The 144179-nt window shown below is 34.6% G+C and overlaps 1 long non-coding RNA gene across 1 annotated transcript; it reads right to left on the bottom strand.

Annotated features, from left to right (window-relative positions):
• Positions 1 to 58688: 58688 nt before the first annotated feature.
• On the bottom strand, positions 58689 to 138555 carry LOC131518240 (uncharacterized). Its single transcript, XR_009264969.1, has 3 exons — positions 138463 to 138555; positions 62073 to 62161; positions 58689 to 58761 (listed from the first exon to the last, which is right to left on the bottom strand). It is a non-coding gene; the product is annotated as an uncharacterized LOC131518240 (long non-coding RNA).
• Between the last annotated feature and the right edge of the window lie 5624 nt (positions 138556 to 144179).

Below are 144179 nucleotides of genomic sequence, written 5' to 3'. Positions count from 1 at the left end.
CTGCTGAATCATTATATTGTATACCTAAAACTAATATAACACCGAGTGTTAATTGTACTTGAATAAAATAAGAAATGACATAAAAAACACTTTATCTGTTATAGTTGCTTGCAACTTAATTTTTTTTCTAAACATACTGCTATGCACTGAATACTTATGTCCCCTGAAAATTTATGTTGTGCCCTCATCTCCAAAGTGATGGTGTTTGGAGGTGAGGCCTTTTGGAGGTAATTGGGTTTAGATTAGGTTATGAGGATGGCACCCCCATGATGGGATTTAGTATCCTTTTTAAAGGAAGAGACCAGAGCCCTTTTTCTCCCCTATTCAAATCAGGAAGAGGTCTCTCACAGAACCAAACCATGAGGACACTCTGATCTCGGACTTCCCACACTCCTGACTCTGAGATACAACTTTGTGTTATTTAAGCCACCAGTCTATGTATTTTGTTAAAGCACCCTGAACTGACTAAACCATATATGAGTCAAATGAAAATAATAAAGGGGTTATGTGAGCCAAAAGCCCATGTTCTAAATTTTCAAATTTTGCTTTCTGAACTTTCACCCCAAAGCGTTATTTTTCCTGCTGGAAAACACAGTTAAGTTTATTTGCATCAGCTAGCTGAGAACAGTAAAACATCTATGGTCTGAAGCAGAAACTTTTAAAAATTGTTTCATCCTGGAGCGCCTGGGTGGCTTAGTCGGTTCAGCGGCCGACTTTGGCTGAGGTCATGATCTCACAGTTCGTGGGTTCGAGCCCCACGTAGGGCTCTGTGCTTACAGCTCAGAGCCTGGAGCCTGCTTCAGATTCTGTCTCCCTCTCTCTCTGCCCCTCCCGCACTCATGCTCTGTCTCTCTCTCTCTCTCTCACTCTCTCAAAAATAAACACTAAAATAAATTCTATTAAAATTGTTTCATCCTATCAAAAACAATATTTTTTAAGCTTCTATTTTTATTTCTTTTTTTTTTTTACATTTATTTATTTTTGAGACAGAGAGTGACAGAGCATGAACGGGGGAGGGTCAGAGAGAGGGAGACACAGAATCTGAAACAGGCTCCAGGCTCTGAGTTGTCAGCACAGAGCCCAACGCGGGGCTCGAACTCACGGACCGCGAGATCATGACCTGAGCCGAAGATGGCCGCTTAACTGACTGAGCCACCCAGGCGCCCCTCTATTTTTATTTCATCAAGAGTGTCTACTTTTGTTTTCTAAACTCCTTTTACTCATTATATCAATTCCAAGTTGTCTTTATTAAAATGACAAGCATTCCTCAATGCTTTGTAGCATTAAATGTTTTTTTTATTTGTTGATGGAAATTTTAATATCCTGAAAAATATTTATTTATTTAAAATTTTTTTTTAATGTTTGTTTATTTTTGAGAGACAGAGAAGCCATCTGCAGGCGGGGGAGGGGCAGAGAGAGAGGGAGACACAGAATGGGAAACAGGCTCTAGGCTCAGAGAGCTGTCAGCACAGAGTCCATTGCAAGGCTCCCACCTGCAAACTGTGAGGTCCTGACCTGAGCTGAAGTCAGAAGCTTAATCAACTGAGTCACCCAGGTGCCCCCTTAAAAAATACTTAAGTTAAAAAAAAAAGTTCACCCATTTCCTTCACACTCCACCCCATGACTCTGGCAACCACCAATCTGTTCTCTGTATTTGTAAATTTCTGTGTGTGTGTGCCTAAATATATGAATGTATTTTATTCACTTATTCATTTAATCTAACTTTCTTTTATTTCAATTATATGCTCCCTAAAACTGATATGCATTTTCTCAGTTACATTCCACATTCAAAAACAAAAACAAAAGACTTGAAATTACTAACCAAGAAGCAATTAACTGAAAAAGAATAATAAAATACACCTGTCTCTATTAATCAATGTGAGTGTGGAGGATAGGGAAGAACTGATGAAAATATATGTAGCATTCTGTATTTTCATCTCCGTGTTCCTCCATGCCTCATGTGCCGAGATGTAGCTATGATTTTATCATCAGAAGTAGATGACAGCATTAGATTTTTTCCTAATCTGATAAACTCTGTTAGCTGGTGATTATAACACTTTCGTATTTGTTGTAGTTTTTAAATATTTGACTTTGTTTCTATCATGTTCATTTTCCATTTCTAATCATCCTTAAATTTTACAATGCTTCTTTGGCTCCTTTGTGGCTTATGCATCTGACTTTGTGAAGACACTGCTTGTGTTTTAACTTCTTGTAATTGTTGCTGTTGTTTGTTTGCTTGCTTCTCTGTTGATTATTCCACACAGTTTTTCTCCTGGTACAAAAATTTAACACTTTGATTCTATTCTTTCAGCAATTAACCTTAACATCCTATCATATCTCAACAGTAAAATGTGGTTTTCTTAAAATTTTTTAATGTTTATTTGGAGGTGGGGGGGAGAGAGTGTGTGTGCACATGCACCCAAGTTGGGGAGGGGCAGAGAGGGAGAGAGAGTATCCCAAGCAGTCTCCATCACTACTGTCAGCACAAAGCCCAATTCAAGGCAGAAACTCACTGAGAGCATGACCATGATCAGAGTTGGATGCTCAACCGACTGAGCCACCCAGGCACCCCATAAAATGTGTTTTTCTGACAAATATGATTTCCAAAATCAAAGTTCCACTTGATCTTTTTTCATTCACCTAAACCATGATAATCTTTTAAGTTTATAAAATCTTTTTTTAAAAAAAAAATTATCTTAATGATAACACTTTATTTGAAATTATATTTATACTGTGGTTCTTAATTTTTCCTCTATGAATCTTTTTTTGGGGGTGGGAGGGGGCTATATTTAAGTTTAATGCTTTATATTTAAGTTTAATACTTTTTCTTGTATATTCATATTATCCTCAAATATTTGGTGATTATTAGATGACTGTTCAATTTGAAGACACATAATTATATTTATGTGTAATTTAATATGGGTCTCAAATTATGCTGGCTTGCTTTATTGATATTTTGGTAAGACAAAATGAGACCTGCTTCCTGTAACAAATGAAGGTAGCCCACTTATCTCTCTAATCTTTAAATGGTCATAATGCATTAAGACATTGACTTGCTTCTCCAAGCCTGACACCCATGGTGCAAGTCACCAGTTTCTACATTCTCATTCAGGACAATTCTAGGAGTAACATAGGTATATGTAAGAGATAACTATTCCCATCCTCCTCCTCCTTTTTGGTTTTTTTTTTTTTTTTTAACGTTTATTTATTTTTGAGACAGAGAGAGACAGCATGAACGGGGGAGGGTCACAGAGAGAGGGAGACACAGGATCTGAAGCAGGCTCCAGGCTCTGAGCTGTCAGCACAGAGCCCTACGCGGGGCTCGAACCCACGGACCGTGAGATCATGACCTGAGCTGAAGTCAGACGCCTAACCGACCGAGCCACCCAGGCGCCCCTCTTTTTACTTTTAATGAAGGCATTTTCATTTTCTTTGCATTTACTGACTCTGTGCTTAAAGTTTATTACAACTGTGGCCCTTTGTTTTGACCATGTGTTCCTTTTTCCATTATTTGGATTCATTATTTTTCCATCTTCCAAGAATTCTTCAAGACATTTGATAAACTGGTGGAAATTTTTCTTTTTCATCAGTACTTTTGAGGAGGGATTACCTAATTTTGTAGCATTTCAAGATATTTTAGTTGTTTAGTTTTCCATTTTCATTCAAACTTAAGCCTTTTTATTTCAAATATTGTATGATTTTATGGCACCAGTACTGTTGAATACACTTTTATAATTAGATTTTGAAATTTAGATGTCTAATTTATTATGCTTATAAAATAGCTCATAGCTAACCCACTTTTCCAGAAAACATATAAAAAATTTGTTGAACAGTAAGAAATTATTTAATTTCTCTAGGTATTAACATTTTGTATTCTAACTTCAAAAAACTTGTTCACTTAATAAAATGTGATCGAGTTAAATTACTACTTTCTCTCTCAACTCCACGATTTCATATAATTTTAATGTGATGGTATAATGTATTTCTATCAGCAGTTTTCTGTGGACATGTTGCAACTTCTCAAATAATACTACTGCCAATTTTACTGAGTGTTAGTAGTTGAATGCTATTTTTTTATCAACACAATCATATTAATTTAATTTGACAAATATTCACACACACCTATAAGATGCCAATTTCAAATGAATTTCATTTTTTTACCATAGCCATTGTGGTCTACTCTATAAAGAACTGTAGCACAGCTTAGGTGCTATGTGAACAGTTCTTTATAATGGAGTTAACAACAATATTATTATGAAAGCTCTATGAAAATACAGCCTTAGCTTCTTGATGAATGTTTTAAATATTAAATTACTTGGATTTTGATTAATTCAAAAGTGTTAAGATAAATCTAAACTCCTTATTAAATCCAATCAAGATGGAATTGGAGAAATTGAGACAGTAAACATAATTAAAATCAGGGTTCCACCTAGAATATCAATTCCAAAAGGTCTGTACTGTTAAGTTGTATTTAATATAATTAATCAACTCCTCTATTTTTTTTATTATGCAATTGAAAAACATAGCTGCGATGGTCTTTTTTAAGTTTATTTTTTAATCTAAAGGAATTATACACACTTTAATTTTAAAGTCACCTTCTGACCTCTTGGTTCATAGAAAGAACCTTAAAAATAACAGATTAAACTCATAAAACATTTCCAGTATAGTTATAAAACAGTAGATTAAAAAAATAAAATTTTGATAAAATTTACAAAAATAACACATTTTATTTAAACTTCATTCTCTTTTTCTTTTAATCATGAAGTTTACCTAAAACTTTATTCTTATCCTAAAGTTCATTAGAGCATTCTATATTATTTAATTTAAAAATAATACTTTCACAAGATGGGAGTAATACACTGTAGGCCTGACAATAATCTGAATATATATCTGGTTCCATGGCTATTCCACATCTTCTAATATATAACTGGAATCCAAAGTAAGTTTGAGATTTTGACAGAGGAAGATGTGTGTGATCAAAGTTGACCCAAAGCAACAGATAAAAACCTACTTCAAATCTAAAGACAGAGGAACATTTCAAGGAATGAATTTATAAGTCCCAGATAGGTAGTATTTAATTCCATTTTTAAACATTTTCTATTTAGAAAAATAAATCCTATTATTACAAATATTCCTAAATATTACATAGACATGGAAAATTAAGTTTATATACCAGAATTTTAACTTTTAATCATAATGTAGGTCCTCATTGTTCTGGAGAGAGGTAATGCCATTTACAGCGGAGGATTCTACATGATTTATAAATTAGCTCCTGTCATGATAATAGATACTTACTTGACAAACTTGGTAGTGTCACAGCAACCAAGTTGTTAGATTAAACATGTCCATTATCAATCCATCACACCATGGAGTGATGTATTTGGTACTGAACATGAGCAGGGTCATGGGGCAGAAGATTAATACTGTTAAGACTGAAATAATCCCCAAATTACCTATAGATAGAGACTATGTACAGAATAGGAACTATTCCGCACAACATCCACAGGAGGGGTGGTGAGCCTAGATGCAAAAAGCGCAAAATCAAAAATAGTTTCAGGGGCACCTTGGTGGTTCAGTTGGTTAAGTGTGGGACTCTTGGTTTCGGCTCACATCATGATCTCAAATTGGTGGGTTCGAGCCCTGCTTGGAGCTTCACAATGGCAATGTGGAGCCTGCTTTGGATTCTCTCTCTCCTTCTCTCTCTCCCCCTCCCTTGCTTGCTCTCTCTCTCTCTCTCTCTCAAAAATAAATAAATAAACTTAAAATGAGTAGTTTCAATATTCAGCCTTTGGACTAAGACAAGGTGTCTGGCCTTGTTCCATACTGATTCTGAGCCAAGAAACAACTGAATCACGGTGCATTGTAATATTGTCTATTAATAAAAATTAGTATATGGGCAAGGGTTAATTATCTTTGTACACATAACAAATACCCTCTGTAATTATTCCTGATTTCTTCTGTGATGAAATGGAATTGTGTCATGATCTAATTGTGATATGATGTAACACTGGCATTGTTGTAAAATGTATAAATAAGTCCCATGATACATAATACTGATACCAACAAAGCATTGGGAGATTAAATTAAAAGCTTTTTAAGATGTAATTGTGATGGAAAATTACTGGCCTGAGGAAGAACTCATTTTAGCTAAACATTGGCTAATTTCTATGCTAAATATTCCCACATAAGTATATCGTAAGGTATAAAGATCAAGGAAGAAGTGAGTAATTAAATAGCACAAAGATAGGAAAATATATGTAATAGCTGTATAGAATTTCTTCTTTAACTCTATCTCTACACTACCTTGGCTCCTCCAAATGATAGGAACATTAAGTCTACGGCCATACCACCCTGAACGCGCCCAATCTTGTCAAATGATAGGAACATTCGTGCCGTTACTAATGTTGTATCTATTATATCAGTGCCATACTAAATGTAGAAACCCAAGAAAATATAATAATTTTTGCTACAATAGAATTTAGTCAAGGGCCAGAGGTTGACTCTGCAGGAAAGAATGAACTCCTCATGGTTTGTTCAAACCCTCCCATTCCCAAAACAAACTTGTCTTAGGATGGGCCCTTTCCTGGCTCCTGAGATAAGAGCTGTAAGCCCATTCAGTATTATACTCGGTAAGAGTGCTTTTGTGTGCCTAAGGCTTAGTAGCAGCCCTACTGTTTGTTCAAATCGTTTATGCTAACAATATGATTTAGGGTGAATTCTGTTTTTATATGCCTGAAGCATTCTGCCGTGTGGTATCAGCTTGATCAGATAGTTAATACTAACAATATAATTTATGGTGAATATTTTTGTTCTGAGGGGCTGGAGTCTGAGTAGCTGAGGTCAGTCATTAAAGTGCTACATGCTTACATATATGAACCCTAATAAAACTGTGGATTCCAAGACTTGAGAGAGCTCCCTTGGTTGGCAACAATTTGCATATACTGTCCCACACAGTTGCCAGAAGAAATAAGTGTGTTCGTGCACTACCACTGGGACAGTTGGAGCTTGTCCCTGGTTTCTCCTGTTGCTCAACACGCTTTCTCCCTTTGCTGATTTAAATCTGTATCCCTTCACTGTAATAAACTATAACTGCGTATAACTGCTTTTCTGAGTCCTGTGAGTCCTCATAGATTCTAAGGTTAGTCTTGTGGGCCCGCAGCCTACAGCTCCTCTCTGATAGCTTCTGATTAATGGCAAAACGTTGTTACAGTTCTCATATTTACAATTCAGTTTAGACGAAAAATAGGTCATTGTTCTTTGGACTTTTTACAATGTAGTATCTAAACTAGAATTATCATTAATCTTTGCAGCCAAACAATACAGGTTCTAAAAACAAAGTCGCTGTTCTCTAGAATTTAAAACGTACCAAAGAACTAAGTATGTGGATAGCAAGGATTGATACAAACCCTCAGGATATGCCAATATGCAGTCAGCATATTTTAAAATAAAATTTAGCTCCAGATTATTTTTATATAAATCCAATTTAAGCAAACATATTTTCAGACTCTCAAGGAACTCATGAATATTTTGGGGAGGAATTTCTTATTGCTAAAACATACTTTTTTTTATTATTGGAAAAACTGTTGATCCTCACAGTAAAAATAATTAATTATCAATTTGAATTCATACTATATGTCAGGTCCTGGGCTAAAGTCTTCACACCTCTTTTAATCATTTGCTCTGGAAAGGACCACTTATTAGGGGGAGAAAGAAAGAAACATACAAACAAAAATTTCAAAAGTTCCTCAAGAGCCACATCACTAGTAAATTGTAAAGCTGAGTCTATAGTCTGTGTTTATTACACATGCACGCTTGCATTCAACAAACACCATATCCTGTGTGAGTATGTGGTGATGATGTAAAGTGCACACTTAGGCATATCTTAGACAATTAATCAGAATATTTCAAATTCCTTTGGAAATAAAGCAATGCAGTATTATAAATCATTTCCCCTGTAAAATTTGGCACTGACTTCTTTGACTTATTACAGAAGAGGAAGGATACCAAATTAGAAGTTTACTTGAAGAGGAAAGGCAATTAATTCGTGTTCTTAGTTCTTGACTACTAGTCAGTTCGGTACTAATGTTATGTCTTTCTTTTTATGTAAATGAGAATACACTTTCATCCACATGGAATAAATAAGTAAAAGGTTAGTCTTTAATTAAAGGCATAGCCACTCTATATCTACATATTTGTTGAAATAACATTTATTTGGTAACTACTGTTTTATGGATACTCTTGTGGCAAATGGTAATGTGATAGTGAAATAAAAATGGTAAATGGTATCAGACTTTTTGAAAAATAGTTTTGTGGAGTAGGTAAATACAGTTTATATACAGGATATATCAGTCAAGAGGGAACCTCAAATGTTTAAATAATTGAAAAAAAGTAAGCGAAAGGGCAGTCAACCTGAAATGAAGAAGGCATATGAAGGATTTTAGTATTTAATGAGAAATTAGTCATCTTACTTTATGTCATGCCATATATGTTGGCTTTCATAGCCTATTTACCATTATGCTAAAAGCCAATGGATTCATATAAAGTGTTTCAAACAGTGTCATAATTAACTTGCATTCACTCATTCAAATAGATATTATCTACCACATTCAAGAATATATGTTAGTTTTAGTAGTAAATTTAAAAATATACAAGCCTGGTGTTTTTCTCTCTAAATTGGTAATTAACTTTTTGCAGAGAAAAATCATTAAGAGATTAAACCTGGAGATTATCATTCAGACCAACCCCAAGGTCAAGTTGCCAATATAAATGTTGACTAGAATTTCTTTCTTTATTTTATTTTTATCTTTTTAAGCTTTTTTAACGTTTATTTTTGAGAGAGAGAGAGAGAGAGATAGAGACAGAGACAAAGAGAAGGAGGGGCATAGAAAGAGGGAGACACAGAATCTGAATCAGGATCCAGGCTCTGAGCTGTCAGCACAGAGCCCCACATGGGGCTCAAACTCAGGAACTGTGGGATCATGACCTGAGCTGAGGTTGGAGGCTTAACCAATTGAGTCACCCAGGTGCCCCTTGACTACAGTTTCTTTAAATGTGCTCTTTTCCAAGTCCAGGTTGGCTAGTTTGGAATGCCCCAAGTAATGTTTTCTATAAATTGAATATTAAGCAGTTATAAATGTGTTCCTATACCTTCCTTACTCAGTGTTTTGCACCCACAGCTCTTGCTTTTCTTAGTGTTCATAAGGTTTTTGAAAAATTGACAGTATCTTTTCTTCAAGAAAACATAGGTAATGACTCTATCCAATTTTTTTTTTTGATAACCAATATTAATTCCTTAAGAAGACAACCCAAGGGGCTGTGGTGGTTTCTGGTTTCCACCACCCCCCTCCCCCCAGAAAGTAGCAGCCAAAATTCATTTTCAGGCAATTGATAAGATGTTTACTGCCACACCTCATCAGTGGAAGAAAATTGAAGACTACCATAAAGGAAGAGCAAGGGGTAGGGAGTATTGTCAAATTCAGTTTGAGGCCAGAATTCTAGCTCTAAACATCAAGTTAGCTTACAATTTTATAGTGTCTAGTTATATAATTACAAGAGAACAGTCTCAACTTACAAAATCCAGACAGAATGAGATCTCCTTTTGCTAGGCTAATTATAACTGCTATTTAAGGATTTTTCAAATATACATATCTCTAGATAATTACTTGAAGACACTTCCAGATTCAGAACATAAATGAAATTTGTTTTTTTTAAATGGCGTAAAGGCAGTTTTATGGTTTGCTTCTTATTTTTATATTCACAAGATGAAATCAAGCTCCTTAAAATTATGTACTTCATAGAAATAATGGTTTTCTGACTAAGAGTCTTCTATGAATAAAGTATGTTTTTTCTGCTCTCACTTAACAATACTCATCCTGAAGAATTATGTGACACAATTTAACCAGGCGCACTGTAGAATGCCACAAAAATATTCTTGCATTTTAACCAATCTGTCTGTGTAATTCTTTGAATCCTTTTCATTTTTCCATTATTAGAGATAAGTGCCTTTGTAACTGTGTTCTCAGAAAAGGTAATGAACACCTGTGCCTGATCTGAATTATGAAAAGTCTGTTATTTTTCTCATGAAAAATATGAAAAGCACAGTGGAATTCTGTTACAATAATCAACCCGGGCAGTTTAGATGAAGCATTGCTCTTTAGCGATCACTACATGCCAGTAGCCCCTCACATTCTAATTTTTAACAATTCAGGCACTTCTAAAAGAGAAAATTGCAAGCAGAATATCTTATATAGAATAGGAACTTGCTAGACAAATTATTATGAATTCTAAATTAAAGTCTCAACACCTGTAAAGACCATATAGCTCTCAAAAGTTTTAATATTATCACAGAAATAGTCAAGAATTATTCATATTTTTAAAATCTTAACTAGCTAGGGAGTTGGCACTCAAGTGTCTAAGGCAACATTTGGGAAGAAAGAGGCCAACACTAGAAATCAAGTAATCACCAGAAAAATACCTGACTTGAACTTTTTGTTATTCTTGGCAAGGATATTATCTACTTCAGCATGTAGAATAATGTGCAATTTGTTTTTAAGGAATTCATTTTAATAAATTCCTTTCAAGGAATTGTTTTAGAATAATAAATGTTAAGTTTCCTCAGTTGAATTAGCTATCTCGTTAGGAAGGAGAACTAAGGGGAAAGAAGAGAGAAACAGTATCCTTCCACAGAAATTGCCCTTCAAGGGAGGAGAGTGGATGTTCTTTATGACTCAGCTAGGAATCAAGGAGGAAGGACAATGAGTGTTGTCCATATATTGACATCAGATGATACATGATTGAAATGATACAATAAGTAAGTAGAAGAGCTAGAAATCAATTTATCCAATGATCAAATGAAAATCTTACTGCACTATCATAATGAAAAAATCAGTATCTTATTGATGACAAAAAATGAGACAGACTACTAAAGGACTTTGGATATAGTTAAAATAACATATACTGACATGGAGGCATGATGACAGTCAAGGCTACTTACATATTTCGGGTAGAGATTTCAATCTTCAGCGTATTCAATTGGGGCCTGAAATGTTAAGGATACAATAACTATAGGTTGAATCTAGTGAGATTGATGTCAGTTGGGCCAAAAATTTAAAGGAGAAAACAATGATGCAAACTGATAAAGTAATTGGCTTGCTGTGGAAATATCGAGATATTGATTTTGCTGCATAAATGAAAATGGCATGCTGCAAATGGTCCAAGAGTTAATACACAAGATGGCAGCTTCATAAGAATATATAGTTGAGCATTTTTATCATTCTAAATACCTCACAAAAGTGGAAGGAAACTTGGTTTCTTCTTTCTCCCATTAAGGAACATTGCATAATGCCCAGATTTAAGCTATTCATTTGTGTAAAAGTGTTTGTATGGACATAGGTTTTCATGTCTTTATGGAAAAAATTAGAACTGGAATGCCTGGGTTGTGTGGTAGGCAAATTTTTAATATAGGCCACTGTTTGTATTAAAAATATAAGAGAATTTTGTGTATTAACAATGTATCCTGCAACAATTAAGTTCTTTCTTCCTCTAGTAAGTTTCTTTTATAGACACTTTGAATGTCTCTACATAGATAATCATGCCTATCTCTCACCCTCCTCTTGACCCAGCAGGTTTGTCTGTGAACATCCTTCTCGTGGCAATGACAGAAGGGCAAGAGAGCAAACAGCCACACACCAGGCAGAGCCAATGGCCAGGCATGTGGATGACCCCATCTTGGTTTCTCAAGTTTCAGTTCATGTGCCAGAAGAATGGCTCAGCTTAGTCAAGCACCCATTCCAACCCCCCAAAATCTTAACACATAATAATAATCATTCTTCTAAACCGGAAAGTGTTTGGGTATTTTATGCAACAACTGGTAAATAATCCAAAGACCACTTCAGAGTATAAGTTACTCAGATAGTTAATTTTTTTAAGCGGGGCTTGAACTCACAAACTGTGAGATCGTGACCTGAGCTGAAATCAGACACGTCACCAACTGAGCCACCCAGGCACCCAAAATTATAGATACTTTAGAAAACATGTAAAAGAAAGTGCCATAATCACTAAATATCTTAATGGATCTTTCTATTTAATAAATTCTATCCTATTGACTTTACTGTCAGTAAATACCAAAAATGTTTTATTCTTTCTATTTAGATAGCCACAAGTGAGATATAAAAATAAACTATTTCTTCAGGGTTCCTAGGTGGCTTTGTAAGTTAAGCCTCCAGCTCTTGATTTTGCCTCAGGTCATGATCTTAATTCCTGGGAACAAGCCCCACTTCTGGCTCTGTGCTGACAGCTGGAGCCTGCTTGGGATTCTTTGTCTCCCTCTCTCTGCCCCTTCCTGTTCTCTCTCTCTCAAAATAAATTAAATTAATTTAATAAATTAAATTAATTTAATTTAATAAATAATTTAATTTAATAATTTAATTTAATTTAATAAATTAAAAAAATCCTATTTTCTCTTATCCCATAACTATTTGGCTTTGCCTCACAGCGATGATTAACCCTTTTCTCATTTATTTTTTTACTACCCATTTAAGTTACCAGAGTCACACAAGCACATTGTAACCAATATATGAATTTAAATGTTTTCTTTCCTGGTAGAATTTCCAGTCGTTGATGTCATAAGGAGTAAAATCTGGCCCCCTCAAAACCTTATAGCTATCAACAGGCATAAAAACAAAGCACTAGGCTCAGTGCACAGGTAACTGTACTAGATGCTTTTTATTGCAGAGATCAGAGAAAACTCAGCCAAAGCAGTAAAGATGGAAAATCATGATTGCTTGAAGGCTGGTTTGCAATGGCTCAATCAAGTTGTCACTTTGTGTATAGTGTGTCCTTTGAACCACTTCCACCTTTGGAACAGACAGGCAGGCCTTTAGTGGTCTCAATTTTGATGTCAAAGGTTAAATTGATTTGGAATTATCTGGTGCCCTGGAAAGCAGAGTTGTAAAGCCACCGTTGTGAAAGTGAGGAAGATAATGCAACATGGAGAACGGCACGTATAATACCTGATATTTAGGAAAAACTGGTTCTGAAAATATTTGGCCTTTTAAATGGAAGCATCATGCTTCACTACTTTAATCATATTATAAATATATACACAGTATATATCATCTCAACATGAACAAGAACTAAATGCATATTAAAGAATTAAAGAAATTTTAAGCTTTTAGTTCTTTGCAAAGCTGAAACAGAAATTATGTTTCTAGTTGGGGCAGGTGTAACATTAGTTCACACCCAAATTTAGGAGTAGATCATGCAGAGCCAGGATCACAAGACTCAAAAATTCACAAAGCTGAAAACTGGACAAGTTTCATTTTCACAATGGATGCCCATCACCTATCACTGTACATGATAAATAGCAATTATGAATAAAACTTATTGCTAATGAATGACTTCACTGAGAAGCAAGGTTTTATTCATTTTTTAAAAAATAAATCTGATAAATACCAGTAGGGAAGTTTGGCTTTCCTCCTCTTTTTAATCAATAGAGGAGAAGTTTTAAAGTTCAAGACATTTATTATTATTTTAATTCTAATTTTAAAAATAAGTGTTACTCTTAACTTTTAAAAATATAATAGTTCTCATAGATACAATGGAAGTATAGACCTACATGTAAATCAAGTTGAAATAAGCGGAGATATATTTGTTTTGTAGTTTCATCAAAATTCAGTTGTAAGAAATGATGTAGGATTCAGAGCAATAGCCTAGATCAATGATGAGTATGTATATACCTTGCTATCCATATCTGTATCTCTATCTTTATCTGTATTGTATCATACTTACCTACCTACCTAAACATGTATATATATATGGGATATATATATATATATACATATATATATATGGGATATATATATGGGATATATATATATATGGGATATATATATATATTTAGAATATATATTAATATTTAAAGCAATATAAATTATCAGTAAGTGACAATAAAGTAACTTATGTTTTAATGTTTTTTTTTCATTTTCCTAAAGGCATCTCTAATGATATTATTTCAATAGACTTAGGAATATCATCATGGTCTTTAAAAGGATAATTCCATTCTTTAGTCTCTGACATAATATTTCTATAAATAATTGAAAAATAATATAAAACATTTTAATTTGTAAAAAACAATTAATGTAAAAAATAACTAAATTAGCATATTCAATTAGTAAAGTTAATTAAAACAGGAATTTATACCCAAGTGTCACAAGCAATGACAGAAGGACTTATGTCAAACGACTATTCCAAATATTTGGTAGGCTATGCCCCTTTACCTAATAAATTTAAGGGATAAGGACACCTGGGTGGCTCAGTCATTTGAGTGTTAGACTTCAGCTCAGGTCATGATCTTAAGGTTGGTGAGTTTGAGCCCCACATCGGGCTCTGTACTGACAGCCTGGAACCTGGAGCCTGCTTGGAATTCTGTGTCTCCCTCTTTCTGCCTCTCCCCTGCTCATGCTCTGTTTCTCTCTGGGCTCTGTCTCTTTCTGTGTCTCTCTCTTAAAATAAATAAATAAATAAATAAATAAATAAATAAATAAATGTTAACAGAAAAATTAAAAAAAAAATTAAAGGATGAAATATTTTCCATTTGGTAGAGCCTGGGTGGCTCAGTAAGTTGAGTGACCTGACTTCTGATTTTGGCTCAGGTCATGATCTGAAGGTATGCAGGATCAATCTCCAAATCAGGCTCTGCACTGATAGATTACAGCCTGCTTGGGATTTTCTCTCCCTCTCTCTCTCTGCCCCCCTTGTGCATGTGTGCTCTCTCTCTCCCAAAATAAATAAGTAAACATTTAAAATTTTAAAAAACCTCCAGTGGTTTTCCCAAGCACCGAAATTATTAACTAAATATGTCACTCAATAAGTATCAAAATATTTTATTCTTTCCATTTAGAGAGCTACACGTGTGCAATATTAAAACTCACTATTTTCGGGGGCACCTGGGTGGCTCAGTCAGCTGAGCATCTGGCTTTGGCTCAGGTAATGATCTCACGGTCCGTGAATTCGAGCTCTGCGTCAGGCTCTGTGCTGACAGCTCAGAGCCTGGAGCCTGCTTCAGATTCTGTGTCTCCCTCTCTATGACCCTCACCCATTCATGCTCTGTCTCTCTCTGTCTCAAAAATAAATAAAAATTTTTAAAAAATCTTAAAACTCACTATTTTCTGTTATCCTATAGGTGACTTTGCCTCACAGAAATTATTAACCCTTTTTTCATTTGTCAATTTCACCTATCTTCTCTTAATATATTTTCAGAAAACAAAAAAATTAAATCAAGCAATCATTTTGAGTATAGAAAATGTATAAATCTTTAGATGGCAATATAATTGGTAGATTATTCCTGCAAAAATTTCAAGGCCTATCAACATTTTGCTCTTTTAACACAAAGCAATATTTATTCTTTTTATTCTTGTTTGATGCCAGAGAAAAAGAACCATGGTGAGAGCATTAATAACAAACTTCCAATTTGATTATCCATTGTGTTAAGAGTATTCTCTCCACAATCTCTGGAAACATTTTATATGAGGAGTGACAATTGTAATTGTAGTGCTTGACCTGATGTCACTTACATTGTCAGAGGTGATATCCTCTAAAATAGACATTTGTAATAGAAGCACTAACAAGAACTATGGTTGCTGCAAAGCAGAGATTTTACCTGAAGTGATCTTGCTGAGCTTTTGATAAATCAATTTCAAGATTAGAAATGGAAAATTTTCCATTTTCAAAGCATAAAACCATATACTTTTAGCTTTATGCACATGCATCCACTGAACAATGAGTAGCCGTGAAAATTATTTCAAAGACCCACAAATAAGGTATCATTTTGTGCTATTATTTTATATCTATCTATATACATAAGCAAAAAGGGAAGTTATTTTCAGAAACCATAAAACAGGAGCCAAAATACATTTCTAAACATCAAGATTAAAGAAGGTTTAGCTATAAAGAGCATAGTACTTTTATGTTATTAAAAATAGACCTACTGTGCTCAACTATAGAAAATCCCAACATAAACATAGGTACTTCTTTGAACAACAACCAAGACAGACAGTATTGAAAAATCTACCGGGTCCTGATCTCACAGTCCGTGGGTTCGAGCCCCACATCAGGCTCTGGGCTGACAGCTCAGAGCCTGGAGCCTGCTTCCTATTCTGTGAATCCCTCTCTTTCTGCCCTTCTCCCGCTTGTGCTCTGTCTCTCTCTGTCTCAAAAATAAATAAAAACTTTAAAAAAAAAAGAAAAATCTACCTGTGTTTTTCACTTGTGCAATTAACTCAACATAACCAATACTTTGCAACTATAGTTTTTAAGATTCTTTCAGGTGATGATCCAAGTCCAGTATTTGCATACCTATCTCCCTTGGCAAAAAAGGAGACAGGAATAACTGACCAAAATAACCAATCTCCTCCTAAGCCTCTCTGTCAAGAATGCACAGGATCATATATCAGTTCCTACTCCTCAATGTCTTCAATCTCTTCTTCATGTTATAAATAGCAAACACAACCACAGGACACTTCCATGAAAGTATCTTGTATTACTTTTTAGTCAAACAACATGAAAACTTCACACAGTTTATCTCTGAAGATATCGACGATTTCATATATACTATGAACATCTTTTGGTATTGATATTAAAGAGATATCTTACAAGAAAATGTTATATTTTGTTCTATTGTGTAAATGAAAATATCATATGGCATTTATATACCCTAGAGTTATATTTTAAATGAAATTTAAATATTTATTAGTATTGCTCAAATAGGAAAAAAAAAGTTGATAGTATTATACTCTAAAACTACCATATTTTACTACAACAAATGAATGACTATTGTGCCTTAAACAAATATTTGAAAGGCAATTGTAGAAGCCCCTAATAAATTACATGGCACAGAGTATAAACCAGTCTTTTGAATACTGAGAAGTAGCCTCGTTTAATTAAAACTTTAAAAATCGTTGGTCCATAAAACTCTAGACTCAGGAATCAATACTCATATGTATGATTTATTTTTAAAGCCACACAGAAAAATTGTTTCCCAAAATGTTATGTGAATTTAAAATGCCTGTATAGGGAAACATATTGTGGCTAATTAAAGGAAATTTCCAAAAAAGTAAATAAAAACTCTTTCTTAACCTTAAAAAATATATAAAAAGACTTGGCAAGGTGTTAACCCTCTCATTGCCCTATTCCATGAATTGATGTAAATAATACCCTCCCCATAAAAATAGAGAGAACTTATAACAGCACCAGATTTTTAACAAAAAATAATATGTATTTTCCACAAATTCAAGAAATGTATCTTAAGCATGACAGTAATGGACCACACTGAAGCTAGTTACCCAGGCCAAGAACACAGTCTTGTTAGGAAATGTTTCATTTTAAAAGAGGTAAGTAAAAGACTGTATTGATGCGATCTCAACAAAACTCTTTAAGCAAAAACAGAGCAAGAAAAACATGGGCATCTATTCATAAGAGATTTTGTTTCAAATTGTAGATCAAGAGCACTTGTAAATTTCTAGAAGGTTTTGGCTGGAGGCATAATGAGCCACTCTGTAACACTTTCTCAAGGGCATCTCTTGTCCATCTTGTCAGAGAGGTTTGCAGCATGGTGTCCCCCCCTCTCCTGCCCACACTTGCTAAAACAAACAAGGTATACTTTAAAGCAAAACTTTTAATATATCCATATTAATAGCAGTAAGTAATTTTAAACTTTATTTATTTTTGAGAGAGAGAGAATGAGCAGGAGAGAGACAGAGGAGAGGGAGAGAGAATCGCAAGCAGGCTCTGCACTGTCAGAACAGAGGCCCACCCAGGCTCCTTTTCAAGATCATGATATGACAATCTGAGCCAAAATCAAGGGTCAGATGCTTAACCAACTGAGCCACCCAGGCGCCCTTCAGTTAAAAATTTTAGATTAAAACATTTTTACAGATAAAAAAGTTTACTATAAAATGATAAATGCATTTTAAATATGCTGTACTCAAAACATAGCCTGAATATGTAAAAAGTAAACATAAGTAGAAGTACACAGATAATTGGGATAAATACTTCCTTGCAGTGGGAGATTTAAATATACTTTCCATAAATTGACAGATGAAGCAAAATTAGCAAAACAGTATCGAACAACATAATTAAACAAGTTTGATATTGCCAACATGTAGAATTCTGCTTTCAGCCATTATACACGCTCCTTATTTGCAAGCACATATAGAACACATACATGCATTTGTTATAATGCAAGTCTCAGCAAATTTCATTGACAACTTTTTATATATACTCTATTCTCTAACTATAAGGCAATTTTTTTTAATTTTTTTTAACGTTTTATTTATTTTTGAGACAGAGAGAGACAGAGCATGAACGGAGGAGGGGCAGAGATAGAGGGAGACACAGAATCGGAAGCAGGCTCCAGGCTCTGAGCCATCAGCCCAGAGCCCGACGCGGGGCTGGAACTCACGGACTGCGAGATTGTGACCTGAGCTGAAGTCCGACGCTTAACCGACTGAGCCACCCAGGCGCCCCACTACAAGGCAATTTAATTGGAAATTAATTTCAAAATGATACATCTGATCCTCAAAATGTTTGTAAACAAAAATACTTTACGGAATCTTATAGTGAGCCATTAAATAAATCCTATATTAAATATGAATTATAATCTGCATTTTAAAATATTTAAAGTCAAATATATCTAAAATACTATTTGACAAAATTATCTTCTATTATGGAGGTGAGGTTTCACAGGACATTCACAGCAACAAATGCTATTTAGAAGGAGGAAAATATAAATATACTTGATCTGTCAGGCAGAGTTTTTAATGCAAAAAAAAAAAAGTGATGTAAGTAACTGAAGATTAAACAAGAAGTAGGTTGAAGGAAGCCTTTCTTAAGTATAAAGCAGGAATAAATGAAAAATAAAACAAACAAGACAACCAATGAAGCTAAAAGTTTGTTCTTTGAAACGTATCAAAAATAGTTTTATCTATGATTAAAAAAAATTCACACAATGATTACAAATTAAAAAAAAACATATGTTTGGTCAATTAGGAATAAAGGGAACTCTTAGAAACTATGCCTTTAATCTCATTAATTTAGGAGACTTTGAAAGCATTCCATTTACAGTAAGGAAGATAATAAGATGATATTTATCACTAAATTTATTTAACATTGTACTGAAGGTCCTAGTCTATATAACAGGAAAAAAAAATTAAAAGTATAAAGATCATAAAGATGGAAATGAAAGTGTTATTATTTTGCAAATCATATGACTACCTAGGAAGCATATCCAAAAATATTTATAGTTAAAATAATATTAATCAGTGAACTTAATAAATATCTCAGTTTATGGAGTCAGTTATATTTCTACATAAAGAAATTGTTAGCCAACAAAAAATTAGACTACATAATTTTAAAAGTCACACTTTACTATGCCAAAAAATCTGCATAATATATAGAATTATGGGGTGCCTAGGTGGCTGTACTCGTTAAGCGTCCGACTCTTGTTTTCAGCGCAGATCATGATCTCACAGTTTGTAAGTTTGCACAGTTTGTAAGTTTGAGCCCCAAACTGGGCTCTGAGTGGGCAGCTCAGAGCCTGCTTAGTATTCTGTCTCTGTATCTGCCCCTTCCCTGCTTGCTCTATCTCAAAATAAATAAAATAAACTATAAAAAATATATAGAATTATTTAAAAGAATTAAAAAACTCAATATAAAATTATACAATTTTACTGAAAGGTATTAAAAAGTTTTACACAAATGGAGGGGCGCCTGGGTGACTCAGTTGGATGAGCATCCAACTTCAGCTCAGGTCATGATCTCGAAGTTCATGAGTTCAAGCCCCACATTGGGCTATGTGCTGACAGCTCAGAGCCTGGAGCCTGTTTTGGATTCTGTGTTCCCCCCTTCTCTCTCCACCTCACCCCTTCTTGTGCTCTGTCCCTCTCTGTCTTTCAAAAATGAATAAACATTAAAAAGAACTTTTTAAAAAGTTTTACACAAATGGAGATATCCTGTGTTTATTAAGAATATAAAATCTGGGGTGCCTGGGTGGCGCAGTCGGTTAAGCGTCCGACTTCAGCCAGGTCACGATCTCGCGGTCCGTGAGTTCAAGCCCCGCGTCAGGCTCTGGGCTGATGGCTTGGAGCCTGGAGCCTGTTTCCGATTCTGTGTCTCCCTCTCTCTCTGCCCCTCCCCCGTTCATGCTCTGTCTCTCTCTGTCCCAAAAGTAAATAAAAAACGTTGAAAAAAAAATTAAAAAAAAAAAAAAAAGAATATAAAATCTAAAAATCTTGGGGCGCCTAGGTGGCTCAGTCAGTTAAACGTCCAACTTCAGCTCAGGTCATGATCTCAAGGTTCGTGGGTTCGAGCCCTGCATCGGGCTCTGTGCTGACAGCTTGGAGCCTGGAGCCTGCTTCGGATTCTGTGTCTCCCTCTCTCTCTCTCTGCTCCTCCCCAACTCGCACTCTGTCTCTCTCTCTCAAAAGTAAATAAAGATTAAAAAAATAATAAAATAAAATAATATCTAAAAATCTTAATGTATTTTTTTTTTTTTAATTTTTTTTTCAACATTTTTTATTTATTTTTGGGACAGAGAGAGACAGAGCATGAACGGGGGAGGGGCAGAGAGAGAGGGAGACACAGAATCGGAAACAGGCTCCAGGCTCCGAGCCATCAGCCCAGAGCCTGACGCGGGGCTCGAACTCACGGACCGCGAGATCGTGACCTGGCTGAAGTCGGACGCTTAACCGACTGCGCCACCCAGGCGCCCCAGAAAAATCTTAATGTATTTAAACTGTTATACATTTTAAAAATTTGACTTAAATCCCATCTGTACTTTTGTACAATTTAACATGTTAATTCTAAAGTATGTATTACAGAGTAAAGGGTTATTAATAACTAGTATGCTATATTCATGGTAATAAAGTAATTGTGAGGAAAAGTATATATTGTACCAGATACAAAGATATAATAATACAAATAATTTATTATTCCTACAGTGGTAAACAATTTGAAATGGAATAAAGGCCTCAAAACCAGATCTACTGTTATATCAAATCTTGATATGAGTCTGAGGTAGAGAGGCAGATTGGAAAGGAAAGGAGAAACACTTTGGTAAACTCAGCTAGTTAAATTACTCAGTCATATTACAAAAACAAAAGAGATTTCAACATATGCTAAAATCAATTCTAAATACATTAAGAGTTGGGGCGCCTGGAAGGCTCAGTTGGTTTAGCATCCAGGTTCAGCTCAGGTCATGATCTTACTATTTGTGAGTTCCAGTTCCATGTCGGCCTCTGTGCTGACAGCTCAGAGCCTGGAGCCTGCTTCAGATTCTTTGTCTCTTCCTCTCTCTGCCCCTCCCATGCTCATGCTCTGTCTCTGTCTCTCAATAATAAATAAGCGTTAAAAATTTTTTTTAAAAAAATAAATACATTAAGAGTTTACATAAAAGCTCTTACAACATCAGAATGTTTGATTTTTTTAAAGAAAATATACGGAGTGGGGCACCTGTCTGGGTCAGTTGGTTGAGCGTCTGACTTCAGTTCATGTCATGATCTTGCGGTTTGTGGCTTAGAGCCTCACATCGGGCTCTGTGCTGATGGCTCAGAGCCTTGGAGCCTGCTTCAGATTCTGGGTCTCCCTCTCTCTCTGCCCCTCCCCTGCTTGTGCATGTCTTTCTTTCTCTCAAAAATAAACATTAAAAAAATTTTAATGAAAGTATGAGATTTTTTTTCTGATTTTATAATAAGTAAGGGTTTGTTAAACAGTATGCATAAAACATTGAAGTTTCAACAGCATTAAGTTTAAGAACAAAATTTAATCAAAAGACATTAAAGAAAGTACAATGACCTACAAAAAGATAGAAGACATTTATTTTTCAAGTTTTTTTATTTACTTTGTGAGAGAGAGAGAGAGAGAGAGAGAGGGAGAGAGGGAGAGAGAGAGAGTATAAGCTGGGGAAGGGCAGAGAGAGAGGAAGAGAGAGAGAATCTCAAGCAGGCTCCACAATGTCAGCACAGAGCCAGATGCAGGACTGGAGCCCAAGAACTGTGAGACCATGACCTGAGGCAAGATCAAGAGTCAGATGCTTAACCAACTGAGCCACCCAGTGCCCCAGGATAGAAGGTATTTAAAACAAATGTAAAACCACCCTATAGCAATAATTTCATAGAACATGAAGAATTTTTTAAATCAACAACTGAAAGTGTAAGGGCAAATACAAATTAAGAAGTTAGATCTTAAAAGTTCTCATTAAAAAAAAAACATTTTAACTATGTGTTAATGGATGTTAACTGAACTTGATGCACAATTATTTCACAATATACATATATCAATTAATTATGTTGTACACCTAAAACTAATACAATGTTGTATGTCAATTATGTCTCAATTTTTTATGATAAATAAAAATAAAATTAATTCCCCCTATTTAAAACAAGGGGAGATACATCCAGTTCCTAAAAGTGTTTAAAAAAAATAAGTATAATTCTAACTTCTCTTTCTGTTTGACATGTATGTAAATCTTAAGGATCTGTAAGCCATTTCGTTGAAATCTAATCATCAAAGAAGATAAAACCATCACCTCCCTGCTTCTGTGGGAGGTAGGAGCCTAACTTCTGTGGGCATTTAGCTCCCAGGGGCAAAACTACCTCCTGTCATAAGGATATGAGAGGTTTATTTCTTCTGGCATAAAGCCAAATAGCTAATACAAATAGCCACCCAACTACTAAGTAAATTTAGGATGAACTATGATGAATGATATGTCAAGTCCTCTTACCTGAGGACTAGTTATTGTTTATCTTGAGAACATGTACAAGGTGGATTGTATTTGCTTGGTTTCATAAAAAGGTGAGGTTTCTTTCTGTCTTTGCAATTTCTTTGGTAGATTGTTTGTCATGCCCTTCACATTCTGGCTTAGCACTTATTCATTAATAAAATTGTTTTCTTTCTCTTCTACCTTGGTGGTGTGTTTTTGGAGTTGAAAGGAGACTATTTAGAATTATATTTTCCCAACAACTCTGGTGATGAAGACTGAATCTGGCAGTTCCTGAATTAAGTAAGGACAGATGAAAATCTGTGGCCATACCACGGTCAGATAAGAGACCTTGAATTATAACAAGTCTCTCTTCCAGCTCTCCACTGTTTTGCAATACTAGCTGGAGAAACCACTCTTTCCAAATGTGAGATTTTACTGTTGAATAAGCATGAGTCACAAAGGATGTAAAATCCCACCAGGATCACCTTACAATTGGAAAATAGAAGCCAGGAACATCGTCTGCAGGCTTCTCTCTTAAAAAGCTATTGTCTGTCATATTTGAAATGAGTATATGAAAATTCAGTCTTGCAGTGGCCAAAGGCCTTTTTTGGCTTTTATTGTTTGAATGAATTTTTTTTTTTTTGCTGGGATTCTTTTACTACAGACCTCTTCCAAACAAATAAATTACTGGTATTTGTGTAATGAGTATCATTCTTGAGAAAAGGTGACTTGGCTTAGTCAGAAAAAAAGATGAAGAAAATAGAAGAGGAAATGCAAGAATGAAAGATGGTGTCCCTTTCTCAGAACCTACCTTTTCCTTACTCTGCTGTCCCTGCTCCCCCTGTTTCTCCTGCATTTCTTTATCTCTCTGGGCTTCAGTCTGACTCTAGGGAAGGAGGAGATGATGATCTTTCAGGTAGTGATCCCCTTCATTCGCACATTTCCCTGTGAAAAAGGGGTAAGGGCACAACTTCTTTACCTGGTAGTGAATTAATTGCTCTGTTTGAAAACACAGGTTCACGTGCCTGGTGACTTAGCCCTGAATCCACTATATCATGTCTTAGCCCAGATTCCACCTCCATGGGTCCCTTCTCACCCACACACCATGTAGCTAGAAAAGCAGATATGATAAAGACACCTGATCAGGGACTAATGGAGAGCTTAGATAAAAGTGCCTCCATAAAGGCCACAGGAGGAAAAGGTGTTTTACTAGTTACTTGGAAAAAGGCAAATGAACAAGTCATTAATCTGATGAATGTAAACAAGGAAGGAGAGAACTGAGTGCCATTTGATTTACATTGTTTTCATTTCAGTGTAAAGAAAACCAGTCTCATTTAGATCACCAGCAAAACTGATGCCATTGAGAAGCTACCCAAGACTCAAGGTCCCTCTACTTATTATCTATGTGAATTTAAAATAATTGAGCCTAATATGAAATATTGGAATAATAATACCTGCTTCAGCATTGTTGAGAGTTAATGAGATAACATATGTAAATCTCCTGATATAATTTCGGCACACACAGGCATTTATTTAATGATAGATCTTATTAAGGTTGTAATTATTATAATCGTAATTCACCAAATGAATCACATGTAATAAAAGCATCAGACTCAACATTTAACATTTAATTAATGTTATAATCTTTCAAGAAACATATACATCACTGTCAAAAACAAGCTATCTTTTATTGTGGAAATAAAATACTAACAAATCAAGTCTAAGATACAGCTAAAATTTAAATATACCCCTTTGGGATCTTTTTAAAGATCCAAGTGGGGCAGGATAATTTATTGAGATATTAGCTTCTGTTTTATTATCCCAACACTCCTCTTTCCCCTTTCAGACAGGTAGTGAGAATGTGGGTTTCCTTGCCCTAGGAGAGATTTGTGTTGCTAGGCCATCTAAGAATAGCATGAATACAACTGTGTTCCTGTATGCATGTATGTATTTTTATTTCCAGGTGCCTGATGTTCCTGAGGGTACCTTGTTAACATAGAAGAGAAAGAGGTGGGGGCTTTTAAATTGGGGAGGAAGGGAAAGGAGATTCCCCCACAACTCTAGATAAATGCCAATGTGGAAATTACACTATGGCTGGCTCCCTTTAGACACACTAGGATGAAAATTTCTGAGCTTGGACAGAAGGACCACAGAAATTCAGAGATTGGACTCTATGGCTCTCACTATTTGCAAAGATTTCCAGGCCCATGTCTGACTCATAAGCAAAAGAACCAAAAAATTCAAGAGTCCTCATAATCTGGAAGATTAGAATGTAGACAACCATGATGACCTAAGAATAAAGACACCCTCTTAAGTTTCTAGGCATTACTTAAGACTCCCTGATTCTTGTGCAAAGAGCCTCACTAATGACTGACAGTGATTGTCCTAACAGGTTGTCAACACATAGGTTGTGAGCCATATTCAATTTGATGAACAACAATAACAAAACAACACCACAGATTTTCTCTGATCTATTATGTCCAGCAGGATAAGTTTTGGTAGTAAAGATCACATACACATGAGTTAAATATTTTTATATAACAATCTATCACCTAAAGATACCAAAGTATAACAATCTTAAATGTTGCACACAGCCAACAAATTTGCCAATATTTAACACTTCTTGCTACTCATGATATTCCATTCATTTTGATTGGAAAAATCATTGCACTTCATCTTGATTCTCTTGTTTTAACTGGACAGTAAAGATAAGAAGCCCCGTACTTCAGCCAGCTTCCACAAACATCCCTCAATATACATGAGCAATATGTTCTACCACACTGCAGTAAAGGCCACCTGGGCCTGTGATGTTGATTTGTCCCGGGCCCAAGATGGGAGATAATATGGACTTTGTTCTTTGATGCTACCCCCTTCTTTTTCAAAACATCTATCAAAAGCCTATATTTAAAGTGTTTGGTTTAAAACTGGATTCAATTGAATTAAACATCAAGGTTGGAAAATAAGTAAAAAATAACTTATGTATAAAATCCTCCAACTAACTTGAAATATATCCCACAACATAGATGTCATGCTGAAGGGCTGGTTGATTAGCTCAGACATTTTGGGATCAGCGACCCAGCGGCCCCGAGGAGCCAAGAGACAGAGCTGCCAGTGTAGAAATGCACTTTCCTCTCTGGCTTACTGAGTAGTTTAAGTGCTACACTGCCAGGGCTCTAGTTTCACCATTTTTGATCACCCTTCCTCTAAAATGCTGGTAAGGTGTGGCTCTTCAGGTCTTCCCAGCTCTGTTTGGTACCTTAGGAGGGAGGAACCACAAAAGGACCAGCTTTCTACTTGGTTTAGGCATTGAAAAATGCCCTAGGCTTCCAGCACAGCTGCTGCTCAAAGCTGTGGATTTGCAGACTAAAAGTTGATCCAAGTGGTTTATCTCCATCTGTGCCGTGACTTACTCTTGTTCCTCCAATTAGGCGGTGTAAGTTCCCGCTTGTGTCTCCTCTTGCTGTTTGCTCAGGAAACAGAATTTTATGTTGGATATATCGTGTCTCTAGCCCTTCTGCATTTGACCATGAAAAACACCATTACCATCAACAGCAAGAACATAAATTTGTCACCTGTACAATGTACTTATTCTCTTAGTTTTTTTTTGCACATATGTAGGGTATTTATAATTACTTATCAGTAATTTTGGTGTACAGGTGGTTGGAGCAAGAAATGGGCGAATGACAGATCCCTACACAAAAGTACGTATTATGTTTATTTTTATCAACATACCAAATTGTTTAAAGCAGTATTTTAGACAGGTGATCCCTGACCACTTAAAACAATCAACTTTAATCAAGAGTATATCATTCTTTAGATAAACATCAGCTCTTGAATAGGCTGGCTACCACATCAAGGGAATCAGTTGCTGAGGCACATCATTCTGAGAAACTGTGTGAATAGAAATTATAAGATTTATTTCTACCTGTATTTTTTTAGCTTACATTCATATTATCGACATTTAATGAATGTTAAATTATTGAATGAATTGATGAGTAAATCAATTAACTTACAAAGTATAGAAGGGTGGGAAAATGGTAATAGGATGAAAAAGTCTTGTGGAAAGGAAATCATTGAATTTGATTCCACTGGACAGGTCACTGAAATAATGAAGGAAATAAAACCACAGGGACAGGTAGCAAAGATATTTTTTATGTACCCTTGTGGCATAAGCTAATTTTTTTCCATGTAAATTACTTTAACATTTTTAAATGATCATGCTTTATATATCATTGATCTTAATTTTTTAATGATTATTTTTGACAGAGAGACAGAGAGAAAGAACAAGTGAGCGCATGAGCGGGGGAGGGGCAGAGAGAGAGGGAGACAACAGAATCCGGCTCCAAGCTGTGAGCCATCAGGACAAAGTCCAATGTGGGGCTTGAACCCATGAACCACAAGATTGTGACCTGAGTTGGAGTCACATGCTTAATCAATTAAGCCACCCAGGCCCCCCTGTATCATTAATTTTATATTAAATAAAAGCTTTTATGATATGAGAGGAAAAAATTCCTGGACAATATTCATAATTAACTGTTTGCAACTCTTATTCCTGAATGTTCATGTTGGAAAGGATTAATTCTGGTTTCTATATATAACTGCATTTCAAGAAACAGTGGCTATTGTACTGTAGGTATAAACCTGAATCAGCATCTTCCAGTTCTGACTGGTAATTTTTTTATCTTATCTATGTTTATCTTTTCCCCTTGGAGCAGCCAAGGGATACATATACTTTCTATTAGGTAGAAAAGGAGTAATGCTTTCTTAGTATCTGAGCTCCGCAGCAAAGAATTCTGCAATTACAGCAGGAAGAAGAAGAAGAAGAAGAAGAAGAAGAAGAAGAAGAAGAAGAAGAAAAAAAAAAAAAAAAAAAAAAAAAAAAAAAAAAGCTTGCCCCAGTTTCATTTAGAAGCACACGACTTGTGTTCAGTTTTTCCTGAAGAGATACAGGTGAAGTGCGTCCTCTATATGCAGTCTTTTGAGAGAGAATGATAAATCTGACAGATAAGACAGACTAGTAGGAAAATCAGAGTTAGAGACTGGAAATTATGGAAATTGAGATGAAGACTCAATTGTTGACGTTAGATCAAGTTTTAATTTCAAAAAACCTCTTTAAAAAAAAAGGGAAGGTATCACAGAAAAATAGATCATCCACCTTAATTTTTATTCTTATTTATGACTTTTTTTTTTGTTCCACAAAACATTTGAGTTAGTGATACACAAAACACATAAAAGATATAAATGCTGAGGGGTGCCTGGGTGGCTCAGTCGTTAAGCATCCAACTTCAGCTCAGGTCATGATCTCACAGTTCATGGGTTCAAGCCCCATGTCAGGCTCTCTACTGTCAGCACAGAGCCTGCTTCCAATCCTCTGTCCTCTTCTCTCTCTGCCCCTCCCTGCTAGTGCTCGCTCGGTCTCTTTCTCTCTCAAAAATAAATAGATACTTTCAAAAAAGATATAAACACGAATATATATATATATATATATTTCTGCTATTTAAAATGCTTCACTTCCAAAATAATGTGGCATGGCTATTCCCAATAGACTGGATTTTAACATAACTTTATAAGTTTTATGTATAGTAAGCAGAGATAGCTTTGAATCACTATCTAATATTTCACTTAAACTTAGGTGTATAAGACGTACAAAGCTCTAATTTATTAGATGATTATTTGCAAGTAATATTCATAATAAAATTTGGGCGAGAGGTTCATCCACATGGTTTCTCAGATAGTGGTGTCCCTGGACAATCCTGACTTCCCTGGTGTGGTAGTTAGCCTCCAAGATGGCCCCTGGTAATTTCTGCCTCTTGTTATTCACACCCTTTTACAGTCCCTGCAACCTTGGTAGGGCTAGATTCTGTGAACAGTAGAATATGTCAGAAATGATGATATGCCACTTTGAAGATTAGGTTATAAAAGACAGTGTGACTTCTGTTTTGACTGCTTTCTCACATACTTTTTCTTTGAGATCACTTATTTTGGGGAAAAACTATCTTGAGCAGAAGCCCATGTGGAGAGGAACAAAGACTCTAGACAACAGCTGGTGAAGAGTTTGGGTGAGAATGGACCCTCCAGCTTCCTTCAAAGCTTCAGAAACTATAGCTCCTGCCTATAGCCTGTAGAATCTCATGACAGGCTGAATTCAGAGCCACACTGTAGCATGACTTTCCTGGGCCCTAGGCACTTTTAACTTATTTTTAAGTTTGCCTTTGTTGGCTCCTTTCTCCATCAAAATACATCTTTATCTAAATATAAATCTATCCCTGTATCTCTGTCTCATATAGTATTATGGTACCTGTATCTCCATATCATCTATATCTGTATCATCAATCTTTATCTCTATGTCTCTATTCCTATACCTAGATTTATACCTCACATCTGCATGGGACAGAAGAGAGAAGAGTAAGAGATCCTTGCACAAAAGCATGTATTACATTTGTTTTAGCCACCTACATAATTGTGCAAAACTATGTTTTAGCTATATATAGTGACTACATTGTTATAAAATATATATATATATGTTTTAAAATTTCTCTCTGGCCTAAAGTTTTGTTTTCTTCTGATTTTAAAATGAATTAAAATATTTCACGTGCCTTAAAAGTAAAAATATTATGACCCTTGGACAACTGTATGTTAATGAAGTTAATGTTTTAGAGGAGCCAAGCTACTCCTCAATCCCATATTCTCAGAAACTGAATGAGAAAATAAAAGACTGTGGTTTCATTCAAGTATTTTGTTATACAGATACTAGTACACTTGGGTAATTTTTTTCCATTCTATATTCAAGAATAAATGAATCAGTTTTCTGATTCAGTTATAAAATAAGAAGAAACAGACTGAAAAAGAACAACCAGGATTTATTATAACTTTGTCATTTCCTATGTATTTTAGGACTATTTTCTTCTTCTATAGAAACATTGCTGAAAACGTTACGTTGTAAACTCCATAAACCTTAGCTGGGGACTTTGTTTTCTTCATTTTTTTTTGGGGGGGTTTATTTATTTTGAGAGAGGAGAGAGCACCAGCGGGGGAGGGTCAGAGAGAGAGGGAGAGAGAATCCATGAAATCACAACCTGAGCTGAAACCAATAGCTGGTCGCTTAGCCGACTGATCTACCTACATGCCCCAAGTGGGGATTTTTCAAGGCATGTTATTCATTATCATTTTACTTCTGCACCTCTTCCCAAGTTTCTGGGATATTTACAAACACAAGCTTGTCAGTCTAATTTTGTTAATTGTCAAGGAATTGCTGTCTGAGGAGAGGTCGCAGCTAGAGCCTACAGTGCAAATCCAGTTTGCTGCCTCTTTTCGTAAATAAAGTTTCATTAGAAAACAACTATATACATTCATTCAGTTAAATTTATGGCTGCTTTTACTGTAAAACAAAGGCAATAAGTAATTGAGAACCCATGACCTTATTTGGCCTTTTCAGAAACACAGTTTGTAGATCCTAGGTCTAAGCCAAGTCAAATAAATCTGTAGTGACTTTAATTTGTCCATGTTGAAATTATATGAAAATAATGTAGAAGACATTCTGTGGAAACCCATTTCAATAAAATTAACATTTGTGGTATGTTCTTTCGTTCCTCCCATCTAAAGCTAAAAACTAATACTTTAATAGAGTAATAAAAATTATCTGTAACTCTAAGGATTTCAAACTATTACTTTTTTTTAGGTTTATATATTTATTTTGAGAGAGACAGAGACAGTGCAAATGGGGGGAGGGACATAGAGAGAGGGAGAGAGAGGATCACAAGCAGAGTCCACACTGCAAGCACAGAGCCCGATACGGGGCTCAAACCCATGAAACTGTGAGATCATGACCTGAGCTGAAACCAAGAGTCAGATGCTTAACTGACTGAGCCACCCAGGCACCCCCAAACTATTACTTTAACTGGGGTAAAATTTTGTTCTTATTCTTGTTTTTATTTGGGTTCATTTTGGAATACGTGAAGACACAAGTTATAATTAATTTTTTTATATCACTGAAATGTCCCCAAAGACATTATTTAAATAGTTATTTTCTTTCCAAAGAGTCATTCTTCCAAACATTTTAATATTGTCCTTCATGGGTAACTAGATAAAATCTGTTCATATGTTTGATGTATATCATGAGTAATGGATAAACAAATTCTTTAGCAAAATGTTAGGTTTTGAACCATACAGATATCATCTTTATGACACAAAACTCGCATGTGTGTATTTATTCTATAAGATTTAAAATTCATTCATTTCCTGGATAATAAGATTTACAGGTTTTATGAACTTGGGTATTATTATGGGGTAAGCATACTGCACACTTAAATGATTATAAATATATAAAACTCATACTTGAAATAAACTACATAAATATATGTCTGACAAACATTTTCAGTATTTTATTCCATTTTACTTCTAAAGTATAGGCTAATCATAATTATTTCAAGTTACTTTTATTTATTCTTTGATTATTGTATTAATTAATATATACCCATATCATTGGTGTAATATACTCTCAAATATATAAAGTCTAAAAAAATTTTTCAAAATTAATAATATTGGCAATAAGTGTGTAAATAAATTACTAGCATAAAATACTCTTATAATATATATGCTGTATGTATTCTCTCAAGAGACATTATAGGCATACAGGGGTGCCTGGGTGGCTCAGTTGGTTGGGTGTCCAACTTCAGCTCAGGTCATGATCTCTTGGGTTTATGAATTCACGCCCCATGTCAGGTTCTGGGCTGACAGCTCAGAACCTGGAGCCTCTTCGAATTCTGGGACTCCCTCTCTCTTTGCCCCTTCTCTGCTTGTTCTCTCCCTCTCTCTCAGAAATAATAAATGAGTAAGCTTAAAAAAAAAGAAAAAGACATTATAGGTATATATGATTTGTGGGGTAAAAAGTAAGATGCAGATTTTTATAGAATATTTATAAAAATCTGAGTTTTTTTTTTCTCAGTATTAGTTAACCAGAAATTAACTTAATGTTAGAAATGTTTTAGCTGTGACAGAATATCTTGCAAATTAAAGTATAAAATAGGAGAGCACTTATAATTTACTTAAGAGGTAGAGAGACAGGCAATCCGGGCTATACAGTAGCAGCTCAAACATATCAGCAGGAAACTAGCTTTCTGCTTTTCCCATGTCAGTGTCTTAGCTTTAGTCTTCATATCTGTTTCGAGATTGTTATCACATCTGTAGATGTAATCTATTATTACTAGCACCCAAGTATGAAGAGGGAAAGGTCCAAGTTTTTTGTCCTTTTTTCCCTGTTTGTCAGTGAGACTTTCTCAGGAGCCTTTAGACATTCTTGCCCTTTCTTTGGCTAGATCTGAATCATGTAGTAGCCCCTAGCTGTAGGAAGCTGGGCAAAGACATGTTTGAGAAAAGGTAATGCAATTAATTTGATTGGATTAATTGATAGTGGTTACCTTGGAAATGTGGGCACATTGTTTACCTACACATAATTGAGTTCTATTTGTAAGAAAGAAGGGGTCTGGGCATGGTTGGGGGTGAGGCAAGGATAGCTACAGGTTAGTCAACATACTGTATCTCCATCAGAAGTACAAAATAGGAAATATATGTTTACTTGTTTTGAAGCTTAATTATGAAATATTATAATCTTTAATGAAATCTAAGATTAAAAGCTGAGGTTACTTTCAGTAATTAAGCATTCTCAGACATTAGATTTTAAAGTATCCTAGACTGGGGCCCCTGAGTGGCTCAGTCGGTTAAGCATCTGACTTCGGCTCAGGTCATGATCTCACAGTTTGTATGTTCAAGCTCCGCGTCAGTCCCTGAGCTGGCAGCTCAGGGCCTGGAGCCTGTTTTGGATTCTGTGTCTCCTTCTCTCTCTGCCCCTCCCATGTTCATGCTCTGTCTCTCTCTCTCTCTATCTCAAAAAATAAACATTATAAATAAATAATAAATAAATAAATAAATAAATAAATAAAGTATCCTAGACAATTCCACTTAGTTCCTTAATGGATTATAATATACATAGAATACACATGATTCCTCAGTTCTGACTTTAAAAAGCAAATATGTTCTTAAACTAATACTTTTTCAAATGACTTTAACTGAAAAATGCTGACTGCATTTCTATTGAAACTTTACTTAAATCTTAATTATATGTTTCTATAATAAATACAAATTTTAAATCAGGTGAAAGGGTAAGTCCTTTCTTTTTTAAGACCATTTTTTCTGTTGCTAAATAAGTTTAGTCAGCAATACTCTCTGTACTAGTAGATAAAATAATGAATATTTCATTTAAATATAATGTTGAAATTTTCACCAGCTTTCAAATAGCACCAGTTTTGGATTAAAGCCTAGATGTTTCTTAACATTCTAACCAATACAATCAGTATAAAATTGTGAAGAAGGATGGAGGTAAGGGGGTAATCACAAATTATTTAATTACAACTGTTTATAAAACAATAACAACATATAATTTCTAAGGGAAAATGGTTTAAAGTCAGCTGAGATCAAGTAGGAAAGAAAATAGCCAAATCTTAAGTGAGTTCTCCACCTAGGGTCTCCTTGACGATCAGAGAAATGCCTCTCTCTGGTGAATAATGAACTCTCGGGATGGTGAGGATCTTTATTCAGGGCAATAGGGCACAATTCAAGTTATTATTCCAGGCCTTGTTTTCTATTTTGTTTAATTTATTTCTAATAATCTACAGTCTCCCTTTGGACCAAGAACATATAGATAAATCTCAGAGGACTTACAACTTTATAGTAGAATATGGCTAAGTGGCCCCAGTAGGGTAGAGGTACTCATAGGTTTTCTTTACTTGTGGGCCCTGCAGCATCTACCCAGACCAAGTAATGAGACTTAATGGAAACATTTTCTTTTGCATTTTCTATCCCTAAATTTCCCTATAAGTGTGTCCAAAGAAAGCTGTTATGCAAATAACTCTTAGAAAGCTGTTATAAAATATAAAACATCTGGGGCACCTGGGTGGTTCAGTCGGCTAAGCACTGACTCTTGATATTGGCTCAGGTCATAATCACATGTTCTAGAGCCCGTGTTGGGCTCGATGCTGAGCATGGAGTTTTCCTGGGATTCTCTTTCTCGCTCTCTCTCTCTCTGTCTCTCCCCCCTTTTCTCTCTCTCAAAATAAATAAATAAACATTAAAAAATAAGTAAAATAAAATAAAATAAAAAGCATCTGATGATGTGAAAGAAAGTTTTACAGGGAGGTTGGCTATCAGTTACCTACTCACAAAGTGAATCAAAGCTAAAATAATAGAAACTTCCTTGCCAGCCCATCCACATCACATTTCTCACTCCATTTATCTCTTGTCCATTTACCTAGTAAAATAGGAGTATCTTAATCTGATATTAAAATATGAGAATTAGTTGATTGTGGGAAACAGACCACCAAAATGACCATAGGCGCGTATTCATTCAGGTTCCGGGATCTCTGAGAAAACTCAAAATCTTAAGGTTAACAATAACCTGAAAGGACTTGAGTAAATTGCCCTTGGGAAATGTGGTCTGTTCTTTGGTAAGCAGAGAGGGATGTTTTGCTTAAAGGAAGCCAGCTGTATATAGCACAGTGCATTCACTCCCTTCTTTGTCTTTGCTTCTATCATAAAGATTATTGGAACGTATGTATCTGCAAGACTGCTCTCGTACGCAAGATACATAGGATAGCTGAATCGGATGTACATTGTTGACATGCTTTGCTAAGCTTCCATTTTTAATCATTGCTGATCTGTTTTTCCGGAAAATGTATATGAGAAGATGTACAATAAACCTCGGGCCTCGGGCTGTTGGCTCAGTGTCCCCTGTGCCTCACTGTAGTGTCCTCTCTTTTTCTCAGTTCCTTCACTGCTCCAGGTCCATGGCCCTTTGAGGCCAACAGTTAATGTTTACCTTTGACTTATTAACTTATTAACAAAGTTAATGTTTAACTTTAACTTATTTAAGTTAAATAAATAAACAATGAGTTCAATGTCATGATAAATGTTAAGACCCATTCCCTTCCCTGTGAGAATGAAAGCTGCCTTCAAAATGCTGTGAGTCAGATAAAGCGGAATTCTTCCAGAAGTAATGTGTGACTGATACTTTACATAATGACCTTCATGGATAAATTTGTTGGTTGAAAATAATTCTCTTAACTTGAGAAAAAAAATGTTAATGTTTATTTATTTTTCAGAGAGAGAGAGAGAGACAGAGCGTGAGTGGGGGAGGGTCAGAGACAGAGAGGGAGACACAGAATCTGAAGCAGGCTCCAGGCTCTAAGCTGTCAGCACAGAGCCTGACGTGGGGCTCAAACTCACAAACTGTGAAATCATGACCTGAGCCGAAGTCGGCCACTCAACCAACTGAGCCACCCAGATGCCCCTTTTCTCTTAGCTTTTTACCTGGAATTGATACCCAGAATTTTAATCCAGAATTGCATCTCAGCTGGTAAACTCTATATCACATTGAGTCACTGTATTGATCAGGGTCAAGTCAGGGAACACAAACCATACTAGTTACTTTAACAGAGATCATTTAAAATAAAGCATTACTAACATAAATGTGACAACATGGATGAACCTTAAAGACATTATACTATGTGAAATAAGCCAAGCACAAAAGGACAAATATTGGATGATTCCACTTACATAAAGTATGTAGAACAGTTCAATTCATAGGGACAGAGAATTGAATAGTGGTCTTTAGGCACTAGAGTGAGAGGAGTAAAGGGAGTTATTGCTATATGGGTACAGCGTTTCAGTGTGTGATGAAAAATTCTAGAGATGGAGAGTAGTAATTGTTGCAGAAAAGCATTAAACTCATATAAATGTACTTAATGCCACTTGAACTGTACACTGTAAAATTATTAAAATGGTAAATTTTGTCATATACCATTGCTATAATAATAAAATAAAATAAACAGAATTGTTAACTAGGGAATGAGGAAAGGAAATAAACAATAAAGTATCTTGCAGGTAATTACTGCAGAGAGAAGTCGCCAATCAGAGGGTATGGGAACAAAGAGACAAGGTTGGCAACATTAAAACTCAGTATCTTACAGTAAGAGACACATGGAATTTATATGAAGATCTTTGAGGACGGACAGTACTTAGCTAAAACTGATCATTAAGAACTTGGGAGGATAAACTCCTGTGAAGCTGAAATCCAGGAATATAGAAAGTGTACTCCATACAGGAGGTACTGATGTCTCTTAGAGGACAATATAATGCTGGTTTTGAAGTTGCTGTTAAAACAACAAACTGAAACCTAGCATTGCTAGTAGAACAAGATGCTATCAATAATTATTCTGAATGTAAATGGACTAAATGCTCCAATAAAAGACACCGGGTAACAGTGGATAAAAAATAAACAAATAGATAGATAGATAGATAGATAAATAAATAAATAAAACAGTGGAAAAAAAAAAAAACAAGACCCATCTATATGCTGCCTACAAGAGACTCACTTCAGACCAAAAGACACCTGCAGATTGAAAGTGAGGGGATGCAAAAATATTTACCATGCAAATGGATGTCAAAAGAAACCCAGGTAGCAATACATATATAAAAAAAAAAAAAAAAGAAACAGAGGTTAAAACGAAGACTATGTTGGGGTGCCTGGGTGGCTCAGTCAGTAAAGCATTTGACTTTGGCTCAGGTTTGTGAGTTTAAGCTCCGAATTGGCCTCTGTGCCAACAGCATAGAGCCTGCTTTAGATCCTCTGTTTCCATCCGTATATGCTCCTCCCCCACTCTCTCTCTCTCTCTCTCTCTCTTTCTCTCTCTCTCTCTCTATAAAAAATAAATAAACATTAAAAAAAACTATAACAAGAGACAAAAAAGACGCTACATAACAATGAAGGGGACAATACAACAAGAAGATAGAACAAATGCAAATATTTATGCACCCAATATGAAAGCACCCAAATACATAAATCAATTATTAACAAATACTAAAGAAATTATCAATACTAAGACAATAATAGGAGGGGACTTTACCAATCCACTTATATTGATGGACAGATTATGCAAACAGAAAATAAACAAGATAATAGTGGTTTCGAATGAAACACTGGAGCAGAAGGAATTCACAGACATAATCAGAACATTCCATCATTAAAAAAAAAACAGAATATGTACTCTTTTCAAGAGTACAAGGAAAATTCTCCAGAATAAATCACATATTAGGTCACAAAACAAGTCTCAACAAATTCAAAAAAATCAAAGTCAAACCATGCATCTTTTCTGACCACATACTATGAAACTAGAAAGTCTACATATAAAGCAATCAATCAATCAATCATTCAAATAAATAAGGTGTTTTACCTTATGATTAACCTCCCTCTCCCAAACAAACAAACAACAACAACAACAAAAACCCAGAATGCTGTTGTTGATGTGAACAAGTACTGTTGGAGTAACCTTGGTAACCTTGGTAAGAAAACAGGAAAAAAAAAAGTGAAAACGCCAGTCCCTTTCTTGGCTGAGTCTAACAGGGACCCAGTTGGCCAGAGAGAAATGCAAGTCACAGAGCTGACTTAAAGATAATACTTAGAGCGGTACCTGGCTGGCTTAGATGGTAGATCATGCAACTCTTGACCTCAGGGTCGTGAGTTAGAACCCCACATTGGGTGTAGAGATTGCTTAAATTAATTAAAAAAATAATAGAGACTTTTATACTCCAATCAATAGTGTATAGAAACCTAGGAAGAAAATCAGCAAATACATAAAAGACTTGAAAAACCCTATCAATTAACTAGATATAACAATAAATCTTATAAAATGCTCCATCTAAAAACAGCAAAATACATATTCTGAAGGGCACATTGAAACAATCTCTGTGATAGTCCATATGTTGGACCATAAAACCATCCTCAATAAATTTAAAATGAATAAAATCATACAAAGTATATTCTCTAAACACAGTGGAATTCAATCCCAAATCAACAACAGAGGGAAATTTGGGAAATTTACAAATAAATGGCAATGAAAAAATATAGCTCTATATAACAAATGAATCAAAAACAAATCACAATGGAAAGTAGGAAATATTTTGTGATGAATTTAAATGAAAACACAACACAAAAAAATTGAGGGACTTCAGGGAAAATAGATTCAGAGGATAGATATATAGACTATAGGGTCTTTAAAAAATGAAGAATCTGAAATCAATAACCTAATCTTCCAACTAAAGGAGCTAAAGAAAACATCGCAAACTAAACTGTCAACCAAGAATTATATACCTAGCAAAACTACACTTAAAAACATAAAACTCAAATATAGATATTTCCAAATTTCATTAGATATCCTGAACTTCTGCTAACAAATTTATTTTATTTTTTAAAGTATTTATTTATTTTTTAAATTTTAAATCCAAGTTAGTTAACATATAGTGTAATAATAATTTCAGGAATAGAATTTAATGATTCATCACTTACATATAACACCTAGTGCTCATCCCAACAAGTGCCTTCCTTAATGATCCTAACCCTTTTAGCCTTTCCCCCTATTTTAAAACATATATTAAAAAACTACTTCAAGCTATAAGGAAGTGACATTAGATAATAACTTGAATCTGCTATAGAATACCAGAAAAGGGAACTATGCAGGTAATTTTAAAAATATATATATAATCTTATATAACATGGTGCATGTGTACAGATAAATAAATTTTGTCAACTTTATCAATTTTAATTGTATATATTTGTAAATTTCCCATATATATAAGCAGAAGGGAAGAGAGTGGGAATGGGGACATATAGATACAAGAAAATGTACCAGGTACTGAAATCAAACAAAATATTCTCTCTTCTATGAATTTGTAATAATGAAAATCATCCAAAAGACATAATTATTATATAATTCAACATATTTGTTACATTACAGCCCACATAACAATGGCAAAGATGCTTTTGTAATAAGGAATTGATTAGATTTAATTTCATTAGAAAATAAATATAAATCTTATATAGCATTACACAAATCCTACACATTGTTAATTATAAAAAAAAAAATCTACTGAATATCAATATAAACACCAGAAAGTGAAATACAAACATAATTACAAGTCAGTTTGTTTGGGTCATGTAATATGAGTGTGTGTATATGTGGTGAAGAGTGTCTCTATTTAAATATTGACTTATTAGCCATCTGCCATTGCTTGAGTTATAACAACTACCTCTCTGTTTTCTCACATATAAAATGTGCATAGCAATATTTCCAAACTTATGAACTCGTTGTAATGATGAAATGAGTTAATATATTTACAGTATTTGGAACATTAGCTGAAAAATTCTAAACACTATTTTATTTTCATTATTATTTAGAGTTATATCAAAGTTTTTGTTTAAGCAAATAAAATGAATTTATAAGTGATAAATTCAATTTTACTGAATTTTATTTAAAAGGAAACTCTTAAACATTTCTTTCAGCTTTATATATTGATCTGAATTGCGACATTTAATAATTCAAAGCATGCCAGAGAAGGTAAGCCAGAGAGTTCCAGATGATGTTCTGTCCTAAAAATGACAAAAGATAGAATTACAAATGCAGAGCAAAAAATGGAACTGACTTTGGACACAAGGACTAAAAGGAAACAAAAAGTACTGTATTGATTCATGGGGCACCTGGGTGGCTCAGTCAGTTAAATGTCAATTTTGGCTCAGGTCATGATCTCATGGTTTGTGGGTTTGAGCCCTGCGTCAGGCTCTGTGCTGACAGCTCAGAGCCTGGAGCCTGCTTCAGATTATGGCTCCCTTTCTCTCTGCTCCTCCCCCACTAACACTCTGTCTCTCTCTCTTTCAAAGATAAATATTAAATTTTAAAAAATTGAAGAGGGCATCTTTTGGGATGAGCACTGGGTGTTGTATGGAAACCAATTTGACAATAAAATCATATATTAAAAAATAATAAAATAAAAAAATAAAATGCATGGACAAAAAAATGTACTTTATTGATTCATATTTTTATACATTGCTAAAGATGATAAGTTATTTCCTTTGTATGTTAGATATCTAAAAATATGCATCAGCTATATAAAATCAGTTAAAAGTTATGGAGCGGCGCCTGGGTGAATCAATCAGTTGAGCATCTGACTTCGGCTCGGGTCATGATCTCACAGTTTGTGGGTTCTAGCCCCACATTGGGATCTGTGCTGACAGCTCAGAGCCTGGAGCCTGCTTGGGATTCTGTGTCTCCCTCTCTCTCTGCTCCTCCCTTGCTCACACTCTGTCTCTCTCCCTCTCTCAAAAATAAATAAACATTTAAAAAAATTTTAAAAAAGTTATGGAAAGAAGATAGAACTTTCTCAATATAGTGTTGTTCTGAATAGTCTGGAGGGACAATGGAAAGAAAGGGCTGTCCCTTCAACAAGACATCTTTTTTCAGGTTTCTTTCTTTTGTTAATGGCATCACTATTGCCCTTGGATTTCCAGGCTTGAAACCTAGAATATTTGATTCAAACTACTTCCTCACTCAATTTCATCTGTAATGAGATCATTTTTCTTTGACAAACTGTGCAACACACTTTCCATTATCCAGTACTGGCTATTCCACTATCTTTCTATTTAATTCAAAAGCCATTCTTGTAGTTTTGGTTTGGCAAAATGGCACAGAAGTTCCCTGGCTTCACAGTGACGTGCTAGAGATCATATGAAGCTCCAAATTAAAGATAGCACACTGTCACGGAAGTATGAATTCATCCTCTTTTGTTAAAGCAATTGGATATAGTATGGGGTAAAATACAAATTACTGTGAAAAAAAGTACAAAGCAAAGGATATTCTACCTCCTAGAAATGTTCTCACTCCTAAAAGAGAATCTTGATCAAACCCTACTTTCATTAGGATAACTTCAGAGACAAAGTACTCTACCTCTTTTACTTTAATTTATCCTAAACACATCATGAATTTAATCTTTCTAATTGCTATTTTATCATGTTACTAACTCACTGAATGACCTACAATGACGTCCTATTGCTCCCAAATAATGTCTTAATTTCTTAAGTAGACATTAAAATGCATTGCAATTTTCTCACAGCTTAGTCTTCTGGCTGCATTTTTGACTTCTGTATCAACCTGCTTTTCCTAAACATATTCATCAGCCTTTTATATTTTTATTTATAAAAGTATCAGCACTTTCCTTTCCCAATTCAAAAGTCATTTACTTCATGGAAGAGCTTATCTTATTCCTAAATTCTTTTCTGTTTTTATACAGCCATACTCATTTACATAAGAATTATTTAATAATTACCATTGCTTTGGCACCTTTTATTTTTATACAACTTATATATTAGTTGCTCATGATTTAAAAATAAACTTATAGATTCTGAGCTTCTCAGGCAGTTGACACACTTTACCCCAAAGTATTCTCTTTAAACTATGTCACTGGGGCAGACTGAGGGTCCACTTGTCATTTTGTTTATTTATTATATCCATAGTTACATACTTTGGCATGTTACTAAACAAATTTTGTCAGATAGTTACCTGACTTCTTCAAACCTCGACTCTGTTACTGAGAGTAGTCACAAATAGTGCCCAAATACAGACACAAGCCTACTCTTAGCTGGGCAGCACCACCTGGGTCAGAGGTGTTCATATAAATACATTTCCATTTGATCTATGTGCAATTAAATACATTTTGTTACCATTACTTAATATTGAGTTTGCTTAACATCTTCAAAACTACTGAATTTAACTATTTAAATCATCCTCAAAAGTGCTGAACTAAAGTAATCATGGTAAAAACATCAGATAAATTCATCAGAAGATATTCTACAAGGTACCTGTTTAGTATGCCTCTAGACTGTTAAGGTCATAAAAACCAAAAAAAAAAAAAAGACTAAAACAGTTTTGGAGACCAGAGGACCAAAAGGACCCATGACAAGTAAGTAAAATGTAGTACTTTAATTGGATCTTGGGACATAAAGATGATATTGGAAAAAAAACTGGTAGAATCTAACTAAAGGCTAGATTTTAATTAATAGTGATGCAAAGTTATCAGTGTTTTCTTAGTTTTGATGAATATAAGACAGTGATGTAAGTTACCAGCTGGAGAAACTGGATGAGAGGTAATGGGAGTCTCTGTGTTATTTTTGCAACTTTTCTGTAAATCTGAAGTCTTTGAAAGGCTTTTAAAAAGTTTATTAAAAATATTAGACTCTGGTTGGTAACTGGCATGGAAAGATTGTGTGCATGAAACAGACCATTAATTTGATGATATAAGCAAACACTCATTATAGAAGATATTATGGCAATTCCCTATTTCCTTCCAAGCCAACAACTAAGTGATTTATTTTATTTTTTTTATTTATTTATTTTTTTATTCTTGATTTGTAACCACTTTTATTTATTTATTTTTTTTTAAATTTTTTATTTATTTATTTATTTATTTATTTATTTTTTAATATATGAAATTTACTGTCAAATTGGTTTCCATACAACACCCAGTGCTCATCCCAAAAGGTGCCCTCCTCAATACCCATCACCCACCCTGCCCTCCCTCCCACCCCCCATCAACCCTCAGTTTGTTCTCAGTTTTTAACAGTCTCTTATGCTTTGGCTCTCTCCCACTCTAACCTCTTTTTTTTTTTTTTTTTTCCCTTCCCCTCCCCCATGGGTTTCTGTTACGTTTCTCAGGATCCACATAAGAGTGAAACCATATGGTATCTGTCTTTCTCTGTATGGCTTATTTCACTTAGCATCACACTCTCCAGTTCCATCCACGTTGCTACAAAAGGCCATATTTCATTTTTTCTCATTGCCACGTAGTATTCCATTGTGTATATAAACCACAATTTCTTTATCCATTCATCAGTTGATGGACATTTAGGCTCTTTCCATAATTTGGCTATTGTTGAGAGTGCTGCTATAAACATTGGGGTACAAGTGCCCCTATGCATCAGTACTCCTGTATCCCTTGGATAAATTCCTAGCAGTGCTATTGCTGGGTCATAGGGTAGGTCTATTTTTAATTTTCTGAGGAACCTCCACACTGCTTTCCAGAGCGGCTGCACCAGAACTAGACCCACAAACATATGGCCAACTCATTTTTGACAAAGCAGGAAAGGACATCCAATGGAAAAAAGACAGTCTCTTTAACAAATGGTGCTGGGAGAACTGGACAGCAACATGCAGAAGGTTGAAACTAGACCACTTTCTCACACCATTCACAAAAATAAACTCAAAATGGATAAAGGACCTGAATGTGAGACAGGAAACCATCAAAACCTTAGAGGAGAAAGCAGGAAAAGACCTCTCTGACCTCAGCCGTAGCAATCTCTTACTCGGTACATCCCCAAAGGCAAGGGAATTAAAAGCAAAAGTGAATTACTGGGACCTTATGAAGATAAAAAGCTTCTGCGCAGCAAAGGAAACAACCAACAAAACTAAAAGGCAACCAACGGAATGGGAAAAGATATTTGCAAATGACACATCGGACAAAGGGCTAGTATCCAAAATCTATAAAGAGCTCATCAAACTCCACACCCGAAAAACAAATAACCCAGTGAAGAAATGGGCAGAAAACATGAATAGACACTTCTCTAAAGAAGACATCCGGATGGCCAACAGGCACATGAAAAGATGTTCAACGTCGCTCCTCATCAGGGAAATACAAATCAAAACCACACTCAGATACCACCTCACGCCAGTCAGAGTGGCCAAAATGAAGAAATCAGGAGACTATAGATGCTGGAGAGGATGTGGAGAGACGGGAACCCTCTTGCACTGTTGGTGGGAATGCAAATTGGAACAACTAAGTGATTTAAAGAAATCTAAGAATGGCCAGTGGGTAGAAAATGATGTATTAATACTTTACTAGTGATTTATGTGAAGATGAAATACTTGTCTGTCAAAACCACACAACTGACGGCGAAGAAATTGACCTGTGTTTCCCAACAGACAAAAGGAATGTGGAAGCCAGAGTGAGAGCTGGTGTAACTAACTCATGCTCTGCAAGGAGTAACTGAATGTCATTTTGTCTGAAACTTACTGTTAAATTTTTGATAAGCTGCTTATATTCTGGAAACATTCAACTAAAGAAAAAGAGAAACTAGAAATTTTGTCAAATTAAACAACATCAATATTTTTAGAATGACTATTGAATTTTGAATTTTAGGTAAAATGCTGAGTCACTAAAACTCCTAGAACAAAGAAAATATTGTCAAACACATGGATATCAACAATTCTGAGTCAAAAATTATTCAGAAGGATAAAATTCTACATTATTAGGCATTTTAAGAATTTGTAAAATCATTTTGCGGGATAGATTTTATGTTTATGTATATATGGCAATGATAATATGACTAAGTCTAAATAAGGAAAAATTAACTTTATGTATAAAAAATTCTAACTGGAGAAAAAACATTAGCACTCTATTAACTTTCTTTGTGGTATATGTCATATTTTATATAGACACAGCTATATAAATATAATATACATATATTCATATATGTATCAATATATACATAAACACATGTATTCATATATATCTATACAACACGTAAAAAAAAATATATATATATATGTTTCTTTAAAATGAGAGTATTTATTAATTCTTGGCTAATAGAGAAGTTTCCACTTGCTTGTTTTTTAGTATATAAAATATACTTCAAAATTTTGTATTCAGAAATGTTAGTTGGGGCACCTGGGTGGCTCAATTGGTTAAGCATTCAACTCTTGATTTAGGCTCAGGTCATGATCTCATGGTTCGGAGTTCAGCCTCCTATAGAGCTCTGCACTGATAGCACAAGGCTTGCTTGGCATTTTCTGTCCCTCTCCCTCTGCCCCTCCCCTCTCTTAAAATACATAAATAAATAAATAAATAAATAAATAAATAAATAAATAAATAAAAATTTAAAAATGTTAGTATTCTATATATTAATTTTCTAGTAATTAATAATAGTATTTTTAAGAACTTTCAATAATTTTATAATTTTAAAACGGTTGACAATATTTTTTCTTTGTCATTTTATACATTTTATCTTCTATTATTTTACTTCAATGACTTATACCTAAAATAAAATTTTAGACAGATACAGTTCTCAAACATAAAATATAAATCTTTCACTAATATTTTAATAATTAATAGATTATGATTTTTCCCAAACTTTTTTCTACATCTGCTATAGTAACTACATAATTTTTCTATTTTAATTGTTAATGTGCTGTATTAAGTTTCTAATGTTAAATTAGTTTTTATTCTTTCTTTCACAGTTTTTTTCCCCTTTTTAAGGTTTATTTGCTTTTGAGAGACAGAGCACAAGCAGGGGAGGGGCAGAGAGAGAGGGAGACACAGAATCCGATGCAGGCTCCAGGCTCTGAGTTGTGAGCACAGACCCTGATGCGGGGCTCAAACCCACAAACCGTGGGATCATGACGCCAAAGTTGGATGCTTAACTGACTGAGCCACCCAGGTGCCCCTCACAGTTTTTTTTCTTGCACTCCATATATCTTTTGAGAAGAACTTATTATTAGGTTTTATTATTTTACAGAGTCTAAAAATATTTCTTATTTATCTGAATCACTTGGTCTATTTACATGTATCTAAACTGTTCTTTTGTTGGGTTATATTTTTCATCTATTTAAGTGTTTTCTACATGCGCTGCCCATTCTTTTTTCATTTTCTCTTTCCTCTTTTGTCTTCTTTTGGAAGGATGAGTTATTCTTTTTTACCATCACCCTTCATATAAGAATATGAAAGCTACAATCTCTATTTGTGTTCTTTTAGTCATAATTTCTTTGTAGAAGCCAACAGAGTATTCAACGTATAACCAGAAACATATCAGATCCTACCTTCTCTGTCAGCCTGGGTTCTAGAGTGGGGCATGTAGTTTAGATCACCCATCCTGTTTGCAATGACTGTGGTGTATGTGAAAAGAAAACTTTTGGTGTTATATGCCACTGAGATTTTTCGTTTATTGTTACTGCATCATAACAGTATATTCTAATATATAAATTATTACCAGTGATTAAATATTCTCATATAAAAGTCAAAAGTGTATATGTTTGTGCATGTCTGTGTATTTGTAAGTAAATTGTTATAAAAGGCTGGAAAGATGATGATCCTATTTCTATAGTGACATATTATTTGGTTAGCATGTGTCTGTGGAAACTGGAAAGCATATCAGGTATGTAATTCATTTGGAACTCTAGAGGAAGAGTTTACAAATACACTGCTACTGCTATGATTTGATTTTTGTGGTCCTACTTGGTAAAGGAATGCAAGGTAATACAAGCTATAAATCAATCAAAAAAGAAATGGCTAGTTTAAAAGCAAGAATGGAAAAGACTAGAAGAAGCCCACAATTTGGCAATTTGCAGGTTTGGAAATGCCATTGTTCTTAATCCCAAATAATAGAAGTCAAATTTGAGAAATGATTTCAGTGATAATTGCCAATTACACTCAGTGCTGTCCTGAGGACGAAATGAGGTATACTATGGTCATACCCATTAGTTATAATCACTAAATCTGTATAAATTTCTCAGAGGTAAGGTTCAATTAATGATGTGTCATGAAATAAATTACTTCACTTAGACAAAGAACTTAGTGGAAAGGAATTAACTTTCCTACTAAAGCCCGATAATTAAACATAATGATAATTAATCCAAAAGACAGTCATATGGGAAGATTGTAAAAATGTAAACATTTATTTGATACAGACCTAACTTAAGAACCAAAACTATAGGTCTCTAAAAAAATGTAGGTTAGACAATGGTCACTTAGATATAATACCCCGGTAACTCAAACAGAAAATTATGAGTTATAGTTATTAAGACTTTGTATATTTCAAACATATCACTGAGCAAAAAGGTTGTTCAGTGACTAGAAGAAAACAGAAAGAAAATTGTTTCAAATAATATATCTGATAAAGGACTTACATTCAGACTATATAAAGGACGCTTACAACAAAAAAGACAAATGACCCACTTTGAAAGTGGACAAAAGTTTGGAGTAAACAGATCTGTATACAACTGGCCAATAAGCATTCAAAAGCTTCACAGCATCTTAATGATGAGGGAAATGTAAATCAAAACCACAATGAGATATCACTTCCCATCCACTAGAACGGCTATTATTAAAAAAAAAAAAAGGCAATGAGTGTTGACAGGAATGTGGAAAAATTTAAAACCTCACATATTGCGACTAGGAATGTAAAATATACCAGTATGTTTGGAAAATAGTTTGACAGTTTCTAAAAACATCAAATGTAGAATTACCATATTACCATATTATTCAGAAATTCCATTTCTGGGTACCCAGGGAAAATATGTGTCTACTCATAGACTTATATGCAAATGTTTAAACTTAAGCTAACTTAAATTTAACTTAAAGTTAAAAAAAAAATTTGACTTAAAAGAATTACTGTGATGAAAACAAACAACTATATGGAGCCCCAAGCTTCACATACTAGGATACTAAGTCTTTGATTCATGAAAAAGGCCATGTTAGAAAAGGTAGCATAACAAAAAATTTTTACTGCTATTTCAGGCATCTGAGACCTGTACTATCCCAAGTTCTGTTAAATATAGTAAATCTGAGAAAATGCTCTGTCAAAAACTAAGAGAAAAGAAGACATAAAGCCTTAGTACAGTCTACATGATATAGAGTTTTAAATTAAGTGATGCAGGGGGATGATAAAGGAATGTGGAGAAATGGTAATGCACAATGAACGTGGGACTCAAAGTCACAAACCTGAGGTGAAATCAAGAGTCAGATGCTTAACCAACTGAGCCTCCCAGTGCCCCTATGATTTTAATTTTAAGTAATCTCTACATCCAACATAGGGCTTGAACTAAAAATCCTGAGATCAAGAGTCACATGCTCTACAAATGAGCCAGCAAGGTGCCCATCAAGTAGAGAATTTTGTGTGTGTATTCACGGTTTGGGATAAGAAACAAATGAAAATATAACCAAATAGCAACCTAAACATAGTGTGGGGTTTGAAAATAAATTAAAGCTCATTGATAGTAAAAAAAAAAAAAAAAAAAAAAAAAAAAAATTAAAATAGGGGCACGTAGGTAGCTCTGTAAGTTGAACATCCAACTGACACTTGATTTCTGCCCAGGTCATGATCTCACAATTCATGAGATCAAGCCCTGAGGGTTCTATGCTGACAGCATGGAGCCTGCTTGGGATCCTCTCTCTCCCTCTCTTTCTGCCCCTCCCCCTGCTCCTGCACATGTGCATGCTCTTACTCTCTCTCTCTCTCTCTCTCTCTCTCTCTCTCTCAAAGTAAATAAACATTTTGAAAAATGAAAACAAAACATAACAACCCCACCCCCCTACATACACAAACACTTCCACTCTTAACCTAATATGTCAGAATTTGACACTGTCATTTAATATTTATTATAAAAGCAATGATTATGCCTCTTTGTTAAATTTATCTTGAATAGTTTCAGAGGTCACACACCCAAATGCGCAGTAGATTCACCTGAAAGAACCAGATAAATTACACTGCACAGAAATACACCTCAGAAAGCTTAACCCCAGATAAATTTTATCCTGGCTTCTAGAGATAAAACCCAAGTAGCAATGGAACAAAATGTTCTTAACTTTATCCCTATAGGTTTTCTGTTTTATCTTTCTTCTGATTGTTTTGCTTTTGTTTCTCCTTTATTTACAGTCAGGTTATTCCCCAGTAAATGGCAACAATTACTGGGTTATTTGTATGATGTGACCATTTGATGAACAGTAAATATCTGTTCTCTATTGGCTAAAAGATGGCAGAAAATCTGGCTCATAGTCTTTACTTGATTTATTTGTCAGTATTTTAGCTCTTCAGAATATAATGTTCATGGTAGAGAAGAACATCCCTTTGATGATCTAGATAATGAATTTTTGTTTTTTTCTCTATTATTCTCCTGTCTGAAGTCACGGACATGAAACCATAAATATTCTATGTGTCCGTAATACAGAGAGCCACTACCTCTTACTGGGAAAATTCAAAATATTTTTCTCTATCTTCGGGAGTGTTAATAAATTATAAACTCTCCTAATTAGACATTATCTGGTTGGCTTAGAGAAATAAGTAAGCACACATATGTTTCTAAAATTATCAAAAGACAAGGAAATTAAATCTTTAATATATTAAGGACCATGGACTTAAAAATAATATTGAGGACTTTAAGAGACAAAATAGATGGGGCACCTGGGTGGCTCAGTCAGTTGAGCATCCGACTTCGGCTCAGGTCTTGTTCTCACATCTCGTGAGTTCGAGCCCCGCGTCAGGCTCTGTGCTTACAGCTCCGAGCCTGGAGCCTGCTTCAGACTCTGTGCTCCCTCTCTCCACCCCAACCCACTCACATTCTGTCTCTGTCTCTCTCAAAAATAAATAAACATTAAAAAAAAAAAAAGAGAGAGACAAAACAGATGAACATAAGGGAAGGGAAACAAAAATAATATAAAAACAGGTAGGGGGACAAAACAGAAGAGATTCATAAATATGGAGAACAAACTGAGGGTTGCTGGAGGGATTGTGGGAGGGTGGATGGGCTAAATGGGTAAGGGACATTAAGGAATCTACTCCTGAAATCATTATATCACTATATGCTAACTAATTTGGATGGAAATTAAAAAAAAATGAAAAAATAATAATATTGTTACTATAGAAACTAACTCATAGATACTTTATCCATTTCACATAATTAAAATGAATTTTCAGTAAACTAATTTAATAATTCTGGTATTTTAAAAAATCTATCTTTTCTCTAATTTATCAGTATGAAATATTGTACAAACATACATTTTATTCTACCTCTTTTTAGCTTTTCTAAGTTTAGAAAGACTTACTGGTCAAATAAATTAACATTATTTCTACATAATTTTTAAGATTATTTTAACACTGGGGCACCTGGTGCCTCAATCAGTTGAGCATCCAACTATTGATTTCAGCTCAGGTCATAATCTCACAGTTGTGAGATCAAGTCCCGAGTTGGGCTCCATTCTGAGAGTGGAGCTTGTTTGGGATTCTCTCTCTCTCTCTCTCTCTCTCTCTCTCTCTCTTTGTCTCTCTTTCTCTTTCTGCCCTCCACTCAACAACAAAAAAAATTATTTCAAGAGTAATCATATTTTATAATACAGCAGCTTGCTGATAATTTCCAATATATTTAGATAATTTAAAACTCTAGATTGATAGATAAATGTATTTTAATTAACAGATAATTATTGAATAGTTAAATAATTTCTAATAGAGAATTCTGAAACATTCATTATAAAACAGATTTAAGCTTGTATACTTTAGCCTCTTCTTTTTATATTCTATAGACAGATTATATCTTTGGGTAGTATTACTGATGATTATTTTTGCCACTTTAAGATGAGAAAGTTATGTGTGGCTGTATGGTTTATGTTACATGTGTTTAGGACTTTGAGTTTGCTAAATGCTTAGGCATGCCAGACAGTTGTCAACTGTTCAGCCCACTCTCCACTTTTCTCTGTGAAACAGAAGTTAATTAATTTGGATATGGTGAATTAATATGAGTAGTTGCATTTATACTAAGAGCAATAGTGACAGAGGAATACAACCATGCACATGCTTTTTTTGTTTTTTCATGGAATTAGAACACTTCGTTCTATAGCATTGAATCTCAGATTGACGTCTAGCCATTGTTATACTTTAGGACTTAATAAACTCCTACAGAGCTGTTGTCTATGTGGATTACAGCCATCAATGTTTATCTTGGTAAAAAGAAAGCAAAAATTTTTTAAATATATATTTTGTCCATTCATCTGAAGATAGCAGTGATGAACATGGTATATCTTAACAAAATAACATCATGATATTATTGTGGTAATGGTTTTGACTTCATGAATTCCCTGAGGGAGAACTGCTGATCTAAAAATAAAGTATTTGCTTGTTTCTGAATAATAAGGGATAAAACTTAGTAAAGGACTTTTATTTATTTTGTTTATAATTACTGAGTTTGTAAACAATAAAATGTATTCAAATCAAACAACTTTTTTCTGAAACTTGATGGGCTTGCCTCCTTGGTTTAGTGATGAGTAATATTGACTATAATACATGAGAAATTTATTTACCTTATATGTAATCTGTCTTGCCAGAAACAATTCTATGCCTTAGAATAAACTTTGGTAGAATGAAATCTTGCCATTTGCAAGATTACAGGGATGGAACTATGCTTAGTAAAATAAGTCAGAGAAAGACAAACACTACATGATTTTACTCATGTGGAATTTAAGAAACAAAACAGATGAATGTGGGGGAAGGGAAGTAAAAATAGAATAAAATAAAAGCAGAAAGGAGGGCACACCATAAGAGACTCTTAACTGTAGAGAAAAGCTGAGGGTTACTTCAGGGGTGTTGGGTGGGGGGATGGGCTAAATGGGTGACAGGCATCAAGGAGGGCACTTTTGATGAGCACTGAGTGTTATATGAAAATGTTGAATAACAATTCTACTTCTGAAAACAATACCTACACCATATGTTAACTAAATCTTTATTTAAATAAAATCTTTTTTATGTTTATTTATTTATTTTGAGAGAGGGTGAGCGAAGACAGGTGGGTCAGAGAGGAGAGTCAGAGGGTCAGAGAGAGAGGGAGGGAGAGAATCCTAAGCAGGCTCAGTACTGTCAGAGCACAGCCTGATGCAGGGTTTGATCCTATGAACCATGAGATCATGACCTGAGCCAAAATTGAGTGGACCACTGAACCAACGGAGCCACCCAGGTGCCCCTAGATAAAATATTGAAGAAAGAAAGTATAAACTTTGTGCTTTATGTTGACTTTTTTCTAGTCTTATTTATTAAAAAAAAAAAAAAAGAATACTAATGATATCTCATGTACGGATGAGTTAAGGTATTTTCAATCATCTATGCTTATTTTTTAATGTTTTACTACCACTTTCTTTCAAGAATTAACAAAATGTTCATTATCCTATATTAAATTTAAAATTCTCCATTGATAAAAAAATTTTAAACTGCTCTTCAATATAAATATAGAATATCCTTTATAAAACTCTATTTTTGAAGTGTTCTAGAAGGCCCTTAGAAAACCACATTTTTTTTTTTACTTTCTGAGAAAGATTCTGGAAATATGATAGTTTGATTTTGTTCCTATTGTAAGCATTGCACGGGAAGAGCAGTCATAATTGGAAGAGGTCCTTGGCCTCCCCTAGGTCAAAACTGTTGGTAGAATATTGCTACTATAAGTGTTTCAGAGAGTCTATGTTTCTTTGGAAGTCCTTAAAGATTTCAATGTTCTGGGGTGCCTGGGTGGCTGAGTTGGTTAAGCATCTGACCAGCTCAGGTCATGATCTTACACTCTGTGGGTTCAAGCCCCGTGCCAGGCTCTGCACTAACAGCTCAGAGCCTGGAGCCTGCTTCAGATTCTGTGTCTCCCTCTCTTTCTGCCCCTTCCCTGCTCGTGCTCTCTCTCTTAAAAATAAATAAATGTTAAAAAAATTAATAAAAAACAAAGATTTCAATGTCCTCACTACCCATAATATGTTTTTAATCTCACAGTAAATGACTAAAGGTATCTATATAATAGGTACACACCTTGACAGAGAGTTTTACTCTCTTCCATTCTGCTAATATTGGTTACCTTGATATATTGATTTTAGCCATTAAGTGTCTGTCACCTACAGCTAGTTTTAAATTTACTCTGATTCTGGCCTGACATCTCTAAGTTATAGGCCAGAGTTTTGTGTTCTTAGCAAAGAGCAAAAATCGCAGACCCTCATGGAAAACCATTGTATTGGGTATTTAAAATTATTGCAGCTTCAAAGAATAGATTATTGGGTACAAGCTTCTGAAATCACATAACTTAGAAACTTTCAGATTGTCCCTGTGGACTGAGTCAGGATTTCCAGAAGTCTTCTTAGTCTAGAGAGTTCCTGAAAGCAGACTATTGATCCAAGATTAATGGAACAAGAATTAATTATATAAAATTATATAAACAGTAAAGAAAACTTTATTATGGTATTTGTTTGGAATATTGAAATTATTTTAATGTTCTTTTTTAATGTATATATGAGAAATCCATTTCTTTGCCATGTTAAACTCTAGGGAAGCCACAGAAGCTTAGTAAACTCTGGTTGTGTAAACTAAAACATTTTTTTTTAATGTTATCTAATTCTCAGTGACACTTGAGTATTCAGAAGCTAATGGGCCTTCTCAATTTACTTGGAAATACACTTATTTGCAAATGTTCAATAACCATTTACCCACATATTTGCTAAGACAAATCAATTGCGTAACTGAGATCTTAGCTTAGAAGGTTGTTCATTTAATCAGGTGGAACAGACCACTTTTAAGGAATAAAGGATAGCTGTATTTAGGGAGTCAGTACCTACTGAAGAAAACTGGCTGGTACATGGGTTACAGGGTTCCACCTTGATTAGTAAGGAAGGTCAGGTATTGGTAGTTCAAGAACTTTGGAGGGCACCTGGGTGGCTCAGTAGGTTAAGAGTACAACTTCAGCTCTGGTCATGATCTCATGGTTTGTGAGTTTGAGTCCTATGTTGGCTTCTGCTCTGTGTGGAGCTTGCTTGGGATTCTCTCCCTCTCCCTTTTTCTCTGTCCCTCACCCTACTCTCTTTCTGCTCCTCCTCCACTCTCTCTCTCTCTCTCTCAAAATAAACAAACTTTAAAAAAAAAGAACTTTAAAGATATTGAAAGAGGAATTCACCCAAATTTATAAATATTGAAGGTGAAACCTGGTAGAGTCTCTTAAGTTTGGCTTCCAGCAAATATTAAAGGCTTTTTGAATCCAATTCAACTTTCTTTATGAAATATTTTAGATAGTTTATTAGTCAAATCTGTATCTTGAAGGGTAACTGTTCAATATTATGGGGCTCTAGATTTGCAAAGCAAACTCAAGAAAGAATGTACAAATTGGCACCAATTGCCAATTGGTGATTTAGCATTCCTGTCGCACTTATATATAAATAATCAGAACATAACAGTGACAGAATTTTGTGTTTTGTTTACTGTATTAAGAGTAATCTTTGTGATCATTATGATCACAGGTAAGACTATTAGGAAAAATAGTAAAACTTTGAAACAGACAAAAATTATTAATATATCCAGGGTTTTCTCCTGAGCTATATATAACTCTGTATGCTCTAGAATAATGTGATGATAATGTACATGATTCTTGCCTATTGTAATGAAAATAGATTTTATACCATGAATTGCAACTGATATTTGCACTGTAAATATTGATAAATTTTACATCTATTTGTAAGTTAATTTCAGCATTTGTTTTGCCTAATTGCCTGAAATATCTTAACAGTTCCTTTATTGACTAATTATATCAAGTTTGACATGTGTTTCTTATTAATACAAAAAGTGTAATTTATTGCTTTTGATACAATAAATATCAAATATATTAATCATGTCATCATTGTTTTAAGTGTAACCTATCAAATATACTTATGCATCAGTAGAGAAAGCAAAATAACATGCTCAGATTATACAAAATTAAAAAATAGGTTTCTAGTGAGTACTTAAAAAATTAAGTATTGTTTGGTACAATATTACTCTCAGGAAACACAGAAATTACTTAAAATACTGGAAACTCTAAATTATTCTTTACATAATTGTGCATCTAAATCTAAAGGTGATAATTATTTTTTAAATTAAAAATAATTATGCATATTAAGACTTTAATAACAATAATCTACTATAAGATTATAGCTATAATTAACAAATACTAGAAGAGGGATAATAAAAATATATTGTGATCTATAGAGACTCAAGTGACACTATGGATTTTGACAATAAAAGTGAAGTAATATGTTAATAGTCTTAAAGAGAATATTAGGTTGATCAGAAATTTCTATGTATACATCCCTATAATACTGCATAATACCAGATAAATAAAACATCATCTATGTAATTAAATACAGAAAATTTGGGATAAGTAAAACAAAAAGTAAAAACAAAAAGCATTGAATAAAAACGTGGCATATGGTCAAGTTGCAATTCATAATTAATGAGTAAAGGCTTTATATTTCAATAATGTCTGAGTTGCCATTTATTTTTTATTTGTAGACAAAGTATACCAAATTATCTTATTATGATCAATTGTGTTTTATCATTCTGAAAAATAAGGATACAACTTACTTATATCACTGTGGGCCTTTCCACTAAGACACATAGATGCTGATAAAATAAAAAAAGAAATGTAGACCAGCCTTGAAAATTACCTGAGCAGACAAAATCAATTAAGTCACACAAACAAAGCTTAATTAAGTTTATTTTGCCAGACTAACTTCACCTGTGTTATTTCTTGCCTTTGCAAGAATCACAAGCAAATTAAACCTTTTCCCAAGATTGGTATGAGATAACCACTAAGTCCCTGTCATTTAAGCAAATTCTAATATTATAACCAATCACTGTCAAGATTAACCATACAACTTTCTCACTAGATAAGCTGCTTTATAACAATATGCCCCTGAGCCTCATTCCGATTTGGTTTGAGTGCCCCCAGCTAGGAAACTGTCGCTTTGGTGTGTGCATAATAAAGTTTTAATAATTGCTTCTTTGGTGATTCATTGATTTTACTTCTGTTATTTCTGAAATTTTAACATGCTAAAAGTTTTATGTATACTAACGCAAATTAGCTAAAACAAACAGTACACTGTGGAAAAAGTTAAAACTTGTTACAGATGAAGGATGGGAAATAAGACGGTATTTTTTAAGATAAAAGCTTGTGTGTTTCACTCATTTTTTTATATTCACGCCTTTTTTTTTTTCATAAAAGTGCCAGACACTGTTTTTTGCTTTTAATGGATTTAATTTATATACACTATCTTGGTTATTTTTGTTCTGAGTGGAATATCCATTAAAGTAAATGGTATTTATATTAACACTTTAATTTCCACTAGTTTTGCTTCTAGGAAAAAGGCACAATAAATTCATCATCTTAAAAGAAAAGTAATATTTACAGCACTAACTAAAGATTTTGGAAAAAGAGTAAATGTGGTCTCCACTTTGCACTACTTTGGAGAGCAATTTATTGTTGTTTTTTGTCACCCCCTTGGAAGCTGAGCTTTGTGCTGTCACTCTAGAAGGCAAATCTGGATAGCTACCATAACCTGATTCCAAAATGATTTGTTAAACATTTAAGCTTAAAGCACCAAACCACACACAAATTGAAAAATGTGAAAGAATATACACTTTCATAAATTTGAAGGCAAATAAATGGATGGAAAAACGTTGAAATACATGATGAAAAGTTGCAATTGTCAGTCAAGATACAATTAAAAAGAAAGAGAAATTAAGAAATAATTCCATTTAAAATTGCACCGAAAATAATAAAATACATAGGGATTAACTTAACCAAAGGGGTGAAAGTTCTGTACTCTAAAACCTCTGACATATTGATAAAAGAAATTAAAGATGACACAAATAGAAAGACATTCCTTGCTTATGGAATGGAAGCACAAATATATATATATTTAATTTCTATACTGCCCAAAGCAGTCTACAGATTTACAGCAATCCCTATCAAAATATCAACAGTGTTTTTCATAGAACTAGAATAAATGTATATGGAACCACAAAAGACCCCAAACAGCCAAAGCAATCTTGAAAAAAAACAAAACTGGAGGTATCACAATCCCAGACTTCAAGATATACAATGCTGTAATAATCAACACTGTCTACTATTGGCACAGAAATAAATACACAAATCAATGGAACAGGACAGAAAACCCAGAGGAAAAAAAACCCCACAATTATATGGTCAATTAATATTCAACAAAAAAGGCAAAAATATGCAATGGGAAAAAGTCTCTTCAACAAATAGTGTTGGGAAAGTTGGAAAGCTACATGCAAACGAATAAAACTAGACAACGTTCTTGTACTATGTACAAAAGTAAACTAAATGTGGATTAAAGACCTAAATGTTAGATCTGAAACCATAAAAATCCTAGAGGAGAATACAGGCAGTAACAACTTCTACTTTAACATTAGCCATAGCAACCTCTTTCTAGATATGTCTCCTGAGGCAAGGGAACCAAAAGCAAAAATAAACTATTGGGACTACACCAAAATAAAAAGCTTTTGCACAGCAAAGGAAACAACCAACAAAATACAGACTACGTGCTGAATGTTTGCAAAGGACATATCTGATAAAAGGCTAGTATCCAAAATATATAAAGAACTGATACAACTCAACACCAAAAAAGCCAAATAACCCAATGAAAATGAGCAGAATACATGAAAAGACATTTCTCCAAAGAAGACAGCCGACAGACATATGAACAGGTACTCAACCACTCGTTATCATGGAAATCCAAATTAAAACCACAATGAGATGTTACCTCACATCCCTCAGAACGGTTAAAATAAAAAAAAGAAAATCACACACACACAAGAAAAGACAAATGTTGGCAAAGATGTGGTGGGAAAAAAAAAAAAACACCTCATTTTACACTCTTGATGGAAATGTGAATTGGTGCAGCCACTGTGGAAAACAGTATGTAGGTTCCTCAAAAATATTAAAAACAGAACTACCACATGGTCCAGTAATTCCACTGCTGAGTATTTATCCAAAGAATACAAAAGCACTCACTCAAAAGATATATGCACTGCTGGTTATTGCAGCATTATTTACAACAGCCAATTTACAGAAGCATTCCAAGGATCCATTGATAGATGAATGATAAATATGTACACACATACATACACACACCATGGAATGTTACTCAGCCACAAAAAATACTGAGATCTTGTCAGTTTCAACAACATGGATAGACCTAGAGAGTATAATGGTAAGGAAATAAGTCATATAGAGAAAGACAAATACAATATGATCTCACTCATATATTGAATTTAACAAGCAAAACAAACGAACAAAGAAAACAAAATGGAAACCAAAAAACAGACTCTTAACTATAGTGAACAAACTGATGGATACCAGAGAGGAGGTGGATGGGGGCATGGATGAAATAGGTGATGGGGACTAAAGAGTACGCTTATCATGATAACCACCGAGTAATGTATAGAATTGTTAAATCAGTATATGTACACCTGAAGCTAATATAACATTCTATTTTAATTATACTGGAATTAAATAAAAAGATTAAATAAATAGACAAACAAAACTGACAACAAACAAACCCAGAAGTGCCTATACATAAAGGAATATTTAAATCATTATGACATGTCCACATGATGGAACTGTATTTAGTTCAAAAACAATAATGCAAATATGTATATGTAACAATGGAAATATTTAAATAATGTAATAAAAATATTAGGTTACTAAAACAGTGTGTAATAGTTATAGAAAATATTTTGCTAAGATTTTTCTGAGCACACCCATAGGATTTTAAAAATTAAGCAATATTTTCAGCAAGAATGTGAAGAAAGGAAAATAAACTTATTTATTGGATTTCAGTTTTAGAAAGGTATAGGGTACCCATCTTTCCAATGATCTCCCCCACTGTCCCATGACAAGACACTCCCAGGGACCAGGCATTTGTCTTCTCAGAAGAAATGTAGGTAATGACAACTAAATGGTCATTAGGCTGTCTCAGTCCTTTCTGTTCTCTTACCCCTCCCTCAAGTCCTGTTTAGTGTGAGGGAAAATTCTATTATTATAGCACTCTTAAAACCTATCAGCTGTGTAGCATAAATTAAGTAACTAACAGTATTATTATTGTCTATCCCTTTCTGTTTTCAAGCAAGTCTGGCCTTTATTTCTTAAAGCAGGACCAAATCTTTAAATCAAGTGTATTGCATTTTATTAAGTGCTTTTATCTGAATACACTCTGGTTATCCTAGTTTTCCTTCTGTCATCCTTTAGAATGATGAGTTATATAAACTGAAATTTCTAATATTAAACTATCTGCAAATACCAAAGTAAATCTTTCTTGGTCAATTTCCGTTTTTATTTTTTACACTCTAATTGATTCAATTTGTTAATTTGTTAATATTACATTTAATATTTATGATACATAAAAGTGAAAACAACCTCAGTTTTTCTTGTACTGATTTTATATTGGTTGGTCATTAAGTTGAAACATCCTTCATCAACTGATTGAATGAGATTTCTTCATTTTCTTCTTAGATTTTTATACTATGAAAATAGAGAAGAGAGAGGTACTAATGACTTTCTTACTAAGGATGGCAATTTGGCAAATCAAGTGTTTTTCTGAAGTGATCGCAAAGAGTAATATAAAGTTACTTGAATTTCAGCCTGCATGTTAAACCAAAATACAACCAGTTTTTGAAGTAAATATAATCCTTGTAGTTTCTTAAACCCCTCTTTCTCAAGAACAGATGACATATTAACCAAACACACTTTTTCCCTATATTCTAATTCTCTTATAATTTTTGAAAATATGTTTACTTTCAATAATACATATTGATATTTACACTAATATTTTTCAAAATGTTTTACCCTTAGTGTTTGTACCAACAACAAAACTTGAAAGGTATTTAATTCTCCTATCTACTAATACCCTATGTATTTTGAAAGATATGTACTTTACACTTAACAAGAGGAGTAAATGGACATTATCACAGCTTCACATTATGTATTTTTTGATATCACAAAATGTAATCTATTTAAATGTGTAACATGCTAGTAATCCAAATGATATAAAAATTATCTACATAGTGATTTTAATACAAAAATACAACATACTGGTGCATACATCATGTGTTCTAATTATACATTTCTCTCTTGCCTAAAGAGATTGGTGAAACACTGCATTTTCAGAAAGAGAAAGGGTATTTAAAATTTACAATACCGATGTGATTTTTATATTTTTGTACCAACATGTATACTTGGAAAGGCAACTCAATTTTTTATAGAATCAAATTAAAAATATTATAGCATATGAACTTTTTTGATTTACATATAATTTAACTGAAATTTATGCACAAATGAAGCTGATATGTACTTACTAAAAAAGAAAATCATTGAGGCATTGTAGTAGCAAGAATACCTTGCTATTTATTTGCCCCATAGGTGAAAAATCATTGAAAAAATTACCTAGCAAAAAGCATATACTTTAAATCTCAAACTGTGAGAATTCATTACCTTGTATCCTTCACATAAAACGTATGTGAGGTATTTGACAAAAGCTTTTGAATATATGTTGTTAGCTTTTTGTATAAGTTTTGAAAGTAGCTAATTTTTAGTTATTATTTTCTATTTTATGTTGCTTTTTGTCACATACATGTTAAGTATTTAGATTTTAAAGTCAGTTTTATTACAATCAATGTAGACATCATGAATAGGATCACTACTTAATTTTATTCAATTATTCTTAGTCTGATATTCTAAGTTTATGTTGACTAGTTTTGAATTTCTCTAAATTATAATAATCTGGTTTTTCTAAAGCATTATTCATTTTACAGTTCTCTAATGACTAATGAATTGACTGGCTAATTAAGAAAAAAATTTTGAAGTGAATCATACTGCTTTGGGGCAGAGTGGGAAATTTCTAGGTGTGTTTTTTCTTTTTTATATAAAGTTTATTATAAATCTTGATTATATTAGCCCTATTATAAATAAAAGGAATTTGGTAATTATTATTTTTCTTTTCTTTAGTATTTGCTTAGGGTAAATATAGAAATATTATAAGTATTCAGGGATTCATTCTCTTTCTCAAATTTATTTACTGATGGCCTATATTTTACCAGAAACTTAATAAGTTTTTTTAATGTTTATTTATTCTTGAGAAAGAGAGATAGAGACAGAGAGTGAGTGGGGGAGGGGCAGAGAGAGAGGGAGACAGAATCCGAAGTAGGCTGCAGGCTCTGAGCTGTCAGCACAGGATCCGAAGGCAGGGCTCAAACTCACAAGCCATCACATCATGACTTGAGTCAAATGAAGTTGGATGCTTAATGGACTGAGCCACTCGGGCGCCCCCCCTCCCAATAAATATTTTTTAATGTATGCAAAATGGCAAGACACAGGGGTGACAAAACAGGCAAAGGCCCTGTCAAATAAGGGCCCATTAGGGAAAGAAAGATGATAAGAAAAAAACAAATACATAGTAAAATTAGTGGCTGCGTTTTATTGTGTGAATAAAATAAAACAAACTAAAATAGAGCTTGTCTGAGTATTAGTGGGAGGATAGCATTTTATACAGTGCAATATAGTAAGGTCTTTGAGGAAGTGACACATGACCAGCAGTCCTAATCATAAGGACAAAACAGTTGTGTAACAATCTGAAGGAAGAGTTTTACTGGCAGTCAAAAAAAGAAGTATAACTGTCCTGAGTTTGAATGATGCTGTTGTGTTTCCGACATAGTCAGATTCTTTCAATAAAGTGAAGAAAGATTTGCAGAAAAAATTCACAAAGCAGTTAGGAACTGGATGATGTATGGCTGGGCAAGCGATAGAAAGGATTTGAATATTGTTATAAATCCAGTGGAAAACCATTGAAATGATTCGAGAAGTAAAATAATATAACCAGAATTTTTTTTTAACACAAAGAACAACCTGATTACTAAAGGAGGTACAATCCTCTTTGTCAGATAGAACAATCAAAACAGTAAGGTTATTAAGTAGACCCTAAGAGAAATGAAACTGGTTGGTCAATAGTGTGAAGAAGAGTGAGAGGTGAACTGATTTGGGATATACTCTCCAGTCAGTATTTGCTAAGGGATTGGCTGATACGGTAAGCAAAATATTTTAAAAAATGAGATCAGAAAAAAGTAATTAGATCTGAGCTATTATAAAGACTGACCAGTAATCAATCTGATCAATCAGAGTGTCATTTTTACTCAAAGGAAATACACTTGATCTTAGATAAAAGGCCGAGAAGCGATCTACTCAAAGGAAATAACCTTAAGGCAACAGCCCTCCCTCTAGAAGAAGTCCTGTCCTTTTGAGAAACTGAAAAGTGCTCAAGTGTGTCTAGAGTGCTAATCAGGAAATAAGAGGAGGATATTCAGAGATTGGTAAAAGCTAGATACAGAAAGTTGTCATTCATATTTATAATATAGAAGTATCAAGAGCAACAAAAAAATGTTGGCTTAAAATTTTGTTGGCTGAAAGTCAGAAAACCTAGAGATGACTGGTGTAGGGGTGGGGGACAAGAAGTTTAAAGATTTGATATATAGATTTTGGAAGTTATGTCCAAGTTCAAATATGTTCCAAGAATTCTCTACTTCAGGGGCACCTGGGTAGCTCAGTTGGTTAAGCGCCTGATTCTTGACTTTGGCTCCAGCCATGATCTCATGGTTCATGAGTTCAAGCCCCATGTCAGGCTCTGTTCTGACAGAGCAGAGCCTGCTTGGGATTCTCTCTCTACTCTCTCCGTTCCTCTTTCTCTGTTAAAATAAATAAACTTTAAAAAAATTTCTGTTCAAATTCTCAAAAGGTATGAAAAAACTGAGATTCTGTTAATCATGAGACAACTTATTGTTTACCTTTTATATAGCCAGAATTGTTACAAGTTTTGTTTGTTTTAGTGCAGCATGTTCTTCTCCTCATGTAAGGCTTGAGACAATGAAGGAGTCTGGTGAGAGTAATACATTATGTTCTTGGTGAAAATGCCTTATGATTTTTTTTCTATTCTTAATTACATCATTATAAATTATTAGAACAGAAAAACTTTAGATAACATCTAATGCAAACCACGAATTTTATAGATGAAAAATAAGGTTTGGAGAATTCACGTGAATTTACTTTACTTAGTGACAACGAGACATTGAATTTAGAATTAAACACCTGAATCCTAGCTAATGATGGTTCCTGAAGACCCAAAAGTTTAGTGGTATTCTCATCTCGATTTTAAATAAATAGTAAAAGGAGGTACTAGTCATATTCTTTCAAACAAGACTTTTTAGCTTATAAACAAATGACATACATGTATTCCTAAGTACACACATACTACTTCATGTAAGAATAATGATCCTATTTTGAAGGAATTGTGTTGGAATTTGTTGAATAATGTTAATTATTCAATCACGTAATTAAATCAAAACACTTGACACATGCACCCCGATATTTATAGCAGTGCTATTAACAATAGCCAAATTATGGAAAGAGCCAAAATATCCATCCACTGAAGAATGGATAAAGAAGAAGTGGTATGTATATACAATAGAATAGTACTCACCCATCAAAAAGAATGAAATCTTGCCATTTGCAATGATGTGAGTGAAGCTAGAGTATTACACTAACGAAATAAGTTAGAGAAAGACAAACACTATATGATTTTACTCATATGTGGAATCTAAGAAACACAGCTGATGAACATAGGGGAAGGGGAGGAAAAATAAGATAAAAACAGAGAGGGAGACAAACCGTAAGAGACACTTAAATACCAAAAACAAAAACAAAACAAAACAAAACAAAACAAAACAAAACAAAAAACAAAAAAACCTGAGGGTTACTGAAGGGGAGGTTGGAGGGATGGGCTAAATGGGTGACGGGCATTAAGGAAGACACTTGTAATAAGTGCTGTGTGTTGTATGTAAGTGATGAATGACTAAATTTTACTTCTGAAACTAATATTACACTCTATGTTAACTAACTAGAATTTAAATAAAAACTTTAAACATCAAAAACCAACCCTTTATTGTATTGTAATATCAATACTGATGTACCTTGGATCAAATAAAAATATCTCATGCAAATTGTCAGTGTAAATAACAAAACATATACTTTATAGAGAAATGGCATTGGATTTTTTTTCAAATGCATATTAATGGAATAAAAGGGTAACTTTTACATTAGATTCTCTATTTCAATGAGGAATAATGTTCTAAGACGTATAGCAGTACAGGGACTAGTACAGGGACTAATAGCAGGACCTATGCTAGCATAAGGCCTTTTAGCAAGATAATGGTGAAGACCATATGAGTGTATCCATTCATTTGCATGTCATTTATGCTGATTCTAGTGACATAAAAATACATTAAAGTAAATTTACATTCCTTTTATCTACTGCATTTGGTCTGTACAACTGGTAAAGTTTTAAGGAATTTTATGAACTATGATTTAGCATTTGTGAAGTGAAACATACCTCCTCACATAGAAATTCTGGAGTATAATTTAGTACTATATATCAAAAACTGTAACAATGTTAATGCATTTTGAACTAGATATTCACCTTGTAAGAATTAAATAAAAAATATGTATACACAGAGGCATGGATTCATCAAAACAGTAAGAAGGAATGTCACTTAGTTAACATTAAATCCCAAGCCTTTTCCTAAATTCATTAACATTTCTGATTATCTGATTATATTTTTTGATTAAATAGATAGAATTGACCTCATTTTGTAATATTCTGTATCACATAAGCACTTATCACTATAATGGTTTTCCTTCTCCTGCGACTCAACTAATTAAAAACCCATGGTTGAGAATCTTTTCTGAGGCTGACAGATGAGCACCATAGAATGAATACTATTATACACAAAATCTGTGTGTACATGCAAATGGAATTGATAGAGATTTCTGACTTCAAGATTAAAAACATTAAATTACTCTTAACATAAGTATTGCTAAATTTATTTTTTTAATTTTTTAACATTTATTTATTTTTGAGACACAGAGACAGAACACAAGCAGGGGAGGGGGAGAGAGAGAGGGAGATACAGAATCTGAAGTATGCTCCAGGCTCTAAGCTATCAGCACAGAGTCTGATGAGGAACCGTGAAATCATGACCTGAACCGAAGTCAGACACTTAAACGACTGAGCCACCCAGGCACTGAAAAGTATTGCTAAATTTAAATGATGTAAGAGCTTTTAATCTTGGAGCACATTTGGCTCAAAGTATAGTTCAAGTCCATCATTCCTTATTAACAATATGTCTGCATTTTCATTGTAGAAACTGGTGTTTTGAAGTTCTGCACCATTATTTCATACTATCTATTTTTGTCTTCAAATCTGTTAATAATTATAAAAATGCCCATACTACCACAAATGAACTGTAGACTCAGTGTAATTCCTGTCAAAATTCCAATGGCATTTTTTTCAGAAATAGAAAAAAAAAAAGGCCCTAAAATTTGTAGGAAACTACAAAAGATCCTGAATTTTCAAAACAATCTTGAAAAGGGAAAACAAATGAAACTGGAGACATCACCCTCCTGATTTCAAGCTACATTAAAAAGCTATAGTAATTAAAATAGTATGGTGCTGATATAAAAACAGGCACATAGGCTAATGAATCAGAATAGAGAGCCCAGACACTAATTCACACTTATCAATCAACTAATTTTTGACAAAGGCACAAAGACTACACAATGGGGAAACAATAATTTCTTCACAAAATGATGCTGGGAAAACTGGATATTTACATGTAAAAAATTAGAGTGGACCTCTATCATACATTAGTCATAAAAAATTAACTTGAAGTGGATCAAACAAATGTAATACTTAAAACTATAAAAATTCTAGAAGAAAACATAGGCGAAATATCCTTGGCAATGATTTCTTGGATAAGACACTGAAAGCACAGCAATGAAAGCTAAAGGAAATGAGAGGGATCTGTTTAAACTAAAGAGCTTCTGCACAACAAAGGAAATATTCCATAAATTGAAAAGGCATCCTACAGAATAAGAGGAAATATTTGAAAACCATATATCTGATAAGGAGTTAATTTCATATAAATATTTATACAACTCAATAGCAAAAAAAAAAAGTTATCTAATTAAAAAGGGACAAAAGTCCTGAAAAGACGTTTTTCCAAAGAAAACATACAGATGGCCAGAGGTACATGAAAAGATGTTCGACATCACTAATCATCAAGGAAATGCAATTCAAAATCATCATGAGGTATTACTGCACACCTGTTAGGATGGCTATTATCAAAATTATAAGAGATAATACATGTTGGAGAGGATGTGAGAAAAGATAACCATTATATACTGTTGGTGGGAATGTAAATTAGTATATCCACTGCAGCCATTATGTAAAAGAGTATGACTATTCCTCAAGAAATTAAAAATAGAACTATCAAATGATCCAGTAATTATACTCCTGCATATATATCTTAAAGAAATGATTATCATGATCTCCCATGATAAAGGAGGTGGTATAGAACAAAAGTTATTTTCAGTTTATATATTACCATCTTTAAAACAGACTATTGGAAGAAGAGCACCTTCAAATATGGCTAATAATTTCTCATCCCTGTCTGAGCATGCCTCTACTCCCGTCAAAAGGTAGACTATATATCCTCTTCTTTTAAATAAAAAATGACAGAAGTTATTTTTCTTAGACTTCTGAGCCTACCTATGTCTTAAGAAAACTTCTGGGTCACATCTCACCCTTGTGGAGCCCCGGGCCACTGTGTAAGAATTCTGCCTGCTCTGCTGTGGTGTTCTGGCTAGATCCCAGCATTTCTAGGTACCCCAGAAGGGGCTCTAGAAAGAATAAAGTCATCTTAAATGTTCCAGCTCCAGTCAATCTCTCAGCTAAATTTAGCCACATAAATAACCCCAAGTGACACCATGCGGATTGAGCCTAGTTAAGCAGTCAAGGATTAACTATACCTAAGAAAGGCTTTGTCTTTGCCCTGGCTCCTGGAAGGTAACTCTAAACTTTGAAACCTCCTGCCTGATAATCATACCTTTGTTATCCTGGGGGCCTTTGGTCATGCTAGACAGTCCATGTTAACAACATGATTTGTGATAGAGGCCCAAGGTATGGGCCATGGGGTACTAGGAAGTTTCTGTAAGGGCTGGAGACTAAGGTTATCCATGCAGGTGGTCAGTCATGTTCACACAATCACTTCCCTGTAAAAAACTCTAGTCCTAAGGTTCAGGAGAGCTTCCCTGGTTTTCAATGCTCTATGCATATTGTCACACATTGTTGACAGAAAACGAGGCACTATCCGTATGGCTCCACTGGAAAAGCACAATGGGAAACTAACTCTGCCTGAAGTCTCCTAGACCCTACATGTATGTTACTTCCCTTGGCTGACTTTAATCTCTATCATTTCACTATAATAAACCATAACTGTGAGAATAACATTTTTACTGACCTTGGTGGGTCCTTCTAATGAATTATTGAAGCGAAGGCTGGTCTTGGGTGCCCCTGCAGTTGTATTTAGTATCAGAAGTGAGCGTGATCTTGGAGACCCCTGAACTTCCAGTTGATGACAAAAGTGAGAGTAGTCTTGGGGACCCGTGAACCATGCACCAGCCAACCCACAGAGATATGAGTAAGAATAAGTTTAAGTCATTCAGTTTGTTGCAACTTGTTACACATCAATAGATAGCCAAAACACAATTTAAATAAATTCTTTAATTTCCAAGATAACTGAACTAAGATTATTCAAGTAGAAACCAAACATATGCTCATCAGGATAGATCCATTTTTCTTTCTTAGATATGTTAATGTGGCAAATATTGCCTATAATATTTATTGAACTATACATATTTGAAATTCATCATGCTTATTTTTATTTTTTTTGTTTTACTTACTTCCTATGTGTAATAGCGTGTGTATATGTGTATGTGTGCCATGCTTGACTTTGCATGTTACTTTTTAGCTAATTAAAAGGAGATGAATAAGATATATCTTATAAAGTTTTAAAATGAGCATATATAATAGCTTAAATAAAATTACAGAAATTTAGAAGAAAAATATAAGAAATAATGTAATTGAATCACTTTATTTTTAGTTGAGAAGGTTAAAAGATGTAAAGTATAGGTGATTTACCTTAGGTCACAACTTCTACCTCACAGAGCCAGAAACCAAATCCAGTTTGCCTGAATATAACGTTTTCTCCACCGTTCCATGTTGCAGGTTAACATAATTTCATAGCAAAATAAAAATATATTTTAAATAACTAATAAAAAAAACCCATAGACATTGTTAAGGTAGGTAGTTAACTACCTCAGAGCTAAATGAGGCACTAAACAAATTGGATATCTGACAACCTGAGATCAATGTTCTACCACAAACCATGCTACTACCACTACTAGAGTGACTTTTCCCAGTTATGAAATATGAAAAATGAGTAACTCTTTTGTCTAGCAACTGACATGTTTTGTAAGTATTATCAAATGAGAAAAATCACACGGATTGGGGTGCCTGGGTGGCTCAGTCAGTTGAGCATGGGACTTTGGCTCAGGTCATGATCTCACAGTTCCTGAGTTTGAGTCCTGCATTGGGCTTGCAGCTGTCAGTGCAGAGCCTGCTTCGGATCTGGGTATAGTTGTTAGTACAATGTAGCCTACAAAGATTACCATATAAATTTGTAATGAAAACAAAAACCAACATATTTTAAAAATTATGAGTATTTAATAATATCATATTATTCAAAAGAAAATAGCACCTGCTTATAGATACCAGATAGACTGATTTTGGAGACGGAAGAGGAGATCACGATAAGTAACAAAATTTTTAGTAAATATACTGTGTACAATAACTTGAGAAGCATATCCAGTGACTACTTAGTACCTCAGGGAGAGAAGTTTGGGAAAAGTTTGTATGTTATTGAATATTGACTGTTGCTTGCTGTGTTTAGCAAGATATTATAAGAAAGATTATTCGTTCAGGCAAGAATCAGTCTGTTTTCAAGCAGAGATGAAACTAAGTTACATCTATAAATGTAAGACTTTTCAGAGTGTGAGAAGCAAACATCTTCTGGATCTAAACAACAGGAAATATGATGGAAACATTTCCGAGCAAAGAAGCTTCATTATGAGTTCTCTGCAAACAACGGGACTTGGCCTTGAGCAAAGCTCTGATTAAGTATGTTGACTTCCCACACCGGCTATTGTTTCACCTGGTTCAAAATGTTCTATTAAATTAAGAAAAGAGAGAGAGTAATAAATCAAAGACAGAAAGTTGATTTAGTACCTTAAGTTCAGGGGGAAAAAGTGTGTGTTATTAGAAACACATGCAATAGAAAGCAATAATAACAGAAACTTACAATTTTTTTAAAAATATTCACTTTAAAATAATTTTAGATTTATAGGAGAGTTGTAAAGATAGTCAAGACAGTTCATTTATATTTTTCAAGCAGCTTTCCCTAACGTCAACATCTTATATAGCCACTGCACATTTATTAAAGCTAATAATTTCATATTAATACAGAACTATTACTAAACTATAGATTTTATTTTTAATTAAGCTGGTTTTCATTCCACTAATGTCATTTTTTTCTGTTCTAGGATATAATCAGGTTAACAATTTGTCAGTCTTGCTTTGCTTTTCCTGATCTTTATATATTAGAAATATACCGGTCAGGTATTTTTAGAATGTCCCTCATTTGGGGATAGGCTGATATTTTCTCATTAGCCTGGGGCTATGAATTTGAGGGAAAATATCACACAGGTGAATATCTTTCTCTTTGTATCATGCAAGTGGGAACATAATAGCAACATGAATTATCATGGTGATGTGCAACTTCCCTTAGAGTTAAGGGAACTCCCTGCCAATTTTTTTTTTTTTCTTTACTATAAAGTCATTATTTTCTTTCTCATATTCTAATTTATCAGAAGAAAGAGATTGTGTCCACATTACCCTCAGGAAGTAGTGTAAAAAGTTAAGACACATCTCTGAAAAGAAGAATATCAAAGAATTTGTGGACCTATGTTAAACTCATGGTAATTAGTATTTTTAAGACATAGTGTGAGGCTATGCAAACACCTTGCTTCTCAAAGTCTCACACATTGAATCTGGAATATATCAGTGGATCTTGCCTAAGAGCAATGATTACTCAAAGTCCTAATGTTGATTTTCCATTTCCCTCACTATTTCTCTCATCCTTTAGACTTATTCAATAGGAAGGTGTGTTCCTTCTTCCCCATTTATTTTACATATATACCATACATACATATTTACCAATTTACATACATATTTACTATACATACAATTTACCAACTTACATACATATTTACCAATATGGATTTATGGATTTGCACATATATTACTCTCTGGGTTATTATACAATACAATAGATACTCATTTGTTCAAACTATGCCAGTTTCTCCATTGGGAGGTCTTTCACTCATCCATCTCCTGTCTTTCTTACATCCTCCTATCCTTTCTTTTATTGCTCTTGTCTTTTTCACCATCACAAGATGCTCCAGACTTATCTTGTATATATGCTTCCCTAGCCTTAGATTTAGCAATTTCTCCCGGGAGAACTGGTTCCTTTTATTGGAGAACAGTATTTACAATCTAAACTGTGGGCCTTAGCTCTGGAAAACAGGGTGTAGATTCCTCAAAAAAAAAAAAAAATTAAAAATAGAACTACCGTATGACCCAGCAACAGCACTACTAGGAATTTATCCAAGGGATATAGGAGTGCTGATGCATAGGGGCACATGCACCCCAATGCCTACAGCAGTGTTTTCAGCAATAGCTAAATTATGGAAAGAGCCTAAATGTCTATCAAATGATGAATGGATAAAGAAGATGTGGTTTATATATACAATGGAGTACTACTTGGCAATGAGAAAGAATGAAATATGGCCTTTTGTAGCAACATGGATGGAACTGGAGAGTGTTATGCTAAGTGAAATAAGTCAGGCAGAGAAAGACAGATACCATATGTTTTCACTCATACGTGGAACTTGAGAAACTTAACAGAAGACCATGGGGGAAGGGAAGGGTAAAAAAAAGTTATAAACAGAGAGGGAGGGAGGCAAACCATAAGAGACTCTTAAATACAGAGAACAAACTGAGGGTTGATGGGGGGTGGGGAGAGGGGAAAATGGGTGATAGGCAATGAGGAGGGCACTTGTTGGGATGAGCACTGGGTGTCGTATGTAAGTGATGAATCACGGGAATCTACCCTCCAAACCAAGAGCACACTGTATTCACTGTATGCTAGCCAATTTGACAATAAACTATATTAAAAAATTAAAAATAAAATAAAATTATTTTTAGAAAAATAAAATATAATTTGGGCCTTAGTATGACCATTGCTACTGGTTTGTCACTACTTTGGATCCCTTCAGTGAAAGCAGTTAAAAAATATACCTACGTATATTGACTCATATATGCACCTATCATGAATAGAACTTATTTGTGTGTATATATACATGTATATATAAATAAATAAATATATACATGGCTTTGTATATGTATGTATTTATATATAAAATGAGTTCATATTGATATTCCAAATATAATTAATTTACATGGTTTTTTCTAGTATTACATCCTTGCTTATTTTTTAAAATTTTTTGGTGTTTATTTCTGAAAGAGGGAGAGGGGGGCAGAGCATGGGCAGGGCAGGGGAAGAGAGGGAGACACAGAATCTGAAGCAGGCTCCAGGCTTTGAGCTGTCAGCACAGAGCCTGTGCAGGGCTCAAACTCACAAACATTGAGATCATGACCTGAGCCGAAGTTAGGATGGTTAACCAACTGAGCCACCCAGATGCCCCACCCCTGCTTATTTTATTATAACTGTTTGCTGACTGTGAGAGACTTGATTACCATTTATATAAATACATATACACATACATATTATATACACACACACATATATGTATGTGTGTGTGTATTTGTTCAACTTAGCATACACATAAAATAGACTCAGAATTGCTAATTCATTTACCACAGTGGGCAACAGGTTTATTAGCTAGAGTACAGCATTTACTATAGTTCTATTGTAACTTTATATTTAGAATATATTTTTATATGGCTCTCCAAAATTGCTTATACAGCTCTTTTGTTAGTCCTTTTCAGCAAGGTTACATTATATATTTGTAATATGGTTAGATTCATTTCTACAGTCCATATTCCATAACTTCATCCCCCAATAAACCGGTTGGGGGATTTTATTATATAAATATATATATATATATATATATATATATATATATATATATATATATATATTATATATAATAAAAATATTTTTGTTGTATACATATATGGTTTTTGACACATGCAGAATCATATATGCTTACCACAATGCTATACATACAGCTTTGTCATCCAAAAAATAGACAAGTGCAATCTCTGTCTAGTCAATCCCTCTGCCCTCCCCCATCTCCTGGCAACCTGTTTTCTGTCCCTATAATTTTGTATTTCCCAAAACAGCAAATAAATAAAATAATGTAATATGTAGATTTCTGAGTCTGACTTCTTTTACTTAGCAAAATACATATGAGTCATTGTAATAGGTAATTTTTAAAATTGTTGAGCAACATTTGATTGTAAGTATATACCTCAGTTTAGTTAGCCATTCAGCTGATGAAGTACAGCTTGTTTACTTCCAATTCTTAGTGACTGTGATAAAACCAGTTCTAAATATTCACATCCATGTTTACGTAAAATAAAGTTTGTAGTGCACTTGTGGAAATACCTAGAAGGATTGTAGGTTGGATGGTAAGTGTAACTTTATAAGAAGTTACCTAAGTTTTCAAAAGTGGCTGTGCCATTTTATAGTCCCCACAGCAGGTGGAGTGACTTGTGCTGGTCTTCTGAGGGATGTTCTTGGAGGGTGCATTTGGGAGGGGCTTGGCATAACAGCTCCATTCTTCACTAGCTGGCCCTGCCTAGCTTACTGGGTTGGGTCATTGTGGCATGCGTGAGCATGCACAGGAGAGGTGGAAATGGTTTCACCCAGCTCCCAATTCTGTAGCACAGAAACTTTGTGCTCTCACCAACTTGTGATCAAGAACCCTGCCTTTGTCTCAAGCCTCTGTCAACATCCCATCTCTACCCTGTCTCTGTCCAAGCTGTCCATCTGCCAGGCGACACCTCCCTCGTGAGTTTTATCTCAGATGGAGCTGTGTTTCAAAACATCATGCTTCAGAGACCCCTGTGGCTTTGACCTGTGCGACTCTCTTGTCGTGGGTGGGGGAGTGGTATCTCTGCTGAGAAATGGCCAGGTGCCAGCTTCCCTCAGAAAACGTTCATGTGATTGCACAGCAGTAGGGATATAGAGATTGTGAAACAGGAATGTTCTAGTTACTCCACATTCTAACCTAAACTGACTGTCTGCTTATTTGAATACAGCCCTTCTCCTGAGTGGGAACTGGTATCTCATACTATTATTTTTATTTCCTTAATTATTAATAATATTGAGTATATTTCATGTGTTTATTTGCCACCCATTCATCTTCTTTGGTAAAAGTTCTGCTCAGGTCTTTTGCCCTTTTTAAAGCATTTTAAAACTTTATTTTGAAATAATTACAGACACATGAGAAATTGCAAAGATAGGACAGAGTTCTCATGAACCTTTTATGCAGTGTTACCAAGGTTATAACTAATATAAATATAGTTCAGTGGTACTTTAAATGTAGTTCAATATCAAAACCAAGGAATTAACATTGGCAAAATGTGAGTATATAATTCTATGTCATTTTATAGAATTTAGAGAGTCATGTAATTCACTACTGCACTTAAGATATAAAACTATCAAGGATCTCTTTCAGGCCATTCATTTATAGCCTCTCATTGTTTCTAGCCCCTGGCACCCACTCATCTATTCCTCATTTCTATAATATTGTCATTTCAAGGTTTACACAAATTGAATTAAACATATGTGACCTTTTGAGATTGGTGTTTTAATTTAGCATAATTCACCTAACGTACCTCTTGGTTGTTACATTTATCAATAACTCAGTCCTTTTAATTGATGACACTGGGATAATTTGTAAATTTTTACCAACTCTTCTCTATCTGTCCTCTGATGTTCAGTTTACGTAAAATCTCATGATCAGTTCCCACAACAACTCTATTTATTATGGTTTATTTTTGTCCTCATGGTATAGATAAAAAATGAATTTTAGAGAAGCTGAAAAAAATAATTGCTGAATTATATTCCATAATATACATATATCACACCTTGCTTAATTTTTTTCTAATGTTTATTTACTTTTGAGAGAGACAGACGGACAGACAGACAACATGAACAGGGGAGAGGCAGAGAGAGAGGTAGACAAGGATCCAAAGCAGGCTCTAGGCTCTCAGCTGACAGCACAGAGCCCAATGTGGGGCTTGAACACAGCAATTTATTATATGTCATTTGTATACAACCGTGGATTCAATTTTCTCATATTATCTTAAAGACTTTTGGATTTAATTTTAGAACAGACATCCTTCTTTTATTGTCACGGTTTGGTCTGATTTTGATACCAGGTATTGCTGGCCTCAAAATGAGTTGAGAAGCTTTTTATTCTCTTCTATATTTTGAAAGATATGGTGCTAAATTGCTGTTAATTCTTCTCTAAATGTTTGGAAGGCTTTTGTAGTGAAGTTATCTGATATTTGTTTTACAGTAAATTTTTATTTTTTTAATTTTTTTTTAATTTTTTTAATGCTTATTTATTTTTGAGACAGAGAGAGACAGAGCATGAATGGGGGAGGGGCAGAGAGAGAGGGAGACACAGAATCAGAAGCAGGCTGCAGGCTCTGAGCCATCAGCCCAGAGCCCCACGCGGGGCTCGAACTCACGGACTGCGAGATCGTGACCTGAGCTGAAGTCGGACGCTCAAGCGACTGAGCCACCCAGGCTCCCCTACAGTAAATTTTTAATTACAAATTGTATTTAATGGGGTTATAGGACAATTTGGATTATCTATTGAATTTTGATTTAGTTTGCTAGCTTGTAGTTTTGAAGGAATTGACCCATTTTTTCTAAATTGTCGAATTTGTGAGCAAAAAGGTTGTACCTACTATTACCTTATTGTCTTTTTAATAACTGCAGTGTCTTCAGTTCTGTAGGAATGATCTTCTGTCAATTCTAATATTCATGATTTATTTCCTTATCTTCATTTTTGTCTTTTTTAGTCTCTTCACCATTTTGTACTTCCAGTTCTCATTTCTGTCTTTATCTTTTTTGGTCATTGGGTCTTATTTAAAATTTTCTCTACACATGGCTAAGTCCTCCTCACCTCCGCCGTCCCCCTCCTCCAAACCCCCGCCTTTGGCTACTCTCTAGAGGGAATCTTTTTTCTTGCAGTTTTCCTTGTTGTTCCCGTTATTATTTTTACCTAATTCTCCTTGCTATGGTGGCAGGGGTTGGGAAATGGAATATTCTCTGATATTCTGACAAAAAAATCAGTCTTAAGTAGGTACTCTAAGCCTGTTTCCTGTGAGTACAGACTTCATAAAGGATCCTGTCTATATGAGTTTACCATAGCAACTACGGCAAAACACCACCAAATGAGTGGTTTAAAGCACCACAAACTCCACTTATTTCTTATTCTGAAGTTCAGAAATCTGTACCTGCTAACTCATTGGTGTGACTGTATTCTTTGTACAGGACTCAGGGGAAAATCCAGTTCTTCAACTTTTCTATTTCCTAGAGGAATTTCTTGGTTGCTTCTTCCACCTTCAACATTCATCATTCTCACTCCTGGTTCTGTTATCATAGCTCCTTATTCTGACTTTTGTACTTAAATAATTTAATTAAGTATATATCACAATCATATGGTATGCTGGAATATCTAGAGAAATTGGCCACAAAAATTTATTTAAAAAATGGTGGGTATTTCTGTATTAGTTTCCTGGTGCTACTATTAAAAAATATCACAAATTTAAGGGCTTAAAACAACATAAATTTATAATGTTATAGTTCTGGGGATGATATTTCAAAATGGATCCTGTGGGCTAAAATCAAAGTAGGGGTGCCTGGGTGGCTCAGTCGGTTGAGTGTCCCACTTTGGCTTAGGTCATGATCTCACAGTCTGTGAGTTCGAGCCCCATGTCAGGCTCTGTGCTGACAGCTCAGAGCCTGGAGTCTGTTTCAGATTCTGTGTCTCCCCCTCTCTCTGCCCCTCCCCTGCTCATGCTCTCTCTCTGTCTCAAAAATAAATAAAAAAAAAATTTTAAAATTGAAAAAATAAAATCAAAGTATCAAGAGTGTTGTGTTCCTTTTGAATATGACAGGGGAATTCTTTACCTTTTGTAGGTACTAAAGGTCTTCTGCATTCCTTAGCTTGTAGATCCTTCCTCCATCTTCATAGTGCACTATTTTATCCTTTAGTCATGTCATTGAATCTTTGTCTGACTTTGAGTCTCCTACTCTTTTGTTAAAAGGATCTTTGCAATTACACATGGCCTATCCAGAGAGTGCAAGATAATATTCATATTGCAAGATTAACTTAATTACATTGTCAATTACATGATATGCTACCATTTAAGGTAACATATAACAGTGTCTGGGATTAGGATGTGGACAATGTTGAGGCCATTATATAGCCTACTATGGTGCTCTTCCTCCAGATACAATACCAGAACTAACATATATTCATGCTTTTCCATAGGTTATAGCTACTTTCTTTTCCTGTTCCTGTCCTTTCTTGCAGCTGCAGTGAGTTTCCAAAAGTGTCCTCAGGCTATAATTCTATTTCCATTGATTACCTATATTATGTATTTCTTTCTTTTTCTTTTTTCTTTTTTTTTTTAACTTAGGGGAAATATGTAACATAGGTTTGGGCAGAATTTGCTTGTTGTTGTCAGTCCTCTCCCTCAGCTGTAGTAAGGAATCACTTATACTGTCAGGAAGCTATTTTTTTACTTGCTTTTTCCCCCCGGAGATTTAAATTTTAGTTTCATATGGAGGAGTTGTTTTGGATGGAATACTGTCAATAGCTTCTGTTCCCTTTTCTCAACCAATATCATGGTAGGCACTACTCAGAATTCTCCTCACCCTTTGCTATGAGTAGATGGTGAGCTTCCCTGATGGAAAAGGCTAGAAAAGGGTAACAATTCCCCTATACTCATGCCCTGCAAAAGTTTTACACTTTTAGTTTTGTCCTTAGCAATTAAAAAAAAAAATGTCTAGCTAAACCTTCTAAGAGGGTTATATGGTGTTCTACAATGTTTGACCCATGTAGGCAAATGCTTCACTCTGTTTCTCCCTATATGTGCTTGTCTGCCTTTAATTTTCAGTTAGCTTGTTTGCCCCATGACTGAAGTTCTCTAAGGGGTTCAAGATTATTCTTTAATTTGACCCTTTTATAGCTTTTTCCCCTGTTTGTTTCAAGAGTGGGAATAATGGTCTCTCAAGGTCTCTATCTCTCTGACATCAACCCACAATAATATATTTTCACTTATAAAGATTTTTTTTCAAAAACAAATGAGGTGTAAAATAACAACAACAAACATAATTTTTAAAACAACACTGGAGCCTCTCAAATTTGACCCAGAATAAAAGTGGACTGTGAAATCTGTATATTTGTATAGCCCCAGAGATGTGTAATCCCTGGTGACCATGTTATGTGTAGCTATAAAAGTTCATGTACAAGAAAATTTCATCGAGAAAAAGATTCATGTTATATGACCTTTTCTGATCAAGTGTTCCTTAGTTCTGTCCTTGGTGGATGGGAAATGGGAGGGCAAAGAGCTTAATTTCTTTATTTCAGGATATCCAATTGAATGTATACTTACCAACTTTATAAAGTGACATATAATTGTAAACTGCTATATTTATCTAAGAATTACATAATTTCCAACAACAATAACAACTAAGAAATAGATTCATGTTGAAATCGGGAGTATCCTCCACTGTAATGAAAAGACTCTTCATAATTGTTTACCAACATTATTTCACAACTGCTATGCATTTCTCAGTTGATGAAATTTTTCTTGGAGATTTACTGTCATTGTTATGATCATTGTTTAGAGGTTATATGTGTGTGTGTGTGTGTGTGTGTGTGTGTACGTGTATATATATGTATATAACCCAGTATAAGGAAATTGTCCCTGAATTTACAGATAAATTCCTGAATATTACTAACAGTTTTGAAAGTCTTGACTGTCTGTTCCAAACTTTCTACTGTACTGCTAAGCTCTACCATGTTGTAGCACTGTGTAGACATTGGAATCTTTGTGGAAAATTCCATAGCAGTTTTCTTCTGTGACTCCTGTGTCACACTCCAAGCATGAAGAGCTCAGGAGTTGGCTTGGACTCAAGGGACATTCCATGCATATATTTGTAATTCCTTTTTGGTGCCCCACTCTGTTACCCACTCTCAAATGCCTTTGTTAACACAAATCTTTGATTTCTGCTTCTTTCTTTCCAAATACTTTTTTTTCCTTAATTGTGCCTAGAATCTATTTCTCTGCTATAAGATTTTGATAATACCTTGCAAGAGTGAGCTAAATTGAATGTGGAGTTAATTTCCTGTGCTTATTTTTCTCATGAAGATTATGTGACATTATGTGGAATGTCTCAAAAGAGTCTTTGTATATAATTCTTTGGCTGTTATATTTGTTTACTATATTGAGCTACTCCATCATAACTGGAAAAGTACATGAATGAATTTTTAAAAGAATTGGACAGCTGCATGCAAAAGAATGAAACTAGACCACTTTCTTAGACCATAGACGAAAGTAAACTCAAAATAGACTAAGACTTAAATGTAAGACCTGAAACCATAGAACTTCTAAATAAAAACAGACATTAAACTCTTGGACATTGTCTAACAATATTTTTATGGATATGTCTCCTCAGGCAAGAAAAAAAAAAAGCAAAAGTAAACTAAAAAGACTATACCAAAATAAGAATTTTCCACAGTAAAGAAAACCATCAACAAAATGAAAAGGCACCCTACTAAATGGAAGAAGATACTTGCAACACATACATCTGATAGGGATTAACATCCAAAATATATAAATAACTCACATAGGTCAACACCAACAAAAAATCAATGCAATTAAAAAATGGGCAAATGACCTAGACAGATATTTTTCCACAGAAGACAGGCAGATGGCCAATAGGCACATGAAAAGATGCTCAACCTCATTCATCATCAGGGAAATGCAAATCAAATCCACAATGAGATGTCACTTCACATGTGTCAGAATGGCCATCTCAAAAAGAGAAGAAACATCAAGTGTTGGTGAGGATGTGGAAAAAACAGGAACACTTGTGCACTGTTAATTGGAATGCAAATTGGTACAGCCACTGTGGAAAACATTAGAGGTTCCTCAAAAAATTAAGTGTAGAAATATCATATGATCTAGTAATTCCAATTCTTGGCATTTACCAGAAGAAAATAAAAATGTTAATTTGAAAAGATAGACATACCTCTACATTTATTGCAGTATTATTTACAATAGTCAAGATACAGAAGTAATTTAAACATCCATTGATAGATGAATGGAGAAGGAAGATGTGGTGTATATATACAATAGAAAATTACTCAGCCATAATATAATATGCAATTTTGCCATCTGTGACAACATAGATGGATCTAGAGGTTATAATGCTAAGTGAAATAAGTCAGATAGAGAATGATGACACCATATGATTTTACTTGTATGTGGACTCTAAAAAGACAAACAATACAAAACAGAAACAGACTCATAAAAACGGAGAACTGATAGTTGCCAGAAGGGAAGGGCTTAAGGGGATGAGTTATTGGGGATTAAGAGGTATACATTTCCAATTATAAAATAAATAAATCATGGGAATGTGAAGGAGGCATAGAGAATACAGTCAATAATACTGTGATAAGGTTTTATGATGACAGATGATACCCACATATACGATGGTCATTTTGTAATGCTTATAAATGTCAAATTACTGTGTGGTATACCTGAAACTAATTTAATATTATATGTCCACTACACTTTAATTAAAAATGAACAAAAAGAAGAAAGTGTATTTAGACAATACATAATTAATGGATCATTCAACAAATGAGATTATTGTGGCTATTTAAGAAAAAAAAGTGATAGAGGGGTGCTCAGTTGGTTGAGCAACTGACTCTTAGTTTTGACTCAGTTCATGATCTCACTGTTGGTACCTGAGTACCACATCAGGCTCTGTGCTGACATCATAGAGCCTGTTTGGGATTCTGTTTCCCTCTCTCTCTGCCCTTCCCCTGCTCGTGATTTCCTTCTCTCTCAATAAATAAAGAGTTGAAATTTTAAAAAAAATCCTTATTTGTCTAATCTAGTTAAATTTAATGACTAAATATAAAAACAAACTAGAATTAACCAGTAGTGAATAGTTTCCTGATCTTGTCTGGGAAATATCTTTCTAAGCATATAAACAACAACAACAAAAATGAAAAACACAAAATTCACTAGACTTCAGCAAATAAGCATTTAAAGAACTTTCTAAACCAACACCTGAAAAAGAAATAATCCAGTGAATAAATTGGCAAGAGACATGAATAGACACTTTTCCAAAGAAGAATCCAGATGGCTAACAGACACATGAATAACTGCTTAACACTGCTCATCATCTGGAAAATACAAATCAAAACCACACTGAGAAACCACCTCACACCAGTCAGAGTAGCTAAAGTCAACAACTCAGGAAACCACAGATGTTGGCAAAGATGCAAAGAAAGGGAAACCCTCTTACACCGTTGGTGAGAATGAAAACTGGTACAGCCACTCTGGAAAACAGTATGGAGTTTCCTCAAAAAATGAAAAATAGAACTATCCTACGATCCAGCAATTGCACTACTAAGTATTTATTCAAAGGATACAAAAATGCTTATTTGAGGGGGTACACGCACCCCAGTGTTTATGGCTGTGCTACCAAAAATAGGCAAATTATGTAAAGAGCTTAAATGTTCATCATCTGATGAATGGATCAAAAGGTGGTATATTTATAGAACAGAATACTACTAGGGGATGAAAAAGAATAAAATCTTACCATTTGCAACAACATGGATGGAACTAGAGTACATTATGCTAGAAAAATAAGTCAGGCAGAGGAAGACAAATATCATATGATTTCATTCATATGTGAAAGGTAAGAAACACAACCGATGAACATAAGAGAAGGGAAGGAAAAATAAGTTACAAACAGAGAGGGAGGCAAATCATAACAGACTCTTAAATACAGAGAACAAACTGAGGGCTTATGGGGGTGGGGGGTTGTGATGGTGGGGAAAATGGGAGATGGGCATTGAGGAGGGCATTTGTTGGGATGAGAACTGGGGGTTGTATGTACCTGATGAATGATGGGTATCCACTCCCAAGCCACGACTACACTGTATACACTGTATGTTAGCTAATGTGACAATAAATCATTTTTAAAAAATGAAGAAAATAAAGTACTGGAGAAGTAAATAAATAAATAAATAAATAAATAAATAAATAAAACTGTTATAGTCAAATTAAAACACACACATACACATATGCAATAACAAAGGGTAAACACAGGTATAGTATGAATTATTCATGATCCTCTCACATTCCAGAAAATTAATAAAAAGTATACTATTTTTCATAATAATGTTGGTAGACATGTCAAATATTAGAGAGTATTAATGGTGTAAGATATTCTAAATAATTCAATAAAGAAATCTAACTAGGAATTATCACACTTAGAAATAAGTAAAAATTCTTTAAAAAGCTAATGTTCAATATTATAGGGAGTTGAAAGAAGATTTTTTTTTTTTTTTTAGAGAGAGAGACAGAGCCAGATAGAGAGAGAGAACTGGGAAGGGGCAGAGAGAGAGGGAAAGAGAGAATCATAAGCAGATTCCACACTCAGCAGCCGAAGCAGAGCTCCATCTCAGCACCAGGAGATCATGATCTGAGCAGAAATCAAGAGTTGGATGCTTAATTGACTGAGTCACCAAGGCGCCCCAGACTAGCATTTAATTAGAAATGCTTCTTTCAGGTCCTCTGGGCGGCTCAGTCAGTTAAGCACCGGACTCTTAATTTTGACTATGTATTGATTTCATTTTTTGTTAGTTCAAGCTCCAAGGGGAGCTATGCTGAGAGTGCAGAGCCTGCTTGGGATTTTCTCTCTTTCTCTGCCTTTCCCCCACTTGCTCTCTCTCTCAAAATAAATAAATAAATGTTTAAAAAATGAATCAATAAACATATAAATGCTAATGTGGGCATGAAATGACTTGGCTTCCCCAGAAATAAATTTATCAGTATTTGTTATGTCAAAAAAATTCAAAATTCTAAATATCTAAAATATATAATGTATAGGGGCGCCTGGGTGGCTCAGTCGGTTGGGCGTCTGACTCTGGCTCAGGTCATGATCTCAAGGTTCCTGAGTCTGTGAGTCCGAGCCCCTCATCGGGCTCTGTGCTAACATCTTGGAGCCTGGAGTCTGCTTCAGATTCTGTGTCTCCCTCTCTCTCTGCCCCTTCCCCACTCACACTCTGTCTCTCTGTGTCACAAAAATAAATAAACATTGAAAAAATTAATAAAATAAAATAAAATATCTGATGTATAAGCTAAGCAGTAATAACCTGTGAATAACTGAAATGTTCAAACACAAAAACATCTACATAACTCATGCCTTATTTACTTGTGAAAATAGTACAATAGACACTATTGTACTAAGTAGTGTACTACTATTGTACTAAATAGACAATCATATATAATTCCTTAGCCATACTATAATGGTAAAAGGATTTATGATTCAATAATTTATATAGAAAGTAGACCTCAAAACAAAAGAGCATTTTTAGTATCTGTGCTTGTCTATCTGAGATGGGAGGTTCAAAAGGAGGAAAACAAACCTCTAACAAAACCTATCAAAAGGCAGCAGAAATACAGGTTTTGTATTCTGCACATAATTTTTTCAAATTTTAAAATTTCCATCATAATCCTATTTTTATAATAGCATGACATCTATATTATCTTAAAATACTGTCACAAATATTCAAAAATAATTATGACCATGTGGTCCAGTTTGGATGGTATTTACGTTTGCACATTTTCAACTTTTCAATTATGACAAAAAATAAATATGTGAAATGAAATGGACAGAAATTAGGGCCGAAACATTTTTCCTGTTATTTACAGCATCTTATTTGCAGTGTATGTACAGAGAGAGATAGGATATAAGAAATAATTTATATAGTATTCTATATAGAGTACATGAACTATGTAGAATATATACAGTACATAAATGTAGCATATATATAAAGTTGAATGTGGTAAAAGTTTCCATTCAGAGCATAAAAAGTTGGAGGTAAGGAACAGTAGACAACAGGAAAAATGAAAAATGGATGGAGCATGCAAATTGAGTTATCTGTTCAACTAAAATACATTGACATCAAATCCATCTATAGAGAATGACTTCAGTACATGATATACTTTATGACAAAATAACATTCTCAAATGCTTGTACCAAATGGGGAACATCAAGCCTGGAAAAGTGACCTAACATAATTTAAGCCTTAACACTTGTTCCAGAATTGCCACTGGGTCCATCAACCACCTGTCCAATCATTTCAACAACTGGTTGTGTCATAATAGAGATGCAGCTGTTTCTTTTCATACTCCCTTAGGCATTAAAACCATGTGAAATCCAAGAAGCAAAATTTCAGATTTATAATAGATCAGTCATAAAGTTTGGACTTAAACTCTCAGTATGTCCATAACCATTTACTGAGCACCCACAATGTCTATAGCAATATACTAAGTGCCATCAGAAAAATAAACAAGCAAAAAGGACAAATTGAATTCCTATACTGCAAAATAGGAAGCATGCACTTGAAAATTTGAGATCATTTACATACAGCATATATCAGTAATGAACAGTATTAACACATGAATTTGAGCTTTGCATTATTTAAGCAACAAAAAATCTGAGTGGAAGTAAAAATCATTTTTAAATAGCTTTCAGTATTCTAGTATGTGAACATTTTAGAAAATAATTTTATAAAGTAACATAAAATTCTGTGTTTCCAAAAATCAAATTTCAGCCCAACAAAGTTTAAGTCTTTGATAGTTGGATAGAAAACTAGCATTTGGGGCACACGGTAGCTCAGTTGGTTGAACATCCAACTCTTAATTTCGGCTCAGGTTGTGATCTCACGGTTGGTGAGTTCAAGCCCTGCATTGGGCCCTACACTGGCAGTGCAGAGCCTGCTTGGGATTCTCTGCCACCCTCACTTTCTGCCCCTCCCCCCTCAAAAATAAATAAAGAAAACAAGCAAGTATTGAGGAAGACATAGTTTAGGTGTTAATTGATAATTACATTCATAGTCAATTTTATTTTTTTAATTTTTTAAATGTTTTTATTTATTTTTGAGAGAGAGAGAGAGAGAGAGAGAGAGAGCACAAGCCAGGGAGAGCCAGAGAGAGAGGGGGACACAGAATCGGAAGCAGACTCCAGGCTCCGAGCTGTCAGCACAGAGCCCAATGTGGGGCTCAACTCATGAACTGCCAGACCATGACCTGAGCCAAAGTTGGATGCCCAACCAACCGAGCCATGCAGGCGCCCCATCCATAGTCCATTTAAAAAAATGAAAACTATTAAAAGAATGGATATCTATATTTTTAATCCCTTATTTCTTTATACTTTTGTTCCTTTTTTTTTTTAATTTTTTTTAACGTTATTTATTTATTTTTTTTTATTTTTGGGACAGAGAGAGACAGAGCATGAACAGGGGAGGGGCAGAGAGAGAGGGAGACACAGAATTGGAAACAGGCTCCAGGCTCCGAGCCATCAGCCCAGAGCCTGACGCAGGGCTCGAACTCACGGACCGCGAGATCGTGACGTGGTTGAAGTCGGACGCTTAACCGACTGCGCCACCCAGTCGCCCCTGTTCCTTTTTTTAAACCATGCACCATTAAATAACTCTACCATTGATATGCTGTACCACTGCTAAAACTTTGGGATAATTTTGGGGTAATGGCAGTTCCATGCAGCAGATCCAGCTTTAAAAACAAAACAAAACAGGAGTGCTTGGGTGGCTCAGTCAGTTAGGTATCCAACTTTGGCCTAGATCATGATCTCACAGTTCATGGGTTTGAGCCCCAGGTCAGGTTCTGTGCTGATAGCTCAGAGCCTGGAGCCTGCTTCAGATTCTGTGTCTCTCTCTTTCTCTGCCCCTAACCCACTCGCATTCTGTCTCTGTCTCTCTCAAAAATAAATAAACATAAAATTTTTTTTAAAAAGATGTATGTAATATTCCAATTACATGATCAAAATAAATATGATAACTTTGAAATGCCTATCAAAATATAAACAACATTTTTCACAGAACTCAAATAATTCTAAAATCCCAAAGACCCCAAAACAGTCATAGCAATCTTGAGAAAGAATAACAAACCTGGAGCTTTCACAATCCCAGAGTTCAAGTTATATTACAAAGGTGTGGTGATCAAACCAGGCTGGTACTGGCACAAAAACAGACACATAGATCAATAGAACAGAGTAGTGAGACCAGAAATAAACCCACAGCTGTATAATCAACTAACCTACAACAAAGGAGGCAAGAGTATACATCGGGGAAAAGATAGTCTTCTCCACAAATGGTGCTGGGAAAAGTGGAAAACTACATGGAAAAGAATGAAACTGGATGATTTTCTTACACATGCACAAAACATAAAGTCAAAATGGATGAATGACCTAAAAGTGAAACCTGAAAGCATGAAGATCCTAAAAGTAATAATATGAAGTCGTTTTCTTTGACATTGGCTGTAAAAACCATTGTTCTCAACATGTCTCCTAAAGCAAGAGAAACCAGAGCAAAATTAAACTACTGTGCTATACCAAAGTAAAAGGCTTTTGCATAACCAATAAAACCATTAACAAAACAAAAAGACCACTTACTGAATGGGAGAAGATATTTGCAAATGACATATCAATGAAGGACCTCATATATATATGACATATATCTAAAATATATAAAGAACTTAATTTAACTCAATACCCCAAAAACAAACAAGCCAATTGAAAAATAGGCAGAGGACCTGGATAGACATTTCTCCAAAGACATCCAGATGGCCAACAGGCACATGAAAAGATGCTCAACAACACTCATTATCCGGGAAATACAAATCAAAACCACAATGAGGTATCACCTCACACCTTTTAGAATGCCTAGTGTCAAAAAGACAAGTGCTAGTGAGGATAAAGAGAAGGAACTCTTTTTTTTTAATTTTTTTAATCTTTATTTTTGAGAGAGAGAGAGAGACAGCATGTGAGCAGGGGAGGAGCAGAGAAGGAGGGAGACACAGAATCTAAAGCAGACTCCAGGCTCTGAGCTGTCAGCACAGAGCCTGACGCGGGGCTCAAACTCACGAACTGTGAGATAATGACCTGAGCCGAAGTTAGACACTCAACCGACTGAGCCACGCAGGCGCCCCAAGAGAAGGAACTTTTAATGCAGTGTTGATGGAAATGTGACTTGGTGCAGTCACTGTGGAAAACAGTATGGAGGTTTCTCAAAAAATTAAAAATAGATTTACCATATGATCCAGTAATTCCACTAATGGATATTTACCCCAAAATGCAAAAACACCAATTTGAAAAGATATATGCACTTCTATGTTTACTACATTATTTACAATAGCCAAGCTATGGAAACAACTCAAGTGTCCATTAACAGATGAATGGATAAAGAAGGTGTGGTATATATACATAATGAAATGTTAGTCAGCCATGAAAAAGAATGAGATCTTGCCATTTGCAACGACATAGATAAACCTAAAGGATATAATGCTAAGTCAAGTATGTCAAACAGAGAAAGACAAATATCACATGATTCCACTCATATGTGCAATTTAAGAAATAAATGAACAGAGAAAAAACAGGCAAACAACAACAGAAGACTCAACTACAGAGAACAAACTAGTGATTGCTAGAGGGGAGGTGGGTGAGAAGATGGGTGAAATAAGCAAAGGGCATTAAAAGTACACATATCTTAATGAGCACTGAGTAATGTAAAGAATTTTTATTTTTTATTTATTTATTTTTTTTTTAATTTTTTTTTTCAACGTTTTTTATTTATTTTTGGGACAGAGAGAGACAGAGCATGAATGGGGGAGGGGCAGAGAGAGAGGGAGACACAGCATCGGAAACAGGCTCCAGGCTCCGAGCCATCAGCCCAGAGCCTGACGCGGGGCTCGAACTCACGGACTGCGAGATCGTGACCTGGCTGAAGTCGGACGCTTAACCGACTGCGCCATCCAGGCGCCCCGAGAATTTTTAAATCAATATATTGTACACCTGAAACTAATATAATACTGTGTGTGTGTATATGTATATGTATATGTACATATGTATATATATGCGTGTGTGTATATGTATATGTATATGTACATATGTATATATATATGTATATACACACACACACACACACAGAGTATATATATAAAATAACTTTCAGTTTTGGAGTTCATTTTTAAAGTCTCTTCCATGTGTTAGTCACACAGCAGGTATCTCTATGGCTGATATTCAGTTATTTATTCCATATAGGAAATAGGTCAGAAAACACCATGGATTTTTTCCTTTTGCCAGCCAGTACTTTTAAAGCACCCATTTGGGGATCCATAACCAAAAATACAGTTGAGAATACCAACACTAAGTATTGTTTCTAATGCATATATTATATCCTACAAAAGTTAATATTTCCACAGTGATAAGAAACAATATCTCAACTACTACTAGGAAACCAGCATTGTAGATATGCCTGGAATGAAAAAAAATAAATAAAAATGATGGTAGCAGCAGTTTTTGCCATACCAAACTTTGCTTGTTCTCAGGTTTTCCAGACTCCCAAACATTTCCCAAGTTGCAACGTAAGTATATTGAAAATGGCATGTAATTAAAATTGCAAATGGAAAGAACCAAGACATGAGGAATTCTATGAAGCCCCTTACCACTCTTTGGAACACGTAATTTTTTCTTAAGTACTTATCTCAAATCAGTTGATATAGAAACCATTCAAGCAATTAAAATATAGAAAATGATAAAAGTCACTTTCATGAATTATTTTCTTATAATTTTACCAATTATGTATACACTTAGAAGAGTAAGTTTTGATTGTTTTGCATTTTATACATATGGGATTATATTGGGTTTGTGGGTTCCACAAGATAGAATATGTCCCATCTTGCTGAACCAATTAAGGCATAGCCTGTTGATTTGGGCTGCATTCAATAGATGCTGATTTGGGATTTCACTGATTTAAAGTATCAGGGAGAATGCTTAAGTAAAGCGCATAATATCTCAGGTATCCAATAAGGTTTTTTTTAAGTGATGGGGTCTAAAAAACAACATCTTTTTTTTTTTTTCCTGATTGCCAAAAGGATTAAAAATGTGATAGGCCCACATAGTCACAATCAGCTTATTTGGTGAACAACCTCCTAAATGTCACAAGGTATTTTCAGCTATCTCTACTGGTAGAGGTGAGATAGTATAGTCAAGGTGTTTGATATGGACTCTTCTGCTTTACCAGGCAATAAGGCATCACTTATTTAGTGAAAGCTTAGAAAATCTCAAGATAGAGGTGCTTACACTAAATCCTGACCTAGCTATTGGAGGCAAATGGTAAGGGGGCTAAATATTCTTGAGAGGGTATTGAAGGCATATATTGGAAGTCTTGCCATGTAAATGTGAATTAATAACAGTCTTTAGGTGTCAGTAGGTTAGAAAGGAAGGAGTTGGAAATTTCTAAGATAGCATAAAATGTGTCATGCATTTGTGCAATGGATTCAGTTATAACACTAGGATCTGGAAAAACAGGGACTAAGAGATCAGTATAGAAATTCACTGGTGATAATCCCCCATAAACCTCCACCTCCATCTGGCTTTTCACTAGTGATATAGTGCTTTTATATTGAGATGTGTTATTTTACTACATCTGTAAAGTTTAAGCTCTAACTGGAAACTGTGGTTTTCCTTTCTCCCTCCTGGGATTCTATATTGCTTTTGTTGGACTACCTGAGAGTGAGGTGAGAGATAAATTGTGGAGCTATTTATGTGTCCCATTAGCACTTTCATGCATGAGTTCTTTCTGATCAAAAGAATCCTTTCTATCAGTTAATACTTTAAGAGAGAAAGCAAGCAAAACATCAATACCACTATACATTCAGCAGAAATGGTTAACACTATTAACTGAGTTGTTCCAAAGGGTGCTACCCACAAGGTCATGTTAGCTTTCCTTGCACCTTCGTCAGTTAAATCTGGGATCCTCCTTCCTCAACACTGAATAGGTTGGTGATTTGGACACCTGCACCCAACAGATTCATAAAAACTTGAGTCCCTTCCCTTTCTGAAGTTCCCAAGCTTAACCAGAAGGGTGAGTTCATGTTGCTTTGGTCCCTGTTGCGGGACAGTGAAATCTCAGTCCCACCTCTCTTGCTTGCATTTATGCAAGCTCCCTCCCTATCTCTGTCTTATGAAAGCAGTTAATTAGGAAAGAGGAAGAGATTAGAGGACATAGGACAGAATGACTCCATTCCATTAAAAAAGGTGCATTGAGGGGTGCCTGGGTGGCTCAGTCGGTTAAGCATCCGACTTCAGCTCAGGTCATGATCTCGCGGTTGCAAGTTCAAGCCCCACGTCCGGCTCTGTGCTGGCAACTGGAGCCTGGAGCCTGCTTCAGATTCTGTGTCTCCCTCACTCTCTGCCCCTCCCATGCTCATGCTCTGTCTCTCTCACTCTCTCAATAATAAATAAATGTTAAAAAACTTTTAAAAAGATGCATTGACTTTTGGTTTCCAATATCATGGCAACTGCTTGTAGCTCAACTAAATGAGCTTGTAAGTTTTGTCTACCAGAAGCTCTGTATCATGTGGCATGGCTGTCATTACTAATACCCTTTTGTTTAGCTTTGGAAACTCCTTTTCTAAAAATCCATAGTCACATGCTTTCAGGCCAGGGCTGTGGGATTTGTACCATTTGGCTGACATCCAATCTGCTTGACTCACAGAATGGCAACAATTTTTAAGGAGTCTTTTAAAAATATTTTTAAGTTTATTTAGACAGAAAGAGAGTGAGCGCGTGTGTGCTCATGCACTTGTGCACAAGTGGGAGAGGGGCAGAGAGAGAGAGCAAGAATCCCAAGAAGGCTCTGCACTCACAACTGAGACTCAAACTCACATGAGGCTCAAACCTGTGAGATCATGATCTGAACTGAAGTCAAGGACTGGGTGCTTAACCTACTGAGCCACACAGATGCCCCTAAGGGGTCTTTTTAAATATGGGGCATCATGCTCTGGTTTCTCTTCAGATTGCATAAATCTTTCGCCTTTTAAATATGGGACATCTGCTGCTCCATTCTCAAGACTGTATCTCTGAAGTTTTTATCCATTTTCAACATAAAGGGGCACTACTTTCTTGCTCTCCAATGCGTTCCTTTCATCAGCACTGTAAACCCAGTCCAGAGTAGTAAGAGCCTGAATTCTAGGCAATCCTTCTGTGTTTCCCTGTGTGAGTTCATCTGTCTCCAAGAAAACTCCTTCAGAAGGTGAAAGCTTTCTTAGTCCAACTAAGATGAGAATTTGCATTGCCACCTCCAAAGTGATCTAAGGTTGGAATCATGAATGCAACCCTAAGCCAACACACTTGTTATCTTTGTTTCTTAACAAGCATTACACCTGCATGGTTCCAGAAGGAAACACTATTTCTATCTTTCAAGGCTGTAAACAAACTTGCTTTATTCCCCCTGGCCCCCACCAGGATAGACTATGCCTTTCAAAACTGTTTGCTATACAAATATCCTTGAAACGATAGTCCAGAAAATAGCAGTGCTTTCCTCATAAAATGTTCAGAAATGCAAGAGATCCATGGAGAATGAACTCCTAACAATATATGCTCACCGATTATTGCTCTTTTTGTCTTAACATTTCTTGAGAGATGTTTGTTAAAATCCCTCATTCTATTTTTAGGCCTTTGCACAGTGTATAGTTTAGTTCTGATGATTTCTCCTGGCCCCACCTTAGCCATGTATAAATACAGTTTAACTTGGATAAAACAGTCTTTCTCATACCTGTGCTGCTAGATTAGTTCCAATCACCTTCCTCCCAAGAGGAAAAAAAGGAGAAAGACTGAACCTTTTAAATGACTGTAGTGTTGTAGTATATGTTTCCAGTGGATATTATGTTTTATATATCTTCTATCATTTAAATCACAGAATGATCAATATGCCAACTATTATTTTCTTCAATTTGGAGAGGAGTAGCCTGACATTCAGAAAGAGAAAATAATGTACATATGTTATCCCATATCACCATCTGATTTTTAACTTGGGCCTGTTAATCTTAAACTTTTCTGTATAATTACATGTCTTCAGGCAGAAACCCTTTGTTTGCTATTCATTAATAATCTTGTTTTCATTGTTTATTTCTCTTTTTATAAATATCAAAAATTCTTTAAGGCAGGTTTTGACCATAATAACAAGTTGTTCTTATAGACAGTTTTGGAGTTAAATTTTTTTTCATCCTCATATAAGAGTTTATAAAAAAAAAAAGACAAATTACTAAACTCTAAGCCTCAGTTTCCTCAAGTATAATTTGAGAATATATCCTACTTCCCAGATTCTTGTAAATATTAATGAAGAATACAGAAATGACATATATAGTTCAATATGGGAGGCATAGTATACCTTCAGTTAATAACAGTTTGCTATCACTTACAAATGTCTGTACCAAAAACAGAAAGAGGGAGGGAGGGAGGAAGGAAGGAAGAAAGGGAAAGAAAGAAAGAAAGAAAGAAAGAAAGAAAGAAAGAAAGAAAGAAAGAAAGAAAGAAAGAAAGAAAGAAAGAAAGAAAGAAAGAAAAAGAAAAAAGAAAGGAAGAATCCAATATCTACATTTAAAAAGTACCATCCACAGTTGGTTAACTGGGAACTTTACTACCCAGACCACCAAGTAACTTCAAGAAGATTCATCTGAGACTAATAATACAGGTTAAAATTATATGATTTTATATACTAGGATTACTAACAAGCCAGTGTAGATCACATTAAGTACATTGGAAGACAAATATTTTGCCTTCCCATGATGGGGGAGGGGGGCAAATGGCACCCTAAAATACATACTATGCAAACATTGCATACATATAAAAGGCTTATGCACCCTCCCCAAATCATATTATTCATTATTTTAACATAAGAATTTGTACTTTTAAAACATTCTGAATATACTTATTTAAAAAAAAAAATCGCTGAATAAAATTGTTCTGTTCCAGCCCTTTAGTATATAGAAAAAAAAATCAATTAATGCTGTCTTTATTTCCTTATTCACAATGTGTGCTTTGAGTGCCTGATTATAAAAATGCAGTAAAATGTTTCCTGCCAGGTGACTTTTGTAAGTGCTTCCATTCTTTTCAATTGCTTTTGCAGGCATTCCAGTAACAATGTGTTTTAAAGTTGGCGTAACATACAGAAATGAAGAGCAAGGCTCTTCCAGGCAAGGTATTTGTCAGCACTTGATTCTAAACAGATTATCAATCATAAAGGGTTCATCTGCAGCCATATCTGAAATATTCCATGTCAGTGTCAGTTCAGTACCTTTGTTTCCAAATCTAGCCAGTATAACAGTAAACATTATACTTTTGGACCACATAAGTGCATGTTTCTGCCAAGCAATTTCAATCAACTGTAACTTTTTTGCAAGTTTTCCCTAGTGCCAGCTGAAACTGCATATGCTCTAGCATCTCCATTAAATTCTCATACCCATTAGGGCATGAGATTGATATGGAAGCCAAGCACTGTATCATCATAATTTCCATTTGCATGGCATTTTTTATTTGAAATGCATTGAGGATCTCAAAAGTTTTTACATTATTTCTTAAAGTAAGGTTTTAGTAATTTTATTTATTTTTATTTATTTTTTTTAACATTTATTTATTTTTGAGACAGAGAGAGACAGAGCATGAACGGGGGAGGGGCAGAGAGAGAGGGAGACACAGAATCGGAAGCAGGCTCCAGGCTCTGAGCCATCAGCCCAGAGCCCGACGCGGGGCTCGAACTCAGGACCGTGAGATCGTGACCTGAGCTGAAGTCGGATGCTCAACCGACTGAGCCACCCAGGCGCCCCAAGGTTTTAGTAATTTTAATAAGCGGTCACCTAATCCTTGGAATGACAGAAAAGTTTGGTACCACTGAGAATTTTGAATAAAAATGAAATAAAAATAAAAGAAGGTTATAGTGGATCTTTGTTTATCTCAGAAAAATGACCTATTTTTACATATACCTGACTGCCCTAGAAATAATAAGGAAGAAACAAAATTTACAGACTTAAATTATCACCAGAAGTAGTTTTAGCAAATTTTTTCACATAATTTAATTACTTTATACATATATTCTGAGATATAATTAAGGCATCTAATCTATTCTGTTTTTGTTATAATTTAATGTTTAATTTATTTTTTATTATTTATTTAGAATTTTTAGAAATGCCCCAAGAGACTACTCATTTTAAGGCATATGAATATTGGGATTTTATTTTGGTTGTCAAAGATTCTAATTAGACAAAGTAATTAACATGGTTAAACAGGTTAAGAATTATAATTCATATGTAATATAGAATAAAAAAACATTTGATTTACTCTAACCAACTGGAGAATCTTAAAGATGAAACATCTGTAGATTATGAAATATTTACAGGAAGTAGATAATTTTCTTCACTTTTTATAGCATGTGGTATATAATATGATATGTGGCATGCTATAAAGGCTCATTTATACTTATTGATTTATTATTGATGGGTATAAGAACCACAAAAGTTCAAAATTAAGACAATAATACATACAGTTAATTTATAACTACACTCTATAAATTATATTAAATTGAATTTAGGTGATTTGTGGCTGATGGTCCCTGGGAGGCAACATTCATAATCACTTCTTACAGTGTAAGAATTATTTTAGAAAATGATCAACATGCCTAGTTAGAAAATATTTTTAGTTTATGTAGAATAGTGGTCTTAGAAAAAATATTTAGAACTTTTTGACATTATGATGGTTTACTGAAAATGCCTTAAAAAGGCTAGGTAAATAATGCAGGCTAGGTAAATAATGTAGCCATATAGACATTTTGCACTCTGATTTTCAAGTGTATTGTATCTAATCATAGGATATTAAGTCCACATTTGCTCACATGTGTGTGTGTGTGTGTGTGTGTGTGTGTGTGTGTGTGTGTCTTTTCCAGATGACAATAGGAAGGGGTAAAGTGTGAATCAAAGTTAAATCTTATTCCCCCTACAACATGGAATCCTTTGGGGTTTGTTATCTCAGTCACTGCCTACCTAAGGTCTTAGAGTTGCCATGACCAATCATGAGGGAATTCTATAATTATTTATTTCTTATTTTGAATTTTGTAATTGATAAAATGTCAGCTGAAGGAATACATTTCTACTAATATGAATCAGACCAGAAAATGGAGAGGAAAACTAGTTGTATGTGCTAATAGAAGGAATTTACTACTGAACTAGGCAGGATGATAACGAATCCTCCAATTAAACAATCACTATAGTTTAGCTAGCTTGTTTTTAAGCTTTCTAGTACATAGATCACTCTCTAAACTTAAGGGTGACTACTGTGAAGTGATCTGGAACAGCAGCTGGGTAGGCCACCACCTTAATCTGAGTAACTTGCTCTGAATAACTTTAACTGTAATTTGATTAGCCCTGTACATTCAAGCTCTTTTTAAGTTCAATTTTTTTTTTACTTTTTAGGTATAAAAGTGTCTCTGTCAAAATATGTCAGTCCCTGAATTTATGTACCTTTTTCATTGCCTTTCATTTTAAAAACAATTATTGAGGTATAATTGACATCTAACATTATATTAGTTTCAGGTGTACAATATAATGATTCAATATTTGTATATATCACAAAATGATCACAATAAGTCTAGTTAACATCCGTTATCATACATAGTTACAAACTTTTCTTATAATGAGAAGTTATAGTATTTATACTAAACAACTTTCAAATATGCAATACAGTATTATTATCTATAGTCATCATGCTATCTATTACATCTCCATGACTTACTTAATATATAATTAGAAATTGGTATATTTTGATCTCCTTCATCCATATAATATAACATAATACAATAGACTTTTTAAAATCTAGATCTACAAGGGAGTATTATGCTTAATAATAGGCTATAGGATATGACATCAAAATCAACTTTTGAATATGAGTTTATATGAAAATTATGGAGGATTCTGAATATTACTGTACATTTAAATTGATTTACATTTTTACATGTGGACAATCGAGCTGTTTTCTATTTACACCTGAGTGCTATGGTCTGTATATTTGAGTTCCTCAAATTCATATGTTGAAATCCTAACCCCCAAAGGTGCTGGTATTAGTGGGTGGAGACTGGGAAGTGCTTAAGGGTGTGATCTTGAATGTACGGGACGGTGCCTTGTAAAAGAGGTTCCCTTTTGTTCCTTCGCCCCTTCCACCATGTGAGATACCATGAGAGTTCTGTAACCAGGAAGAGGGCCTTCACTTAACCATGAGGGAACCCTGGTTTTGGACTTCTGGACTCCAGAACTCTGAGCCATACATTTATGCTGCTCATAAGCTACCCAGTTTGGAGTATTTTGTTATGTCAGCCCAAATAGACTAAGACACTTAGGAAGATCAGTCATAAATACCTTTACTTTGTCCTCTACTCACAAAATATTCCCTACTAACCATTATTATATATGTTGTGAGGTAAGCAGAATTACTACCATATTAAGAATGAGAGAAATGAATGGGGAGGGGGCTATAAAGAATTATTAACTAATAACCAGAGATTAACTATTATGGGGTAAAGGATAATTCAGAAGAATATGATGATAGCAGAGGTAGAAGGATGTCATGGCCTCTAGGGCTAAGGAAGAGTATGTAAGGCAGGAACCAATTTCCAAAAGCTTCCTTAGCTCCCATTAAGGCTGAGATTCAAACATTAGTATAGAGGGTATTAGTGTGGCCCACCAGAGAGTAGAGAACTTCACTGAGGTGCTGTGGACAGGGGCTGACAAGAAGGAAACTGCTTACCCTCACTAAGAAGATACTTGCTGGGCTATTGATGAGTGTCACAGGAAGTTGACCAAATACTCTGGGAAGTTGCCCTTGGGGTCATTGGTGGGATTTGCTGGGAGCTGCCTGAGAGGATGACACTTTCAGTGTCTGAAAGTCTTCAAAGTCTGAAGCTACCTGTGAGGATACTCTGAAACTCACTGAGGAGTGAGCACCTTTAGATGCTATACATACAAAATATGCCACTAGCCACTGTGAGCTGCCGACCAAGAAACAAACAAAATTTGGTGGGATTTGCTGGGAGCTGCCTGAGAGGATGACACTTTCAGTGTCTGACAGTCTTCAAAGTCTGAAGCTACCTGTGAGGATACTCTGAAACTCACTGAGGAGTGAGCACCTTTAGATGCTATACATACAAAATATGCCACTAGCCACTGTGAGCTGCCGACCAAGAAACAAACAAAATTTGGGAACAGGTGCACCTTTGCTCTGCCAGGTACCTCTAGCACCTTCTACTGACAATCTGGCAAAAGAACAAAACAGTTCAAAAACGGCTGGATTTGCAGTTGAGACATTGAAAATTATCACACCTTTGATTTGTAATTTCTCCTGAATGTTAGTAATATTGTAAACCTGTTGAGGGAAAGGACATTGACAAACTTCATCCCCAACCCCTCATGGTATATATAGCCAAAAAGACAAAAAAATAAATAAATAAAAAGAAAAGAAAAAGAATGAGTGGAATAATATTTACAGATGATATGTACATATACAAATCATTTAGCCTCTTCAATTTGCTGTTTCTACAAAGGACTGTGGTCTAGCATTTCCTCTTTAAAGAAGCAAAATTTGAATAAGGAATAGTGAGTAAATTTTAGGAGATGTGATAGTTTAATTTCACTCAACCCTTTGAACCATAAACATTAAATAACTCCTCCCTCCCTCCCTCCCTCCCTTCTTTCCCATCTCTGTATCCATCTCTCCTTCTTTCTCTCCACTTCCCTCTCATCTTTCTCCTTCTCTCTCCCTTTCTTTCCTGTCACCTGTATGGCTTTTCAATTTATCCGCCACCCCCAGTATTCCACCTGAGTCATGGGCTCCCTTAATGAATCTCAGTAGAAATCTTAATATCTTCATTGGGTTGGGTTGTTAAATTCTCTTGCTGTGGCTTTTAAAATTTAAGGTAATTCATTATAAAGCATAAGTTTCATAGTCAATTCAAAGCTCTTCCCTAATGTACATCAGATGTGTGTCTCCAGTGGTCTGAGAGAAAGAGGAGGGGTTAGGGGCATGCGAAGCTCTTTCCCACTCACCTTTCTTGCCCACCACCTATTTCCTTGGTGAAAAGACTAAGAAAAAGGGGGAGGTTTAAATAAAAGATATTCCTTGCATGAATATTTATTTGCATGTGTGTCAATTGGCCATCATCTTTTTTATTAGTTAAAATAGGAATCACACAAAAACAGAAGACATCAAGTTGCTACCATTCCAACCTGTCATCATAACTGACCTAAACTGTTGTGTTTAGTATTACCATGGATAAATACAGGCTGAAGCAGGCCCTGCTGATTCAAGCTCAACCACATGTCTCAAACATCGGTGCATCAGAGGACACTTAGAAGAGTCAACGGACTCCATTTGACATCTAAAAAGAGAGCCTAGTGGTACATTCCTAATATGCCTGAAAGTCTGAATCACACTCTGCCAGTCTCAGCAAATGTGTAATTGACAAGTAGATGTGTAATCTGACCTCCAAGACCCCAACGCTGGAGTTTATGAATGGGTTTTTATAGACAAGGGTAACAATCATTTTATGCACCTCTTGGGAAGTGTACATGTAGAGATCTTCCTTTCCTAATCTTGTCTGGCCATAGTGCTTTCTCTCTAATACATCTATTGCTTACCATGATCCGGCATCAATTCAATGTCATATGTGGAAGTCATTAGGGCCAATGGCCAAGCAGTTATCTTACTTGGGAAGTAGATAATCATGCCTCCTTTCAGGCACCCATAGATACTACAAGCAATTCTCCAATGACTACTACATGTTGGGATGGCAATGAGAACCAGTCAGTATCCCATCCTTGAGGATCACTCCTTTTCATGATCTGTCCTCCCTAAAAAGATCACCTGTACTCCTGTATCTCAACTCTAGTTCTCCTAAATAGAGGAAGGCAAGTGAGAGAGGATTGTAAGGACTGTTTTGTTAAAATTGTGCCTTTCATTAGGCTCTGGTCTCACAGCTTGCTGTTCTCTCAATTCAGAATGTAGGATGCTGACAGTTTGTTTTTCTCTGTCGTGGACTATACTAGTCAATTCTACGAAAACTAGTCAATTTCTCTAGCTTGACAATTGAGTCTACCATGATCTCAAAATTTAATGTGTATTGTCATTACGATTCTAAAGGATTGTAAAGATCAACAATGCATCTGCTTCATGAGACAGAACTATACTGATAGGGAGAAGGGCACAAGAAAAAAATAAGATATATTGCACTTGCTGTTTTTACTTTTCCACACTTTTTGAATTTCATTGAGCAATAATCTCTCTCACCATACTTTATTTTTAATTTTTTAATGTTTATTTATTTTTGAGAGGTGGGGAGGGGGAGAGAGAGAGGGAGACACAGAATCCAAAACAAGCTCCAGGCTCTGAGCTGTCAGCACAGAGCCCGCCGCGGGGCTCAAACTCACAGACTGGGAGATCATGACCTGAGCTATAGTCGGATGCTTAACTGAGCCACCGGGATGCCCCTCACCAGATTTTAAACTCTGCTTTATGTTTTTTACAGAGTCATCTTTCTTCTGAAGAATTAAGTTATTTGGGGGAAAAGCTGGGCAGGAATTTTCAAAGCTTTCTCAAGCTTCAATATTTAAAGAATCACTGTAATGCTTGTTAAAAAAAAAAAAGATTCAATGAGTGTATTCAAAAGGGATCTGATATAGGAACACTAAGGTGGAGACTAAGGTGGAAACAGGAATCTACTTTAAAAAGCAGCTTAAATATTTCTAATGAAGATTAGTAGACTACAACTTAAGTAAAGAGGGCTTTCTGTGTTTCTAATAAATTTCAGCATGTTTTATGGAACACTAAAACTTTCAGTCTCAGTAAATTTAATGATCTCTCTAGAACTATATTCATAAAATTCTGCTGTTTTTTCTTACATATGAACCAGAGCATTGAAGAAAAAAAATTGAAAAGGGTTAAAGAGAGAAAAGTTACAAACTTTTCATATGAGTATAACATAACTCCATGTAAATAAAAATACCAATTAAAAATGTTGCTTTCCCTAAGAGCCACTGACAAATTGCAGCACTAAAAATACCATATTTTGAGAATTAGAAATAATAAATTTCAGAACATGAAAACTGTTACTGTTTAATGAGTCAATTGTTTGATGATATGAAATCTGAAAATTTCACAAAGCTGAGGAGAATTTCTCAGCATAAATGACATCTCTTATAATATAATATTTTCAAGCCTGGCCACTTCCACGCATATTGTACCTGTTAGGAAAGAGTGCAATGGAGGACGTTTGTTCTTCTCATAGCCCGGCACCTGGAAGGAATTCTCTACTGGAGTTTTGACTTGGTATCTATAGGTATGAGGGATTTCTCGTCTGTGAAATACTTTTTTAACAGCTTGAATCCTTTTTCTTTTTACCTTTTTCACTATTAACAAGTCTGCCTTCTATATTTCCCTATCACTCACTTGCTCTGCGTTTCTAAAGAACTAGTTCTAGTATTGCCTTTTGTTTCCTTCTGTGGGAGTACATTGGGATACCATGAGAGATTAAAGAGAGAGAATTATGAAGGACAAGAGCTAATTCCTGGATCTTTTTTTTTTCCAACCTTATACTATGGAATGCTATGCAAAAATTAAAAAAAAAATACTTGTTTATTTTTTAGTATATAAATCCACTTTATACACATTGTCTAATTTCATCCTCATAGCATCTCAGGAGAGAGAAGGCAGGTATAAATGGCCTCATGTTCCTGAAGAGAAAAATGAAGCTAGAGAGATAGTTTCATTTCTATTTTCTAGTGAGTAGAAGTGCTGTTATATCAATATTACCTCTAATGCTTCTATTATTATGATTCCTTATGTTTATATTGCTTATAGATCAGGAATGCTTTTTCCTTCCTTCTTTTAAAGTATATTACCATGCACAAAAGAGCATTTAAGCACTTACCAACTTCAGTTAGGAAAGAATCAATACATTTCTCATGAAGGACTTCAATGGGAAACAAATTGGAAACCACTGACACAGTGCGAAAAACATAATTCTGGGCCACCTGGGTGGCTCAGTCGGTTAAGCATCTGACTGTGGCTGAGGTCATGATCTCACAGTTCGTGAGTACAAGCACCACGTCGGGCTCTGTGCAGACAGCTCAGAGCCTGGATCCTGCTTTGGATTCTGTGTCTCCCTCTCTCTGCCCCTCCCCTCTCTCACCTTCTCTCTCTCTGTCTCCCTCCCTCCCTCTCCCTCCCTCCCTCTCTCTCCCTCCCCCCCCCGTCTCTCTCTCTCAAAAATAAGTATTAAAAAATTTTTAAATCATAATTCTGACTAGAGTTTTTAGGATGGACAAGCAGAATCTAATTGAAATACAAGGGCAGGTGCTTTTTAATTTACATTTAAATTGTGGAGCCAAGCTCCAGGTCCTAGAAATCCACAAAAGGTGGGATGGAGAATTTAGGGTCATGGTTTTCTCCTTGAAGGTAGATATCAGTTTGGCTCCTGAGAGATTTCACATGAGGCTAGGATATAACCAAAAGGAAAATAAGCCTCACTTTGTTCTTTAGGTCACAGGAAATAATACAAAAGGCAGAAAATCAAGCTAGAGGCAAGATGTTAATCTAAAAAAAAATCAGATATTAAATTAAGAAAATGGCATAATATTCTGACTTCAGCATAGTGGGTAGTACCTATGTATTTCTTAAGACCTAATCTGTATGAAGACTTTCTTGTTTTCTAATAGCTAATTTCAAGACTTTCTGAAAGGATAATTCTTTACAGTGTTTTCTTTTGCCCTTTCAGTTGGGTAAATCAAAATATCTTTCTGAACATGTTCCAACTATTTTACTATAGCATACAAAATGTGAAACTTCTGTTTTTGACCTTTTGACCAGAAGGTTCTGGAAGTGTGAATATTGCTATTTCTTTATCTCATGAAGTATTTAGCTTAACAGAACAATGTTGGTCTTGCCTTATTTCTCATCAAGGATTTGTTGGGTTAAGATAGTGAAGCCTGGCAAGTTCACTTTGGCCCAGTACAATATGAAGAGTTTAGTGTTCTTACTTTAGATCAATTATCTTGCAGAAGAAAAAAACAAATGGACAGGGCATTCCCTGTATGAGTACAGAAAAAAAAAATTACCTAAGACAGCGAATTTTTTTTTTTCACTTTTCAGGAACAAAAGAAATATCTAACATATGTCTTCAATGAGTTCCACAGCTAGACTGAACAAAACTCCACTGGCACACTACTCTCAGAATAACATGACAAAAAAATTCACAATATAGAGTTGCCACATCTTGGTGAAAAAAATATTCTCCAAAGCACTGTTGTTCAAAATGCGATATCACTTGGGAACATGGTGGAAATGCAGATACTTGTGCCGCGCTCCAAACCTACAGAATCAGAATCTGCATTTTATGAATGAAGATTCACAGGAGATTCTTATGTTAAATCTCTTAGAGAGACATACTGTTCTAAAAAAAATTGCATTTTAAGATACATAGTTTGATGGACAGTTTGACTGAACCTCTAACCTAACATAGCACCACTAGTTAGCAAGGCATTTTTGGAGACACTTTAGAATGAATATCTGTTTTTGAATCTATGACTTGTAAAGCCAAATCTGCATAACATCAATCTATTTAGCTGATGTCCTCATAATCGAATTTCTATTTAACTGTTTATAGGGACTTCACATAGTACCTATGTATACATGATTATATTCAGTTTATGATACATATTTCAAAGATAATGATAAATATGGCCCTTGTAAATATATATATGCATTTATATTGCAATGTGTTTTGATGGAAAAAATAAACTGAGTGAAATATATTGATGAAAATCAGACTTGTGGAGCGCCTGGATGGCTTACTTGGTTAAATATCCAACTTCAGCTCAGGTCATGATCTCATGGTCTGTGGGTTCAAGTCCCGCATCCGGCTCTGTGCTAACAGCTCAGAGCCTGGGGCCTGCCTCGGATTCTGTGTCTCCCTCTCTGCCCCTCCCATTTGTGCTCTGTCTCTCTCTCTCTCAAAAATAAATAAACGTTAAAAACGAAAAAAAAATCCAGGTTTGGTGGATATATGATGCTTGATTATAGCAAAGTTTCTCAAGGGCAAACAAACTTAATTAACAACAGTCAAGAACAAAGGTAAGAAAATGCTCCTAAACATGTCTAAATGCCTTGAAACAATCTCTCCCAAAGAGCAAACTTAAGAGCAATGCATACATTGGAATCACTTCCCTGTTTTCAGTGCAAATACTTAGGCTCCCCCACAAGCCCACTGAAACAGCGTTTTGTGTGGGATCCCTGAACTCTCTATTCTAACTTCTTGGTGATTCCTTAAGCCTGTGAAATTTGACAATCATTGACTAAAAAATAAAGCAAAACGTATTTTACTGATATGTTATACAAAATAAACCCAGTCACTGTTAGTTACTGATAGTCACTGGTAGTTGTTTGAAAGAGAATTATCTCAGCCAAAAAATGATCCAAATAAGTCTTTAAAATACCTCAGAATACCACTTCAAAAGGCAAGCCATGATCTCTGCCCTTTACAAATTCTGATTCTTTCTAGTATATTCGCTTTATGAACGTCATGGGAATATACTGCTCTGTGACTTCCAACTGGGAAAGACAGAGCATGCCTGCCTGAGTTCTTTCCTTTTTTATGGCATTTACTCTTTCACAACCCTGCTTTCATTTGGATGAACACTGCAAGAAAATTATCATAAGTACAATATCCTCCTAGACCAAGTAGTTTTTAGAATTGGCACTTAAAGGGGGAGAGAATAAACTATGGAAAACGTTAGAAACTTAGTTTCAGTTCCAACTTTTCTGTCAATTAATGTAAGCTTGGGGAATATCACTTAACCCTTCACATCCCAATTTGCAATATGAAACAGCTAGACTAGAATATCCCAAATATCCCTTCCACTTTTTGCAGCCTCGGATTCTAAATAAAATGTATTTAAACACTGATTCTGAGGAATCGTTTTTTTTTTTTAAATAGACTAATTCTGTTAACCAAATAGTGGTTGTTTTTCTCTATATTTTTAAAATAACTCACCAAAAAAAATCTTTTAGGATGATTTATATTACAAACTTTAGGTACAGATTTTTTCAGGTATCTCCAATTGAGCAACATATTTACATCCAGCTACTGCTTGGGTCAGGAACTTTCCTTGGAGCCGAAGATGCTGAATTCCTCCAATAACCATCTCTGCGGTTCACATAAAGTGCAACATTGCAACTTCACAGCTATAGACCACAATATAAGGCTTACGGTGGATTCAGTTCCTTTTTTTTATGCCTTCAGATTAAAAATTCTTCCAATAATCCAGGCACAGAGTTCTTTGAAGGACAGAATTTTAGCAAACTCATCCACACTGAGGGAGATTGGGCTATATATTTTTCTTATTTTATAAATAATTTATCATATTTACTCCCATTGCAATTGTGATCTCATAATACAGTCTGAGAAATAGTTATTGTTTTTCAGTTCCCTGAAAGTTAATTGCAAGATTATTCTAATTTCTTGGTTTAAAAGATGCCTAGGGACGCCTAGGTGGCTCAGTTGGTTAAGCACCTGAATCTTGATTTTGGCTTAGGTCATGATCTCACAGTTTGTGGGTTCAAGCCCCATGTTGGGCTCTGTGTTGATGGTGAAGAATTTGCTTGGGATTCTCTCTATATATACCCCTCCCCCTGTCCTCCCTCTCAAAATAAATAAATAAACTTAAAAAAAAAAAAAGATGCTTAGGGCCCCTGTGTGGCATAGTTTGTTAAAAGTCTGACTCTTGGTCATGATCTCATGGTTCATGGGTTCAAGCCTGCATCAGACTTGAAGTGGGGTGTTTGCTGATGGTGAGGAGTTTGCTTGGGGTTCTGTCTCCATTTCTCTCTGCCCCCACCCCACTTGTGCTCATTCCCTAAATAAACAAATAAACAAATTTTAGAAATTAAAAAAAATATATGGGTAGATAATTATGACGCAGGGATTTTCGTGATTTACTTTCTTTAATCTATGTGAACATTCAAATTTCTTATTTATTCTTGCTTATATTTTGGTAAGTTTGCCATATATACATACTCTCACTTATCTATTAACATTTTAATCATGGCTTGTTAGTCATGGTATCTACTCTTGAAACTTCCACAGATTCATTCCAAAATGAATAGGCATGGCCTTTAGACTCCATTGGGACAGTTGAAACAAAGTGTGGAGGCCTCTAACAAGGGTGGTACTCCTGTAGGGGCCTCAGTTTCGAATTCTTGCCTCACGTGGACAGTCTTGATCTCTTATCTCTGCATATGTTTTAAAACCTTTTGGTTAACTCCTCTCTCTCCCCACGACTACGGTAACATTGGCCTACATGCTCAGCATGCAGGTTTTCTCTACTTTGTTACCAGCACTGAGTTTTCTATTTTTCGTGTAAGTCCAGAACATGATTTTAAACACTGCTCTACATTTCCCAATATTTCCAGCTTTTTGAAACAGAGGCATTTGCTTCATCTTTGTATAAAGTACCCATTTAAAAATTTGCATATATTTATACAAATTATGCATTTATACACACACTAATATAGAGAAAGATGCACACAACACTCTAGAGTATAAATTCCTGAGGAGAAAATTTGAAGATAAACATGGGATAGTGACTGTACTTGAGATGTGACAGTTTTACATCACGTAAACTGTTTATAAACAGAAGTACTTATTGAAATTTTAATAGAATTTAAATACAATCAATGCAGGCATTACAGTCTTATAAAACCAGAGTAGAAGCATATTGAAGAGGAAATGTGTGAATTCCCCAATTTAAAGGCAATATGCTAGTTATGCTTCATAAAATAATCATACCTGGAAAGGAATAGAGAGATCATGAAACCTAATGTACTCAAAACTGTGATTCACTGTTTTAGAAACCCTAGTGAAGATTAAGGAAGATCAGATCTATAGATATTTGTCCCTTTCCCTTTCAATTAGCATAGTCCCATTTAATCTCTCCCACCTCCAAGCCTTCTATTATATACGACCTGAGGAACAAGGTTATGGCTAAACTGGAATTTGAAAATCATTTTGGTAGATCAATGTTAGAGGATACTGTTTTTCTCCTTGGACTTACACTTCTATTCTACTTTGACAACAAGATCTGCTTCAATGTGATAGGTATTTCTGAAAGTCTGACTATGTCCTCATATTTCTCCACAACAAAACCATGAATACAAATGAACATTTTATGTATTTATACTGTTTTGCTCATGTCTAATTTTTTTCTGACTTCAGTAATCATTCTAATAATTATAAGTAGCAAGCAATTTATCAAGACATTATGACCTTAACACATTTAGATAAATTGTTAATGTCTGAAGTTCAGATTTATTGGTGGCAACTCACTTAATGAAATGGATGATGGGCATTTTTCTCACCAGTTTCTATATTTAGATGATCATTTCTAAATTCTGCAGTGAGTAAGCACCAAGAAACTTTTGAACATAAATAATTAAATGTAAATAAAATATTTTTTTCCACAGGAAAGTCACTCAATACTTTAAACTTCTTCTGATTGATGTGCCAAAAAAAAAAAAAAAAAAGAAACCCAACAAGGTTATTTATCATCAAAAATCATTTTAACGATCTCTCCTCTGACAACTAGATTAAGTCTTCTTCAATTTTATTGAAATAAAAAAGCACTGGGGACCACCTGACATGCACATTGATTTGTTACTCTGGGCTTAAAGTAAAATTAGACACTGGCATTTTGATTTGCCCCTCTTTTTCTTCCTTTTGCATCCCACTAAGTGTAAGAGAATAGTGATAATTAAAAAAAGTCTTGAAAAGGAAATCAGACTCATGCTTTCCTGTATCATGGGAATTCCCTCTTTTAATGAGTCTAATTAAGTAATTACACTTACTATTGAAAAAGATTTTTGTTTGTTTTGTTTTCTAATGAATATATGTTTGTCTTTCACATTTCTAATTTTCCTTTGATTTTTTTATGTATAAACTTCCCCTACTGTGTATGTGTGTGTGTGTGTGATAGCATACAGGCACACACGCATGTGCATGTACACACACACACATTCTGTTCAGAACTATATTTTATAATTCAGAACACTTTATATTTTACATGTAGCTGTTATTCCTTTATTTCAGATTTTTATGATCAGCCATTTCTGTTTCAGGTAGGCCATTGTGAAGGACATAGTTTGTTCTTAAGAATTTACTGCTTATATCTGATTACCTTAATTCCTGAAAATGCCTTTAGGTAGTTCCAGTCCAAAATTATAATTACGTGCATTAAAAAAAAAAAGTATTATTATGTTTAAGTATGACCTTATTTTATATAAAGATGGAGTTAAAATGGCTTATTTTTTTCTCTAAAATGACTTAAAAACACAAATTCAATTTCTTGAAATATAAATAAAATTCAAACCAACATTATTATTGCCAATCACCTTTTGAACAATAGTAAGGAAGAAGAGGGAATTTGTTTGGGTGCATGGGAGGCAAGGGAAGAGGGTAATACAAGGAAATGTTAAGTAATATTGCTTTTTACCATCCCTAGAAAGTTTTAGTGATGCCGAGTTGGGAACAGTCATTCTCACAATCTATGCATCATCACAAAAACGTGGTATACATATCCTGTTGGTTCTGTTTTTCTGGAGAACTCTAATACATGGCTGTTTCCTGGTTGCTTAGAGAAGAAAAAGCACTCCTTCAGCAAGTTACAGTATATGAAACAACCAAATGTGAATTCTATTGGCCTCTTTTTTGGGACCATTTGATTGCAGTCTTAAAAATGTCTACAGGATGGTAAGGTATTTATCTGATTTACCAATTAATCAAATTAAAGTTACCTAGGCATTCAGGTGTTGAACTAAGAACCAGTGATGTAGTAATGAATTTCAAACATATAGCAAAATATAAATCAGCATTTACATATCAAACAAGTTGTAGTGTTTAAGTAAAAACTGCCAAATTACTACCAATTTCATCTAGTTATTTTATAATTAAACTCTATATGATTGAAATACTTTAGATCACAAATGAGGAAATAAATTTAAAAAAAAAAACTCATTGCAAAATGTGATCTACTATAGCTCAAGAGCGAGAGACGGTTCAGTAGATAATTTGCAAGAAATAACCATAATTATTATTGTATCCATGTACCTTCATTTGCAGTTCTTTACACAAAAAGATATTGTCTATTTCCTAACCCCTTGAAGCTGGGCTTCAGATCTCTCTCTCTCAAAACACTGTAACTACCACCTGACTAAGTTCTGGCCAGCCTACTGGGTAGAGAGAAACTCTTGCAGGAGAAATGAATTGTCAGTCCTGAGGCTTCCTTAGGCATCTTAACCAACCCCAACTAACCTAGCAGCTGACCACAGAAGAATGAGGTAGTATGGTTGATGAGAATGGTGTGGCTGAGCCAAACACAAGTTACCAATCTATAAAATAGTAAGATAAATATTTTTGCTTAATCCCACTAAATTTCTGGTCAGTTTATTGTACTCTACTATCAATGGCAATACATATCTGATACAGAGAGGCTTTTTCCACTGACCAGGTAATAAGACAAAGGCCTTGTTAGAGGCCTTATTAGAGTTCAGAGGTTAAAAGATACCCCCACACTATTACTGTCCATTTAGAAGGACTAGATATACAATGAACAATGTAATTTGAATTGATAATTCAATTGACAAATTGAACTAAAAATCAAATAATGAATTAATTTTATACAATAAATTGTTTAAAAGTATGGGAACTATGCAAAAAATTATAGCAAAATGGAGAAAAAGAGAGAGAAAATGGATGCAGAAACTAAGATGAATAAGATGGATGAAGAATGTATTCTGGAAGAAATCTTCCTAGTTATAATAGTTAGAAAACAGAAATTTTATAGTCCATATAAGCATATGAAAGAAAATTGGCAACTTATGGAAAATGTGACAAAGATGAGCTTATGTGATTACAAAAAAGGATTTAGAAAACAAATTGCAGTAATATTATGCAGCCATAAAATAGGATGAGATCATGCAATTTGCCACAACATAGATGGACTTTAGGGTATTATTTGAGTAAAATAAGTCAGACGAAGAAAGATCAATACCATATGATGTCACTCATATGTGGAATTTAAACACAAATGGATAAACAAACAAACAAAAAGCAGAATCAGACCAATAAATACAGAGAACACATTGATAGCAGAAGGGAGGAGAAGGGCAAAAATGGGTGAAGGGAAGTGGGAGATACAGGCCTCCAGTTATGGAATGAATCAATCATGCAAATAAAAGGAACATCACAGGGAATATGGTCAATGATATTTTAGTAGTGTTATATGGTGGCCAGTGGTAGCTACTCTTATGGTGAGCAAAGGATACGTCATAGAGAATTTGAATCAGTATGTTGTATACGGAAAAGTACTCTAACATTGTGTGTCAACTATACTAAAATAAAAAAAACAAATGAAAAAAGATATTGTATTATTTAACACTGGGACTAGTAACAAAAATTAGATTAAAATAGTTGTAGTATTTAAATTAGAAAGCCTGGTAATGTAACCATGGTAATATTTTTTCTGGAAATTCTAATTAACTCCATATTAGATTAAAAATAAGAGTCTAAATATTGGAAAAGAATAGAAGTCAGAAGATTTTCAGATAATATGAGTAAATATTTAGAATGTTAGAGTATTATGCTCTGGTTTCTCTTCAGATCACATAAAGCTTTCGCCTTTTAGAATATTAGAGTATCAACACATAAACTATTGTAATCAGCACAAAAATTCAATAAGTCATTTGCATACAAATTGATGTACCAAATTTTGTAACATTTATATATACAAATACAAATCATAAAATATACTAAAAATCTTATGGTAATATCAGGTGACATTAGACAAGCCCTGCTTTAAGTGCTTTACATAACTCATAGGTCTTATAATAAATATTTTTATTATCCTTCATTTAAAGTGAAGAACCTGAGGCTCAGAGAATTAAATAAGCCATCGCCACATGACTGTTGAGGTGGCAACACAATCCTTATCACAAGCCAACTGATTCTAAACTTTCTAAACTCTCCCTCGATCTCAACCAAAGAGGCAACACAAAATATGAAATACTAAAGCCAAACTTAAGAATTTTTCAAGATTCATCAAGAAAAAATAAAATGGTCATAAAAGCACAACCGGAAACATGGAAGTCAGAAGCCATATCACTTCTGTTTATTTGCCTGTCATTATTGGCACAGTGTTGGGCACATTTATTAGCACTTAATAAATGTCAGTGAATATATGAACTAATAACACTTAATACTACAGCAATGTAGGAAAACAAGTATTATCATTTGCTGTTGGTAGAGTGTAAGTTTGCATAACCTTTTGAAGGAAAAATTTACATTAATGTTTACAATGGAAAATGTGTATGCTCTTTAACTAGGAAATCTTCTGTTTAAAATTTCACTCTACATAAATATTCTGTACGGTGTAAGAATGCCTTTGGCAGCAAAGAACTGAAAACTTGATAAATCATGCCTTAAAAATTGAGGTTCATGTTTTCCACATATAATTGGACATAGGCAATGTTTGATGTTGGTGAAACAGTTTTACAATCTAACTAGCTTTGAAGCTCTATCTTTCTTCTCTGACATCCTCAGCATCTTGTGTTTTTCTCCCTCTACTTGTTTCATTAAGATTTCAAAATGCCAAACTCTGCTGCAGGTACCAATTTGTTTCCAGAGAGGAAGAAGGAAAAAGGAGCAATGTACTCTCTTTTTACGCCTGCCACTTATAGTTGAAAGTAAGCCATCGTTCCAAGTAGCCCACCACAGATTTTTTTATGGTCTATATTGAGAAATGAGTTACTCTAAATGCAAGAATTTATCTGACTTTCAGTTCCCAGTTGATAACTGTCTATCTACCACATTCTCACAATCAATAGTGAAATACATATGTAAAGTAGCCAGACATTTGCCATCTACAGGATAAGAAAAAAGCTAGAAAAACACCTCAGTAACTATTGATAGGACATTAACTATCATATGGCCATATCTCCTAAAATTAGGAGAATATAATAAGGTATTGAAACGCATAAAGGATATTCTCATACTCATTGTTGTAAAATGCATTATTTTCCATTAATAGGAAGACATCCACATTTCAGCTCTCAGGAGTGCAAATATCAAAACCGCCTCCTAAGAATCTGGGAGCTAGTATGGTCTAGTCCTTGGTATACAGCCCAAAGACCCAGTGTCACGAGCTACTGCACATAGAGAACTGCTACCTCTAATAAAACATTGGCACATATACTTCTTTTTCTCTCATCTTCCTCACCCCAAAATTGTTTTTTTTTTGTTAGCCAGGATTTTTAGCTTAATGTGCTTGCCTGCATGTATATTTGCATTTTCTAGTTTTAATCAGCAGTATTTATTACTTCAATATTTATAAACTAAATAGAACAAAGAAGCATACAATGTTCCATTGCTGCTTAAAAAGTTGAAGCTTTTCTCCTATCTATAAATATTTCAACCCAAGCTGAACTAGTTATAGAAAGATAGATTCTTGAATCCATATCTCAACATCATAAATTGATGGTAATCTGAGGCATGGTCCATTAGATGTGATTTATGCTTCTCATTAAACATAGCTATAGCAATATATATACTTTTTGCAAAGAACAGTTAATAGTAAACAAGTTTACACTGAAGAAATTTAGATTCTCTATAAATAACACTTCTATGGGACTTCAGCACTTCTCCTTCTGTAATGCTAATTAGTAGACCAACTCATGGTATGTGGTGAAATATCTAACAAACAACTTGTTTAATATTGTTTGTCACAAACTAAAGCATTGCAAAGAAGTTATAAAAAGCTGGTTAAAATCTCATTAAAATCCTGAAATTAAAAAAAAAAGCCTAAGTTTGAAAGAAACATAAGCAAATGTTCCTTTTTTTTAATGAATGGAATGATCCTGACAGTAGTCGTGTATAAAAATTGCAGGTACTTTTCACAAGGAAAATTTAGCTGCCTGTAGAGTCATATTTACATATCATGTTATGATTCAGAAAATATTCATCCTCCTCAGCCCCTTCTGTGGGAATACTTTATTTCTCTATCCTGTGGATGTTGCATTTGGTTATGTGATTCACTTCAGCCAAAAGAATGTAAAGGGATATAGCATATGGATGCATCCAGGCAGAGGCTTTATCTGTCCTTGCATGGATTGGTTTGCTCTCATGCTCCTGTCCACAGACATGAGAATTTCCCTTCCCAGATAAGGTATGATCTTTCAGTTAAGATATGAATATATTTAGAGCTAACCAACATTTTGGAGGTAAACCTAACTGAACCACTACAGCTTAGCAAAGTCGAACCAAGATGGAGCTGATCCATATGTCCATGAGCACAAAATGAGTGGTTGTGCCTTCAAGCCACTTAATTTCTAGGTTCTTTGGTACACAGCACGGCTACAACAAAAAGATAACTTACACAAGTGGTTAGCATCCCAGCTTGTGAATAAGGGAAGCATATATAGTCAAAATCATCCTTGGAAATTCTTCATCCATTTATTACTAAAGTAGTTTTAGGAATAAAAAACAAACACATTGTAGTTTTATATAAACACCCCCATAATATGTCCAAATAAATGTATACTCAAAAATATGTAAAATAATGTATATACAAATAATAATTTTATAGTAGTACATTTTAAACATCAGAAAAGCACATCCTATGGAAGAAACTGTAAGTGATAATAACCATTGAGGAATAGCATGACTTTGTCTCATGAACACTCCTGCAGATGTATTCATTTAGTAGGATTGCCTCCCTAAAATAAAATGGCTATTTTCCTCTTTTCCTCTTTTTCTTCTTTTGCCTGAGTGTACTTTAAAACTCCTCTAAGTAACTCTGCAACCAAGATCAGATTAGTATATATGTATTAATACTTTCACCATGTTTTGTGATTCTTAATTAAAACTATGTATATGGGGCGGCTGGGTGGCTCAGTCCATTAAGTGTCCAACTTCTGCTCAGGTCATGATCTCCCAGTTCATGAGTTCCAGCCCCATGTCAGGCTCTGTGCTGTCAGCCCAGAGCATGGAGCCTGCTTCAGATTCTGTGTCTCCCTCTCTCTCTGTCCCTCCCCACTCATGCTCTGTCTCTCTGTGTCTCTCAAAAATGAATAAACATTAAAAAACTTATAAAGGTATGTACATATTCAATTCTGTAATCATAGTTTTATTAATGGGTATTACTGCCCAATTTATAATCCGTGTGCAATTAAAATTTAGATTTTATTCCTAAAAACATTTTTTCGTCATATTCCATACTGATCTGTAGACAGAATATAATTTCTATCAAACTCACGATATGGTATTTCATGAAACTAACAAGCTGATTCTAATATGTTTACAAAGATCAAGAGAAAGAAGAAAGCAGACCTAAGAATTTCATAGTCACTCCAAATGAGCAAGTTGCTGGTAAAGGGACTCTTTATAAGATATAATGATATTATAAAGATCTAGTAAAAAAAAAATGTGGTATTGGCACAGAGCAATAAAATAGTAAATGGTCTAAAACCAAATCCTTTCATATATATATATAAAGTTGATTCAACAGAGAATCCATTGTAGATCAGGAGGAAAGGATAAGTTGCTCAATAAATTTTGCTGGGTAAATTGGTTATCCATCAAGAAAAAAATGAATTTGAATCTCTCTATATTTTGTCATATAAATTTAGATGGATATAAGAAGGAAATATGGAAGACAATGTTTTAGCGTTTATAAAGAAATATAATATTGTAATGACAAAATTACTATCAAAAATATCAACCAGGACAATGTAAACTAAATAATTTCCAGAGCTCAGACAGAGTGTAGAGATATTTAATCTCCAGACAGCCAAACCTGGGAGTGGAGATTTTTATTGATCATCTGAGGCATTCAGGAAAAAAGTACACACACGCATCACACATTAGTGGCAGAGCTAAACTACCACTGGAGTCAAGTGAGGGCAGCGACGGATCTGGAGTACCTTTACTCTGGGGGTAATTTTTTGCTGTGCATCACCCTTTGCATCCATAGTTTATTTTTATGCAGATACTTAAAGAAGTCCCCATGTAGACACCTGGAGTTATTCTCCTGCCCCCTGAGCCAACTTTGGCCACAATCTCAGTTTCCTCACCTCAAAAGCACCACCACCCTGGAATTCCCCTCCTTGCACTGTAGTCCAGAATGTGTTCCTAGAAAGAAAACTGGAGAAGCCACTGGGTTCACCTCAATTGTATTGTTTCTCTCAGAGATCACAGTTCTTTATGACTACTATAAAATGTCCAAAAACTTTTCTTTCACGTAGTTTTTAAGATTTTTTTTTTTTTTTTTTTTTTTGGGGGACAGAGAGAGACAGAGCATGAACGGGGGAGGGGCAGAGAGAGAGGGAGACACAGAATCGGAAACAGGCTCCAGGCTCCGAGCCATCGGCCCAGAGCCCGACGCGGGGCTCGAACTCACGGACCGCGAGATCGTGACCTGGCTGAAGTCGGACGCTTAACCGACTGCGCCACCCAGGCGCCCCAAGATTTTTTTAAGAGAGACAGAATACTCAAGAGGGCGAGAGAAGCAGAGGGAGAGAGAGAGAATCCCAAGCCATCTCCACACTCAAGCGCAGAGCCCAATGCTGGGCTTGTCCCCCGACCCTGGGACCATGACCAGAGCCAAAATCAAGAGTCGGATGCTCAACCGACTGAACCACCCAGACTCTCCTGTGTCACATTCTTCATACAGCTTTCCAATTGTTTTTGGTGGTAGAGAAAGCAAAATGTTTACAGAAATGATTTCCTCTGAAGGAAAAGTAAGGTGAAGAGGGGAGTTTTATGTAACAGATCTAGTAACAGGAATTTGATGAGTTTATGAATGTACTTTTATTTTCAAAATTCCTATAGCATTTATATAAATACACACATATACACTCATATGCTGTTTTATCAAATATTATAAAATGTGAAAGAGTAGAGTCAGGATAACAAGTTTGATGATTACAATATGGGAGACGTAACATTGATTTGGACAGTCTAATGGAGGTGGAGGTGATTTATATGATACTTTCATGACCTAATTTTAAGGTACACTTTCAAAAGTGGTCAATAAGATATGGAGAGAGAGTTTAGAGAAAGATAACTACAGGGTTCTGCCCTGCAAAAAGAGGGTTAATGTTTGTGCTTTTGCAAATTTATGAAAGACTAAGTCATGCACAGTTTTGAAAAGGGAATCAATCAATACTTAGATTTTACAGGGAAATTTGACATGCTCATTAGACTTCAAAGTAGAGATACGGTAGAGATATTTTTGAGTGAGCTTGGTGTAAAGTGTTATTTTAGAAATATTTGTGCATAAATATGATTTAAATCTAAATACCTAGGTAAAATTCTCTAAGGAATAAGAATAATTACAGAAAAAATGATGTAGTCAGAGCTCAGAGAGTTTCTGTAGGGTGAGGAGTTAGAGGAAAAAAAAAATGGAAGAGAAGAGGGCCATATAGAAGAACAACTAGGAGAACATAGTACATTAAAAGTCTGAAGACAGAATAGAAGTTGTTAAACAGTTATCTCCGAAAACAGATAATAAGCAAAGATGAGGAAACTAAATAAACTATACACCATTCTATGCTAGTCAATTTGGCCTATCAAAAAAAAAAAAAAAGCCAAAAAAGATATTCAACTGAAGTGCTAAACCTGTTTAAATATGGTGATAGAGCCAGTAAGACAAGACAAACATTGTTTTGGAAACCATGTAATTTATTATGTATATTAGAATTTAATTTTGTAAACATAATAATTTATCGCTGATGGTGCTTAAATTTATTTATTTATCATCTTGAGCTTTGTAAGGAAGCCAATTATTCACAGAGACAGGCTCCATGCATTATTATATAACTTTTCTGTTGTAAAGTGACTTTGTGAAATGGAGCCGGTCATTCAGATTGCCAACTTATTCGCCAGCATAAAATCTGTTTCCCTTGGTAGTGCTAATAATAACACAACTATTCTCCTAGGGAAACAAGCAGATTGCGCAGTCATTTACTTCTGTCTCTATTAAAGGATGCTACAACACCTGTTGTCTCCTACCTGAAATATCCTAAAGAAAAAGTTTTCTTTCAATTTTAAAATCTAAAGCAACAGTTCATTGTTTTTATCTATATGCAGATAAAGCTCATTCTCTCAAGAGCCTATTTTGGTTTATTGGAACAATGACTAAAGTTTATTAATTTACCAATAAACTTCAATTATTTTTTGTGGTCAACATACATGCCTACTTGAAATGTTCAACACAAAGGACATTCAAGCTAAGAAAGTAGAAATTTACTTTCACTCATTATATTGTTATACTCCTTGCAACTAAAATGTTAGCCTTTTAGCACTTTTTTTTCTGTTTTAAAAGTGGCTTAGAGATAGTATCTTACAGACTTAAAAATCAATAGGGGAGAGTGACATATATAAGAGATTATGAGCTCCTGATAGAAAAATTAAATAAAAAGACTAGACAGCTGAGGCACTTAGAAACAAAGCTCAGAATCTCTAGCCAGAATGGTGAAGTTATTTCCCAATCAAAGCCAGAGAGAAGTGACTGTTTCTTCAAAATTTGCAGACACCAAAACAAAACTACAAAGAACATGAATATTTGGAAAACATGACACAATTGAATGGATAAAATAAATATCTAGTTACCAAGCCTAAGGAATTGGAGATCTAGGAATTATTGACAAAGAATACAAATAAGTTTCAAGCTAAGTGATTTCTAAGAGAACACTGATTACAATACCAAATAAAATGAAGAAAATGATATATGAACAAAATGAGAATATTGATAAAGAGAAACAATTAAAAATAACCAAGCAAAAATCTTGTTTTATCTTCTATGAAATGATAATCAAATGATAGCAGACAAAATAGACTTCAAGTCTACTTGTCACAAAAGACAAAGGAGGCTATTATGTAACTATGAAGGAACCAATTCATCAGGAATATAATAATCATAAAAATATATGTACCAACATCTAAGCACCAAATCTGTAAAGGAAACGTGCACGTATCTGAAGGAACAAATAGACAACAATACAATAATAATAAAAGACTACCACCCTATTTTCAATAGTAGATAGCACATTTATAGAAAATCAGTACAGAACAGTAAACTTGAACAACATCATAGCCCAAATGTACCTAATAGATATATACAGAGTATCCTACCCAACAGCAGCAGAATACACATTCTTCTCAAGGGCACATGGGACATTCTCTGATAGATCACATGTTATGTTACAGAACAAGTGTGAACAAATTTAAAATGGTTGAAATATCTAGCATCTTTTCTGACCACAATGGAATGAAACTAGACATCAGAAGGAAAACTGGAAAATTCACAGGTATGTGGAAATTAAACAGCATGCTCTTCTATGACAATAGTGTTAGTGTAGCTCTGCCAGAACCTTGATTTTAGCCCCATAAGACCCATATGAGCTTTTTGACTTGTAGAACTATAACACATTTTTTAAGCTACCAAATCTGTGACAATTTGTTAAAGCAGTAGTAGAAAACTAATACAGATACAGAGATACTACACATGTATTGCCAGGTTCCCATGTTATGGAAAATTTCTCTAGTAAACCAGGCATACTATCTTATTGCAGTCAGAAGTCTCTACCACATAAAAATTGAGGATGCTCCCATGACTTGTTAGCTTCATCATAGAAAGACGGGATATTTTATTTAAGAGTTTTATTGGGAAAACAATATATTCTTTTTAAGAGCTTTAATTTCACAAATTTTCTATGTATTAGAAAATAAAAACAACAGTAAAATTCCTTATCCTAAAATGAAATGTACCAGAGAATGGAGAACATAATTCTATTTTGACAAATCCTCTAGCCAAAGTACAATGAGCCATCCTATTAATAAAATAGGTCAGTGTGGTCTTTTTGCAGATGCTAATGCATATGGTATCCATATCATGTACTGGGAACCCAAGCAGCTTTTGGAACCATTCCATATAAAAATGGATGACTGTATATTCCATATTTAAGGCTCATACTCAAGAACATCACTCATATCTTTACTCAATCACTACAGGTCATTCCAGCTGGTGAAAAAAAAATGGAACTTTCTCTTGAAAATTTAACATTGCCTGATGTCTTGCATGATAATCTCCTTCATGGGCCCATAACAAAATGTAGAGTTGCTGCAAAATAATGTATGGCATAGCATGCTTTAGAAAATCATCAAGCAGTTTAGTAGAAGATAGATAGGCAACCAATGCAAATCTCCTACGGTATGGGACACTTTTTCCATCGCTAGGCTCCTGCAATTGGGACAACTTCTTTCTGGCTCCTGTAGTCCATGGTAACCAACAGCATCTACCACCTGTCAACTTCTGTCAACAACTCTTTTGGAGTGCCTCAGATAACATATATCCCCCTGAGTGCTTTCTGTTGCAATCTGAATATGAACTTGCGTCAGTTTGCACTGGTGTGGCACCATAGTGATTTATCTTTCAGTGAGTCATGGCTGTACTGTCAGCATCATTGTCTAGATCTCAGCATGGGGTAAGGAGCTCTTCCTTGGGCATTCTCCAAGCCCTAGTGTAGTGTGGTTCCTGTATTCTTTAGATGTCTCTTTACTTCTTATGAGTCAATTCATTATTACTCGAGTTCCCTCTTAATATTAACAATTCTTTATATAATAAACTTCCTCTGTTCAAATTACAAGGTAGTTTCTGTTTTAGTTGGACCAGAACTAATATATCATCCCAGTGGTTAGCATGCCCTAGGGCCTCAAGTAATATTATTGAACAAGTAAATGGATGAATGAGGAATGTTTACTAATTTTCAAACCTTCAGCAGACGGTGTGGGGGGGGGAGGGACAACAGCAACAACAACAACAACAACACTAAGAACAACAACAAATCTCTTCGGCCTGATTAGGAAAGGCTCATCAACAGGGCAATGCTGCATGTTGCACAAATTTAATGGCTATTTCTGAGAAGAACCAAGGAAATCAGAGATTGATAGCATCATTGCTCCATTATGCTTCTTTTCACCAAGAGTCGGCAATCATTTCAGTCAATTTGTGAGTGGAACAGCTACCAGCTGAAAACCTGGCATGAAAAGTTACACCTAAGGAAGGATCATCTTTAATTCTAGGTTAAAACCACTATTACAGTGCAATCACTGAAACTGATCTGGAGGAAAATGCTTATTTAACTACAACTAACAAATTATGTTTGAATAAGTTTTTATTGATTTTTTTCTGTATTTGAAGTGTAATCTCAACTTCTGTTCAGAATTTCTGAAGCATCCAACTAGTTGGCTTTAACTACTAAAGTTATCTGGGCATCTGGATACGTCCTAACATTTCCAAATGAAATGAACATGTTTGCATACTTGTTGGCCTCCGGCTTACAAAAAGAGAGGTATCTCTAGCCTCCCTCAGAGTTAAATGTTTTGCTCTTCAGTGTCATCTTGCAGCATAATACATTTTAAAAGCTCTGTCTCTAACTATATTGAACAGTGATTGATCAAGATATACCCTACTAGTTTGTTTATAAATATTTAAGGGTAAATTTTTCCAAATAAAGTGAAGCAACAAAATACACAAGAGAAAAAGAAACAAATTTGCTGTGTATTTGAAAAAGAAAAAAACAGATGAAGTCTCTTCAATACATTAAAAATTGACAGGTAATATCAATAGTTAAAATCATGTCTTTTTCAATGAACAAATCACAACTATAATAAAGGAATGACTGAGGTTGTTGACGTCTAAAGTTTGAAATTGTTGATCATTTTTATTTCATATATTTTCCTTTACATTTTCAGTGTTATATTAGCTTGCTGGTAACAGGTTTCCTTTACTATCAGAAAGTAGAGCACTCCTATGAAAACCTCCATAAGCAAAATGGTGTAAAGCAAGGAAGCAATTATCACTAATTATATGAAAAAAATTTTGAACATTCTCAGATCCTATGAAATAACTTTTCTTGGGCTTTTCTAATACTTTAGGACACATCTTGCTAATAGACATACAAAATATATATAGTATAGTAGATATACAAAATAGGTATACAAAATTGAGATAAAGCACAGATGCTCAGACACAGTTCAAAGTGATAGAGGCTTGATATTGAGATGTTGAGTGTAATTTCTGAATAAAGAGCTTGGCAGGGCCACTCTCACTGCTCAGAATATACACTGTCTCTTTAATGGCTCACTACAAAAAAAATCAAAAATCAAATACTGACCTCTATTTTTCCTTTTCCTTTATTTTTCATAAAAGCAAAGAAGTTTCTTTGGATTTCTTTAGGTTAGCCAAAAAAAAAAAAAAAGGTACTAATGTAAGCCTTTTGCAAATGTAAAGTGGCATAACATGAAGTTTCAAAAACCAGGGAATAGTGTATAGAGATTGTTGTTTTCCATTGTCTTGGGACATTACTAATAGTTCAATATGAGATATGTCATCTGTTGGTGAAAGGTCTTCTGCATGTCGCCATCCAGTTTTCTCAATACCATTTGCTGAATCAACGGTCTCTTTTTCCATGATATATTCTTTCTAGCTTTGTCGAAGATAATTGGTCATACATTTATGGGGCCATGTCTGGGTTTTATATTCTGTTCCATTGATCTATGTGTCTGTTTTTGTGACAGTACCATACTATCTTGTTGCTTACAGTTTTGTAATACAGCTTAAACTCTGGAATTGTGATACCTCCAGCTTTGCTTTTATTTTTCAAGATTGTTTTGCTATTTTAAGTCTTTTGTGTTCCCATACAAATTTTAGGATTCTTTATTCTAGTTCTGTGAAGACTATCGCTTTGCATCCTCACAACAAAATTTGTGTAAATTCAGAGGAGAGGGCATTTCTCATTAAATGTAATTTTTACATTAATATTTTAGGAAAGCACTAAATTTGTTACTGCTGCAGATATCTTTTGAAGGGCTAAGAGACATAATTATTATGTTTTCTCTTACAACTACATTACAGCAAGGAATAATATAGGAGATTATTCAAATGCAGAAATATAATCTATATTAAGGTATATGTTATGATTTACAAAGTTCTGACCTAAGTAAAGAAGTTAGAGTTTAGAATTTTTTTCTCCTATCATTACTTTCAACTACGAACATTAAGTCTCTACTTCCTGATCTGTAAATATGTATCTGGATAATCTCAGATAATTATTCACTCTTTCATATTAAGTATTAAAAACAATTATGTTTGAAAACCCAATCTTAACTATTGATTTAATCATATGCAATCCACTTCTCTCAGAAGTACCCAGTTTCCGATAGCAGTTGGAGTTGGGAAGAAGAGAATGGCCACTTTTACTTCTCCTCCTCCTAACCCAGAACCTAGCATATGAAGAGAGTGGGTATCATGGTCTGATTCTGAGATACAGTCTTTCTCTCTGTTTTGAAGAATCTTATAACTATGGGACTGAAGTTGAAAAGCATAATAGAAGAGGCAGGTAACTTCATTTATAATCTGTTCATTTTGTTTAGTAAGAAGATATCTATGTTTTCATTCTGGCTTGTTTTTTTTATGCCTCCTACTAATGGCTTCAGCCCACCATGATCAAATTCTAGGAACAATGGTAAGCTTTGCTCTGTTCCCTCTGTGAGGAGCTCTTTATAAAGGAGCATCTTTGTCTAATATGGCTCTAGTAGTAGTCCATTATAAGTCATCTCTGGGTAGTGTGTCACTTTTACTGGCACAGCAGACCCTTGGACAGCCCTATGAGCCATCTCTAACCTCCATGCCCAAAGATGGAGCCAAAGGAACCACTAAGTAGTTCTCACTGCCTTTTTTTTTTTTTTTTGCAGAGATGCCATAGATTCTTTCTTTTTTAAGTTTATTTATTTATTTATTTATTTATTTATTTATTTATTTAGAGATAGAGATAGAGATAGAGATAGAGAGAGAGAGAGAGAGAGAGAACGTGCACAAACTGGGGAGGGCAGAGAGAATCCCAAACAGGCTCTGCACTGTCAGCTTGGAGCCTGACAGGGGCAATGAACTCACAAACCAGGAAATCATGACCTAAGCCAAAGTCAGACCCTTGATCAAATGAGCCACCCAGGCACTTCTAGATTCTTCTTAATTGTTTGCTTTAGGCTTCTATCTCAAGCTACATCGTCTTCAATTAACAACAATAACAACAACAACAACAACAACAACAACAACAACAACGACACTAAACACTGAGTCCAGGAACATGTGTCAAATTTCCCAAAGAGTTCTCATATAGTAGCATAAATATTTTGAGACTTAAGGTGCAGTTATCTTCCTGTCATAAAATAAGATACCAGTCTCCTACCTTGAAGAAACCTTCAATTTCTATGTCTATAAGGTGGATCTATACTTATAAATGTTTACTCTGCTTGGTGAGGAAAAAATATCACTTCTTTCCCCAAAACAAGGGTAAGTAAAACCATTTTATTTACCATCAGTGATAGCGCAGGACTTTCTCCCTTTTCTCCCCCTCCTTAGTGATTTGATTACATACACTAGAGCGGTGCGTGATGGAATAGGAGAGTGAGGGGAAAAGGAGTCTATTGTGAAAGGCATGGTTTGATCTGATTTTGTAAGCCCTGGAAGATAGTTCCTGGCTCTATTTATGAGTAGACTTTTACAAAATATGTGAATCTAGAGTTCATTGCCTATGACAATGGACTCCAGTGCTGTTTTGCAGGGCATAAGGAAAATTCTCTACTCAATATCCTATCACATACATATCCCTTGAACTTATGCTAGGTTAAATGTTTTTAAATGTGTGACTCCTGTTGTTGCTACTCCCTAAACTGTCTTTCCTGTCTTGGTGGGTAGTAACTTTACTTTACAGTTTTTCTGGACAATTTAGCAATAATATCAGTCCTTTCAATTTTCACATCAAAATTAATAGCAAATATTCTCAAATGAACCTTCAAAATGTACAAAAACTGAGGATTTCTGATCTGTAACACCCCTCCTTTTCTAAACTTTTCTTTAAGCTATCTTTAACTCTCTTCTGAATTATTGCAATAGCCTCCTAACCATCCTGGTTGCTGAAACTCTAGCTTTTTATCCTTCAGCCAATTCTCTACAAAGCAGATAAAGTAATTCTTTCAAAAGGTAAATCTCATCTTCTACTTCATTAATACAGTTTGAGAATCATCCAGTGACTTCCCATGTAATTCAGAATGAATCTAATGCCTTTAGAGTCTGTCTCCTTACCCTCCTTAGCCCTTTGCTATTCCTTAAGTGTGGTTGGCACATTCTAGTTGCAGGACCTTTGCACTTACATCATCATATGTATTACATATATGCAAATACAATTTAACCAACAGCAATAGGTGAAAATATTTAGATTCCACAATTACAGAAGTATTCTATTTTCTAATATATTAATCAAACTTTATCCAATTAAATAAGACAAATATAAAAAAAAATTAGGTTTCTATTAACATTTCTAAAGAGACTACTTTTTGACCCTGACATTGGTACTTGGTGTCAACAGATGCATGGGGTTTAGAAAAGTGAAAGAGAAGACAGAAGAAGGACTTCAGGTAGAAAGTTGGTTCAGAGGTTCAGAGGAATAAAAACACAAAAGGGTTTCAGATAATATCTAAGTTTTCCTTTACTCTTATTTCCCAAACAATTCAGACCCATACTGTTAGATAAGACTGGGAGGCACAGGCTTTACAAGAGCCCCAGTAGGGGAAGGATGTCTATGTGGGAAAGCAAGACCATATATTCAGATTATGTTGGAGAACATTCCATCCTGGATTTTTAATTATAGTTTCCTTACAATTTCTTCTTTTTCAGCCATGTTATTTGACTTTGTGTCAGTACATTTCCTGATAAATTCTACTTCTTGCACCTTATGACTTCATATGTTTTCTGATTCATTGTTTTGCTTTAAGGTTACTCTTTCTCTGTGTGTTTATGTAGTCTATATAAAATCATAGGTGAATTCTACCTTAGGAAGTCCCTTGATACTCAGAATATTCAAAAAGATGGAATGTTTTCTGTTCTCAGTGTTCTGAAAGTAAACAGCCAACCTCATGATCTCAGAACCTCATAATGTGAGAATATATTAAATTCTCCTGCAAAATTATTTCATTAACTTCACGGGTAACTGTTTTAAAGGCAACTCAATTGCAGAATGATTATGTAGTCTGCTGGTCAGAGTAAGAGGTGGCTGTTTTGAGGTCCAACAATGTTTCCTAGTCTAATCATTAAGTTGTAGTAAGATAATTTGGTACAATTTGCATTATCCATTTATAAGGGATCCCTCATGAGATCGTTGTAGCCATGCCAGACAGTCCAAAGCTTCAAAGTAGGCAGAATAACTTCCAGATACATTTGTACTTCAGAACCTTAGCAAATGTACACTCTATTCCACATTCTATGATTCTTCTATTCCACATTCTATGATTCTTCTCTGACACAGAAATATTCCCTGCTTCTCTTGTTCTCCCCATGATTCTTCTCACGCAGATTTTGCTCTTTATTTATTTATTTTTATTTATTTTTGGGACAGACAGAGACAGAGCATGAACGGGGGAGGGGCAGAGAGAGAGGGAGACACAGAATCGGAAACAGGCTCCAGGCTCCGAGCCATCAGCCCAGAGCCTGATGCGGGGCTCGAACTCACGGACCGCGAGATCGTGACCTGGCTGAAGTCGGACGCTTAACCGACTGCGCCACCCAGGCGCCCCGGTTGTTGCTCTTTAAATCATGACTATATCTCTCTCAAATATATTAGTTTAAACTTATCCTTTGTCTTTTAGTTTATTTTTAATAAAAGTCCTAACTATATTGATCTACTAAAAATGAAGATATACTAATGAATATATGAACACAAAAATTGTTACCTTTGCTCATAGATCATAGAAAGAGACTATAAGTACATTATTTAAGTTACTTGACACTGATAATAAAAATTGATTATATTCTAATCTTAGAGGGGTGTAAGGAAAAATACTGAAGTGGATGCAGGGGATGTTAATTGCAATTTGATCTTGGTCTCCAAAGAAACAATGTTTTAGGGTTCAGGGGCATTTTAAGATTTCTCAATTTTGTAAGTTTTATAGTAAGGATCAAAGAGGATAAGTTGCTTACTCTAGAGTAATAAGCTCATTGTCTTGACTCCCAGACTTTCTACTATACCATTAACATCATTAAATTGTTGAGTTTTTTCATAAAGATCACAATTCCTGATCTTAAGCCTGCAAGATAAAATTTAATTTGATTTTGGTTGTCCTTCTTAAAGTATATGATTCTAGGAACTTAATTGATTTCATCATCCTCTAAGCCCATCTTCATTTGGCATAGTCTTTAATTCCTCTCATATGGAGAAAAAGAAAACATCAGAATGCACTGAAAACACCCTAGAATCTATCCCAGCATAGTTATTCTTCCATTGCCAGTATCCTAGGTAACACTTATGGAGATTTGTTATACATGACCTCTTCCTAGAGTATATAAAGTACATTGCTGCTTATAGTTTTATACAAACAAATTCTTATTGATTTTTCTGTGTGATGGGGTACCCCATTTGTGTCATCTTTCTTAGGTTACCTTATTTATTCCTTTTCCCTTTATCAATTTTCTCACATCAGAGTGAAAAAACATTTCTAATCTGGGTTGGGAAACCTCTCCAGTTACATGTCTAACCCCTGTCACTTTTCTTTAGGTCCATTGTAATATTCTTATATTTGTCTTACAAAATATCATTCAAAACATGTTGGATGTAGTAGCTTCTGGAGTAGCTGTTGAATAAATTCATGTTTTGGAGGATTTTTAGTTTAATAGGTAGAAGTGAACCAAGTAGCAATCTCAACTCTCCCACATGTTCACCATCATTTTCATACTAAGCAAATGAGACGAGGCATTTTAAATTGTAATAAAGTTTTCTAGAACAGCAAAATAAAACACAGTCACTGAAACTGTTATTTCCTGACTAAATGCTAATTGATCAGATTTCATAAATGTAAATTTTATTCTGGTAAAATATTCATAAAACTATAGGTTATAAAATGCTATTCTGAGATCCATGAGAATATTTAGCAATAGGAAAAAGTGACCTCTGCCATCAGACAGAAGAAAAGATTCAGAGATTTATCTCTCACTATCCCTTCAACAGATAATAAGCTAACATTTATATAGATCATATCACAATAGAATTTCAGGAGAAAAGAGAACTTTAAAGATTAATCAGTACAAACCTTCATGTTACTGTAAGGAATATGAAAACTAGAGAGGTAAAAAAAATAATAAAATTAACAGAGAAATACTATTGGACTAGTGTTAATTAAATAAATAACACAATTACACACTTAGCATGTATTATCTCATTTTACATACAGAATAATCCTTAGAGTAAGTACCATTATTTTTTAAAATATTTTTTTAAATTTTTATTTATTTCTGAGACAGAGAAAGAGCATAATGGGAGAGGGTCCGAGAGAGGGAGACACAGAATCTGAAGCAGGCTCCAGGCTCCGAGCTGTCAGCACAGAGCATGACGTGGGGCTTGAACTCATGGAGTGCGAGATCATGACCTGAGCTGAAGTTGAATACTTAACTGACTGAGTCACTCAGGTGCCCTGTAAGTACCATTATTTTAAAAAAAAACTACACATTAACACAGTGAAGAATTGGCAACTGGGTTTTCAGAATCTCACCACAGTGTTACCTTTAAATAACTAGTGTACATCATAATTATAAATATTTTTGAATAATTAAAGTATTTTGGCAGTTTCTGTGGATTACATAAGGCATTTGTGCTAAATATAAATAGCCTATGTCATATTAAAACTAAAACAAACCATTATTTACTATAGGGTTGATTTGCAAAAACAAAACCATAATGACTAAATCTTCTCTTTAATGAATTTAGTGGAAGAAAATGATTCTAACAATTACCATTCAAGCTTACAGAAAATCTATCCTACACTTAGCTCAGGCACAGCCACATACATTTCTGAAAAATATAAAGTTGTAGCTCCCAGTAAGAAAATGCTATTTAAAAAAACCAACTCTTCAAGATATTCATGACTGTCTCATACCAATGATATTTTAATTAACCATAGAATAATTTGGCAACTAGTAATTTGGGGAGTGTGAAATGCAGATACTTTTGGCTCAAGCCAATCAATTATGCTAATTGATTCATCCAAGAGATAAACTACATCTAAAAACCCATAGTTAAATTTAATTTAGAGTTCTGTAATGTGCTAGAAATAAGAAAAAAAGATAGAAAGGATATAAAATAAGATTTCTAAAAATTCAACACAGAGCTTTTAGATTTCATTTACTTCCATTGAACTTATTTGAAGCAAGACCTATTCTTGTAGTTTTTTCTACTAAATCTAGTTTATAATAAATTTTAATTTTCTAAAAGATAAATTTCAAAGACAAAATTCACATGAAATGTGATATAAATGTGGTTAGTAAGTACCACTGAAATGATTTATACATCCACCTACTGGCTTAACACTGATGAAATCTATAAACACTAGAGTATGATAATTACAGTGTATGTGTACTATGGAAAGAGAGAGATTGTAAAAAAATTGGATGTGTGGGGGGGAGCTCATATAGGTGAGATACAGTCCACGCCCTCAAGGAGCTTACATTAAAGAGGGTGGGTTAAAATAACTATGCAGGTAACAATTATACAAGTTAACAAGTAATACATGGAATAAGAGAACTATGGTATAATAAAAATATGTAGAGATAAGATAGTCTGCTTCACATCATGAGCAACTCTACAATTTCTGTGTATGAAGAACTTAGTGGTGGAATTTTGTGTGCTTAAGGAAGATGATAAGGTCAGGGTGGGTTGGAGGCTTATCTAAGAGATGTTTCCTATAGCAATTGTGACAGGTATGTCAGCTAATTGTAGATATCTGAGGAAATTACAGGGAAGAATAAAGTGATGGGAAATAAAAGGTTATATTTTAGGAGAAATAACTTCACAGAGCCATAAAGATATAGAAGTGCTCTTTTAACAAAAGAAATTAAATTTCTTCCATCCTGGAAAAATATGAGGCAGGCCTAATCCTAACCTTTGCAGGGTCTTGCACAAGAATTCAAAAATAGATTTACATATCATATATCCAAAAATATAAGTGTATAAATGTTACAAATACATAAATGTTATATACTACTAAATATGCTTTATTATTGTCCCTTGATAAATTTATCTGATAGTTTATGTAATAGTGTATTACCTAGATTGATTTACTGGATCCCTCTGTTTTCATGGAAGCAGGGAAGGAAGAGCCATTTCCTAACCCTGGTCCATACTGAGTCTTATCTAGCCCCACAGGGATCTCACATATGTCTGTGTCAACATCTTAGCCCACAAGGGTAAATTACACCCAAATGTTTACTACTCGAGCTTAGCGGTACACAGAGCAGCAGTAATTATGAACTTTGGGAAGATAAATCTGTGGAAGAAAACTGAGAAGATGCTAGACGTTGACCAGAAATAAAATGAAATTATTGGAAGTATTCTCTTGCTCATATCCAAAAAAATAGGATGAGAATTAGATATTCTAGAGGAAGAAGCTTACATATTTTGTAAAGATATAAACAAACTGATTCAGAGAGACAAGCGTGCAAATGTTAGCAGATTCAGTATAATTCTAGAAAAATCAAGTGTCTGTGACTTTAATATACAGGTAACTTTATACTGCCTATGAGGTATCACTATTTATGTCATTTTTTATGATATTTTTATCATTCAACCATCATTCATCTCCCCTCATTTATCACACTTATTTTGAATTAAGTAAAATGATAAGTATTAACAAAAACTAATTATTTTCTGAAACAATGTATCTGACTGTTGAGATTAAATCATCTTTATTGCCTATAAATTTCCAGTTAACAAATTATTTTTATTTTATTAAAATATCTTTTAAAAAAGGCTAATTAAATATCTTATTAAATATTTTCCATTTTTTATGGGAACAGGGTTAACTACTAAATCCCAGAAATATTTACTAACTTAAATATTTTTCTTTAAAAAGCTACTGGTTGGAAAGGCACCTATAAGATACATTATGGCAAGTTATAACTCAAATACAAATTCTTGGTTCATTTTTCAGCCATTTGTAGAGTTAATAGCACAGCATGAAAAATCAGGTAGATTTGAATTCCTATCTACAGTTGGACATATTCTAGCTGTGTGATATTGGTTAAGTAACATAGTCTATATAAGCAGAGACTGTTAACTAGTCTTCACAGACCATTCTCTTTTTCTCTATAATACGCATATATCAAAGAACCCGACTAGAATATATTTAGTACTTCCTCAGCATAAACACAGAGCCACCTGCCGCAAGTAGCACAACTTGAACACTGGCTGCCTAAATTGCTACACCAAGCCCCATCCCCCCCTGCACTCTGGTAGGAATGTCCTTCTCTGTCAAGTGTGCCTCAGGCCCAGTGTGGCAGGCTCCTCCCCCAGAAGACTAGTACAAACCCCTACCCACACCGTATTTCCCTGCCACAGTGTTATGCTGGGCTGAAACACTGGTGGTGTTGGTGCCAGATCTCATTTCACAAGCAAATCAGAGCACATCTAGTTAAAACTCACCACATTCAGTCCCGGGACCCAACACTGTCCACAGCAGACAAGGAGAGCCTCTGCAGATGACTGTCCCGAAGGATAGAGCAGCCACAACACAACAACAGAGCACACACAGCACACATCAGAGGCAATCCCTGAAATGAAGGCCCCTGGGTACTCTGTGATCTCTTCTTAATAAGGCCATTACTTTCAGGAGAAGGAGACAGAACTGTCTTTTCTAACACAGAGAAGAAAGCAGAGATGTAGACAAAATACCAAGAGAAGAATTTTTCCCAAATGAAAGAACAAATTAAGGCCACGGACAAAGATCTAAGCAAACAGATATAAGCAACATGCCTCGTGGGGAATTTAAAGGAGCCATCATGGAGATCATGGAACACCTGGGTGGCTCAGTCGGTTAGGCATCCAACTCTTGATTTCAGCTCAGGTCATGACCTCATGGTTCATGAGATCGAGCCCCACATCCAGCTCTGCACTGACAACTTGGAGCCTGCTTGGAATTCTCTCCCTCTCTCTCCGCCCCTTCCCCCTTGTGATCCCCCTCTTTCTTTTTCAAAATAAATACATAAACATTTAAAAAAATTTAAATATAGCAACATTAATAAGGATACTCATTGGGTGTGAGAAGAGAAGACATCGGTAAGACCCTTACTACAGAAATAAAAGTGTTAGAATCAGTCAGAGATGAAGATGCAATACATGAGACTGGAAACAAGCTTGATGCAATAAATAGCAGGCTGGAGAAAGCGTAGGAACTAATTACTGACCTAGAAGAGAAAATAATGGAAAATAATAAAGCTGAGCAAAAGAGAGAAAGAAGAATTATTCCATATGAGAATACACTTAGGAACTCAGTGATTCCATCCAATGTAATAAAATTTGTATTATAGTCTCAGAACAAGAGAGAAAATGGGGCCAAAAAAAAACATTAAAAAAATAATAGCTAAAAAGTTCCTAATCTGAAGAAGGAAACAGACATTCAGATCCATGAAGCACAAAGAACTTCCCCCAAAATCAACAAAATCAGGCCGACACCAAGACACACTATAATTAAATTTTCAAAATATTGTGAAAAAGAAAAAAAATCTTAAGCAGCAAGACAAAAGAAGCCAGAAACTGGTAAGAAAAGACCCATAAGACTAGCAGGAGATTTTTCAAAGGGAATTTGGCAAGCCATAAGGAAGTGGCATGATATATTCAAAGTGCTAAATGGGAAAAATATGCAGCCAAGAATACCCTATTCATCAAGGCTATCATTCAGAATAGAAGTAGAGATAAAGAGTTTCTCAGACAACAAAAACTAGGAATTCATGACCACTAAACCAGCCCTGCAAGAAATATTAAAAGTGACTCTTTGAGTGCAAAAGAGAGACCAAAAGTGACAAAGACAACAAAGGATCAGAGAAAATCTCATAAAATAATGACAAAACAAGTAATTAAATGGAATTCATATCTATCAATAATTACTTTGAATATAACTAGACAAAATGCTCCAATAAAAAGCCATAGCATTTCAGAATGGATTAAAAAAAAAAAAAGACTATCTATATGCTGCCTACAAGACACTCATTTTAGACCTAGGGACACCAGCATATTGAAAATGAGGGATAGAGAAACATTTATCATGCAAATGGATGTCAAAAGAAAGCTACAGTAGGAATACTTATATTGGACAAACTAGACTTTAAAACAAAGACCATAACAAGAGACAGAAAAGGACACTGTATAGTCATAAAGGGGAATATCCAACAAGAAGATATAACAATTTGTAAATACTTATGCAGTCAACACGGGAGTACCCAAACATATTACAATTAAGAAGAACAAACAATTAAGAAGAACAAATTTATAATATGACAATAATAGTGGGGGACTTTAACATTCCACTTACATCAATGGACAGATCATTCAAACAGAAAATCAAAAAGGAAACTGTGGTTTTGAATGACACTCTGGTCCAGATGGACTTAACAGATACATTCAGAACACTTCATTCTAAAACAGCAGAATACACATTCTTTCAAATGCACACGAAACATTCTCCAGAACAGATCACATATTAGGTCACAAAATAGGACTCAACAAATACAAAAATATTAAGATCATACCATGCATCTTCTCTGGCCACAATGCAATGAAACTAAAAGTCAACCACAGGAAAAACATTGGAAAGACCACAAATACACAGAGGTTAAAGAACATGCTACTAAAAAGTGAATGGGTCAGGTGGGAAATGAAAGAAGAAATAAAAATACATGGAGAGGTGCCTGGGTAGCTCAACCAGTTAATCTCTGACTCTGGATTTCATCCTGATCATGATCTCATGGTTGGTGAGATCCAACAGCATGGAGCCTGCTTAGGATTCTCTCTCTCCTCTCTCTCTGCCCATCCCACTGCTCATGCTCTCTCTCTGTCTCAAAATGAATAAATAAACGTTTACAAAATATATTTTGAGACAACTGAAAATGAAAACACAATGGCCCAAAATCTTTGGGATGCAGTAAAAGCAGTCCTAAGAGAGAAGTATATAGTAATATAGGCCTACATCAAGAAGCAAGAAAAATCTCACATATGCAACCTAATCTTACACATAAAGGAGATAGAAGGGGCGCCTAGGTGGCTCAATCAGTTGAGTGTCCGACTTTGGCTCAGGTCATGATCTCACAGTCCATGAGTTTGAGCCCTGAGTTGGGCGCTGTGCTGACAGCTCAGAGCCTGGAGCCTGCTTCGGATTCTATGTCTTCCTCTCTCTCTGCCCCTCCCCTGCTTGTGTTCTGTCTCTTTCTGTCTCAAAAATAAATAAAAACATTAAAACAAAAATTTAGAAAAAAAGGGGCTAGGAAAAGAACAATAAACAAAGCCCAAAGCCAGCAGAAGAAAGTAAATAATAAAAAGGAGAAATAAGTTATACAGTAACTAAAAGCAAAATAGAGCAGATCAATGAAACCAGGAGCTGGATCTTTGAAAAAAATAATGCAATTGATAAATCTCTAGCCAGAGTTATCAAAAAGAAAGGAGAAAGGACCCAAATAAAATCAAAAATGAAAGAGAATAAATAACAACAAACACCACAGAAATACAAATAATAATAAGAGAATATTATGAAAAACTGTATGCCACCAACTTGGCACAACCTGGAAGAAATGTATAAATTCTTAGAAACATATATACTATCAAAACTGAAGCAGGGGGGTGCCTGGGTGGCGCAGTCGGTTAAGCGTCCGACTTCAGCCAGGTCACGATCTCGCGGTCCGTGAGTTCGAGCCCCGCGTCAGGCTCTGGGCTGATGGCTCGGAGTCTGGAGCCTGTTTCCGATTCTGTGTCTCCCTCTCTCTCTGCCCCTCCCCCGTTCATGCTCTGTCTCTCTCTGTCCTAAAAATAAATAAAAAAACGTTGAAAAAAATTTTAAAAACTGAAGCAGGAAGAAATAGAAAACTTGAACAGAACAAAAAACAGCAAAGAAATTGTTTCAGTAATCAAAAAACTCCCAAGAAAAAAAGTCAGGGCCATATGGCTTCACAGAAGAATTCTACCAAATATTTAAATAAGAGTTAATACCTATTTTTAAACTATTCCAAAAAACAGAAATATAAAGGAATCTTCCCAACTCGTACTAAAGTCCAGCATTACCTTGATTCCAATACCAGACAAAAAACCAACCAAAAAGAGAATTACAGGCCAATATCTCAGATGAACTTGGAGCAAAAATTCTCAACAAAATACTAGTAAATCAAATCCAACAGTACATTAAAAGAATCATTCACGCAATCAAGTGGGATGTATTCTTGGGCTGCAAGAGTGGTTCAACATTCACAAATCAATAATACACCACATTAATAAAGGAAAGAATAAGGGCCATAAGATCCTCTCAATAGGTGCAGAAAAAGCTATTAACAAAATATAGCACCGGTTCTTGACTAAAACCTTCAAGATAAAGGGAACATACCTCAATATCATAAAGGCCATATATGAAAGACCCACAGCTAATATCATCCTCATTGAGGAAAACTGAGAGCTTTTCCTCTATGTTCAGGAAGAATACAGGAATGTCCAAACTCACCAATGTTATTTAACATAATACTAACAGTCTTAGTCTCAGCAATCAGACAACAAAAAGAAATAGAAGGCATCCAAATGGTCAACGAAGTCAAACTTACACTCTTTGCAGATGATTTGATACTCTAGGTAGAAAACCCAAAAGACTCTCCCAAAAAATTTCTAGAACTGATATATGTATTTAGTAAAGTTGCAGGATACATATCAATGTACAGAAATGGGTTCCACACACCAATAATGAAGCAGCAGAAAGAGAAATCATGGAATTGATCCCATTTATAATTGCACCAAAAACCATAAGATACCTTAACCAAAGAGACATAAACTTAACCAAAGAGATAAAAGATCCGTACTCTGAAGACTAGAGAACACTTATGAAAGAGATTGAAGAAGACGCAAGGAAATAGAAAAAAAAATATTCCTTGTTTGTGGATTGGAAGAACAAATATTATTAAAATGTCTGTACTACCTAGAGCAATCTATACACTTAATCCGATCCCTATTAAAATACCACCAGAATTTTTTACAGAGGTAGAACAAGCAATCCTAAAATGCGTATGGAACCACGAAAGACCCTGAGTAGCAAAAGCCATCTTGAAAAAGAAAAGCAAACTGGAGGCATCACAATTTTGGACTTTAAGTTATAGTACAAAGCTGTAGTCATCAAAACAGTATGGTACTGGCACAGAAACAGACACATAGATTAATGGAACAGAAAAGAGAAACCAGAAGTGGACCCACAACTATATGGTTAACTCATCTTTGACAAAACAGAAAAGAATATCCAATAGAAAAAGGACAGTCTCTTCAACAAATGGTGTTGGGGAAACTGGACTGTAAGTAACATGCAGAAAAATGAACCTGGACCACTTTTTGATACCATACACAAAAATAAATTCAACATGGATGAAAGAACTAACTGTGAAACAGGAACCCATCAAAATCCTAGAGGACAATAAAGGCAGCAACCTCTTTGATAGGTTGTAGAAACTTCTTACTAGACACATTGCTGGAGGCAGGGGAAATAAAAGCAAACATGAACTATGGGGACTTCATTGAGATAAAAAGCTTTTGCACAGTGAAGGAAACAATCAACAAAATTAAAAGGCAACCTTTGGAATGGGAGAAGATTTTTGAAAATTACATACTGATAAAGGGTTAGTAACCAAAATCTAGAAAGAATTTATCAAACTCAATACCCCAAAACCAAATATTTAGTTGATTTTATATAATAATTTCACCATAGAGTGTTTTCTGTTGTTGTTTTGTTTCATTTTCCTGTCTCTACAGGCTGTCTGGCTGTCATTGGGAATGGGGATAAAACAAATGAATGATAAAGATTAGGCACTGTAATAGAAATATTTCAGTTATATATGGTATATAATTCAGTTAGTAAACACAATACTGACATGATTTAACGAAAACAAATTGTGCTAATAAGTGGCATTTTTCTCTCATGATTTATCATTAAGTATGCACTAGAGAATACAGTTTGAAGATCACCCATATTTTATTTCATAATCTTTAAGATTTACTTTGAGAAGAAATTCCAGCCTGATAGCACAACTTCTTCCCATACCTGTGGATTTCCAGCTTGCTCCTGATTTTCCCTTCCTTAATGGCCTCCTGTATAGATTTCAGACTTGCTTAGCCAGTCATCACAAGTGTGTACACGGAGTCATTCTAAAAAAATGTTTCAGATAGATAGATGGATAGATACATAGGTAGATGATAGGAGATAGATGATAGATGATGTATGATTGATAGATAAATGATAGATTACAGAAAGATATAGACATGTATGAATATATTTATAGATATATTTATTTAAAACTTAAAATACATTTAAAATATTTATATATATATGACTATGCACATGGATGTATCTTTCTGCACATATCTGTATACATAGTCATATATATATATATAAATATTTTATTTATAGAATATATTTGTTTATATATATAAAATATTTATATCTATATATGACTGTATATTTAGGTATATATTGTTATGTATATGTATATGTATTATGTTATATATATGTATATTTATGTTAAGTATATTATTCTATTTATCATATATTGTGTATATATGACTATAACTAACATTTTTATATCTATATATGACTACGTATGCACATATCTATATCTTTAGATATGGATCTATCCTGCTAGTTCTCTTGCTCTGGCTGAATCCTGGCATACAGATTTTGGTACTGGAGGTCATTTCAGAGAAGAATATTAAAAAGGAGTTTTCTAAATTGATTTGTGGTTTTCTATAATTCATTATGTAATCTGGTTAGATTTAATGGCATTACTTATCCTGCTTCCACTGATATTTCATGGCGTAAGAGTTACTAAAATAACAACTTTTGCTACCTGCAATTGAGAATCAGTTGAAAGCAAGGGCTGGGTCATCAATATTTGCTCTCTTACAATATTACAGCCAAAATAAGGAGTATAAAGGGATTGGTTTATTGCTTCTAACTGAACTGATGAAAGTGAGGAAAGACTAGTACAGTATTAAATTACCCACATTTCTTTGATAGAAAGCAAAAAAACCTGAAATAGTACTGCAATATAAGCATGTGTCTATGTGTAAAGTAGGATGCTTTATGACTACAAATTATCAAACATACTTCAACAATGCCAGTGGCAGTACTAAATTAACTTTTTATTATCTATGTGAAAATAATTTATGAAATCTTTGTCCCATAAAGTGATGATCAAAAATTGTGAAGTAAAACATAAGACAGTAGATACCAGACAGTTAATTAATGAATATATTGTTTTATTATTCTGAATTCTGTGATTTTTTTTTGGTATTTTCATCTTTAATATATTTGCTGTGATTTATCATCTTAACTAAATATTTGTTTTCATAACTACTATATTATTGGAAATTTTGTATTCCTTTTCGTAGTGTGGACCCACCAAAATTATATCAACTTAAGGCCTCCACAAAATCTGTATTTGCTCCTTTCTATGCTTGTATATGAAGAATGGGAACTAAGGAAACAGTGTATGGTAAAGTGTAAAAACATGCCTTAGTCTGAGTTTGAAACTCATTTCTGGCATTTGTTAGCTATGTGATACTTACAAGTGATGTAACCTCTGTGTCTGAATTCCTTCATCTGCACAGTGAGAGTAGCAACAAAGTTTACCTAATCAAGTTGTTGCAAAGATTATATGGAGGGTTTAGAACATAAGTGCCTAGCATATATGAATATTTTCTGGAATTCCAGTGAGTGTTAAATTTCAATGGGAATTCTCTGTGGCATATTTATTGCCGTGAACTAGAATATATTTTACAGATCTATCTATGCCTTAGACTCAAAAAGTAATCTAACCCAAAGAAATGAAAAAATAAAGAAAATAAAAATAATACTATATAATTCAAATATTTTGATGGAGAAAATGCTAACAGCTTCAAATGATAACATAGTGGATTCAGACATCGATAGCATGCTTTATTCTGTCCAACAGAATTACTGTTAAATATTTTTTATACTCGTGTGCTGTGCCTGGGACTATCTTTGGTGTTCATGTCTGTGATTTAGTACACCGCATTTGCTATTTCAAGTACTGATATGACATGAAATCAAAATATATATTGGAACTTCGACAAAAGCATGAGGATGTAGGCAATACATTAAGATAGAAAACATCTTATTTTGAATAATTACAAACAAATTACATGTTGGTTTTAGAGTAAAAAAAGGTAGACTTTAGGGAAAAAATGTTTACTTAAATGAATAATTCAACTGAACTTTAAGCTTCTAATTTCTGAATATAAGTTATTCTATATTTTCCTGAATATATATTATTCTTAAAAGTTGACTTCAAATAAATTGAAAGCTATATAAAACTATCCTGTTATCCCAATGTCATTTTTTAGCAAATTAGAGCAATTTGAAAATACCAATTAATATAAAAATACTAGATTTATAATGCAGAAAAATTATATCTCCAAAATTTGTTACATTTTTATCCTGGATGCTTTTATAAACAGTATGAATTATAATAGCATAATAGTAATGCTAATAATGAATAGAAAGACAAAAATTAGCTAAGCTATAACTCTGAGACCAATTGATATTTTTATTAAAAATATGTCTTCCTTTTTTGTAGAAACCCTTTTCTGGAGAGTGGAACCCCTAAAATGTACAAGACCCTTAAATCATGTACAAGGTACAATGAGCCCTTAGGAGAGGACTTCTACTCATCTTTGGTACTGGCCCTCTTCCCATTACCTCATTACCTCTCTTCAACTAGAAACTAAGTACTTGAGAAACATGCCAATACTGATAAAACATAATTTCACGGTGTAAAATTAATCCTGATATCTTCCTCTGAACTACATTTATTCACAGTAATTTTCAAAATTTTATTCCCTTCTCAAAATTCCTTACATACAATTAAATACATATATAATATAAAATATATACAGTATGAAGTTCCATATATATATGTATATGATGTGTTGTATGTATATAAACACCCCATACACATGTATGTATTCCTGTACCAGATTATATTTGCATAACATTTTTTTTTAATTCCTAGCATTTCAGTGATATATTTACAACGAATATAACTTGAACTAGCTTTCCTTTTCTCCTAAATGGGAAAACAAAGAGCAATGAAAACTGAAACACTTTTTTTCTCTTTCCACCATGATAAAAATGGAAACGTAATATGCCTTTAATGAACTTGGATAAGTTTAAATGCTCTTTAGAAAGCATTGATAGTTTTTTTTTTTTATTTTTTAACGTTTTTATTTATTTTTGAGACAGAGAGAGACAGAGCATGAAGGGGGGAGGGGCAGAGAGAGAAGGAGACACAGAATCGGAAGCAGGCTCCAGGCTCTGAGCTATCAGCCCAGAGCCCGACGCGGGGCTCGAACTCACAGACCGCGAGATCCGTGAGATCGTGACCTGAGCTGAAGTCGGACGCTTAACCAACTGCGCCACCCAGGCGCCCCGGTTTTTTTTGTTTTTTTTGTTTTTTTTTAACATTCAGTGTTTTGTGTAAATTTAAAATCACCATCAAGTTTACAAATCTCATTATAATTTCATTAATTACTCTCAGATCTGGATTAAAATTGTGGATTTGGTGGTGGGTGTGAGGCTCTAAGACAATTTTGCAGAAATGTCTTTCATTTGTTAATTATCATAAATTTTCAAATAATAATATAATAAGCTTAAATTACTTGTAATTAAAATCCTTATTATGATAACTATGTTACAGTGTGGTTAAAAAAGAGAATCACTCAAAAATTCTAGTTTGTGGTTTTCCATTTCATATTTTAATTTCCAATGTTAGAGATGTGATTTATATGCCAAATAAATTTATATTTATTTTCAGAGAGAGAAAGATAGCACAAGCAGGGGGAAGGGCAGAGAGAGAGAGAGAGAGAGAGAGAGACAGAGAGGGAAAGAGAATTGCAAGCAGGCTCCACCCTGTCAGCGCTGAACCCTAAGCAGGGCCCAAACTCATAATCCTGAAATCATGACCTGACACAAAATCAAGAGTTGCACACTTAACCATTTGAACCACTCAGGTGCCCCAGAACTACTTTTAAACATTAAATCATAGGTGTATAAATTTTATTTCACTGTTCTTTTTTTTTTCTTCCCTTAGCTTTTTCTGTCTTTTACCAAAGCCATTTTTAGTTCTTACTGTGCGACCAACACTTTGATAGGCATTCTCTGCCCTCCTTCAACTTACAGTAATGAGCTGGACAAATGTATAAAATAATCAGGATTCATACATAACTCCATAAAGCATAATTATAACAGTATATGATTACAAGTGTATAAAATATGTGCCACTCTTTTTAGATATAAAGACATAAGGGGTACAAAGAATACTGCAGTGAAGCTAGAATGACAAGTAATATCTTATGCATGGGAGAATGGCATGTAGAACTAAGGACATGCAGGAAAATTACAAATCTTCACATGAAAATTATAAAGATCAAATTGTCAAGTGAATATGAAAATACTAAGGGCCCCTGGGTAGCTCAGTTGGTTAAGCATCCAACTTTTGATTTCCACTCAGGTCACGATCCCACAAATTGTGGAGATCAAGCCCTGTGTTGGACTCTGTGCTGACAGAGCAGAATCTGCTTGGGATTCTCTCTCTCCCTCTCTTTTTGCCCCTCTCCCCACTGGTGCTCTGTATCTGTCTCTCTCAAAATAAATAAGCATTAACAAATACTCTATTAAAATACATGAAATTATCAGGAGGAATGATTATAGCTAATTAATCTTGAATTTACTCACTTAGTCTTCCTGTTTTCATTTTGCCCATTTGACATCTGTTTGTAGTTATTTACTAAGCCCTGTCATTTTCCAAGGCTGCATCCACCCTGGCACATTTTGACCAGCCTCATGGTATGACTGCACAATAGAAGAATGTCTAAATAAAAAGAGAAACATTCCGTTTATGTCATAGAAGATCCAGGTTTTTGGTAATGTCTAATAAAGTAGATGGTTAATCTCTTTCTGAGCACTGAAGTTAAATTGGAGGAAAGAGTGTTTGATTGAAAGGAGATAGCAAGCCTTGTCATCAGCAAGTCGTAAGTTTGTACCTAAGCTTTTTCCTAGCTACTTTCTACTTTGGCTACTTAGGATAAGTTTTTAAATGGCAAGATTCTGATTTTTCTTTAGAGAATTAAGAAAGCAATTCACACAATGGTTGAGAGTACTATATGAGATATATGTGTAAAATCTAACACTGATGTGAGAAATAAATTATTTTAAATACATACAGTGCTGAATATAATGCAGGACACATCCAATACCTTTTCATTTCCCTTTATTTCCCAACATATATTAGAAGAAATATTAAATACTATCAATGTAAAAAAATAAAAAATGAATGAAATAAGGTGCTCATTGTTTTGTGTAACTGATTTACTTTTAATTCAGATTATCTGGTGTTCCCTCAGCCATTTTTTGGTTCTAAAACATTTGCATTCTATACCATTGCTCCCCTTAGCTCTCGTTTTCACATGAACATTAAGATGGAAAGGGACTGGGGCACCTGGGTGGCTCAGTTGGTTGAGTGGTTGAACATCCAACTTTGGCTCAGGTCATGATCTCACATTTGCGGGTTTGGACCCTGCATCAGGCTCAGAGCCTGGAGCCTGCTTTGGATTCTGTATCTTCCTGTCTCTCTGCCCTTCGCTTGCCCACTCTCTGTCTCTGTCTCTCAAAAAATAAATTGAAATGTTAATTTTTTTTTTAAGATGGTAAGGGACGCTATTTGGTACTCATCTGCATTTAAATCAAACTAGATATTTACACATACTGAAATTATCTAAAATTCTTAATGTCTTCTTTTTGGCACAAGTTCTAAAGATTAATGTGGCTAAATGATCTGTGGAAATGGCAGATTTGTTACAAAAACACTACTACATTAAATACCAACATCTTAAAAAACTTATGGCAAGCCTAAAAGAAAGGTAATATAATCTGCTTTTTTAAAAAGGCATAATTAAATATAATATTAATAGAGGCATTGTAAGAGCTTTTAATCTTTTCTTAAGGAAAAGATTTCTCCTAGGTAGGGGAGAAAAATTTATTCTATTTTCAAAAATAATTGTGTAAGTGTGCTGTCTTCCAAATGTATCCACTGTTGCTGTTGAGGGTAGAAGGAAGACTGGACCATCATTTTAGCAGGAAATAAGAGTTTGCAAAATAAAATGATTAATAATAGCTAATTACTGCTTTCAGAAGCAATCATGATAATGATAGTTAACATCTGCCTTTCACTTACAATATACCTAACTCTAGACTAAACATGTTACATGACTATCTCAGTTAGCTCACTCAACACCCTGGGAGACAAATCTCTAGTATTAGGCTGTTTTTATACAGTAGGAAACTGAAAAGTAATTGTGCCAACTACTATGGCTACTAAGGAGTTAAAATTTTGACAAAAACAGTGTAAGAGTTTAATTAGAAAATTTGAGCACATTTGCTTTGTATCGAGAAATAAATTGCATTCTGATCTTGTATACAGAAAGAAAACAAAATAACCAGTTTTGTAGGCAAATATGTGAATGTGGTCCAATTTACATGATGTTTATTTATCCTACAGTATCTCAAGCTGGTTTCTTGACATGTCATGATTTTGTAAAACCAACTTGGAAATAAGCACATTCTTTCCTGTTCATTTTACATATTAACTGTTTGCAGTGTCGAGTCATTCAATTATTGACAAGTATTTACTGTATATTTTAAATGAAATACTGAAAGAAAATCCGTTCCTCTATGAGAACATTATGCTATTTGAAGTAGACTAGATGAAGTGGTGTTAATTAAACATCTGGCGTTCAACCTCACTTTACTGTTTTCCCCTTATCCAAACAACATTTTGCAAAGGGAACTGAGTACTTTAGAAGATCAATGAGTAGAAGTACCATACAAAAGCATGAGAATTTCATTACAATGAAATTTTAATATAAATTTTAAGTTATTATCATTATTAAGAGACTAATTTGCAAGGTTTTGCCCTTTTTTGTGCAAACACATAAATATATTTCAAATAGAGCAGTAACTCATTAATCTGATACTATTACCTTTGAAAAAAGAGGCAAAAGTGATTTGTGAAATAATAGCCTAATAGGCAATAATAATTAGGCACTTATTAGTGCCTTTTAGGACTGTATCACATTAGAAATAGAACACATGAGATTATCTATCCATATATGGGTATTTTAGCATATGCATAGCATAGAAATCCTGTGATCTAGTTAATCAGTAAGTCATATGGTCAAATATGCGTGCTTAAGATTTAACACACAAAAAAGTTATTTTCAAATTGTGACAAAATTATTTTAGATTAAATAATTGCCTCTTAGATAATGACATAGTACTGAAAATCAAGTTTCTCTTAGATTTGTTGTCTGGTGTATGATTTTAAATCATCTAATTAGTGAGATCTCTGAACTATTGGTTCTGAACCAAATGAAAACAGATAAAGGAGTTCAGAATGGTAGATTAGACACAGGGATGCACACAATATATCTTCTCATGAAGGAGCATAGGCATTCTTCTGGCCTTTGCCCTGCAGGCCACAGGATTTGGAATGTCAAGTCTGGGCTGTATTTCAGCCCTTAGTAGCCCTAGATAAGACACTTGGTGTAGGGCAAAATGGCACAAATGTGACTGCCCTGCTTTGTCATAAGGCCAACGTGGGCCTTCTAGTACTCCCTACCTCTTGATAAATAAACTTCTAGTACTATGACTGTCACAAATAGAGCAGTTAGGAAAATGCAAGCTCTCCTAGCAGTATGGAGAAGCCAGCACCATTGAGAGCAAGAGTGAAAATAAAAACAAATGCTGTTTTAGGAAGGTAGATCCTAGTAAATGAAATGGAAGAAGAGTCTGAACTCCAGAGGCCAATGTATTTCTGGTTTGCTACAGTTAGTAAAATTTCTCCAACTTGAGGAGGAGCAAGTTAGGGATGTGGAGAAAAATTAATGCAGGTAATGATCTTTCAATATTGTTCCTTAAAGGGTAGTGTAATTAACTATTCCTCAGTGAAAACAAACAAACAATCAAACAACAAACAACCCAAAAAACAAAAAACACAAAACACTTTACCAGGAATAAGAACATGTAAATATGGAGAGTGATGTGATTTGCCTTAAAAAAAGGTCACAGTTTCAGGTAAACAACGTGTCTTTTAGTTAAATAGATAAATGTTAATATCATCACTCCTACAATTAATTTAAAATAAGCTATCTGAAGTAAAGGATAAAGTGTCAGGATACAGTAAATGACTCTTTAGGTTAATCTTTATTGACAAAATAATTTTACAGAAAGGATAGTGACCTTTCATTGATATACATGGTAGTTAATAAATCATTTCTAAGAATTCATCTCAAACTGCAAGCCCATCATTCTGGCATAAATTCAATAAAATAATTTTCTTGTGCATAAACGCTGTTTTGTGTTTTGTGCTAGTCCTAAGCTATTCAAAGATATGATTTATAGCTTATGTCTTCAAAAATCTTACATTCAAAGACCAGGAGACTGACAAGTTGATAATTACCAGAGGATGTCTTAAATGTTTTAATGGAAATAACTCAGCATAAGGGAAAGTATTCAAGAACTTAAGCTGAACATTCAAGAGAGAGTTGGTAGTTCAGGTAGGTTTCTAGAGGAGATAATAGCTATGGTGAACTGTGAAATCTAAGTAGAAATTAGCCAGGAAAAATAAGAAGGGTTAGAAAAATAGCCATCATGGAGATATGCACACTAAAATAGGAAGGAACCTAGTAATATGGGAACATAAAATATTTCAGAATCTCTCAAGGTAAAGTGAGGAAGAGGCAGTGATGACGGATAAAGCTTGAGAGAGTGGAGTCAGAAGATAAAAATATAATAATTTTCTATTTCTCCCATAATAAATTGTCAGAAATTAAGCAGCATAAACAACACACAAAGTCATTATCTCCCAGGTCTACCAGTGAGAAGTTTGGGTTGACTTGACTGGTTTCTCTGCTCTGGGTTTTAGTAGCCCCATACCAAGGTGTTGACCTTCTGAGCGCTCATCAAGAGGCAATGGGAAGAATCTGCTTCCAAGCTCATTCTGGTTGGCAGAATCCAATTCCTCATGGTTCTAAGACTGGGGTACCATTTCTTTGCTATCTGTCACACTTTGCTCCTCTATACTGCCTACATTCCTTCTCAGATTTCCCATATCTCCCCCATCAACAATGGAGGGTTCAGCTTCCTCAAACTTTGACTCTCTCCAATTTCCCTTTATACCCCCCCTTTCTATGAGTGACTTATCTGTGTCTCTCTTCTGCCTTTTCTTCTTCTTTTAAAAGTTCATGTGATTAGATTGGGACCACCATGATAATCCAGGATAATCTCCCTATTTTAAGGTAAAATGAATGGTAATTTAGGCCCTTCATAGCAGTGCATAGATTAGTGTTTGACTGAATAGCCAGAGGATGATCTTGGGGAAATATATTTACAATTCTAACTAGCACAGAAAGTCAGGGTTTTTTTTCATGTAAAATTAAATATATCGTCTTTATCTTAAAGGAAAATAATTCTGAGAAATAATTCAGCACGCGGAAGAAACAGAATCAACCCCACATTTGAGAAGATCTCTTTGACAGCAGTGTACAGTTTGAAATATTAGGGGGCAGTGATTGGATGGCTTCAGAAAGACCAGTTGGAATGCTTATTTAGTAATTAAGTTTAGAGGTAAGTGAGCAGGATCATAAGGCAGTGAGTAAGAATATATCAAAGGGGATACATTTTAATTGCACTAAGAAAGTAAAAACTGCTGTACTTTGTTCCTTACTGGACATAAGAGAATAGATGCAAGAATAACTCTCAGTTTTGGTTTAAGTAACTAGATCAATAAGATGAACATTTACCAAAGAACAGAATTCAGTAGAAATTAAATACTGTATTCAGGTTTAGAGAAAACTGATTCATTCTTGTTTAGAAATACTGATTTTCATAGGGCACCTGGGTGGCTCAGCCAGTTAAGCATTGACTTTGGCTTAGGTCATGATCTCATGGCTTATGGGTTTGGGCCCCACATCGGGCTCTGCGCTGACAGGTCAGAGCCTGGAGCCTGCTTCAGACTCTGTGTCTCCCTCTCTCTCTGCCCCTACCCCACTTGCACTCTCTCTCTCAAAAATAAATAAACATTAAAAAAATAGAAATATTGATTTTCATATGCCTACAGGATTAGACAACTTCTAATCAGTTTCCAGATACACAAGATTAAAAATAAAAAGTGGATCGAATTGACTACAAAGATTTGTGAGTAATCAATAATTGGCACTTCAGAAAATATACATCCACTGAGAATAGGGATCAAAATTATAGGGGTGCCTGGCTGACTCAATTGGTGGAGCATGTGACTTTTCATCTTAGATTTTGAATTCAAGCCCCATGTTGGGTATAGAGATTACTTAAAGATAAAATAAAATCTATAAAAAAGAAACAAAGATTATAATTTT

Source organism: Neofelis nebulosa, chromosome 7, assembly GCF_028018385.1.
Source record: "Neofelis nebulosa isolate mNeoNeb1 chromosome 7, mNeoNeb1.pri, whole genome shotgun sequence".
NCBI lineage: Eukaryota > Metazoa > Chordata > Mammalia > Carnivora > Felidae > Neofelis > Neofelis nebulosa.
This window is presented reverse-complemented; position numbering and strand designations above follow the sequence as displayed.